Source organism: Macaca nemestrina, chromosome 11 (genome assembly GCF_043159975.1).
Source record: "Macaca nemestrina isolate mMacNem1 chromosome 11, mMacNem.hap1, whole genome shotgun sequence".
Taxonomy (NCBI): Eukaryota; Metazoa; Chordata; class Mammalia; order Primates; family Cercopithecidae; genus Macaca; species Macaca nemestrina.
This window is the reverse complement of record NC_092135.1, coordinates 120,940,379-121,084,557: the sequence shown is the minus strand read 5'-3', so window position 1 is coordinate 121,084,557 and position 144,179 is coordinate 120,940,379. Positions and strand designations below refer to the sequence as shown.

The following is a 144,179-nucleotide window of genomic DNA, read 5'->3' as shown; positions in this document are numbered from 1 at the left end:
TGTCTCCACAGCATGCACACGAGTGCTATCCACGGTAAATGCCCAGTGTGATGCACAGCTGAACCCCCCGCAGACTTCAAGATTCCCAGAACAGGAAGTGCCGTATCACCCACAGCAGCTTGCCCAGGTCTCCTTCCACGCCTTCCTGTATGACCTCCATCTCTTTTCCAGGCTAAGCCCTGCACAAGGAGCTTTTGTACACATTTGTCATTTCATTTTGTTTCCTGGAACCCAATCGATTTTTAATTGAATTTACAATCAGAATCCCGAAAATGTCAACGGTATCTTCACCGCGGTGAAAGCTTCATGCTGCTCTCCAAACCTCAATTTACCAGCAGCCTGGCAGAGGCTGCAAATCACTCTTCAGAGGTGGTGCCCTTGGAGGACAGACTGTGAGCAGGGTTTCTCCGCCATCTTGTGGACAGCTTGGGAATGACACCTACTGAAACACGTCTTCCATGTCCCAGCGTGTGTGTGTGTGGGGTGTGTGTGTGTGTGTGTGTGTGTGTGTGTGTGTGTGTAAGAGAGAGAGAAACGTGTACTGATGTCTCCTCCTCACACCAAAATGAATGCCTCCTCTCCTCACCAGTCCTCAGTGGTTGTGTTGTGTGTGTGTGTGTGTGTGTGTGTGTGTGTGTGTGTGTGTGTAAGAGAGAGAGAAACGTGTACTGATGTCTCCTCCTCACACCAAAATGAATGCCTCCTCTCCTCACCAGTCCTCAGTGGTTGTGTTTTAAGCTGGTGATTCTATTTTTCAGTGAAAAAAAAATCCTCCTCCTGGCCCAGTAAGAAGAGAACGGAAGGCTCCTTGCAGTTTGGCTTCTCCCAGAGTGTCTCTCCCTTAGCAGCAGCATCTAGTTCACTCTCTGAATCAGGACACTGTGCAGGTAAGAGGAGTCTTCAGTATCTAAAGGGGCTGTCCTAGGAGGCATGATTTCAGCAGCACCATGCAAGGCCGGCACGCCAACCCCTAGTCCGGTGCACCCTCTGGAATATGTCTTTTATTCCACTGTCAGAACTCAGGTTTTAGATGTAAACACTCCTGGGAGAGAAGCACTAATGTCCAGTCATACCGACCCAAATGACCAATAGCCAACCTACAGGTAGGAGGTGGAAAATGAGAGCAGAGAAAGGCGGCTAATCACCTGGGGGGATGGCAGGCCTGGGACAAGAAAGGCCACCTGACCCTCCAAATTCCACTGCACACACCTTACAATTACCCTCCTACTCGGCCTACCCATGCATAGTGTGAACTCACTGATTCCATCCTGTGTGTTTGGGATTGAAGAGGGAAAAAGGGCCAGATCCATCTTCATTGTGAAAATTCTACACTCCAAGGGTTTGTACAGCAATTCCACTACCTCAAGACCCTCGAACTATATTAACTACAGCCACTCAAGCTTGCCTGGGGAAAGACCGTGGACAAAGAGCCATGATCTGTAACCAGCGCGTGATTTGTTTGAAAGAAGCATGCACTTCTGAAGTGTGAGAAAGTTCTAGAATCATTTTAGCCGGGCTCAGGGAGATTGTTTGCTTTTGTAATATGATAAGAAAATGGAAGAAAGAGTGTGGACTCAAAAGTAAATTTAAACTTTAGACCAGTATATACGAATTAGCATCAGAAAGGGAAGGGAAGAGAATAAAGATTTATTGAAAGCCCATTTATGGAATGCACTATCTAGCCACATTACAAACCTAAATTTAATAACCCTCATTAGAAGCCAGCTGTGTGATCCTGAGCTAGTAGTTTAACCTCTCTGAGCCTCATTTTCCTGATCTGTAAAATGATGTGCTGATGCTGTGAAAAGCAGTTGGGTGTTTCCTCAAAAAGTTAAACATAAAACTGCCATACGATCCAGTAATTTCACTTCTGAATATATACTTAAGAGTGAAAGCACAAACTCCAACAGATATTAGTACACTAATATTCATAACAGCATATTCACAATAACCCAGAGGTAGAAATAACCCAAATACCAATGGACAGATGAATGAATACACAAAATGTGGTATAAACATACAATTGTTGTTTTGTTTTTGAGACAGGCTCTTGCTCTGTCACCCAGGTGGGACTACAATGGTACAATCATGGCTCACTGCAGCCTCAACTTTCTGGGCTCAAGTGATCCTCCCACCTCAGCCTCCCAAATAGCTGGGACCACAGGAACACACCACTATGCCATGCTAATTTTAAAAATATTTTTGTAGAAATGGGATCTCTCTATGTTGCCAGGCTGATCTCAAACTCTTGGGCTCAAGTGATCCTCCTGCCTCGGCCTCCCAAAGTACTGGGAATAGGTATGAGCCACAGCAACTAGAAAATATATTATTTTTAGGCCTTTTTCTAAAGGCCTAAAATGAATGAAATTAAGGAATTTAGGAATGAAATTTAGGAATTAAGGAATGAAATTCTGATGTAAGCTACAACATGGATAAACCTTGAAAATATGTATGCTAAATGAAGTAAGCCAAACACAAATGGACAGATATTGCCTTATTCCACTGAGATACCTAGAATGAGCAAATTAATAGAGATGAGAAGTAGAATAGAGGCTACTAGGAGCTGTGGGGAGGGAGGAATGGTGAGTTAGTGTTTAATGGGTGTGGAGTTTCAGTTTGGGATGATGCAAAAGTTCTTGAAATGGTTAGTGGCAATGATTGCAAAACATTGAGAATGTATTTACTGCCACTAAATTGTATACTCAAAAAAGGTTAAAATGGTAAACTTTATGTTATGTGTATTTACCACAGTGATAGAATAGAAGATAGATGTTAGATAGATGATAGATAGATAGATAGATAGATAGATAGATAGATAGATAGATAGATAGAAAATGATACTGGGTTACTATTCAAAGTCATGTCTTTCTTAGCCCTAAAAATATATATATATATAAAAACATATATATATAAAACATATATAACATAGATATGCAAATATATAAATATATATAACAATTTAAATATATATTACAATTTATATTTGTGGAAGGGATATATATATATATCCCTTCTACTATATTGTCTAATTCTATGCTTATTGCGTTGCATATTTTGCTAAATTTTACTCTGTGCAAAACATGTATTGAATAGGTGTGAATTAATTAATTATACAGTTTTATTGACTATTGCAGTACAAAAGGAATAGACGTTATGATAAATTTTCTCAATACACAATACAAACTAAAAGGACTCTTCCAGTCCTGAGCTGGTTCCATCCTGAACCAGGTATCTCTCCCAAGAGGCCCCAGCAGGGCAGGCTCTTCCTCTACAGTTCGATGAGAAAAGTCTCCATGATGTACTTGTCTCATATTTACAATATTGAAGGATGGCTTTTTTTCCCTCTAGTTTTAATCGAGATGGAACATTCCAAGGCCAAGAAAATGTCATGCGTTCACTGGTGAGTAAGCCGGACACGACGGGAATGACAGTTACAGGACACAGCTATTTGCCAAAAACATGACCTATGGGACTTAAGAACCATGTCACACTGCTCTGCTTGACGGTTTCTATTGGATGACCTGAAATCAGAAACTTGGTTTTCTGTTGAAGAGAAAATTGTCCAGGGTACACTGGGCTATGCATGGGGGTGAGGGACACGTGCAAGTGTGCACATCCACGTGTTTACAGCCATGGGGAAGGGAGGAAAAATCACCCCTTAACTCAAAGAACTCTGGAAATTACAAGAGGGAACAACCTACTTTCCCTATTGAACAGCAACAAAAAAAAGAAGCAAGCAATAAGGGATAATCAACTGCCCAAGTTATGTTTTTACATGCAAGGAAAGTGAGTCAAGAGGACTATAATTTTGAAAACAAGTTATGGAATATGAATCTGTCCACATAGGGTACTTACTGTATTTTCTCATCTCTTTCAAATCCTGTAGAAGTGCATAGTCAAGACTGAAAATATAAAAGGCCATAAAAATGGACATACAAATGGCTCTCCAGATATTTGAGTCAGTTCTAAGAGAAATCACATTTGTGAGAGCAGACAAAAATGTGAAACAAACAAAAAAAGGTAGAGCTTAAATGTTAAAGCAAACTCAGTTGATAGACATTAATTGAGGACCTACAAAATAAAAGATATTGGACTAGCCTCCACAAAACAAAAAATAAAGCACAATTTCCTCCCCATTCTAGATTATAATCTAGTTGTGCCTTTTTGAAAAGGCAGTCCCATCAACAGGAAACTATCTTGATTTGAATGACTCGTTAAATAAGATAGAACGGGGGAATTCCGGCTCTAAATGGAAGCTGTTTAACTCCACCTTTAGCTGGGTTCCCTTTAAGATGATAGCAAGACAATTTAAAGGGAAAGAACGAGAATTCAAGCATGCTTCAGCAGTGTGTGGGGAATGCACATGAAGTCTTTGGCCTTGACCTTTAACTGGAATGCACATCCTAGCAGGGTAAGGGGACGTTGTCCATGCTCCTCCCCTTGGGCCCCTTTTTACCGTTTTTGTGTTTCCCACCTTGTTTCCTGTGCTTTTGCCAGCACCTGCTAGGGCATCTCTTCCCCTTCACGGCCCCCTGCAGGATTCAGTGGGAGCTTCCTTCTGTGGACATGGGAGAACCACTTGGCCTCCCGGTGCTCTGCTGCTCCTACCATTCCCTCATGGGGACCTGGAAGTGCATCCTCCACCTGTCACCCACATGCCCTCATCTTAAGGTCTGCTTCTGATGACCCCAGACTGAGACAGATAGGGGAAAGGTAAGAGCAAGCTTAGAACAGGGGAAGGAGAAGGAATGGGAGATTAGCCCTCAGAGGCTGCTATAGTTTGGCTGTGTCCCCACCCAAATCTCATCCTGAATTTTAGCTCCCTCATGTTGTGGGAAGGACCCGGTGGGAGATAATCGAATCATGAGGGTGGTTTCCCCCATACTGTTCTCATGATAGTGAATAAATATCACAAGATCTGATGGTTTTGTAAGGAGTTCCCCCTTTCACTTGGTTCTCATTCTCTCTTGCCTGCCACCATGTAAGACATGCCTTTTGCCTTCCATCATGACTGTGAGGCCTCCCCAGTCATGTGGAACTGTGAGTCCATTAAACCTCTTTTTTATAAATTACCCAGTCTCGGGGGTATGTCTTTTTTTTTTCAGACAGAGTTTTACTCTCATTACCCAGGCTGAAGTGCAATGGCACAATCTCAGCTCACCACAACATCTGCCTCCCAGGATCAAGTGATTCTCCTGCCTCAGCCTCCCAAGTAGCTGGAATTACAGGCGTGTGCCACCATGCCTGGCTAATTTTGTATTTTTAGTAGAGATGGGGTTTCACCATGTTACAGGCTGGTGTCAAACTCCCGGCCTCAGGTGATTTGCCCTCCTCAGCCTCCCAAAGTGCTGGGATTACAGCCATGAGCCACCGCGCCCAGCACGGGTATGTCTTTATCAGCAGCATGAAAACGGACCGACTCAGAGGCCCAGGTAGGATGCAATGAGGAGCCTTACTCCTTAGCGACTATGGTGCTCGGGCACAGCAGCCCCACAGAACGTGCATGTGGCCTTGTGAAGCAGCCCCGAGACAAGACTCAAGCTGCTCCCAGAGTCTGGAAAGGTTCCTCCAGTCTGCAAGAGATCTTGAGGATGACCCCAGAGCTCCTTTAGAGTTTGGCATTATTGTTCCACAGCCTATCTGGCAGCAATTTCCTGTCCTGGAGTTTAGAGAACTGCAAGAAGGAAGCCTCAACGTTCAGAAGGCAGCCAGACCTTCGCTCTCAGTGCAGCTACCTTTATCTCCTTATTCCCTAAAACCCACTAGGGGAGGGAGGATGCTTCTTTTAAAAATGTTCTTGTTTCATAGTTTAGGGGAAGGGAGGAGACACTCACTTTATATTCTATTTATTTATTTATTTTGAGATGGAGTCTGGCTCTGTCGCCCAGGCTGGAGTGCAGTGGCGCGATTTCAGCTCACTACAAGCTCCGCCTCCCGGGTTCACACCATTCTCCTGCCTCAGCCTCCCAAGTAGCTGGGACTACAGGCGCCCGCCACCACGCTCAGCTAATTTTTTGTATTTTTAGTAGAGACGGAGTTTCACTGAGTTAGCCAGGATGGTCTCGATCTCCTGACCTCGTGATCCGCCCGCCTCGGCCTCCCAAAGTGCTGGGATTACAGGCGTGAGCCACCACGCCCGGCCCACTTTATATTCTAATTAAATACACTCACTTTATATTCTAATCCCTCTGAGGCAGATGCAGGGATTAGACAGGAAGTCAGTGGAGGTGTCCTGTCATAAAAGCAAGCTATGAGCTCTTGACCCTAAGAAATACACGTCATTTTACCCTAGAGTAATTGAGTTTGGTGGCAGACCCTGGGGTTCCTTGCGCCGTGAGAAACAACAGTCTCATCCCCGGTGAGTTCACTTCCCAATAAGCCTCCTGAACTCATCCACTGTTGAGAAGTTACCTGCCACCAGTGAAATTTTATTCAGTTGCTGATATGGTCTTTGGATAGGCTGTGCCATTTCTTTGTTGATATCTATGTCATATTTTAGCTGGAAAAAATTTAATGCCCAGAGAGAACTTTCCAGACCTACAGTTTAGTGAAGACAGGGGATGAAAAAAGCCCACTGTGGCCGAAGTCCTGGAGAAAAAGAGGAAGTAGAAGTCAGTCTGTATGAGTCCGTTTTCATGCTGCTGATATAGACATACCCGAGACCGGGGAGAAACAGAGGTTTAACTGGACTTATAGTTCCACATGACTGGGGAGGCCTCAAAAATCATGGCAGGAGGTGAAAGGCACTGCTTACATGGTAAGAGAAAATGAAGAAGAAGCAAAAGTAGAAACCCCTGGTAAACCCACCAGGTCTCGTGAGACGTATTCACTATCACGAGAATAGCATGGGAAAGACCGGCCCCACGATTCAATGACCTCCCCCTGGGTCCTTCCTGCAACAGGTGGGAATTCTAGGAGATACAACTCAAGTTGAGATTTGGGTGAGGACACAGCAAAACCATGCCATTCCACCCGTGGCCCCTCCAGATCTCATGTCCTCACATTTCAAAACCAATCATGCCTTTCCAACAGTCCCCCAAATTCTTGATTCATTTCAGCATTAACCCAAAGTCCACAGTCCAAAGTCTCATCGGAGACAAGGCAAGTCCCTTCCACCTATGAACCTGTAAAATCAAAAGTAAGCTAGTTACTTCGCAGATACAATGGGGGCACAGGTATTGGGTAAATACAGCCATTCCAAATGGGAGAAATTGGCCAAAACAAGGGGGTTACAGGGCACATGCCAGCCCGAAATCCAGTGGGGCAGTCAAATTTTAAAGCTCCAAAATGATCTCCTTTGACTTCAGGTCGCACATCCAGGTCACGCTGATACAAGAAGTGGGTTCCTATGGTCTTGGGCAGCTCCACCCCTGTGGCTTTGCAGGGTACAGCCTTCCTCCCAGCTGCTTTCACAAGCTGGCGTTGAGTGTCTGCGGCTTTTCCAGGTGGACAGTGCACGCTGTCTGTGGATCTACCATTCTGGGGTCTGGAGGATGGTGGCCCTTTTCTCACAGCTCCACTAAGCAGTGCCCCAGTAGGGACTCTGTATGGGGGCTCTGACCCCACATTTCCCTTCCACACTGTCCTAGCAGAGGTTCTCCATGAGGGCCTTGCCCCTGCAGCCAACTTTTGCCTGTGCATTCAGGCATTTTCATACATCTTCTGAAATCTAGGCGGAGGTTCCCAGACCTCAATTCTTGACTCCTGTGCACCCTCAGGCTCAACACCACATGGAAGCTGCCAATGCCTGGGGCTTCCAACCACTAAAAACAGAGCCTGAGCTGCACGTAGGCCCCTTACAGCCAACTGGAGCAGGTGGGACACAGGGCACCAAGTCCCTAGGCTGCACACAGCACGAGGACCCCGGGCCTGGCCCATGAAACCACTGTTTCCTCTTGGGCCTCTGGGCCTGTGAATGGAGGGCCTGTCTCAAAGGTCTCTGACATGGCCTGGAAATATTGTCCCCATGGTCTTGGGGATTAACGTTAGGCTCCTTGCTACTTATGCAAATTTCTGCAGCTGGCTTGATTTTCTCCCTAGAAAATGGAATTTTCTTTTCTATTCCGTAGTCAGGCTGCAAATTTTCCTCTGCTTCCCTAATAAAATTGTGCCTTTAATAGTACCCAAGTCACCTCTTGAATGCTTTGCTGCTTAGAAATTTCTTCCACCAGATGCCCTAAATCATCTTTCTCAAGTTCAAAGTTCCACAAATCTCTAGGACAGGAGCAAAATGTCACCAGTCTCTTTGCTAAAACATAACAAAAGTCACCTTTACTCCAGTTTCCAACAAGTTCCTCATCTCCATCTGAGACCACCTCAGCCTGGACCTTGTTGCCCATATTGCTATCAGCATTTTGGGCAAAGTCATTCAACAAGTGTCTAGGAAGTTCCAAACTTTCTCACATTTTCCTATCTTCTTCTGAGCCCTCAAAACTGTTCCAACCTCTGCCTATTACCCAATTCCAAAGTCGCTTCCACATTTTCGGGTATCTTTTCAGCAACACCCCACTCTACTAGTACCAATTTACTGTATTAGTCTGTTTTCACGCTGCTGATAAAATCATACCCGAGACTGAGAAGAAAAAGAGGTTTACTTGGACCTACAGTTCCACATAGCTGGGGAGGCCTCAAAATCATGGCAGAAGGTGACTTCTTACATGGCGGCAGCAAGAGAAAAATGAAGAAGCAGCAAAAGCGGAAACCCCTGATAATCAAAAAAAAAAAAAAAGAAATGGCACAGCCTATCCAAGGACCACACCAGCAGCAAGGCAGGTGAGGGTCAGACCATATGGAAACTTGGGCACCAAGAAAAAGGAGACTGAATTCAGCATAAGAGCCATGAAATGCCATTGAAAAGCTTGTAAAAGAATATGATTAGCATATGGTCAAGTAATTCCATTGCTAGATATATATCTGAGAGAAATGGAAACACATCTGCACTCAAAAACTCATATGTGAGGCCAGGCACAGTGGCTCATGCCTGCAATCCCAGCACTTTGGGAGGCTGAGGTGGGCAGATCCTTGATGTCAGGAGTTCGAGACCAGTCTGGCCAACATGGTAAAACCCCGTCTCTACTAAAAATACAAAAATTAGCCAGGCATGGTGGCACATACCTATAATCTCAGCTACTCAAGAGGCTGAGGCATGAGAATTGCTTGAACCCCAGAGGCAGAGGTTGCAGTGAGCTGAGATCGTGCCACTGCACTCTAGCCTGGGCAACAAAAGCTAGATTCCATCTCAAAAAAAAAACAAAAAAACTCTTCTATGTGAACCTCTCAGAAGCATTATTCAGAACAGCTGAAAAGGAGAAACAGTGAAACATACTAAGTGAAAGAATGTAGTCACAAAAGACTACATATTATATGACTATATTTATGTGAAATGTCCAGAAGAGGCAAATCCATACAGACAGAAAGTAGATTCGTGGTTGCCCAGGGCTGGGGTGTGGGGGAACAGGAGGTGACTGCTAATGAGTACAGGGTTTCTTTTTGGGATGACGGAAATAGTCTTAAAATTAGATTGTGGTGATGTTTGCACAACTCGGTGAATATATTTAAAAGCATGAATTTTATGCTTTAAATGGATTAATTGTGTGGTATGTGAATTATATCTCAGCAAGTTATTTTTTAAGACATAATTAAATTTACATTTTGGAAAGATCAGCCTGGCAGTCATGTGGGAAAAAATTAGAGGAGTGTAGAAATGTTTGCAGAAAGGCCAGTGAAGAGGCTGTTTTCACTGTCAACGTGGTTATAATGACAGAAGGGACTACGGTGGTAGTGGATGTGGTGGTAGAGAAAAGTGAATCACTCAAGAGAGACTCAGAAGGCACAAGACACAGGAACTGGTACTTGGTCAGCTACGTGCATGACGGTGAGGGGGAAGTCCAGCATGACTCCCAGGTTCTAGCCAGTTGGAGAAGAGCTACACTCACCACATTAGAGCAGAGTGCAAGCGGACCAAGCTTGCTTCTGTGGACGGGGCTATTATGAATTTAGCTTGGAGGTGCTTTTGAGACATTCAAGCAGAGATGTTTAGCAAATAGAGAAAGTGCTGCAACAGACATGTGTGGGTAACCTTCATGTTGTAGCAATGAAGCTCTGGGCTTGGGTGAGACCACCTGGTAAAGAGGACTGAGTCTAAAGAACTCCCTCTGTTACATGACTGGATAGAAGAGGACAAGCTGAAGAAAGGCCACAAAATGTAGGGGAAAGCCAGGGAGGTCACCAGGGAAGATCTGTGCTTCAAGAACCATGGGTCTGTGGCATTGAATGGTGCTGTGAAGTCAAGGAAGACAGAGCTAAACTGTGTGCACTGGATTTAGTGACATCATGTTTTGGGGGTTCTCTGAAAGAGCTGCTTCCCTGTCCCAGAAGCCAGACTGTGTTGGGTTGGAGAGTGAATAAGAGGGGAGGAGATGGAGATTAGGTGTCTTGGGTTAGGTCTTTCAGATGCAGACTGGGACAAACATTCAAGTGTAAGTGATTGATTAAAATGCCCCAAGAAAATGCCAGTCCGGGAGGGAAAGGAGAACAAACAAGAGAAGAGAAAGAGGCCAACCAAGGTGCAATCTCAGCAAAGGCCAGCAGAGTGTGGCTTCAGTCGGATCCCGGATCCCACTGGAAGCCCTGGGTGTCAGTTGTTCCAGCCTGAGGCGAAGGAGCATGGCTTTCAAGCATTGCCCCTGAGTCACCCTGAGTAAATTCTAGGAACTTCTGGAATGTACTAGAATTACCTAGAATATATTCCAAGGCCTTCTGGATCTGTGGAGGGTGGAGGTGGGAGCTGAGTGGTTCTTGTAGCCCAAAGGCAGTCCTCATGAAGCCATAGTGCTGGGTATTAGAAGCAAAAGCACACTGAAGGGGGTCAGGCACATACACAAAGCAGGGATTCAAAGGCCTGGGTGGACAGCCAACACTGTCTGATACATCAGATAAGAAAACATTATTTTGAAAAGTTTGACTTTGAAGAATAGGAGAAAGAAAAAATCATAGCTGGAGGGGACAAGGGACGGTTTTGATTTAATGGGAACAACTCACAAATGTTTAAAATCAACATGAAGAGTCAAGTTGAAAGAGAGAGGTAAGCTATTCAAGAAATGAAAGGATAATTGATCATAGAAGAGTTGAGAAAGAAGAAAGAGAACAGGTGCAAAGCACAGGTGAAGATGTTGGCCTTCTATTGACGACTTGCAAAGGGCACTCAAATACGGAGCTTATTCAAACCTCACAAAATCATGAAAGACTTTTTTAATGTGCCTACTACATGCAGCCTTTTTTTACATGAACTATTTCATTTAATCCTGATAACTCAGTGAGGTAAAATACTATCACTTTACAGATGAAGAAACCAAAACTCCGTTAGAATTTTGATTGGCTGCATGTGACTGGAAACTCCAAGGAATAGTAACATAAACAAGGTAAAAGTTTTGTTTTTTTTTTTTTAATCTCATGTAAAAATGTCCAGTGGCAGGCAGTCTTGGATTGGTATGGAACTCCTTGATAATTAAGAACACAGGCTCTTTCTGTCTTGCTAATGCAGCCATCCTGATGCATGGCTTCCATTCTCAAAGTCACCCTGTGGCCCAAAATGGCCTCTAGAGGTCCAGCCATTACATGCCAATTCCAGGTAGTAGCAAAGTGGTGAAAGAGAAGGATCTAAAGTACCATATAATGATTCCACTTATTTCTCTTTTACCAAAATTTAGTCTCATTATCACACCCAGCTAAAGTTACATCTAGATTGCAGTTCTTTAACTGAACCCACTGCTGACTGAATAAATTTGGGGTTCTGTTGCCAAGAAGGAGTGAGAAAGTGGGGTAGGAAATCAGCCCTCTGAAACACTGAGTAATTTGTTGAAAGCTATCTGTACTATCTCCACTACTCTTCAACATGTACTATAATCTTAGACAGCACAGCTAGATAAGAGAAACAAAGCAGAATCATACAAATTTGAAAAAAAGTGAAACTATAGCTATTTGCGGATGACATGCGAGAGTACCTGGATACTCTTAGAGAATCGATGATAAAACTATCTCAAAAGATTCAAATAAGATAGCAGGACAATAAAGTTAATGTACAGAAATCAATAGTCTTCATATACGTAAGCCATAACCAATTAGAAAGTTTTATGATAAAGAAAACCTCATTCACGATAGCAACAAAGAAGGTATAGCAATAAACTTAAGAAATGTGCAAAATTTACATGAGAAAAACTTTAAAACAATTCTAAAAGATAGAAAAGTTGAACAAATGAGAGACATACTATATTTTTATTTTTTATTATTATAAATTTTTAAAATCTTTGTGGGTAGATAGCCATTGTAAATATTTATGGGGTACATGAGATATTTTGATACAGGCATGCAATGTGAAATAAGCACATCATGGAGAATGGGGTATCCATCTGTCCCCTCAAACATTTATCCTTTGAGTTACAAACAATCCAGTTACATTCTTTAAGTTATTTTCAATATACAATTATTATTGACTATAGTCGCTCTATTGTGCTATCAAATAGTAGGTCTTATTCATTCTTTCTGGTTTTTTTGGTACCCATTAACCACCCTCACCTCCCCCACAACCCCCACTACCCTTCCAAGCCTCTGATAAACATCCTTCTACTCTCTATGTCCATGAGTTCAATTGATTTTATTTTTGGATCCTACAAATAAGTGAGAACACACCTTATTTTTAAATAGGAAGAATCAATATCATAATGATATCAGTTATCCTTATTTTATAAATGTAATGCCATTCCAGCAAGCATTTTTATGTAGCTGGAGATATTAAGACTGAAATTTATATAGAAAAACAAACATGTAACAATGACCATTAAACACTGGAAAAGAAAACACTGAAAATGAAATTCTACAAGGAAGGTCTATCCCTACCAGACACTGGAACATACTATAAAGATTCCATAATTAAAACAGTGTGGTACTGGTGCATGAATGGATAAACTCAATGAAGTGGAATAGAAAGTCCAGAAATAGACCCAAATACACATGGAAATTCAGCGTATAACAAAGCAGCATCTCAAATCACTAGGGCAAAACTGACCTTTTAATAAACAGTACTTGCATATCTAAGTAGCCATTTAAATTAAGAGAAAATTAAATCTATACTTTAGACCACACACTGAAATAAATTCAAAATGGATTAGGAATCTAAATCTATTAATAGGTCCCCACCCCCAGGCTATACCCATTCTCAGGCCTTCTGACTCCGAATACATCATTGGCTTTTCTGGTTCTCCAGGCTGTAGGTGGCACAGTGTAGGATCTCTCAGCCTCCATAAGTGTGAGCCAGTTCCCATAATCAATCATGTATAATCTCCTATTGGTTCTGTTTCTCTGGAGAACCCTGGCTTGTACCATGACTTCCAGGAGGTGAGTAGTAATGAGGGTTAAAGGGTGGGAGTGGGAGCAGGGTAAGGAGTTAGGGGAAGGATAATTTCCTGAGTGCATACCTTTTGGTATAATTATGTTATAGCATATATGTAGAATCACGTTAACATTTCACATATTCAAATAAAAAGGATGGGTAGATAGACAGATAATTAAATGAGAAGGAGTAGGAAAATACCCAAAATTGAAAGTAAGCAGAAATAAATTAACCTATTTTCAAGTAAAAAATATAAATACACTGAAAGGGATTGAACACTTACTAGAGTAACTTTTGAATTCAGAATTTTGACCATATGCCCTCAAGCTAAAGATAAAATGAACTGTAAACATTGAATTCTAGTTCATATCTTCACTTTCCACAGTGATATGGTTAGCAATTCTGAAATGACTTTGTGGCCAGGCACAATGGCTCACACCTGTAATCCCAGCACTTCAAGAAGCCGAGGTGGGTAGATCACTTGCGGTCAGGAGTTTGAGAACAGCCTGGACAACATGGTAAAACCCTGTCTCTACTAAAAATACAAAAATTAGCCAGGCGTGGTGGTGCATGCCTGTAATCCCGGTTACTTGGGAGACTGAGGCAGGAGAATCGCTTGAACCTGGGAGGTGGAGGTTGCAATGAGCCGAGATGGCACCACTGCACTCCGGCCTGGGCAACAGAGCAAGACTCCGTCTCCAAAAATAATAATAATAAAATTACTTTCTGTGTGTTCTAGGATTGAGCATTTAAGTGACTCTATTCTGAATAAGTGGAGTCAGGTTTATAACTGTTGAAGAGTGTTACAGACATGGAAAGAAGGAAGGCTAGAATGAACCTTGTGTTGCCGGGTTAGTATTGGAGGTACCAGTATGAACTCAAGGTTTTAGAATGGATGGATGGATGGACAGACAGAACAAAGCAAGGAAGAAAGGAAGACAGATACAGATAGTAATATAGGGTGTGTATGTGTCTGTGTGTGTGTGAATACATATGTGTATTTATTAATGCTGTCCTCTGAGACGGCCTAGAAACGGTGATCCCCTCCCTCAATAAGAATGAGTACATCAGGCCGGGTGCGGTGGCTCAAGCCTGTAATCCCAGCACTTTGGGAGGCTGAGAAGGGCAGATCACGAGGTCAGGAGATCAAGACCATCCTGGCTAACACGGTGAAACCCCATCTCTACTAAAAAATACAAAAAACTAGCCGGGCGAGGTGGCGGGCGCCTGTAGTCCCAGCTACTCGGGAGGCTGAGGCAGAAGAATGGCGTGAACCCGGGAGGCGGAGCTTGCAGTGAGCTGAGATCGTGCCACTGCACTCCAGCCTGGGCGACAGAGCGAGACTCCGTCTCAAAAAAAAAAGAATGAGTACATCTAGCACCCAGATCTTAACTGAGTCCTGACCCCCAGGGGGAGGTGAATTTCTTTATTTACTTATTTTTCTCTTGCCCTAAAGGACATTAACAGGACAACTAGAAAAATAATTGAATAAAATCTATAAATTAGAAAAGAGTACTATGTCATTGTTAACTAACCGATTTTGGTGATTGTAGTCATATAAGATAATGCCATTGTTTTTAGGAAATACACTCTAAAATATTTAGAAGTAAAGGAGTATCGTGTCTACAACTTACTCTCAAATGGTTCTGAAAAAGATTTGAGAGAATGATAAAGCAAGTATGGTAAAATGTTAACATTTGAAGAATTTGGATGAAGGGCATATTGGAATTCTTATACCATCTTTGCAACTTTCCTGTAAGCATGAAATTATTTCAAAATATAAAATTATTTTAAAGAAGCCAATAAAAAATGTTAGCTCAGGAATTCTGAAGGTGGCACAGAACTGTGACTGGTTATTAGAGTTCAAACTGTATTAAACACCAGTCCAGGGCAACTGACGTCCCTTACAGAAAAGGAACTTACAATGCAGTAATTACAGTTTCGGGGGGAAGTTGCCAGACTAACACCCCTTTTACCATTACAGTTTGCTACTTTTCTATTCGAAAACCACAGAAGGAAATTCATTCAAGAAAATGTGGGAAATGCTGAAAGCTGTAAACCGGAAGATGATAGGCTAGTTTTCATTACGTTTGTGTACACACTTATATGTGCCTTTTCATAAAATTAGGATAGGATCAGCTCATGCTTTATACACTTTAATATGCTCCCAGTTTTGGAATATTATCATAAGCATTGCTCTTGCTATTAAAATTTTTTAAAGGTAGAGAGGGTTGAGTCAGTCATATTCCCCAGTGAATGACACGTTTGTGTGTGTTATATTTGTACTTACCTTCATTCCCTTCATCCCATTCTCCTCTTGTTTGTATGTGCTCCTGTAATGCACATAGCTCTGTGCAATGCATGCATCTTACACAGCTCATGCTGTTCTTAATGTTTTACTCAGCATGTTTGTAAGTTCCCTTTAGTCCATGACTTCTAACTGCTACAGATACTCAAATATTTTTAAATAGGTGAATTTTCATGACTACATAAAACTTCATCATAGGACTGTACCATCATTTTCATCTCTTTCCCTGGTGTTGGCAAATAGATTCTTGCTGCTTTCTTCTTTGTTTCTTGCTTCTCCCAAGTCAGGAGTAAGATGAGTTTGTGTGTATCTCTGCTGTGTGGCCATGCCAAGTCTCCTTAACATCTCTGAGCCTCAATTTTCGGCAACCCTAGGGTTGAACATAGACTTGTAACACTGATATGTGAAGGACCCAAACAGAAGGAGGAGGGATTACTGTGGACAAAGCACTTGGCGACAGCAGTCTATATTCTACAAGGCTCAGTTCCAGGAGCCCAGTTCCTAGAGTAAGGATCTCAGTTCACACTACAATCCGTAAGAGGCAGATTTGACATCTTTTTGCATCTGCTTTGACATCTTTTGCAAATTAAAAAAAAAAAAAAAAAAAAAGTGGGCAGGAAGGAGGGATCTAGGGAGCTTAGCATGTTGACCTTGGACTCATCTCCTGGGGTAGGGTGGAGGGTGCCCTTACACCTCACTAGCAATTTGATAACAGCTGGACCAACCAGGGAGCCACCACTGGAAAGATGACAGTGCAGCCTCTTAAGCCAGGAAAATCCCTGGGAACAGCACCACCACAACCACCATTTCCCCAGTGCACAGGTAGGCACTGGCATGGGCATGGAGGTGGGAAGGTGTCTGGGCAAACATGGGCCCAGAGAAGGCTGCCAGAGATAGCTAAGAACATGCCAGAGGTAGCTAAGGGCATGCTGGTATGCTTTTGTTTCCCCAGAACCTCCCCATCAAGGTGAAAGGGACCCAAAGAAAGGCCGGGTAGAAATCCTGCAGGGACTGCGGTGGGTTTCGTGTTCCCATAGATGCCCCACAGCAGAAGGCTCTGGGGGAAGCTGCCAGGTGACAGGCTGCAGGTGTCTGAGTTCACCTGAAGGAGCCAGCCTCGAACATCATGAGGGGTTGAGAGAACCAACATCCATTAAAGAAAATGTGGTACATAAACACCATGGAATACTATGCAGCCATAAAAAGGAATGAGATCACGTCCTTTGCAGGGTCATGTATGAAGCTGAAAGTCATCATCCTTAGCTAACTAACACAGGAACAGAAAACCAAACACCACATATTCTCAATCATAAGTGGGAGGTGAACAATGAGAACACAGGGACACAGGGAGGGGAACATCACACACCAGAGCCTGTCAGTGGTGCGAGGAGAGGGAGAGGATCAGAAAAAATAGCTAATGCATTCGGGGCTTCATACCTAGGTGACGGATAGGTGCAGCAAACCACCATAGCACACTTTTACCTCTGTAACAAACCTGCACATCCTGCACATGTATCCCAGAACTTAAAGTAAATTTTTTTTTTAAAGAAACAACATCCAGGCTATTAGCAACGATGTCCCACACCAGCCGGAAATGACACCACAGGGAGAGGGAACAAGGAAAAGCCAGAGGGTCTACAGTGCGAATCCTGCCCCCTCCCTGTGAAAGTTACTTAAAAGTCCAGGGCCAGGGGCCAGGAGGGAGCAAATAAAGCCTCCAGAATAACCGTAAGTGGGCATGAGGCATTGCTGTGAGGCGAGGAACTTGTTCTAAACTGGGCTACGGTGATGATTGTCCAACTCTATAATTTACTAAAAATCATTGAATTATACACTTCTAAAATGGGTGAATTTTATGGTATGTAAATTATACCTAAATAAAGCTATTTTTAAAAAGAAAAAATCCTTAGATGGAAAATTCAATCATGAAATGTGGCCTTCATTTTAATATGCAAACCAAACCAGAAATAGCCAGAATGACTGAAGTCTCAAGAACAGGATAATTATGTTGCCTACTCTAAGCCAAAGTTAACAAAACTCCATTCTGAGGATACAGCAGTCTTTATGTTTGCACATATCTAATGTGTCCGTTTATACTTGGTGCTATACAAAGCACCTGGCACAAAGCCAACAGCCAAGTGTTGTTTTATTAACTGCTCAGGGCAGATGGTCAGTGCCATGCTTGGAACTGGAGAACAGGTGGACAGAATACAGTAAAGTGGGGTGGGGTTGAGGGGTTTGGAGTCAACAAGCCAAGACCAACAGGATGGCTCAGGAAGGTCTGGCAGCATTAGTCAAAAGGCTGGAGTCTGGGGCACCAGACCACATCAAACTAGTGTGCAGTGAGCTTCAGACAGACAAGGTTCCAACCTAGCTGTCACTTACTCTTTTAACTGCTGTAAGCCTCATCCTCATCTGTAAAACAGCATGAATAAGGACACCCGTTTTTGTGTCACTGTCATGCAGATTTATGGAGGTAACATGTATCAAGTTCTGAGTTAACTGTTGTGTCCTGTTGTTCTGTTTTTTGTTGTTGTTGTTGTTTTTGTTTTGTTTTGTTTTGTTTTTTGTAGAGATGAGGTCTCCCTATGTTGCCCAGGCTGGTCTTGAACTCCTGGACTGAAGAGATCCTCCTGCCATAGCATCCCGAAGTACTGAGATAACAGGTGTGAACCATCATGCCCAGCCTGTATAATGTTCCAGAACTTACAAGCATGAGGATTGCTAATGTCTTGCGAGCATAGCTTCTCAACAGGTTTTTCCAATAGAAGTGATCATCTTTCTGTAGCCTTAAAAGCAAAGAAAAAGCAGGAAGGACTTGGAACGGGGGGAAAAAAGGACATCCCAATTATAAAATTCAAAAAGCCAATTATTGTTAGCAGTACTACAATAGAAAAACTGTCCTTTTTTCATGTATCTGTAATCATATCTAATTGCCAGCCTCGACATCACAGACACACAGGTGACTAGTGATCACGGGCGTCTTGCTATGGTGAGTCTGCGTTCTTCATCCTCTCTACCTGTGAGAACAGTATTGCCAGGGTTTGGGGTCAGGGGGGCAATAAGAAAATGGCGTTTTCTACTGCATGATTCCCATCACTGTGTATGAGCAAGGCTCTGTGTCCGTGCCACTTTGGGAAGATGGGAAGCTGCAGAGCTGGTGAACATCAGCTGCATGGTGGACAGCCCTGTAGGCTGGTGATTCAAAGAAGAGGAACGGGCGGCAGACGGTCACGGACAGCAACATCCATCACCCACGCAGCCCTGCTGCTTCCTGTAAATGCCGCAGAAGAGAGAAGATGAGATATACAAACACAAAGCTGCCTTTGGATTTTACATCAAATTCCTGCCCTTTTTTATTTTACTCATTATTAGCATATTCCCGGGAGGCAGAACAAAACCATTTCTCAAATGACTCAAAAGGCATATGAAATTATTGCTTATTAAGGCCGGGCGCGGTGACTCACGCCTGTAATCCCAGCACTTTGGGAGGCCGAGGCGGGCGGATCACAAGGTCAGGAGATCGAGACCATCCTGGCTAACACTGTGAAACCCCGTCTCTACTAAAAATGCAAAAAATTAGCCGGGCGAGGCGGCGGGCGCCTGTAGTCCCAGCTACTCGGGAGGCTGAGGCAGGAGAATGGCGTGAACCCGGGAGGCGGAGCTTGCAGTGAGCCGAGATCGCGCCACTGCACTCCAGCCTGGGCTACTAAGCGAGACTCTGTCTCAAAAAAAAAAAAAAGAAAAGAAATTATTGCTTATTAGCAGGGAGGGAAGGGAGGAAGGAAGGAGGTGGAATAAAAAGGAGACACATGACAAAAAAAAAAACCTAACACAGGGCTGGGCGCGGTGGCTCACGCCTGTAATCCAAGCACTCTAGGAGGTGGAGGCGGGAAGATCACTTGAGGCCAGGAGTTTGCAACCAGCCTGGTCAAGATAGTGAGACCATTTCTCTACAAATAATTTAATTAATTAATTAATTAGTTATTTAATATATAAGCCAGACGTGGCGGTGCACTCCGGTAGTCCCAGCTACTTGGGAGGCTGAGGCAGGAGGATTGCTTGAGCCATGATCACGCCACTACACTCCAGCCTGGGTGACAAAGCAAGACCCCATTTCAAAAAGAAAAAAAGGGAAAAAAGAAAACTAACGCAGGGTCTACAAAGGTTCAGAAGGACGGGACCTGCCTGGGTCACACTACGCACCATGTTTCCCCTTCTTTCCTGCATTTTAGCTACATTGATGATTAAAGGCTAACTGATGAAAAGGCTAAAGTGGCCTAAAACTGGATTACTGGATTAGAATGATGATTTTGTAGTTCTATGTTTTACTAAAAATCATTGAATTATACACTTAAAATGAGTGAATTTTATGGTATGTAAATTGTACCTCAATAAAGCTATTTTTAAACGGAAAAAAAAAATCCTTAGATGGAAAACTTAAGCATGAAATGTGGCCTTCATTTTATGCAAACCAAACTAGAAATAGTCAGAATGTCTGAAGTCCCAAGAACAGGATAATGATGTTGCCATCCCAGGGACAGGACCTGCCTGTGTCATGATACACCATCTTTAGCTAAAATGCAAGTACATTGATTAAAGGCTAATTAATGAAAATGATAGTATATGCAACATTGACTCAGAATCTCTTAGCAGCAAGTCACATGACACTAGACTTGGAGGACACAAAGAATCACTAAAACACCCATTCTTCAGGAATTTAAATTTATCTGAGAAGTCAGGAGATATATATGTACACACACACACACACACACACACACACACACACACACTCAAAACCAAATAACAATTGGATAGTTTACAAAACTGCTAAGGTTTGATCTACCTTGCCATTCCTCTGTTACAAAGTTGTCCTGGAGATGAGCTTCCCATTAAGCACAAAAATGTGAGTAAAGGCTTTGTGTTGTCACACTGATTCTAATGGTAAAAGCTGGAATAACCTAAGTGCCTAACAATGAGAGAATGGTTTACATTATGATATGTCCATTCTGTGGAATATTGCCTCACCATTAACAAGGTTATTTATGAATCAGGTCCACTACATGCGTACCGACATAGGAAGATGCCCAATGTATGCTCACAATAAAAAAGGCAAGTTATAGAATCTAGACCAGGATCTAACTGCAGTCTGTATTAGTGTGTTAGGGCTGCCATAACAAAATCACAGACTGGGTGGCTTAAGCAACAAAAATTTATTTTCTCACAATTCTGTTGGCTAGAAGGGCAAGATCAAGGTGTCAGCAGGGCTGGTATCTTTTGAGACCTCTCTTTTTGGCTTGGCATCCCACACTCTTCACTCTGTGGAGACCTGTGTCCTAATCTCCTTGTGCAAGGACTCTAGTCGTATTGGATTAGAGGCCACACTAATGACCTCATGCTAACTTAATCACCTTATTCAAGGCCATGTCTCCAAATTTACTCACATTCTGAGGTACCAGAGATCAGGACTTCAACATATACATTTGGGGGGAGAGACAAAATTTAATTCATTATATATTTTCTAAAAACCCTGTGTGTATAGGGAGGATTTCCATTTTTAGTCTGTTATCTCCAAATTACTAGAAATTTTATAATGAGCATAAATTCATGTTACGCTAAATAAGCAAATCTTTCTAAAACTAATATGGTATCTTTACACCTGTTTGCCTAACATTCCAAATAAGATTAAAAAAAAAAAATCACAATAGCAGGGAGCCTCAAGCCTGGTCTGTAAAGGACGTCTGGTACAATCATCCACAGGTCTCAGCACCGCCCTGACGAGGGATCACAGGTCAACACTGACACCAGACCCAGAGCCAGAATCCACCAATAAAACAACCGAAAGGCAAAGAAGCACTAGGCAACTTTCAGGGAAAAGATAGAAGAAAAGCATCTTTCTGAATTTCCCTTTTCTTATAGGAGCTGTTTTTAAAAATTAGCAAATCATCTCCTCTTTTTCAAATGGATGTTCTACAGAAAAATATACCATATGATATTGTATTAGTCCATTTTCACACTGCTGATAAAGACATATCCGAGACTGGGTAATTTATAAAGAAAAAGAAGTTTCATGGACTCTTAGTTCCACGTGGCTGGGGAGGCCTCACAATCATGGTGGAAGGCAAAAGGCGTGTCTTATATGGCGGCAGGCAAGAGAGAATGAGAGCCAAGTGAGAGGGGAAACCCCTTATAAAACCATCAGCTCTCGTGAGACTTATTCACTATCACGATAACAGTATGGGGGAAACCACTCCCATGATTCAATGATCTCCCACCAGGTCCCTCCCGCAACATGTGGGAATTGTAGGAGACACAATTCAAGATGAGATTTGGGTGGGGACACAACCAAACCATATCAGATACTGATACTAATAAAGTTTTACATTTAACAGGAGGAGGAGAAAGGGCATAGCAAATCTATTGGACACACAAGAAGAAAATCTTCTTGAAAAGAGCTGTTTAGGGGCCAAGGTCCTATGTAATTCAGTTATAGAAAAATTAAAATTGAGTCATGAAGCAGTAAATAAGAGAAAAAAGTCAGATTAAGAACATGAAAATAAAGATATGAAGAACATGGGCAGAATTACAAGAAAAAAAATGGACATACAGAAGACAGGCACAGATACCCATGTATCATGTTATAAAGATGGAACAAACAGAACAAGATTGACAAACAAGGGTATAGTTGAAGAGAGCTTTCAAAAAATATATAAATATGAATGGGATTAGAAAATAAAAGGGTTTCTAGTTTCTTCTTTACTAGAACACTTAAGATAGTTTCAAATATTTTTTCTTAACAATTGATAATTTTGCTAAGATAAAAAAATTTTAAAGCTTATGGTCCATATTTTAGGTGAGGCTTCTTTACACAAGTGTGACTTTTTATTGTAGAAGTAAAGCCAATGTAAAGAATTGTGAAAGTATGAAGAGGAAAATGTCAATTACAATTTTTGGCCAATGTTGGCACATTTCCTTCTAGACTTTTCTCTATGAAATATACACACAACACACACACACACACACACATTATGACATAAAGTGCCTACTAAATTTTGATTCCTACTTTCTTCCCCCTATATAATTCATAGTATGAAATTCTGACAATATAAAAAGCTATATAAACATTTTTTGTGCCTCTATGATCAAGTGGATGGTGTATAATATTTAACTGGTATCTTACTTTAGTGCACTTAAATTGTTTCCAATTGATGGATTGCTATAAACAACTTCACAGTGAAGGTCTTCCTGGAAGAAATCTCAACCCACATCTCTTGAGTATTTTCTAAGGATAGATTCCTAGATGTGGAATTAGTGGGCAAACCACAGGAAATTTTTTCAACTTCTGGTGCATCTCACTTTCCTACATGAGGTGAGCTGCTGATCTGCTGAACAGGGTTAAAAACAGATTTGGGTGGCTATTTTTGACCATGTCTACCAAATGGCCAACTTTTCTTACATTTGTGGAAGCGTTTAAAGGAATTCTAAGGCCGGGCGCGGTGGCTCATGCCTGTAATCCCACCACTTTGGGAGGCCAAGGCAGGTGGATCACCTGCGGTCAGGAGTTCGAGACCAGCTTAGCTAACATGATGAAACCCCGTCTCTCCTAAAAATATAACATTAGCTGGGCGTGGTGGTGGGCACCTGTAATCCCAGCTGAAGCAGGAGAATCACTTGAACCCGGGAGGTGGACGTTGTAGTGAGCTGAGATCACACCACTGCACTCCAGCCTGGGCCAGAGTGAGACACCGTCTCAGAGGAAAAAAAAAAAAAAAAAAATCTCAGAGTTCTTGCCCCAATGCTCTCAAGACATCCAAAACATTCAAACCAAGAGACGACTGGAGTGAGGATGGCGTTAGCGCTAAGGCTGAGCAGTGAGGTATTATACAAGGCAGGCAGAGCATCTAGCAGAATAAGGGACTGTGCCCTGGCCACTCATGGAGGTCGTCGAACAGGGCACGTGACCGACAGCGGGGTTGGGAGCTTCGAGGGCAGCACATTGCTGAATTGTTACAGCTGGATATTTTATATGTGAGCACCTTCCCACACAACACCGTTCCTTTCCTACCAGGCCTGAAGCCCCATCCTTCCAGGCCCCCATTAAAGGCATTTGGACTTTCAAGTCTTCAACATCTTCCTCTTCCCAGATTCCAGACGAGGACCTTCTGAGTGGCAACAGGGCCCAGAATATGGTCATGGGGTTGACAAAGTGGCAGGGCTAGGCAGGGTGTTGGAGCTATAGGCTTTTATACATAGACATTTGAAAGTTGGGGCATCAAATTATTCGGACAATGTAGTTATATGTTTTTCATTTCTATTTTGAGGAAAAACGTGGAATTTTGCCTTTATCACAGAACAAATCTTGCAAAGCTATGTTCTTCTGACAGCTATGATCTTTTTTCTTGGGAGTCAGGGGTGGGGAAGGCATACACACAGCCCTCCTAATGAACCGCTATTCTTTGCCACTCTCTTATACCTTTTGTATTCTTAATATGATTAGGGTCATGAAGAAAAATCAGAGAGAATGATTTACTTCTACATGTTTCATGATAAAGTACAAACCCTTTACAAAGAAATATTGATATAAGCCACATAAACAAACATTCTGGAGTCCTCAATAATTTATTTCAGAACATAAAGAGGTCCTGAAACCAGAAAGTTTAAGAACTACTGCCTTAATCAACATGTGAAAAACCATACAGGCGAGAAATCCTATGAACATATAGTATCTAAAATCTCTAAAGACTGCTCCTCCCTTATTCAACATGTGAGAGTTCATACAAGTTAAAAACCAATAACCTACGAATATAAAGAGGGGAAATCTTTAGCAAAAAGCGTCGTTTAGTAACCAGTAAAGAATTAATACTAGAGAAACTCCACAAATGTGGCCAATGTGGAGAATTTTCCCCTTGTAGCTTGGAGCTTGATGAAACACGAAAGAACTCGCACTGAGAAGAACCCTACAAGGGCAGACAGTGTGGGAAAACCCACAGCTATAGCTCTTCACTCTCTCAACATGAGAAGGTACATTCCAGAGAGAAAAACCGTAAGTGCACTAACATGGGAAAACTTTCAGCACCAAAACATTCATATGGGAGACAAACCTTGTTTCTACAAAAGTAATCCATGCAGAAAAGTCACTTTCTTATAGAATAACAAAAAACCCACACAGAACAACCTTTCTTCACAAACAAATGAGAATGAATCTAAGAAAAAAATCACCAAATGCAGGAAGTTGCTTTTGAATGAATCCCACCAAAGGCAACATAATTCAAAAGCACTAAATAAAGACACTAATGGGGGTTTGCTGAAAAGCATTTTGAAAAATCCAAACCAGAAATAGGCATGTAACATTAGAGGATACGTATGCACTGTTATAATTTTGTTAACATTTCAATTCACTCAAAACCAGTTACTCAACACCTCCTCTGGGGCCATGCATGCACCATGTTAAGGCATCTGGTAACAGAGGCAATTCTGAGACGGACAGGCCCTTGCGGACTATATGCTTGCGTGTGGACCAACTAATTAGGAAGAAAACAGAGGCAGATTTTATCAGATTGAAGATAATGTTATTAAATAAATCAGGCTATATATCAGCATATAACCTGTTTAATGTTATGCCATAAAAACCATTCCATGACACTATAGACCAGCCTCATTCTAAAATCATCTGCATTATTTGGTGTGGTAGAAATATTAAGTTACCAATATTTAAAAGAATAACCTGAGCAAAGTTAATGAAGAGAAATTAGGCACAACTGTCTAATGCAACACACACAGCGAGAAGATGCCAAATGTTTATGTAAAGATACCTTTAACTCGTTTTGTTACAGGATGACACAGAGACGAAAGTATGCTATGATAAAGTTACATACACCCACAAATACTGACTGGCAGTCAAAGATGGGATGGATGAGGGAGATTCGTTTCCAAAATACAGCATGATACAACTCTTCCTCCCACAATCATTGGATTAAATGTTGGCACAAAGTTTAGATATTTCTGCCACATTGTAGATTCTACACCATTAATTTTGATGCCAAATTTTAATTTACCATCTCCATTCGAGATTTTATGCTGTATGAATATTTTGGAATTTAAAATTCTGACAGTGTATCTTCTGGGCAGTCAAAACCAAAAAGGAGGAATGGAAAGGAGGAATTCAGAAAGGGTTAGGGAAAACTTAGAACATACAAAGGCTAGGAAACAAAGTAGATTATTAACAGAACTTCTAGAATAAAAAGTTTTCCTTTGGTTAGGGTGTTAGGTTGTTAGGCCAGGATGGAAAATTCCCCAAACTCCTTCTTCAACAAGTATTTCAGGAATGTCAATTAAAGTTTCACTTTTATGGAAAGAGTTTTTCCTAAAAAACAAAACCCAAAAAAAAAAAAAAAAAAAAAAACCCCAATATATTAACAGCTTTAATATCAGAAACTTCAATTTTTATATATCTTTATTCTTCAAACTTCATGTCAAATTACAAATAAATAGTCCATACCATGTAGCTCTTTATGATTTACATGTCTTCAGGCAGAAAACAGCAACAACCAAGAATACATCAGAAATGAACTCACAGTAAATAACCAATTTTAAGTAGAGAAAGGATATATGACATTTCAGTGTGGTCCAATATGTACACTGTTTAAAAGTGGATCCCCCTGTAAAACATCACAGATGTACATAATTCTTATGGAAAAAAAGGAGCCCACACATCAGAGATTTCTTAAAAATTTTTCAAAGTTGTATCACAGGGACTAGTTAAAAACGGTAAAATCTTGAGTATTTTAGCAGCAAACAAATAAGTTATTACAGGTTAATCTGTTTTTAAACGTTGCTGAAAAAGTTGCAAGCTTTAGAGAACATTACAAACATCAAATCCACTAGTGAAAAGCAAAGTAGTATTTAGAAAGTAGATACTACTTCAAGGTTTGTTCTGTGTCAGCAAAAACTTTTTAATGCAGTTTCTGCTAAGAAAGATGTCAGTGGAGGAGGGGTGGGAGAAAAATGGAGGTGGCCACCAGTCTTTGCTATAAGCTGCTAAGTTTTCCTCCCCAAGTATCTCCTGGTTAAACCAGTGTTTCTTATATGAGTCATAATTAGGTGGTTTTTTTCATTGAACAATTTTTTCCTCTTGAAAGGGTAATTTTAGAGGATATTATAAGTCACTAAAGATAGTTTTGCTTACAGAGAAATTTGTTGAAAAGGGGACTCTACTTACTTAATTTCATGTTCTACTGTGGCATCTGACACCTGCCAACTGACATTTTAGGACTGAAAGGAATTATAAACTTCATATGGGAAAACAAACCAAACTAGATAAAGTTTAAGCCTGCCTCATTAGATGGTTCAATCAGTGATCAGCTACTCAAGTCACAATTATCAGTATCTCTCCTTTGAAGCATTAACACTTTTTTCCTAGATACAATCTCCTTTTTCAATCACCTGAAAGCAAACAATTATTCTAAAGACAAGGCATCGGAAACAAATTCTCTCCACCCACCAAGATTTAATTTGTAGATCACAACATCCTCATATAGAAGTTCCATTTAATATTTTTACTTCTTCTTGGCAGTTATCCCAAACATTAATATTTAATTATGAAAAGAGAAAAGCATTCAAAACATAATACAAATATACAAGAATACAAGAGAAGTTTAAAACAAAACAAACACTGTATTGTAATGTCTCCACATAGGATGCCTGTGATGTGACCACACACACACTACATGGTCCTGGCTGCTCCAAACACTCCCCTTACTTTGCACAGACCTAGGTTCGTCTTTGTTTTTTTTTTCTTTTCACTGCCTTTTGATGCCTACAGTAACTGAGAATCAAGAAAATAACTAGTCTGACATGAAAAATGTGGTGCCTACGATTTAACGCCTGATTTGAGCATATCTTAATTGGTGTACTATTGCTTTTGATAATCCAGAAATAACAACAGACAAGCAGTGACATATGAAGAGACTTACTATGTTTCACACAAGCAATGTTTCTGAATCACAAACAATCTCAACACTGACATCAAAACCTATAAATTAAATCTTAACTCACATGGTTATAAAGTTAAATTTTCATGTATCTTAGTGAGAATGCTATTATCAAATGCATTCTAAATTATTTCATTTTCTAGTGTAGAAAGGTTATGGTAGAAAGGATAAGGTGCTTTTTAAATAAGCTACCACTGACTCTCTCACACACATCCATACACGCATCAGTGCAAACTATGAAAAATACTAATTTTCAAATGAGATATATGATTATCTAGACTAAAAGGAGACTTTGGGATAGAATAATTTTCCATGACTAATTTGTTTATAAATATAGATAACTCGATGTACATATAGGCAATGAAATATTCAAAGAATAACTTTATATACTCTTTTAAATTCTATCCTCTCTTTCAGAATTGCTTCCACTTAAGTTTGGACATTTTCTAGTTTCGACAGCTGAATAGAAGACTTCATTGAACATTCTGATAGTAAGCTACTAAAGACTAATTATCAACTGGTGCTACATGTGCTGTGTTATCTCCCTTACTATTAAACTATAACCCTCTCTTGCTATTTTGTTTCATGCATCACCAAACTTCATTTTTTCTAATAAAAAATAAATATATAAAGAAGACACTGACAGGCATATATTCACAAGATCTCAATTTCTTAAAACATAAGTACGGGTATATTTATTTCTCTCAAATGCATACAAGACAATAATTACACAGCAACAAATCTTTTGTTCAACAATGATTTGATTCACAAGCATTTGAAATTTACATAATTTCATATCAATACCCTTGTATTTTTAAATACAGTAAGTAAAAAAGCCCCCAAATAACCAATTCTTATATTTCCTATTTACCCCCTATACATCCAAACTTTAAAAAGTTACAAACTGAACATTATACAGAACATATAAATCATGTTTAAAAACTTGAGGTTTTAAAATCACTGCTTCCCCGATATGATTCAGAAAAATTCTCATACTGACAAGCACAGTCATAGGTGGTAAAGTAAGTTGGTGGCGGGGAAAATGAAAGAAGAGACAGACACAAGTTTTCTGTCTTAATGTTTTACTAATCCTGTCAGTTAAAAATGGTGACGTCATGAGAAGTAATAGTTTAATATGAGGAATGGAGTTTGCCTCGCAGCTTGAGACATGCATTTCAAGTATTTTCCTATTTGATCTGAGCTCACTGTAGCAAACTGATGCCAGAAGAGAGTAATTATTTTCTTCCATACATTCTCTCGATGTCTGCCTGGTAATGTGTTTTAAGCTCTTTGCGTTTCAGCTTGAAGGCATCTGTCACCAGACCAGTTTCAGGGGTCCACGGTTCAGGGCTCAAACGAATTTTTACTGGAATTTCAAACTTTTCCAGACTTGCTAAGATGATTTTAAAAAAAAGAAAATGTATTTAAGTTCTTAGCAAATGGTGTCACTTCCCCACTTTTTGAGTACCCATCAAAATGTACAACCAACAAGTGAACCATGCATGTCACTTCTAAAGAATCCACTCCTCAAAATACTAACGTAAGTAAAACAAGAAACTACTTAACAAGTCCCCACCAAGAGGAAAATGAGCTAAATAAAATATGATAGAGGGACAAAACAGAACATAATTCTATCATTGAAAACGATGGCTCATGCCTGTAATCCCAGGAACTTTGAAGGCTCAGGCAGGAAGATCGCTTGAGCCAGGAATTTGAGGCCAGCCTGGGTAACATAGCGAGACCCTGTCTTGTCTCTAAAATAAATAATTTTAAAAAAATTTTTAATAGAAATAAAAAATAGGACCTGGGTATAGTGGCATACACTTATAATACCAGTTACTCAGGAGGCTGAGGTGGGAGGATGACTTGAGCCCAGGAGATCTGAAGATGCAGTGAGCTATGATTGTGCTACTGCACTCCAGCCTGGGCAACAGGATATCTAATAGGATATCCAATAGGGTATCCAACAGGTATCCAATAGGGTATCCAATACAGTCATGCATCTCTTAATGACAGGGATATGTTCTGAGAAATGCATCACTTGGCAGTTTTGCCATCATGGGAACAACATAGTGTAACTTACACAAATGTCGATGGTATAGCCTACTATATACATACATGTAGGCTGCATTATATAGCCTATGGCCCCTTGGCTACAAACCTGCACAGCATGTTATTGTACTGAATACCATAGGTAATTGTAACACAATGCTTAAGTGTTTGTGTATTTAAGCATATCTAAACATAGAAAAGGCAGTAAAAATATATTATAATCTTCTGTGACCACTGTCATATATGCAGCATAAATGCATAATGTTAGGTTTAAAAAAAAAAAAAAGACAAGTTCCAGCACCGGCCACATAAACTTATATGCACCTAGATGTGAGAAGGATACATACACCAAGCTATAAACTTCACGCCTCTAGAGCCCGGTATCCAGGAGAAAAGAAATGGGGAAATTCACTTTTTCCTTTACATCTATTTGTTTTCTTTGAATTTATTATACAGAGCACATTTACTTCAGAAATTAAAAATAATAATGTTTAAGACAAATTATGTCACTGAACCAGGATATTCCCTACAAGCTATGTGGAGACAGAATGCCTGCTCACTATTGTGTTCCTAACATATTGCCTAATACTCAGGAGATTCATGAGAGTGCAAATGTAGGGAGAAAGGAAGGGAAGAAAGTAAAGCGTTTAAAGGAGATTAAGGAGCAGATGTAGTTTTGAAAAACCGTATGTCATCACTAGGACTGACTTATTTTTCTAAGCATTCGTTCAACAAATATTAAACACCTATTACTACATGTAAAGTGCTTTACTAAACATTCTTTTAAAAATATAAAAAATGACGAGTTTCTGCTCTCAAGTGGCATGCAATCTAACAAAGGGAAATGGGTAAACAGCTAGCCATATGACACACAAAAGAAATGTGGTAAGGAGCGATGTCAGCAAGATGACAATATAGGAAAAGACAGTCTCTCCTTCCTCTACAGAAACATGGATTTAACAATGCTATATGGGCCTATTTGTTGCCTGTGTAAGAAACTCAGAAACCAGTTAAGAGGTTCCTGCACTCCAGTACAGCAGGAAACCAACCACATCAAAGGCTGATAGAAAAATGCAAGGCATTCGCTTGCCAAAGACTCTCCCCTCAGCACAGTACAAAGTAATAAGGAAGAAATCCCTAACTTCTGACTTCTCCCTAGGGAAGAGGAGGAGTGGAACATACACCCAATATTCTGACTTCTGTGGTGCAAGGAACTTGCTTCTGTCTTTCCTGAATCTAAATAACAGGAATAGGGCACCAGGTTGGGAACTGTCAAGAACAAAGATTAACATGCACCAGAGGCTGCAGTATCACAGACACTAGGTAGAGCTCCAGTACCAGTACCATGGCTAACTATAGCACCAGTGAGGCCACAATATCACAGACAGACACCAGAGGGAGCTCCTGAGTAGAAACCAGCAGATCTCTTGAATTAGATTGTACCCGACAAACCCAAAAAGGACACAGCCTCAGAAAAGGCTTAAGATGGCTGGCTCTAGAACTCGTAGTAGGGCTGACTGGACAAAGTCCTCTCAATACAAAAGCAGACTGTAAGACAGAGAAAGGTAGCTGATTTTTCAAATTGCTGACATCCCAACAAAAATAAAGACATACAAAGAAATAGAAAAACATAGGCTATCAAAAGATCAAATTAAACCTCCAGAAATAAACCACAGAAAGACATGGAGATAGATGAATTACCAAATTCAAAATAACTGTCATAAGAAAGCTCAATGAATTACAAGAGAGTACAGATAGACACCTGAAAAAAAAACAAGAAAACAATGCATGAACAAAATGAAAATATAAATGAAAGAAATTTTTTTTAAATGAAGAACCAAATAGAAATTCTGGAACTAAATACAATAAATGGATTGAAAAATTCACTAGAGGATCAACAGTGACTTGATCAGGTAGAAAAAAGAATCTATGAACTCAAAGACAGAACTTCTGAAATGAGTAAGAGGAGCAAAAATGTAAAAATGAGGAGAACCAAAGGAACGAATGGGACACCATCAAGTGGAAAATGCTCGCTATAGGGGTTCAGAAAAAGAAGAGAGAAAGGAGCACAAAGCCTATTTGAAGATATCATGGCCAAAACCTTCCTATATCTGAGAAGAGAAATGGGAGTATAAATTCAAGAAGCTCAAAACACTCTACTAGGAAGAGAACTACACCAAAACACACTTGTAATCAAGCTGTCAAAAGTCACAAAAAATCTTGAAAGCAGCAAGAGAAAAATGACTAATCACATACAAGAAAGCTCTCACTGAACTATCATTTATCAGCAGAAAGCTGGCAGGTTAGAAAGTAGTAGTATTCATAATACTGAAAGAAAAAAAAAATTGCCAAACAAGAACACTGTAACCTAAACCTGTCCTTCAAAAATAAAGGAAAAATTAAGACTCCTTGATAAACAACAGTAGAGGGAGTTTATCACCACTAGACCTGCCCTACAAAAATTAATACTTCAAATTAAAGCAAAATGAAAACAAACAGTAACACAAAACCATAAGAAACTACAAGACTCCTTGGTAAAGGTAAATACACAGGCAAATACAGAATTCTGACAGTAATCTGATATAGGTGCATAAGTCACATTTAAATCTGTGTAGAATTTAAAAAACAAAGACATAAAAAGTAATTATGAATCTATATTAATGACTATACAATAAAAAGGTCTTTTTTGAGGGAGTAGCAGAGATAAAGGAGTCAAGTTTTTATATGAGATGGAAGATTAAGCTGTTATCAAACTAAAATAGACTGTTATTTTAAGATGTTTTATGTAACTGCATTGACAACCACAAAGAAAATGTCTATAGAACATACACAAAGAAAAAAGACAAGGGAATCAAAGAATGTAATTATACACACAAATAATGAACAAAACAAAAGAAGGCAGCAAGAGAGGAAAAGCTACAAGATATACAGAAAATAGTTAACAAAATGGATATAGAAATGAAAAGTCTTTCATATCAATAATTACCTGAAATGTAAATGTTGATTAAATGCCCAATTAAAAGATACAGATTGACCAACTGAATATAAAACAAGACTCAAGTATATGTCATCTACAAGAAACACACTCTAGATCTAAGGGCATGCATAGCCTAAAGTGAAGGATGAAAATAGATATTCCATGAAAATAAGAACCTAAAGGGGATGGCCATACTTAAATAAAACAGACTTTAAAACAAAAATTGTCACAAGAGACAAAGAAGGACATTAATTATAATATAATGATAAAAGAGTCAATTCTCCAGGATGATATAACAATTATAAATATACACATAACTTGAGTTTCTAAATATATGAAGCAAACACTGACATAACTGGAGGGGGGAATAGAAAGCAATACAATAATAGTAGGAGATTTCAATACTCCACTTTCATTTATGAGTAGAACAATCAGAAGATCAATAAGAAAATAGATTATATGTAGACAACTCTAAAGACACACACACACAACCTTTATAACCAATAAAGATTCCAGCAAAGTTGCAGGATAAAAAAAAATCAACATGAAAAATCAACTGCATGTCTATACACTAACAGTAACTGTTCTCAAAAAGAAATTAAGAAAACAATACCATTTAATGTAGCATTAAAAAGGATGAAATACTTAGGAATAAACCTAACCAAGGAGGTGAAAGATTTGCACCCTGAAAACTACAAAATGTTGCTAAAAGAAATTTTAAAAGACACAAATAAATGCAATGTCCTGATAAGGTTTGGTTCTGGGTCCCCACCCAAATCTCATCTCAAATTATAATCCCCATAATCCCCACATGTCAAGGGAGGAACCTGTTGGGAGGTGATTGGATCATGGGTGCGGTTTCCCCATGTTGTTCTCGTGATGGTGAGATCTCACAAGATCTGACGGTTTTAGGGGCTCTTCCCCCTTCGCTCTCTCTCTTCATTTGCTCTCTCGCCTGCCGCCATGTAAGATGTGTCTTTGCTTCTCTCTCCCTCTCCCCTTCTGCCATAATTGTATAATAAGTTTCCTGAGGCCTCCCCCAGTCATGCAGAAGTGAGTGAATTAAACCTCTTTCCTTTATAAATTACCCAGTCTCCGGTATGTCTTTATAGCAGTGTGAGAACAGACTACTACATGTTCAGAATTTATAAGAAACTTGCACAACTTAACTACAGGGGTGAGGTTGGGGGGGATCCTGATTTTAAAATGGGCAAAGGACTTGAATTGACAATTTTCTGCAAAAGATACGTAAATGGCCAACAAGTATATATAAGAAGCCCAACGTAACTAATAAAAAGAGAAATGCAAATCAAAAACCACAATGAGGTATCACTTCACGTCTGTTAGAATGGATATTAGAAAAAAATATATATATAACAAATGTTGGTGAGGATGTGGAGAAATGGAAACCCTTAATACTGTTGGTGGGAATGTAAATCAATAGTCATTATGGAACAGAGTACAGAGTTTCCTGAGAAAATTAAATACAGTATTAATAACTGCCATAGGATCTAACAATCTCATTTCTAGGTATACATTCAAAATAATTCAAAGCAGCATCTCAAAGCCATATTTGCACATCTACGTTCATCACAGCATTATTCACAATACCCAAGAGGTAGAAGCAACACAAATGTCCAAACATAGATGAATGGATAAAGAAAATGTGCAATATACATACAATGGAACATTATGCACCCTAAAAAAGAAAAATCCTATCACATGGTACAATATGAATAAACCTGAAGATATGCTACACTAAATAAGTCAGTTACAAAAGAATAAATACTGTATGATTCCACACGTATGAAGTACCTCAAGTAGTCAAAATTTTAGAAACAGAAAGTAAAAAGGTGGAGGGAAGGGAGAGAGGGGGAAGGGGAATTAGTGTAATGGGTATAGTGTTTCAGTTTTGCAAGATGAAATAGTTCTAAAGATCAGTTGTGCAATAATGTAAATACACTAAACACTACTGAATTGTACACTTAAAATGTTAAGACAGTAAATTGAATGTTATGAGATTTTTACTACAATAAAAGAAAGAAATACGCAAAATTAAAGACATAAAGTGCCTTGGGAGTAAAAAAAGATGTATTAACTCTAACTTGTAAAAGTAAACATAGAAATAATACACAAGGTTTGAGTCTTCAAAGATTAAAAGTATTTCAGGAGTGGTTTCCAAAGGAATATACACTATGAGCAAAACCAGTAAGGCATGTACCACAGGGCTGACTTAAAAGACTGAGTGGAATCTGACATTACTGAAATGTGAAGAGACTAAAAAGTAAATGCTGGAGCCTGGCATGGTGACACATGCTTGTAGTCCCAGGTACTCAGGAAGCTAAGTTGGGAGGATCGCTGGAGCCAGGCTGGTTCAAGACCAGCCTGGCCAACATAGTGAGACCTCGTCTCAACAACGAAATTAAAAAAAAAAATTTTTTTTTTTTTAATTAGCTTGGCATAGTGGCATGCACTGGTAGTCCTGGCTACTTGGGAGGCTGGGGTGAAGAATCGCTTGAGCCTGGGAGTTCCAGGTTGCAGTAAGCTATGATTGTGTCACTGTATTCCAGTTTGGGCAACAGAAGAGACCCTGTCTCTTAAAAAAAAAAATAAAAAATAAAAAATAATTCATGTTTGTTTTATGCTTGACCCAACAACTCAAAAGACACAGATGTTTTGATTAAACCAAAAATATTAAACTAGTCTTCGGCACCCCTCACCCCACCAAAAATGGTTATGAAGCTATTAGTACAACCAACCACCAGTACTCTTCTAACATTGTATAAAGTTTCAAAAGGAGTTCTGGCCTGATCACTATGGGCTAGTGTGGCCAGGAAACTGGGCAAGGCCTTGAAGAACAGCTGAGAAAAGAGAAAGGGTCAACCCAGAAAGCAAAGGTTGCAGAGACAAGAACATTCAAGATACATGTACATCAGTTTGGTGGGAGAGGAAAATTTGTGTAGCAGGGCTTGAATGGCGGACTGATAAGTTTACTCTTCCATATGCTAATGGTAGAAATGGTTTCTGAGCAGAAAGTGATGAACCCTAAACCTTAAAACAGGTTGAATGCATGTAAGTACTCTCTTCCCATCTCAGTTCTTACTATCAGTTTAACCGAATACTCACCTGAAATAGCAGCTTCGGAAAGCACTTTAAGTACCTCATTTTCCATTTCACAACTGTTACACAGCTCCTCCCAAGTCCCTTTAAGTCCTTTCTTTCGAGCTAGTTCAGTTAGTTCCTTTTGATTTGGCACAACAAATCCAATGACATAAGAATGATAACTGAAATAGAGAAAGAATAACTTAGATAAGGAACAAAATGGTATACTGTGTTAACTGTAGTTATTATTGCAGTGACAAGCAGTAAATAACTCCTCACTATTTTTTTTAAATGCATGTGCCATACTTGGCACTGGCATACCCATTTCATGCAACTGCCAGTTTTACTGTTTGACTCATAATATGTTCCAATGCTTTGGCAGAGTTCATTGCTAAATAAATCTCAATCTGACATTTCATGATAAACTTCCACTATGAAAAACTGTTACGAAGAGTGCCATGTACACATTTAAAAAGTTACAAATATTAGAAAATTCATCTTTAAACCTTATCAGTATTTCATAGCACGTGTTTTAAAAAACTTAAAATCTAACATAAATTTAAAACTATCTAAAAAATTCAGCAATGAATCAAAACGACGTGAATATATTCATCTTTTTCTTTTGTTATGAGAATTTGTATTGATAGAGGAACTCTATGCCCAATGAAGGCAGATACTTTTTTGAAGGCCATAAAACAGTAACATCAGGAAGAGGATACTTCTGGTTACTATCACATAAATAAATTCAGAACTGTACCATCACTAAAGAAAATACTAAATGGCTAAAGACTGGAATCATTTATAAATAAATACAATTCATTTCTAACTTAGGCTGTACCCCCAACATCTGTTTCTAAATTAGTTTTTCTGGTAACAGATTTTATTTTCTCATAACAATTCATGTCAACTGTCGTAGTCAGGTTCCCAGCACCCTCATCATCATCACGAGGTGGGGATGCTGTGCGTTAGGTTGCAGCTTAACACAGCTTACAGTAGGAGCCCCAAGACCTGCCTGGAGTGCCAAGCAGGCTCAAGTGTAGAGTGGGGGTAAGCACTAAGCAGCACACTGCTCACTGCCACTTCTTTACTCCCCATTCCTCTGGAGTAGTTCTGTGAAGCTTCCCCTCCTGAGGGACAGGTAGGTAGGGATACCAAGGCGGCAGGAAGGAAGATTTTATTTTCTTCACCTCCCTACATGGGACACTGCAGTGAGACGTAAAGCAGAAAACAGACACAGAGAGAAAGATTGGGGAAGCCTTACGAGGAAAGAGTCAGCTAATGGCTGGAATGAGGAGGAGGCTGTTCCCACAAGTAACAGATAGGAAGAGTTCTCGGAACATTTTTACAAAGAAGGTCCATACAGGTAGGAAATGTCTATGGACATCAAATGTTCTAAGCAAAAGCAGTATGAATTCCATGTTCTTACCTGTTTGCATATGCACAAATGTTATCTACTAGTGGAAGATTCTTCAAAGCTGCCTCTACTTTCCCAAGAGAAACATATTCTCCTGCCTGTAGTTTTACGAGGTCTTTTTTACGATCTGCAAAACAGAGAAGAAAGGTGGAGAGGAGAAAACAATGAGTAATAATATTAATAACATTTAATACATCTATAAATACTGGCCATTCTCTAAGTAATTTGCTATCAAATTGTTTAAAACTTTGCAAACTTAAGCATTAATGGTTATGCTGAAATTAAAAGCACATATTACAATTAGGCCCTAATTTTTGTACTGCTAAATACATGGTTTTAAAGAAAAACAGGCCAGGTGCAGTGGCTCACACCTGTAATCCCAGAACTTTGGGAGGCCGACGCGGGCAGATCACTAGAGGTCAGGAGTTCGAGACTACCTTGGCCAACATGGTGAAACCCCGTCACTACTAAAAATAAAAAAAATAAGCTGGGCGTGGTGGCGCACACCTGTAATCCCAGCTACTCAGGAGGCTGAGGTAGGAGAATTGCATGAACCCAGGAGGCGGAGGTTGTAGTGAGCTGAGATCATGCCACCGCACTCCAGCCTGGGTGACAGAGCAAGACTACATCTCAAAAAACATAAAGAAAGAAAACCAATTAACTTCTACTTAATGGACTCCATTAGCAGGGCTTCAAGTATGTTCTTCTGAATGAGTTTATTCCTGGTATCCATTAGTACCAGGCAGGTGAGGAAGATATTCAATGCCATCTGCAAGCTCACAATCTATCTGGAGACATGCATAATGCAAAAACATACTACTTCAATACACTGGTACTACAATGGTAGCACTAAGGGTTAAGACTCTCCAACCTGGGGATTCGGAAAAAATTCTTGCAAGTGAGGGCTGAGCTGAGGGTTGGTTGGTTGGTTGGTTGGTTGGTTGGTTTTGAGATTTTGAGACAGGGTCTCACTCTGTTGCCCATACTGGAGTGCAGTGGCACAATCACGGCCTCCTGGGCTCCTGTGATCCTCCCACCTCAGCCCCCTGAGTAGCTGGGATTACAGGCCTGAGTCACTACGCTCAGCCACTTGAGCTGAGTCCTAAGGGAAGAGTGAGAGGTAGTCAGGTGGAACAACACTGGCAAAAGCCAGAAAAACATCACCTCTAATTTCAGTTGCATCAAGGAGGAGGAGGAAACAACTGACGATGAAGGAGAAGATGCGAAGAATGTTAACAGGGGCACCCTGCACTGAGCTTCTAGGAGACATTAAATGGTTGTGGCTGGTAAGATCCATGTTTAGTGATTACATGGTGGCAGTGAGAGGGTGTGTTTAAGGAGGTAAGCATGGTGACAGAGAAGAAATTCTTGGGAAAGGGTGGCAGAAGGTATATGCCTGACCAATGATCAGGTAAGAGAGACAAAGAGAGAAGAGTAGGATTTTGAGACATAGCTCATAAAATAAACTAGTGAGATATAAAATAGGAACGGGAAGCTGACTGAAGAGAACAGTCTTGAGTCTCCTCCCAGGTTTCCAGTTAGCAAGACAGGGACAGAAATGCCATTAACTTTTTTTTTTTTTTTTGGATAGAGCCTTGCTCTATCGCCCAGGTTGGAGTGCAGTGGTGTGATCTCTGCTCCCTGCAAGCTCCGCCTCCCAGGTTCATGCCATTCTCCTGCCTCAGCCTCCCCAGTAGCCGGGATTATGGGCGCCCGACAAAGACACCATGCACGGCTAACTGAAATGCAATTAACTTTAAAAAAAAAAAAAAAAAAAAAAAAAAAAAAAAAAAAGAACCTAAAAGGAGAAGCAGAATAAGGTATTTTTCAACCCATATGAGTCACAGCACTTGAGCTGCCTGGCTTTCCTTTGTTCTCCTGGGCAAGGCACAGGTGCAGTTCAGACTGTGAGAGCTCCATCCACTAACCTCTAGATGTCAGAAACGCAGGCAGGAAAGAATGACTAAGGGTTATCTAATAGTAATTTAGAATACCACTGCTGCTGAACCATCTTTGAGAACTCATAACATGTCAGGCCTCATAAATTCCACAGTCCATAATATTTTATATTAAAGGAGTGATGCAACAACCCAAACTAAGATTACATAAAGATTTATATTATTAAACACCTTCTCTAAATACAGTGTACCTCTTATGTAAACTATTTCAGAAACATTCATTTTCAAAACTATATTAGACGACTTACCAATAATCTTTAAGCACCCATCAGGATCAAACTCTCCAATATCCCCAGTACAGAGCCACCTCTGTCCATTTTCATCTTCAAAGAAATCAGCTTTTGTTTTTGCTTCATTTTTGTAGTATCCCATTGTCACATTTTGGCCCCCAATAAGAATTTCACCCCTGGGGTGTGGTTTATCAGTATTAAAGTATCCACCTAATAAAATAGTAATTGAGTTAATTATTTTAAGTTGAGCTAAACACAACACATGAAAATTTGAAACTAATAGTTTCTAAATAGAGTCATCTATTTTAATCCAATTAGAACTTCCCAAAGGAAAAAAGGCAGACACTGTGAACGAGCAAAGTTTATCGATTTAACAGTAGGCACAAAATCTCAGCTGCTAAACCATAAGCATTTATGTTTTCAAACTTCTATTCCAAGAAAAATCCAACATCTTCCATTTGTTGTATAAAAGTACAAATACAACAGAAGACAAATTTGAAAGATTCTGCATTGTCTTAAATATCATATTGATAAACTGATAAAAGTATTAAGTCATGCAATTAATAGAACAAATCCCTATATAAAAATGAGTTACTGCTGGGCGCAGTGGCTCATGTGTGTAATCACAGCACTTTGGGAGGCCAAGGAGGGTGGATCGCCTGAGGTCAGGAGTTTGAGGGCAGCCTGGTCAACATGGTGAAACCCCACCTCTACTAAAAATACAATAATTAGCCTGCAGTGGTGGTGCACGCCTGTAATCCCAGCTATTAGGGAGGCTGAGGGAGGAGAATGGCTCAAACTCACGAAGTGGAGATTGCAGTGAGCCAATACCATTGACACTGCACTCCAGCCTGGGCAACAAGAGCGAAACTCCAGATCAAAAAAAAAAAAAAAAAAGTGAGTTACTACATATTAAGATTTATTCTTACAGATAATTTCAAAATGACTCCAGGCCTAAATTTATTAAATATTTTCACTAATTCTGCTAAAGATAGCTAAAAGATATCCAAGCCTTAGAATCTTTATTTATTTATTTATTTATTTATTTATTTATTTATTTTGGAGACAAGAGTCTCACTCTATCGCCCAGGCTAGAGTGCAGTGGTGCAATCTCAGCTCACTGCAACCTCCACCTCCCGGGTTCAAGTGATTCTCCTGCCTCATGAGGCCTCCCGAGTAGCTGGAATTACAGGCACACACCACCACGCCTGGCTAATTTCTGTATTTTTAGTAGAGACAGGGTTTCACCATGTTGGTCAGGCTGGTATCAAACTCCTGACCTCGTGATCCACCCGTCTTGGCCTCCCAAAGTGCTGGGATTACAGGAGTGAGTCACCGTGCCCGGCCAGAATCTTTATCTTTACTTGACCTCTATCTTTACTTGATGTAGAGGAAAGGTGCGTCACAATAAAATTTGTGTATTTTGATAATTTGTATATTTTAACAGGATCAAATAAATTTTTAAGTGACCATTACTTTAAATGGCATGAGGATAAACAGACTTTTATGGAATTACAGTGAAAATTTCCTTCTGATAATACAAGGTTGACGCCCTCAGAAAAAAAGAAAGAAAAAAAATTATGTAAAAATCCACAATTTCATAAAATAAATTTTACAATTTTATTTCTGCAAAATAAAGTTATGATCACTCCTAATTTACTGACATTATTCACTTACTAGTACATTTCTCAAGTTTTTGCCACAATTCTCACTTGCATCTATGTAATAAGTAAAATAAAAACAATTACAGTTCCTCAGAAACATCTTTGAAACAAGAAAAATAAATGCATTCATATAGTTCGAGATAAAACACGTCTATTACAAAGGACAAAAATGAGCACTTATGGGTGTTTACATTCTAAAGGAAGAACGTGAAGCACTAATTTTAAAGTGATTCTAATTTTAAAGTTTAACACTTTAAAAATTAAGGCTCTGTGGTTAAGTTTATTACCTTCCTCCCAGTTTTTTAATTTGATTTCACAGCAAACTAATGGTGCTCCCACTCGGCCAGTATTGTAGTCCCACACTAGGAATTAAATGAAAAAAAAGGTATTTGAGAACAGTAAGATAATACATTGCTTCATTTTTCTAAATTACCAAAAATGATTATTTATCCCAAGGCTGAGATATCCCCAGAGAATCCTTAAAAGCAGAAGTCACGTACTGGTGAAGCACAGGCCGTGAGGCCGGTAGAGTCGTACTTTCTGGCCTACATTGAGGGTTTTGTTTTTTTTTTTAATTAGTTATTGCCATTCTTAAAAATCAGGAAATTTTAGATGTAAGTGTGGAAGCGCCAGCAACAATGGGCCCACATTTTGGGAACAGCAGAACGGACAGCCTCCGTTAGATAGGGCATGCCTGCTCCTGTTCCCCCAGAATCAATCCTTACCCATCACATTGTCTTACATTAGGGCCCACTTGACTCATTTAAATAGGTAGCTGTCTGGTTCATGAGTTTGAAGTCCCTGTCCTAAAGGATGATGAAAGCAATGGTTTACATCTATTTTACTTTCTTATTAGGCCTCACAGATGTGCAGTACAAAACACCTCTCTAATCTTTTCCCATGTAATGTATCACCATTTCAAAGTGAGACCTCTGCAGGTTCCATCAGCTTATGCTATCATACCCTGTTTAAAATTAATACAGCAATAGCTCAAGAGGCAGGCTGAAGAAAAAGACTGGTAGCTTTCAAGGATGTGAGGAAAGAACCCTCTACTATTATGAATTACTACTGTATTATGTTTCCTCTTCAAAGACCAAATATCAGAAATGAAAGGCTGATATTTAATGCTTTAAAGACTTTCATTTACAACATAAATTGTTACTGATTAATCATTCAATTTGAATCTTAAAAATAGAAGAAATTAAGGATCCTCGGAAGAAATCCTATAAGCATGTATTTGAAGGTTGCTTATTTCCTACAAAACATGACTTAGAAGTAGCTTCCAAAAATACATAAAACACAGAAAACATAACCAAAAAACAGAAAAATGAAGTAATACGTGAAAATGGTATACAGAGGCACTCAAATAGGGAAAAATCAGTTATGAGGTTTTGTATCTATCCATATATAGCAAATACAAAGTAGGAGAAGCATAGCTGTATCTTGTACCGGAAAGCAAAATAACTTTCTCCCATAAAAGGGACACATGAGGCCCTATGCGATTCATCTCAGAACTGCTAATTAGTTGGTAGATCTCCTCCTCAACCACAACCACATGATAAACTCTGGTAATAATATTCCCTAGACCTGAACCTAGCTCCTCTCTAACACTTACAGAAATCCTCATAAACATTTCTGAACCTGAGCCTTAATATACTTACTACACAAATAAACAAAAGCACCTTAATTTTCCTACATAAAAATTTAATCACTGATGTGAGAAAACAAATATAAACAAAACAGTCAATGTTTGTTACTAAAGTTTCTTTTCCAGAATGCTAAGTGGTTTTTAATATTACATATCAGTTTGATATAAAAACTTCTCTAGATGAATTATTTACTCTAGATGCAGCTAATACATTCTAAAAATTGGTATCAATGATCATAGTACTTGGGATTTACCATTATTCTGCCTCACAAACACCTTACTACTCTTCTCCTATATATTTGCAGAACGTATCCCATATCCCCAACAAAACGTCTGGCATCACACTCCAGTCTCTGATCATGGAGAACACTACCTTCTGTAATTGTTCCGGCCCCAGCAGATTCAGTGAGTCCGTATCCCTGACCAACAGGACAGCAGAAACAGATGTTCATGAACCGCTGCGTGGTTGCAGAAAGTGGAGCGCCACCACACAACAGGAGACGAATATTTCCGCCTAGCAAGCTTCGAACTTTCCAGAAAACAAACCTAAAGAAAAAAATTAGAGAACCACAGGATTTTTTTTTTTTTTTTTTTTTTTTGAGACGGAGTCTTGCTCTGTAGCCCGGGCTGGAGTGCAGTGGCCGGATCTCAGCTCACTGCAAGCTCCGCCTCCCGGGTTTACGCCATTCTCCTGCCTCAGCCTCCGGAGTAGCTGGGACTACAGGCGCCCGCCACCTCGCCCGGCTAGTTTTTTGTATTTTTAGTAGAGACGGGGTTTCACGGTGTTAGCCAGGATGGTCTCGATCTCCTGACCTCGTGATCCGCCCGTCTCGGCCTCCCAAAGTGCTGGGATTACAGGCTTGAGCCACCGTGCCCGGCCAACCACAGGATTTTAAAACTGAATGGGATCTTCCAAATCACTGAAACTAATCCCCCCGTTTTGATATGAGAGATTTTGAGATGAAGTGACTTATCCAAGGTTACACAGCCAATGTGGAAATTCTCTTGAGCCTCAAATCTTAATTTTTTGAAGTTCAAAAAGGTAAAGAATTTATGATTTCCTCTTAAGAGCTTTTCAATTAATATTAAAATTTGAATTGTTAGGTTTAGTTTTATATAGAGACAGGAAAACCCTTGCTTACAGCCACTTATATATTATTATTTACGTAAAATATTTATCATATATCAATACTGAACAATCCTATCATCTTTATGAAATACATTTAAATCAAATTAATTTTTGCTTTAATGTACTTTATTAGAAATGTGTATAATTTGTATACAACAATCTGTTTTTAAAGTTTCACTAATTCAAGCTTTGAAGTGTTTACTGTTAAAAATAATCTAGTAAATTATCTGTGAAGCATCAAAAAAAGGAAACCAGTTAAACATCTAATTGATGTTTCTGAAAACACACTAATAAAAAGATTGCATGCTGCCTTGATCAAAAAGGAGAGGTAGTATCCTCTGGTTACCAAAATCCTCAGATGTATAAGTCCCTTATATAAAACGGCATAGTATTTGCATAAAGCCTACACATATCCTCCAAAATACTTTAAATTATCTCTAGATTACTTACAATACCTAATACAACATAAATGCTATGTAAATAGTTGTTATACTGCATTATTTGTCTTTTTCATTGTTGTATTGTTATGTTCTATTGTTTTTCTCCCCAGAATATTTTTGATCCATGGTTGGTTGAATCTAAAGATGTGGAACCTGTCGATACAGAGGGCCGACTTTATAACTCACTGAAGAAATAAGTAACGTAAGGCAGGATAAAAACTTACAAAGTTCTAAATTATGTGAAGCATCTGAAAACTATATTAATATTCCCATAAATAATACTTTGAATGTAATACTTCCATTTTCTAACTTCTAAGCTATTTCATGATAAAATCATAAATCTATGTACTCTATTAACACTATACAAATACAGGTTGGAACAAAACTGATCATTTAAAACTTTGAATACAAAACATTTAATTATATTCATACTGAAATAAATATAAAAGCAAAAGAGAAACTATTTCTCAAAATAATTAAAACTAAGTGTTCACAGGAAATATAAACACACAAATAGCAAAATCTTAAGTGAAAACACACTTATAATGACAATGCAGGTTTTTTTAAACTGCTCATACTGTTATACAGGTTTTTGGTTTGCTTGTTTTTTAAAGAGACAGAGTCTCACTTTCACCCAGGGTGGTGTGTAGCGGTGTAGTCATTGCTCCCAGGCCCAAATGATCCTCCCACTTCAGTCCCTGAAGTAACTGGGATTACAGATATGTGACACCATGCCCAGCTAAGCAGAGGAGTCTTGCTATGTTGCCCAGGCTCGTCCTGAACTCCTGGCCTCAAGCAATCCTCCCACGTCAAAATGGATTTCTTTCTTTTCTTTTTTTTTTTGAGATGAGTCTCGCGTGCTGTCACCCAGGCTGGAGTGCAGTAGCACGATCTCGCTCACTGCAACCTCTGCCTCCTGAGTTCAAGCGATTCTCCTGTCTCAGCCTCCCTAATAGCTTGAGACTATAGGCACATGCCACCACCCCGGCTAATTTTTGTAATTTTAGTAGAGATGGGGTTTTGCCATGTTGGCCAGGCTGGTCTTGAATTCCTGACCTCAGGTGATCTGCCTGCCTTGGCCTCCCAAAGTGCTGAGTTTACAAGAGTGAGCCATCGTGTTCAGCCAAGATGGATTTTTTTTTTTTTTTTTTTTTGAGACCAAGTCTCGCTCTGTCGCCCAGGCTGGAGTGCAGTGGCGCGATCTCAGCTCACTGCAAGCTCCACCTCCCCGGTTTGCGCCATTCTCCTGCCTCACCCTCCCGAGTAGCTGGGACTACAGGCGCCCGCCACCACGTCCGACTAATTTCCTTTTGTATTTTTAGTAGAGACAGGGTTTCACCATGTTAGTCAGGATGGTCTCGATCTCCTGACCTGGTGATCCGCTCGCCTCAGCCTCTCACAAAGTGCTGGGATTACAGGCGTGAGCCACCGCGCCTGGCCTGGGATGGATTTTTTTAAAGAGTTCTCTTGACTTTATGAAATAAAGTTATTTTTTATAACTATCTCAATTAATTGGGCTATTAATGTGAACTAAATGATTAAATCATCAAGGGGAGAAAGAAGGAGGTAGAGAGTCTTTACTTACCTGTTGCACAGTGGAGTATTACGTCCTTTTGAAATCTGTTCCATTTTGTAATTATAGGCCAGAATAAACAGATTACGTTGAAAACTACTCATTTCATTCACTTTATTCATGACATTTTTGTAGATCCGGTCCATGATCTCCTAAATGTATAAAAATGAGTTTTACACAGTTAATAATGATAACAGCTGCCTTACATATTCAAATCTTAGCATCAGATTAATATTTTTAGCAATATTAAGGCATTTTAAAAGACGTATTCTTCAACTGTGGATGTGCTTCAGCAAGAAGAAAAAAAAACTTTTTTGAATTTTTCAAAAAGATGTATCCTATCAAGATCAAACTTTTAAAATAGAACCACCATTACTTTAAAAATAAAGTTTCTACAAAAATAATTTTTAAAAGCAGAAATATATCTAGATACTCATATAAATTGTAAGATATTACTTCTTTATACTGCTTTGCTTATCTTACTGATTCTGAACTAAAACCTACTCACAAAATAAATGAACAACCACCTGAAATGGTTTTTCAAAATTTCCTAACTTTATCTTATGAAAGTATACAGAACCACATTCTTTGCTCACAAAAAGACCAAGCAACGTTTTGGGGTTTTTGTTTGGCTCTTTGTCTTTCGATACCGCACCAGGAAGTTTTCCTTGTCTGTGCTGCATTTTGCTGGCTAGTTCCATGACTGTGAAGTATACTTTAATAACTTAAAATAATGTTTCCTCCATAACTTTAAATTATATGTCATTTTTAAGTGAACTAAGAATTTAAGTAGGATACTAAAGAAACTATAATTATAGAAAGAAACTATAAAACTACTGATTATTTATATTTGACTTTGAAGTAACTATGTAATTATTTTTGACATAAGCATTTAGGTATCTGACAATAATTCCCATCATTTCCAAACAAACTCAGCCTATGTTATAAGGAGCCAGAAAATCACTGCTGTCCCATTTCCCTTGACTTATTCCCAGGCCCCTGTATTATGTAAGGACGCACAGCCCCTCTTAAGTCATTCGAAGTTGCACCAGCTTCTCTGTCACTTTGTTTGGTGTTTAGACCACACTTTCCCTGAGGACTCAGGAGGTAACTATACAGCTTGCTTAAAAGGAGGTGATCTCTCACTTTCCCTCCTAGCTCTCAACAGGCTTCAAGTGTCGATGAATCCACAAACAGATGTCATGGAAATAATTTTTTATTTTAACAAGAAGGCATTTAGGGAAAGGAGCTGATAATTACATATAGAAGCTGAAATTAAGTTGAGTGCTTAGTAAATAAGAAAGCTAAAGCAGAACTGAAGAAATCCTGTAGCACCTAAGGCAATATTCATAATCAATAAGGAATAAATCCTACATAAACTACCTTGTCAACAATATATTTTTCACTAGCACTAATGCCTTGTAGCGGGTGACACTTCTTTAATACTCAATATTAAATAAGGGTCACTTCTTACCGGAACTGCTGCCATCAGTGTTGGTTTCAACATGGATGTATCTCCTTTGCTTCCTTTTTTAATTTTTGAAGACTATAAAATAAGAAAAAGTGATCTACAGAAAGTGATCCTTATTTTTAAAATTCAATGGTATTCTTAGATCAAAAAGTCAATTATAAATTATTTTAATGTACTTATAGTCTAAGAAGCACTTAAAAGGCTAAAGTTCATTTTAAAATGAACCATCGCTCAGTCATAATACACTGTCATACTGACTGAAAAAAACGCATTAAAATTCATTATGATTTTTTAATATTTCAAGTCACAGACACTGAACTTACCTGATCTGCTAAAGTCTGCGGTGAAGAGTAACCAATGCGGCATCCGTGAGACAGACAGACAAGCTCAGCACTTAATTCTAGAACATGGGCCAGAGGCAAATATCCAATGTAGACATCTTCCTCTCTAAAAGAAAAGGGAGGCATCAGAAACAAAAGTCAGGAGCCATCTATGCCAAAAGTGCCCTATACTGGGAGCAAGCCTGAAAGCACATGGAAGGGCCCCAGGCATCAATTTGTTGGTCAAGTGTGCGTGTGTTTGTGAGAGCAAGAGATGAAGAGAGGACAGACAGACACTGGGGATGTTAGGGAAAAAGAATTACAGTTCAACCTAAAAGCAAGGAGACAGACACGCTCAGGAAGGAGTGCTGTTTCCAGTCCTACTTAAAAGCACTCAGGAATTCTAAGCGCTGCTGAAGCAAAAGTACTGAGGCAGAAGCAGGAGTGGCTTAAACAAATAATAATACAGGGTTCTTTTGAAGAACAGAATAAATCATCCAAGGAGGAAATGGTCTTTACATCTAGTGGGTTGCCAACCCACTGCTATTTGCCAGAAATTTTATAGATAAGACTCTTGTTCTGGGAATTGGATTATGTAATAAATGAGAACTTAATATATAGAAAATATGTATTTGTATATGCTTCAAGAGTTGCCCCCACAACCAAAATATAGACGGCAACTGAGAAAAACCTGTAAGAAAATTGTTGCACTTAATTTTTTTCTGAAATGTATGCATACATAAGAGACATTTCTCCATCCCCAAGTTCAATCCCATAGCAATTATGTGTGTATGTGCGTGTATGTTTGTAATTTCTGTGCATAAAAGCATCAAAAATATCCAACCACTGTACCCTATCAGTCATCAGAATACCGACTGCATCTCTGGCAATGTTTCTTTGACAGTCCCTCAAACTTCCATCTGGTTTCTTCCATCAGTCTCTTTCCCACTCCACTCTACCTTCCGCTGCTACCACTGGAGTTTGTATTAACAAGAAAAATCGGAGACTGAATAGTGAAGCTCAACAAATACTGAGTGGATAATTTAAATTACCTGTTCACCTGAATTGTATTTAGATATAAAAACAACGACAGTGGCAAATACAAGCTGATTAAAATAACTTAAAGGATTTACAACTATAAAAAGTTAAGTTCTGTACTTTTTAAAACGTATCTATACGATATATTTTCAATCTCACAACTGTAACTATTTTGCCATTAATTTTAATCTTCTTTTTTATTTTTTAAGGAAATGACTACTACAGACAGACTGTGAAGGACTAATTCAGCCTTATGTTAATAAAATGACACAAATGCTAACATTATAACAGACATAAATACTTAACTACTCAATGTTACTTTACTCTGACATACCCCAGTTCTGGAATCCTTTCTGCCATCCCAGTTATACCAGCAATAATGTTACTATGTGAGATCATGACTCCCTTTGGAAGTCCTGTGGATCCACTTGTGTACATGATTACTGCAATATCTGAGGGCAATGGTTTGCTATGAGGTTGGTTTTCTGCATTGAAGAGAAAAAACAAACACATACACTTTTATGAGATTCAGCTGTATCAACAATTTCTTTTCATTATCAATTCAATCAAATAACTCAATCAAATTGAGTTAACTCAATTCAACAAATATTAATTATACTGAGATCAACAAAATAGATCAAGTCCCTGCACTTATGGGAGATATATTCTATCGGGATATACAAACAGATTAACCTATGAAGAAAACTTCATAGCAAGTTTTCCTGCAAGACAAGGTGAGAAGACGACAATAGATGCTATTTGGATGGAAAAGTCTAGACAGCGTCTCTGTAGAGTTTACTTTAGCAAAGGCCTGAATAAAGTGAGGAAGGGAGCCATGAAAACCCTGGAACTGGGAGAAGAATGTTCTAATTAGAAGAAAATAAGGAAATGCAAAGACCCAAAGGTAGGAATGTGCTCAGCATATCTAAAGACCAGCAAGGAGTGTGGATGGAACAGAGTGAGCAAGAGGAAGAGTGGCAAGAAACAACGGTCAAGTGGCTAGCAGGGACCACACATAGGACCTCAAAGGCCATGGGAAGAACTTTGGAGTACGTTCTGGATGTAAAGCAATGTTGTTTTGAACAAGAGTATGTTATTATCTGTGAAAAAAAGATCACTTTGGCTGCTGTGTGGCTAACTTTAGAAAGGCAAAAAAAGTATCAGGGAGACAAGATTATCCCAGTAATTCAACTAAGAAATAAAGGTAGCTTAGACTAGAGTATCTAGGTGTTTGCTAAAAATCATTCACTGCTTCAGAGTGCTGACTAACTTGGTTACACCCAGAGTCCTGCATTAAAAGACAATGTGAACCATTTGAAATCAGAAGACTACGAGCCTAAGGACAATAGCTGACAAGTTATAGAGGTGGCACAGCAGGAGAACAAAGAGAAATAGGTCATGGTTGGCATTGTTGATACATCTGAACCACTCCCAGAAATACTCTACATGTGGACTTCTAAATGAGTGTGAAAAAATTATTTAAACGTACTCCTAATAGAATACCCTTCCTCTCCTGTCAGTCAAGATATATTTCTTAAATAATATTTACACTTGAAAGTCTTTACTTCCAAATCAGCCCTTCACTCCTTCAATCCACAGCACCCTTCTCCAACACCACCACTTCTTGGAAACTACCATCCTTGTGTCATCTGACCTCTGCATGCAGCCCCTGATCCTGCTGATGACTCACCAAGATCTCCTTTCCCTTGGCTTCCAGGAACCACATACTACTAAATAGTTTCTTCTTTCCTCTCTGACTAGTCCTTGGTACCCTTTGAAGCCACCATTCCCTGTTGGTGACCTCACTCCCTGCTCCCACAGCTGTAATTAAAGCCAAACCGCTTCCAGCTTCCAAATCTCTAACTCCAAACATAACTCAAGTACTAGACTTGTACACACCACTGTCCACAATATATCTGCATCTAAATATCCCACTACCACTCAAATTCCAGGTGCCTAAAATTTGAGCTAAGTGAATGCTTATATCTAATTAATTACTGTTTCCAACTACAGAGGAAATACAGTTCCAGCATCCCAGCAGCTTTTGCAGTATCTGTAAACACTAGTATACTAGCTAACATCTTCTGACACTTTTTTGAGAGTAGGAACTTCTAGAGTCACCATGCCTAATTGTGCTAGTTGGAGGGTAAGGTTGTCATCCCAGGAAAGGGAAGAACTGGAGCAGGGAGTAAAAGGAGGCCTCCAGGTTTAGCCATTCTGTTAAAACTACTTACAGGTAATTCACATAGGACAAGATTAATGGTATTATTTATAAACTAAATTTAAAACCACCCAAAACTATCATAAAAAGGGAATGAAAAAAATTGAATAATGTAAAATATTTTAAATTTCAAATAAATACTACTTGTAAAACATGAATAATTAATGTTTATATTTTTTCTTAAAACTTTCTTTAAAGACTCAAGTGTACCTAGAGGGACCTGTTTTCCTAACTGATGTTAGAAAACTGATGTGTCATTTGAGCTAACCTCAGGATCAAAACTTTGGCATAATTCTGGAGAATGTGGTCACCAGAAAGCACACGTAAGGAATCAGAAAAGTGTAACATACCCATGCTGGCCTTGGCTCCCAGGGCCTCCACTGCAGCCATGGTATGCACAATGACCCCCTTGGGGAACTCGGACCAGGTTGGTGGCTTTCCATCAACAGTGATGATGTGCCGCAGGCGTGGGACCAGAGAAACTATATCCTAGAAATACACCAACATTCATCGTGTTCATTATTTTTCAAGCAGTTTAGCAAATAAGCAAAGTAGTTTACCATATTCAGTGAATTGTTAAGTAACTTCTTGCCTCAAAAAAGTAAGAAGAAAGGGTACCCTGGCATAATATCACTTTTTACAGATGGGTAAGTATTGGTCTGAATTTAAATTATTTCACAGCATTAGATTCACTGTGTGGACCCCTGGCCTTTGGTAAAACCCTGATCAAGAACGGTACTGCCTTACAAAATGGGCATGTAAACACATGTTGCCTGAACTGTAGAGAAACCAGAAGCCCCTCATATTTTCAAGAGACTACATAAAAATATATGGGGAAAGGAGGAGAAAATTCACATGTAAACTTGTTCAAAAAGAAAATAGCAGCCCAGATATTTCTGGGAGTTGTCTAGAGACCAAAGAAACCTCTTTTTACTGTAATTTCATTAAAAGGCTCCCTTTTTAATTTTCAAACAATTCTGAAAACTTGTAGTTACTTAATGCTTCAGAAGTAAAATAAAAATTACTAGTTTAAAATATAACCCATCAAAACTACAAATTTACTACAAGTAAACTAGAAAATAGATGAGCACAATAAAAGAAAAAGTAGTCATAATTTCTTCAATTTAAACATAAGTATCTTAACAATTTATAACACTGGATTACTTATACATGAATATATACAAAATCTACTTTTTATTTTCTAAAGGAAAAAATAAAGTATGATATTCATAAAATTCCACAAAGATTAAGGACTCAAAAGTCATAAAAGAACTAAGTATCAATAATAGGGCTCATGACACTGAAAATTCTAAAATATCAGACAGTTAGTAACTAGAGTCCTCACCTTCAACTTTGTTTGTAAGAGCTCTTTACTAGTAATGATGTTGGTCACCTCTGTTTCATTTAATCCATGAACAATGGCTGGACCTCCTAAAGTAGCATATAATGTAACAACTAAAAGGAAAAGCAGCAGCCAGTCAAATATTAAAACATTTAACTCTATATAAAGTCTCTGAATGTAGAGATGAATCATAATAAAATATTGGGAGCCCTAAACTGTTAAATCCATAGTTTATAAGTGTTATGCTTTTTAAAGTTATCTTATCATACTAATCAACATTACACCTACTCATCCTTCCCTAAATGCCCCAAGATTTCCAATTTTTAAAGATGAAGATATTTAAATTTTTATTTTGTTTCACTTACAAATGTTACTATGGGACTACCATATTGTGAAGAAATTATAACTGATTTCTAAAACTTCAAACTCTTAATTATTGACCACTTGGTTCTATAATGTGAAAAAGAACATATACAAATAGGATGACACACTGAATGTCAGATTTACAGTGTATGTCAACAGCACAAACAAGTGGCAGTAGCGTTTATTCTCAAGCAAAAATATCTAAAGACAAACATCGTCGGAAATGCTGAAATTACATAACATGAATAATGTAGATTTTTATTTACTTTCTGCCTAACTCAAAAAAAAGATACAAAAAATGACTTTGAAAATAATTCTTTTAAAGCTCCTCAAAAGAAACAATGTAAATCCAAACCTGTGAAAACAAAAATGGAATGTTTGTTTAAAAGAAAAAGTGGAGGAGGCCAGGCACGGTGGCTCACGCTTATAATTCCAGCACTTTGGGAGGCCGAGGCGGGCAGATCACGAGGTCAGATCAAGACCATCCTGGCCAACATGGTGAAACTCCATCTCTACTAAAAATACAAAAAATTAGCCGGGTGTGGCAGTATGCGCCTGTAGTCCCAGCTACTCGGGAAGGTGAGGGAGGAGAATTGCTTGAACCCGGGAGGCAGAGGCTGCAGTAAACTGAGATTGCACCACTGCACTCCAGCCTGGTGACAGAGCGAGACTCCACCTCAAAAAAGGAAAAAAAAAAGTGGAGGAATTTACAGCAAGAAATCTGGTGAAAGTGTATTTTGTTTCATCTGAAAGATGAGACTAAACATCCACAAATTACCGTCACATTTTGGCACCCAGACCTCTGAACTTACACTTCCAGAACTATCTCACAGACTGAGCCACCACAATTACCACTCAAATAACTACAATATGAAAACTCTATTGTTTAACCCAGCACCTTGAAGTTCACCAGGTTTCAGTATGGAATTGTTTTGGAGGTCAACTGTTGTTACTGATAGAGATGACAGAACAAAACGACAGTAACTTCTAAAGAGGATTCCTGAGAAACGGTATTGGAACAATGGCCCCTAAGTGTAGGTCTAGTTCTCAAGACCCTGAAAGTCTCCTATTAAGAGGTGGAAGCCTCACTACAACATTCATTGGTACAATTTGTCATATAATTGATTTATTTTCCAAAATACACCAAGAATTCCAAGTCACAACAGAGTTCTCCACTAACCGGACACTGGGTGAAAATTAACATCAGAATTTTAACCTCTTCAGAGTAAAGTATTTCAATAAATATCTGTTAGTTCATTTTTCCAGAGGTAAGAAAGTCTACATACGCTGAAAATTATACATAAAACACGCCTGTGCAGCTATCATCCACTCGGCCCTGGTCTCACAGAAGATGGCGATGTTGGTCTTTGGTTTCTGGCCCAACATCTGTAAGCCATTCCCAAAATTCAAGGCTCGAACGAAGACATCTTCATAGGAGAGCCAATTATACTGTCCAAGAATAACCTGACAAAACAAAAGACAAATACCCTTTAATGTAATCAAAATAATAATTTACAAAAAGAAACCAGAATATCGTCCAAATGTTATGATGAACCAGAAAGTTGTTTGCATAGAATTATTTTTTGAATAAAAAGCTAGAGATTGAGTTTGAGTGAAAAATACATTTTAAAAATGAGCTATTTTGTGACATCTTCTATACAACTTAAATCTTATACTGTAACTGGGGGGTTTTTGGCTTTATTTTTGGTTTTCAAAAATATTGAGAGTTTGATAGGATCCTAAAAGTCAACTGCCTGGCCAAATGGTCATATACTAATCGTCTACTTACAAATTTCATCTATTTAAATGATTTAGGTGTTAACTTAATATTTAGCCTAGTACCAAGTACCACAGATGCCAAAATTTTAATTTCTCTCTATTCAGGAATTCCTAAATATCAGTATCAGATGGTACAATATGATTCACAGAAACTTTATCTACCCAAGCTAACAGAAATCTTTATGATTGTTGAACTTGAACTGCAGTATCAAACTCTGGATAAGCAAAAGCAAAGTAAACAAGTTTCTGTTTACACAACCAGGTGGACTAGTTATATTATTCAAAGTCCCTCTGTTCAAGCCTTAAATGCTTACTGGCACCACCAGGCTTTCAATATTTTATCTGTTTATCAAAAGTGCTGGTAATATCAAATATGCACTAGTAAAAACTCCCTTTTAAAGTTTTTTAACATATTGTCTTTAGAAAGTTTCCTCAACTTAGACAAAACCCTACATATAGATTGTATAAAATCCTTAATTACATACAGATTGTATAAAAAATTCCTCTCTCTGCAAAAACATATAGGTGATTAATTCCCAAACATGGCTGTGTCAATAACATACATCTCAAACACCTTAAAATCATCTGACCATGTTCATTTTATCAATATAAACATTTAAGAAATTTCTAGAAGAGGCTGGATAAAGATAAAAATGGAAAAGGATAAATGCTGCCATCTAGTGTCCCATGCAATTATGTATTTAAGAAATAAATGTTTATTTTGATGGATAAAGCAACTGCATTTAAGATGATACTTATTTACTTTACTGGCCCCAAACTCTCACCTTGCTCTTCACCCCCATGAAATGCTCAGCACAGGGAGCTCCAATGACTTCAAAAGGAGCTCTGTGGGGGTGAGAAGACAGATGAGAACTTGGCCAAAACGTGCAGGAACTGGATTACAATTATTAAGAATGTTACACTCTAAAGGTTAAGAATGCACTACCTTCCAGATTCTAGCATGTAAATGACAGGATTTCTAAATTTCAAAGACTAGGTGTGTTCTGAAAAGGCGTTTGATGTATAATCCAAATATGTAAACTCATGCAATGATGCCACCATGTGGCAAAGGAATCAAATGAGCGTGAAGATTTCCACATATGTAAAAAATAAAATAGAAAAATCTGAAGCTCATGATTTTAATTCTTTCAACCACGGAATCATCTAGTAATTATGTTTTTCATAAATATTTCATTTAGAGGACACTACCCACTCTATATTTTATCTGATTTGTGCTGGAAAAGTTTCTAATCCTAACTTTGTCCCTATGGCTAGCCCAAGACAAGATTAAACTATTTATTCCTTGCCAATATCATTGAACACTGCTGCAGAACAGCCAACCTTTAATCCAGGACCTCCACACCCTGAAGCAATCCTATCATACATCCCTGGTCTCTTCGTTTTCTCACCCTCTGAAATACCTCTGAAACTTTCTCTCTATTCAAATAGCCTCCTCTGGGCAGGTGCAGTGGCTCATGCCTGTAACCCCAACACTTTGGAAGGCTGAGACAGGTGACTCATTTGAGGCCAGGAATTTGAGACCAGCCTGGGCAACACAGCAAGATCCCATGTCTAAAAAAATGTAAAATTAGCCAGGCGTGCAGTACATGCCTGTTGTCCCAACTACCTAGAAGGCTGAGGCAAAAGGATCACCTGACCCCAGGAACTCAAGGCTGCAGAGAGCTGTGATCATACCACTGTACTCCAGCCTGGGCAAGAGTGAGACTCTGTCTTAAAATACACACACACACACACACACACACACACACACACACCTTCCACCCTTCCTTCTCTGCTTACAGGTGGTAATCTTGTCTCATATCGAACACCTCTTTAAGCACTAGGACTTGTTTTACTTTCACTATTTAGAAATATTTCAAAATTACACACGTTCCTGTCTTCTTCAGTACACTACACCTGGCTTCATTTAACCATTCTCTCTGCAACTGAAGATCATGGTGAAAAAATTACTCTGAGGGGAGCCATAGAGTAAAAATATTCAAGAGATCTGGATGGTTGTAATAATCATGATAATGATAATGAGGGTAACTAACCTTTATTAGTGCTTACTACATGCTAAGGACATTGCAAGTGTTAACTTACTAAACTCTTAATCATACCTGTAAAAAACTGTTACTATTATTATCCCTATTTTACACATGAGAATACGGAGATGTAAAGTAAATATAACCTGTTCAAAATCATGTAACTAATAAGTGATGGGACTAGAATATGAACCCAGGCAAACTCATTCCAGAGACTAACCATAAAATCACAACGTTTCCACTGCACTATAGAAAGAAGTCGGGGTCTTATTAAGCAGGTGAGTAAGATGGCCTGATTAACAAAAAAAATCCTTTTTATGCTGTGTGTGAGAGAACTATAGTTGGGGGCAAGTGTGGAAGCAAGGAGGCCTGCTAAAAAAAAAGGCGGGAGGAGGCTGTAAGAGATGTAAATCAGACACCCCTGATGTTTTGGCTTCAACAATTTGGTATGCAGTAATGCCTTTAATAAACAGGATGAAAGGAGAGGGACAGTTTGGATGGGGAAACTAAGAGAAGAGTAACATAATAGCCAGCCTACAAATCCCAGCCAAGAGAGTGACCATAATTTGTTACATACAGCATGATGCAAATGTCCTAATAAATCAGAAAATAAATATTATACACATACACAAACAGGGTAAAAAATGTGACTAGAGTAAGAAATAACACAAAAGATGGCATTAAGAAAGAGGAAAAGAAAAGTAAGTCAACTTACAAGGACATAAATGAGTGTTTCTATTATCTTTTTGGATCAATTTAGAAGGAATGTCAGTGAAGTCTTCTCTAAGTACCATTATTACATAATCCCTCATTCTCTTCTTATTTTTGTAAAATACCTAAGAAAAAATTAAGTGTTTCTGATAGCTCACAAAGTATATGAGCCAGCTGTACTCTTTTCTGTTTCTATTTTTAGTCTTTGCAGCTTTGTTCTATTTCAGGTATACATGTATTTTAAAGTTGTTCTGAAATCATTTCACTGTTCATTTCAAGATTGTTGTTAGTGCAATGCATTTACTGCTGGGAACACTGGAATCAGGTGATGCTGACACAGGTTCCAGCTCTTAACTCTGCTACAGTTTTATAAAACCATATGAAACTTAAAAAGAGCCTGAAAAGGCCTGCCAAGCAACCAAGTGCCTTTTGTTTTTCTGTCCCCCCAGAAGAATCTGGTCGCAGTGAAGCTGGTGGCTACTCTATCCTGGACACAATGAGAGCAGGGTCATTGCCACTGTCTTTTTTCATCCGCTCATCCTCCCCTCAGGACCTCAAAATAGACTGTTGGGATAAGATGGAAACAAAGCTTCAAAGTTCATTAATTTGAAATAAGGCTTGTGCATCTTTCCTTCAACCATATCAGATACAACATTCTGGGGTTAATCCCCAAAAATCTTCCTCAAAAACTATTTTAAATATTGCTACTCCATTCGTTTTCTTTTCCAGTTGAAGATGATCTTCAAATATGGAAACTATTTAATGAAGATACACTCCACTGAGCTTGATCAGCCAGCAGGCATTAATGGCAGAAAGTACACAGCTTAACCCATTGGTTGTGAAAGTTCCCCTTCTCAACATGCTAGGCAGATGCTGCTACTGACGCAATGCAATGGATGTAACAAGAAACCAAGAGAGGGGAAAACAAAAAAAGAGCCTAACATGTTTAACATGCAGCTGAGATACCCACTCTGCAGTCTGCAGATCACTGCCACACCTGCAACACAGAATAAACTGAAACTAAGCCTCAGCTAACCAGCGATACTGCACACTTTCTTCTTGAGTATGGCCAAGAGAAAGTACTTGTTTCATTTATTATATGCAAAACCTAAAAATTAATTCTACTTTCCCAATGACCCTAAAGAAAACTATAACATGTTCCCAAGTCAGAGTCTAGACATAGCCTTCTGAACAAAGTCTGATGAACCACAAATGCCAATTTCATAGCAAATGCTAGCAGGCAGATCTGACATATAGAAATTCAGAACCTCCTATACTAACTAAATAAAACTTCACAGTAATGAACTATAGACAAAAAAAAAATTGCTAAAAACCAATCTGTCTCACTTCCTACCTTTTATGAGTTCAAATACTTCATGCTTTGTTGAATAATGAACAAATACAAAGGCACTATGGTCAAGACAAGCAGGAAAGAGCCACATACACTTACACACGCACATTTAGGGAAGAACTATCATAGCTGAAGGATTTTATTTTGTCCAGTTTAATGACACATGAATTAGGAAGAAATACGAATTCACCACATAAGCGTCTCTTCTTTTTACACAATTGAGAACTAGTTTGCTGCTGCACATACTGAATGACGACTGAAAGACAATACTAGCCACATAAAATGAATAAAGTATGTGTAGGATACTGGAGAAAAACTAAGCTTCCTGAAAAATAATATGCTTAGACTAAAAGAGAATCTAACCTTTGCATTCAAATAGCGTATCAAAGACCAAAAAATGAATCTATAAGCAGATAGAAAAGTAGGAAACTTTTGCACATAAAAATGTACTGTTTTCAGTACCTTCTCATAACTACCCGATTTCTCAAACACAGACTCAAGAACAGTGTGCCATAAAAAGAAGTGCTGTTCGGGCGCGGTGGCTCATGCCTGTAATCCCAGCACTTTGGGAGGCCGAGGTGGGCGGATCGCCTGAGGTTGGGAGTTTGAGACCAGCCTGACCAACATGGAGAAACCGTCTCTACTAAAAATACAAAATTAGCCGGACGTGGTGGCACATGCCTGTAATCCCAACGACTCAGGAGGCTGAGGCAGGAGATTCACTTGAACCCAGGAGGCGGAGGTTGCAGTGAGCTGAGATGGTGCCACTGCACTCCAGCCTGGACAACAAGAGTAAAATTCCGTCTCAAAAAAAAAAAGAGCCGTGCTAAATATGACAAAAGCAAACTTCACTATGATAAAACGTTTTGCAAATTACAATACATAGGCTAGAGAAGAAAAATTGAACATGCTTAACTCATGATTTCAATTTCTAGAAATGTGCTATTAACTTCAGCGAGATCTTAAACAGAAAACAAACTCAGTTTTTTCTAAGTCTGCAAAAGAAATAGGGAATATGCCTTAAAAGTAAGGTGACCATATAACTATCCAAACTAGGGCACTTTTGAGACCGTAAGGGGGCATTGTTAATGTCACAGCAACAAGTATAAATCAGGACTGCTTCCGATAAAGTAAGATATACAACTACTCTATTTAAAGGTGAGGAAATTTACAGATTCTGTTGTCGAGTTAAAATGTTTTTAGTTTCTAGGAATTACTGACATCAACTTGCTTGGCATCTCCTTCATGTTTTGAGGAAAATGATGTATGAAACTTGTAGAAGTGGCAAAATTAATGGGCCATACGGAGGAGGCTAAGCAACATCCCTCTGGTCCTCCAGTAAAAGAGGAGTTCTGAGTTTTTCATTCCATAGTTGCAGTTATTTGAGTTATTTGGACTCTCCTTCAAGATCTGATGGTTTCCTTGTAACTGACAGAAAAACGGGCAGTTGGAGATCAAGGTAGCTGGAAATGGTTAAAAGATATTAAACCTATTAACTAACCCAGTTATCAACCAACTACACATCACTATACCCCCTCTAAAAAATACTTTATCTTCAATTTTTAACACACTAGAGTTTCAAGAACTGCTTAAGGAAAGTCACATATCCAAGTTCATAAACAGCATTCTCAGGCCATTTCTATACTACCAGTGAAGCACTACACTATTCCATGATCTAATTTTCCTCATTGAATTTTCTACTGTAATTTTCCTCATTGAATTCTCAAGATAATAGTAATGCAATAATAAAGGCTAGAGCATTTACATTAAGTGCCACAAACTGTTGTTCTAAGCACATTGCAGATACATACACACACTCAATCCTCACAAGAAGCCTGAAAGCTGTGATCAGTGAAGAATGGAGGGTATGAGTTCTGGAGCCAGAAGGCCTGAATTCTAGTCCCAGCTTCACTAGCTGTAGTGTCCTTGGGGTAGGTTACCTCAACTATCTGTGCCTCAATGCTGTCATCTGTAAGGTGAAGATAACAATAACTAACTCATAGGGTAACTGTGAGTCTTAAGATGATATACGTAAAGCTGTTAGAACAGCTTGGCTCTTGAGTGTCAGTAATGATCACTATCTTCATATTACAGAAAAAGAAACTGAGGCAAATTAGCTAAACTACTTTTCCAGGGTCAGAAAGCTAGTAAGCAGCAAAGCCAAGATTCAGACCTATAGTCTGGGTCTGGAGTCCAGGCTCTTAATTGCTGTTACACTGCCTGTAAGAACATCTTGCCCGTTGTTTCAAACCAACAATGGCAGGTTTCTCCATATTTCTGAAAAGAAATGTTTTAAGAACCATGCAATTGCCACAACCAAAGTACAAAGACATGAAGCACTCACTGCAACCCACATCTAAGCCACATTTAACCACATTTAACACAGCAGATCCCACCCTAAAACCTGGAGCCACTTCCAGCACCCAGCTGCTCTAGAGACAGGGAGTATGGTTTCATATCCAAAACTGCCCTAGACATTCCAAACCCTGGTAGACATTGGAGAAGAGCTCCACACCAGTGGGTCGCGATGCCCTTCTGAAAACTCAGAACGTATCAGTGCTGGTAAGTACAGGAAGAAATCAGAAGGCAGTCTAGCCCCCTTCCTACACTGTTTCTCCTTCAACAGCAAATTCTAATGGAAGCAGGCTGTGCCTGCCCTTTACTTCATTTGTAATAGGATATTTTTGTTCAGAAAGAATTCAAAGGCAATGAAAGATCACCTTACCTTTTTAAAAATTTTTCCATTTGGTTGTACTTCGTCTTCCTCATTTAAAACTTCACGTGTTCCCAAGAGTCTTTTGTTCTTAAACTTGTTTTTTGCATATGTAAAAACTTTATCTAGAGTATCACATCCAGGGTATAATACTGAAGCCAAACCATCCAAACTATTCACAGATCTGTATGCAGAATCAGGTTTTGAATTTACAGGCTTTGCTTTAATTTGGTTTGATTTTTCTTGTCTTGACTCAGAGAAAAAATAAAATGGAATGTATGTTAAAATAGTATAAAGTGATATTAGAAAATGTATAAAATATAAAAGAATAGGGTTGATGGTATGTTTTAGCTTCATGGTAGATGGTTTTGAAGACACGTGGTTATTCATAAGTACTCAAAAAGAATTAACAGACTTCAGCGAGAATCTAGAAGGAAGAAAAAGAAAGGCGTTAGTTCAAAATCATTTTTAAGTAATTTAAAGAAAAGTTACATCAGCAAATGAAGATTTTTTTTTTTTTTTCTATCAGACAGCAGCTACTATACTGGTCCCCTACAATGTCTTGATATTTCTAAGAGACTCACTTGTACAGTATCTATTAACAACGGAATTACAAGAAAAGTTTCCACATCATACTGTAGACAGATGGCCATTCTAACCAAAAAAGTATCCACAAACATTTCCCAGTACTTTTAGTCAGAAAGAGGGTTGGGGGAAGACCAAAAATTTACCCATTTCCTGTGCTTTAGCATCTCACTGCATTAGGGATGACAAGTACTTTACAAATACGACACATCCATCCTCTCTCACAGCCCCAGCAGCCACTGCCAAACAATCGCCGCATTCCATCCCTGTGAACCCCCTTCTCACTCAAGTCAGCAACAAGCAACTGGAGTTTGCAAACACAAAAAATTCATTTTCCACAATGGCTCTACAAATAATTTTCAAGTTAGGTTAAACTATGACGCAGGAAAGCAGTATACTTTGGTCATTCTGTACCTTGCATTCATCAGATTTATTGAAAATCCACTATGTTAGATATCGTTCTAAGCACTGCGAACGTAACAGTAAACAAAACGGCCTAAGTTCCTGCTCTCATGCAACCTACACGTTCACTGGGAGAGGTAGACAAGCAAATACATATGTACGCATGCATGTGTACATGCCAGGTGGTGATAAATGTTATGAGGAAAATAAACCCAGCTAAGGAAAATAGAAAGTGACTGGGGCAACGTTGGAGAGGTGCTAGAGGTAAGTGACATCTGAACAGACTCATAAGGAAGAGAGAGTGTACCCTGTGCCTATTTGGGAAAGAAAGAGCACTCTGGGCAGAGGGGACAGCCATTGTGTGGCAGGTGGGTAATAATACCTTTTTTTTTTTTTTTAAAGACAAGATCTCACCCAGGATAGAGTACAGTACCAGATTATAGTTCACTGCAGCCTCAAACTCCTGGACTCAAGCAATTCTCTCTCCTCCGGGACTACAGGCATGTGTGACCACACTCAGCTAATTTTTCAAAATTTTTTTATAGAGACAGGGTCTCATGATGCTGCCCCAGCTAGTCTCAAACTCCTCGTTTCAAGAATTCTCCCCACCTCGGCCTCCCAAAGTGCTGGGATTACAGGTGTGAGCCACCGCATCCGGCCATCATTCTTGAAGAAACAAAATTGAAGCAAACTAGTAACTAGTTACCCTACCCAGCTCCAAATCCAGGACTACAATTTCTTAACAAGTGATGGAAGCAGCCAGTGTTTTTCACCTCCTACCCCTAGCTCTGTGTTGCAGAAACTCTATTCCAGGCAAGTGTAGATAGATGAGAGAACTAAAGAATCCTTTCTCTTTCATCCAGTCCCCACTCTTAGGGCAGAAGCTCTACCCCAGGTGCAGCAGGCCAAGGACACCGAGCACAGATCATCTATGCCTCACCTCTTGTAAGGCAGAGGTTCCATGCAGGCAAAGAAGTTCCAAACAGAGAAGACTGATGGGTACACTGATGGCCTAGTAGACCACTCACAGAACAGATGTAACTATAAGAAAATCAAGCTGCTGTCCCCAGCCCCAGCTCCAGAACAGTGGCACAAAGGTTCTGCACAGACTAGAGAAGCAAGCTGTAAGACCACAGAGCCCCTTAGCAACTTCTAAGACTGACTATATTTGAACAAAGAATGGAGAAGTTCATGCCTAATGGCACTGTCAAAAACAACACAGACTTTGGGGGTCAGCAATTAAGATGAGGCTGCCCAGTAATTTAGGAGGCCAAGGCGGGCGGAACACAAAGTCAGGAGATCGAGACCAGCCTGGCCAACATGGTGAAACCCCATCTCTATTAAAAATACAAAAATTAGCTGGGCGTGATGGTACATGCCTGTAGTCCCAGCTACTCGGGAGGCTGAGGCAGGAGAATCACTTGAACCCGGGAGGTGGAGACCGCAGTGAGGAGAGATCGCGCCACTGCACTCCAGCCTGGCAACAGAGCAAGACTCCATTTAAAAAAGAAAAAAAAAAAAAAAAAAAAAAAAAACGAGGCTGGTAGTTCTGTGACAGCACCAAGTGAAAGACTAACCAACCACTGTAGAAGTTTCACAAAGAGCCAGGGAAAGAGATACCTAAGAACCCTCCTTCTTGACATGACAAGCCTCAAAGACTGCCCTCAAACACAACCGTACACAAAGGGCATCTGAATTTAATTGGATCACAAGTGGGGAAATTTATGGGCAGAGCTTTGTCCAAAACAATAAAGCAATCAGTTAGCAATTAGTGAAGAATAATTGCTGGGTGGTGATACCCATGAAAGCAGAAGCTTAACAAGGAGATCTGAGAGTTAAAGAAAGCCCTGCTGAAAATCGGCTACCATCTCTCAAGAAGGGCAGTCCAGGTGACTATGTGTGTGCCCAAATGTGCCCTCTTGAGGAGAAACATCAGAGGGTACACTGGGCAGAATAAACAAACCTCAGTGTAATAGTTCAGCCACGTCAGTAAACAAATAAGGAAACAACACAACAAGCAGCAGCCCTGGAAGAGGGGAGGGAAAATCGGTATTCTGAGTTGCTACAAAATACCATCTAAAATGCCCAGTTTACACCACAAAATCATGAGGCATGCAAATAGACAGGAAAGTATGACACACGGAAAGAAGGAAAAAGCAGGCAGCAGAAATTGTCCTTGAAGGCCCAGATGTCAGACTTAGTAGACAAGACATCAAAGTAGCTATTATAAATACGTTCAAAGAACTAAAAGACTGAATTCTAGCACTCTGGGAAAAAAAAAAAAAAGAACTAAAGGAAATCATGCATACTAAAACTCCAAATCGATTTTACAAGTTAAGGAACGCCTCCAAACTTGCTCATGCACAGCTGGTGAGAACTCAGGACTCCAACTGAGCCCCAGGCTCTGTTCATCATTCCAGGCTGTTTTCTTTGACAATATATTGTGTAGTAATCCAAAGACCGGACCGGTCAAGGGAATTTGGTTTTTGCCATAAAGGTCATGGGGAGACATTAAAGCTTTCTGTACAGGAAAATGGCAAAATGAAAACAAATGGTCTTGCTACACCCAGAACAGAGTTGCAAAGAATAAACATACCCTAATAACCCAGGAGAAAGATGTTATCCAACTAAGTTCTCTAAAATTTAATTTTGCATATTTGTTTTTGAATTAAAAATAATATCGTGGCCAGACATGGTGGCTCATGCCTGTAATCTCAGCACTTTGGGAGGCCAAGGCAGGCGGATTGCTTGAGCCCAGGAGTTCAAGACCAGCCTGGGCAACATAGTAAAACCTCATCTCTACAAAAAAGAGAAAAATTAGCAGGGTGTGGTGGTGCACACTTGTAGTCCCAGCTACTCCGGAGACTGAGGTGGGAGGATCACCTCAGCCTAGGGAGATCGAGGCTGCAATGAGCTGTGATCAGGCCACTGCACTCCAGCTTGGGCAACAAAGCAAGACTCTGTCTGAAAAAAAATTTAAAAATAAAAAAATTAGCCAGATTCTGTGGCTCGTCGTGAGGCTGAGGCAGGACTGTTTGAGCCCTTACCACCCCCGAACAATCCTTTCCAAAATCTCAGCTGGGACCTAACAAGATGGCAGAAGCTAAAGACCATGTCACAGCTACCTGCCTTAACTGCTGCTGGCAGCAAAGGACTTACAGAGGTCTCCTCCCAAAAACAGCCACTTCGGAGCCCCCTTATTCCACTGTAGTTTCCCTGGGGACATAGGATCCTGGTGGCAACATCAAGAAAAATCTGACATCCTACTAAAGGCTGTGGGAGATGTTCCTATTATGAAAACAAAGAAACAGGCAGTAGAGTGAACTCGAACCATCCAAAGACTCCTGGACTTCAACAAAAAAGTTCCTTAAACTTGCAACCTTAGTTGTTTATTTATGTGAGTCAGGCTTTTGCTCTTTCCTTGGACCAGGAATTTGGAACTTTTTATGAGTGTTTCAGCAGTGATGGTAAACTAGTTCTACATTACTGCAAATCTCAAGCATGGGAATGAACCACAGAAAAAAATAAGTTGCTACTTAAAATGAATTTTCACAGAGGAAATAGCTCTGAAAAGTTTTGATGCTTTGTAGCAAGAGACTTAACAGATATGACCTATTCAGTATATGTCCACTATGACCTATGTTTATGCCTAAGAAAACATCCACGGCATGAATGGACTCACAAAAATGTGATTTGTATTAATATACAAATCATCATAAAAGACTGACATCAGAGTATACCCACCATTCCTATACATTACTATTCTTATTGCCGCAGATCTGCCTCCAAGGTTGAAATGGATACTAAGACTATACAAACTTCATTACCAGTTCTCAAAATGACCAGAATTGTTTTAATGGTAAAAGTTTATTAAAGGGCTTCTTTTTTTAACCTATTCAGGGAACTTCAGTTTGTCTGGGATATGGGATGTTTACACTTATACCCACTGTGTTACGTTCTTGTAAAAGAGTCATATTGACCTGCTCACTGAATACCTTAAATAGTCCAGTAGAGGGCAGCCCTGCTGGCAAAAAGGGTTTTACATCTTTACCACACAGTAATAGGGGGAAAGGCTGTTTTTGTTAATTTTTAGCTAATATCTACCTAGGGAGAGCAAGCATGCTGGGCAAATTGGAAGACTATTTTAGAGAATATACATAGTTTAAATTTATTTCATTGGAATACAGAAAAAAATTATAAATTCTGGACAAATGACTCATATAATAACTCTTCTCAATTCTATCATTTAATAATTCTTGAGTTCCAATCACATAACTATGGTGTTACTCTGTCATTTATTTACACAGTATCGAAAGTACTCGATAATCCCAGCAACATCTTTGAGTGTTTCACAAGGCATTTTCCAACTTGAAAGTAATCAGCAATTGAAAAACAGGCCAGCATGGTGGCTCACAACTGTAATCCCAGATCTCTGGGAGGCCAGGATAAATGGATCACTTGAGCTCAGAAGTTTGAGACCAGCCTGGGAAACATGACGAAGCCCTGTCTCTACAAAAACTACAAAAATTAGCCAGGTATAGTGGCACACACCTGCAGTACCAGCTACTCAAGAGGTTGAATGAAGTGGGAGGATGGCTTGACACCAGGAGGCGAAAAGTGCAACAAGTCAAGATCGTGCCACTGCCCTCTGGCCTGGGCAACAACAAAGCCAGACCTTCCCTCAAACAGAAAAAGAAAATCAACCTTCGATTTTACATGTATTTCATGCCATGACTAAAACAGTACCATTTTTACTGATGCTACTAGGCTGGTAATTTCCCAAGGTGTGATTTAACTTTTTTTTCTTCCTTCTGTGTTATATTTGTAATACCACATTGATAGAGGCTGGAAAAATACCTAGGCAGATAGTACCCTATCTGGTCCCTGGTGAAACCTCACCTTCAAGCCTAAAGCAACCTGAAGGTTGAAAGACGGGACTGCTGGTCCAGGGTGAAACCCATCACCCAAAGGGAGAAAGTCTGCCCCAGTCTGCCCACCGTTTCCTGACTGAGTCTTTCCGAATAATGCCCTGGGGTGGAGTCACCAGGAATTCGAGCCTTATGCAGAGGAGGAGAATCAACTCTTCAGCTCCTGTGTGGTGGCCCTGGTATTCAATTTGTGAGGCGGAAACCTGCTGCAGGACCCCTCTCTTTGCTGAGCTTTCCTTCTGCTTAATAAATTCCACCCTCCTCAGCCTTCAATGTGTCCACATGCCTTATTTTTTTTTCTGGTCATGTGACAAGAACCTGAATTTAGCTAAACTAAGGAGCAAGAAACCTGCATCAATGTTTTTAAAAGCATTGCAATACATTGAATGGCATGTACAAACAAGATCTAAGGTAATGGTGTGAATGGTATCATTTTATTGAAGGATTTGAATTATATTTTAATCCCTTAAAGCCCAGAATGCAATTTATGGCTACAGGGATCTGCCATACATTAGCATTCGGGGACACTAAGTAACAACTAACTTTATAGTGATGAAACCACTGTCTAGTTCTCGTTTTCTACCCAAACCTGTGAATTTTTGAGTCCCCTTACACCAATGTCCTTATGTAATTAATAGAGCTAATAGCACTAGAACAATACTGACAAGTTGAATTACGTAGCATCATCTTACAAGATTATAAATATTTACAATATGTTGGAAGCTGGAAAGTGTATCAAGTTAAATAAGTTGGATATGAAAAAATTATCTAATTTTGTCCACTTAGTTTACTTAAGTGAATATATTTACACGTACGTATTTAACAAGTAGCAAAAATATGTTAAATTGGGGTATTGTGTTTACCACTGAGGTTTCAGATGATAGAATATTTGCTACCTCAACAATACTTGAGTTTGATTTTTTTTTTTTTTTTTTTTTTTGGAGACAGAGTCTCGCTCTGTCACCCAGGCTGTAGTGCAGTGGCGCGACCTCGGCTCACCACAACCTTCGCCTCTGGGTTCAAGTGATTCTCCTGCCTCAGCCTCCTGAGTAGCTGAGACTACAGGCGTGTTCCACCACACTCAGCTAATTTTTGTATTTTTAGTAGAGATGGGGTTTCACCATGTTGGCCAGGATGGTCTCAATCTCTTGACCTTGTGATCCACCTGCCTCGGCCTCCCAAAGTGCTGAGATTACAGGCGTGAGCCACCATGCCCGGCCTTTTCTTTTTGACCTAAATAACTAGTTCATTAAATCTAAGGTTAGCTTAAAAAATATCTCAGCTGTATAAAAGCTGGCTTTTAGACAGAAATAAGTAAGCTGATTTTAAAATTCACATGGATATTAAAAGCACCCAGGACAGCCAAACAATCTTGAAAAAGAACAACAAACTTGGATGACTTATATGTCTTAATTTTAAAATTTACTACAAAAGAACAGTAATTAAGACAGTGTGGTACTGGCAAAAGGACAGACAAATAGATCAACGGAGTCAATTTCAGAATCCAGAAATAAATCCTTACATTATGGACGACTGAATTTCAACAGGGTGCTGAGAAAATTTAATGGAGAAAGAACAGTCTTTTCAACAAATGGTACTGAAATAACCAAAAAGTAAAAGAATGAAGTTGTAACCCTTCCTTATATTACACAAAAAGTTAACTCAAATGGATTATACAACCTAAAGGTAAGTATTAATCATCAAGTATAAATGGTGCTTCAGGAAGAGCACAGTAAAAGGTAGAGACTAGTTCTAGCATTTTCTGAGAAATCTCTTTGGATCAAATGGCAATTTTTTTGTGATCTTAAAAGGCTAAGGACACATGAGGATGGTGTAGGGGAGTGGGAGTAGGGATGGAGCTTTAGAAGTGATGGCACCGCACAGATTGACCAAGTCCCAAAAAGTCTTTTGTTCAAGAAAAAAAAAACAAACCAGAAGAGCAGGGTGGGGAGGAGACGAAGTTGAACTGTTGTGCCCTTTGAAAAGAACTTAGTTCGCATTCTAATGTACCCAAATGCCGGCTTAGAAAATAACTATATGTAAAAGACAATGCGAAGGCAGCAGAAACTAGAGGCAAACAAATTAGATAAAAAACAGTGAAAATACTTCTTTACCCTCCTCGATCAAAAGGTGAAGGTGGTGTGACACAGGACCAGCAGCTTCCAAGGGTGGCAAATGTTGCAGCTGTTCCCCCAGTCCTTCCCAACAATTAATTCTGTATCTGAACACAATACAGAATTAATTCATGAATTACAGCTGTAATAATACAAAGAGAGAAAATGATCTTGGTGCCTTCCACCAAGACAGAAATACAAGAAGTAAAATAGGTGGTCAGTGGTTGGATGGTTGGCAGAAAGGAAATAAATACAGTCTTGAAAATACGGGTTTAAGATTCCTGTGAGTCATCCAAATACACATAAATTGTGAAACTTAAGAGAGGCCAGAGCTACAGGCACACACTTTGGAGCCATAAAGGGAAGAAGGATGAGAATGCCCCAAACGGAACAAATAGGAAATCTACAAGATCAAGTTCAAGGACAGAAAACTTTGAAAAGAAACCAATCTACGGCGCCGAGAAGGGGAAAGTACCACTGAGGAAACCAATAAAGGAGAAACTGGAGAGGACAGTGTTGCAAAAGCCAAGGGCGGGGAGAGCCACAGAGCAAGTGTTTAAGGGCATCAAACGCAGCCTAGTGATACCAGCCACATTCAATTAAGCCATTTGATTTTTCTAAAATGTTCTAGATAAATTAAGTAAAGTAACAAATTTGGACAACTGCATCTTATTTGCTAGGTGGCTCTAAAAAATCTTGAGAACTAGTCATAGATACTTTATTTGCTACACCTTAGAATGAGCATAATTGTCAGAAGCGTTTGAACCAGAGCAACTCCATCTTTGGTGAGGGATAGGAAAATGAGGCTGGGACTTGCTGGGCTGCATTCCCAGAAAACTAGGCATTCCGAGCCTCTGGGTGTTTACAGTTAAGGGAACAAATTAATAATGTTTAAAAAACAGACTCAGACTTGGGAGTCTCCAGATATCCCGATATCTGGAGAACAAAAGCATTCCTAATTTTGCTTTAAAGATAACATTGATTTTTGCAAAATACAGTAATTAAGGAAATTATTCATCACAAACCCTGTAGCAGAGCACATCTTCCCATGTATACCAGCATTGTACCTAGGGTGGGCGCGTTCCTCCTCTTACTTTCAGGAGTATCCTACTCTGTCTATGGAGTAGCTGTTCTTTCGCCACTTTATGTTCTTAATAAATTTGCTTCTACTTTGCACTATGGACTCACCCTGAATTCTGTCTTGCGCAAGATCCGAGAACCTTCCCTTCGGGTCCAGATCAGGACCTCTGTCCTGTAACATTATCTTTCTCTTTTTATTTATTTATTTATTTTTATTCTTTTTTGAGACGAACTCTCGCTCTGTTGCCTGGCTGGAAAGCAGTGGTGTGATCTCGGCTCACTGCAAGCTCCGCCTTCCAGGTTCAAGCGATTCTCCTGCCTCAGCATCTTGAGTAGCTGGGACGACAGGCACCGGCCACCAAGTCCAGCTAATTTTTTGTATTTTTTAGTAGAGATGGGATTTCACCATGCTAGACAGAACATTATCTTTCAAAAGTAAAAGTAAACTTAAACAGCTAAATCTGTCAATCTTTTCTTTCACAGCTTCTAGGTTTCCAACCTAGTTTTAAAAGGTCTCACCTATCCAAAGGTTAAACTATTGGGTCTCCTGTATTTTTTCTAGTGTTTGCCTGATTTTTACATCTAGATCTTTAATTCAACAGAGTTTATTTTTCTATATTGTATGACGGTGAAAGCTAAATTCTTTCCTCTCAGATAAACTGCCTAAAGCATTTTTAAATAAACCACTCTTTTCTCAAATAAACAAAATGTCCTCTTCATTAATAATTTCTCATTCACACTTGGATGTGTTTCTAAACACCATTCTGTTCCTGCCATGTATTTGCCTACTGCTTTGCTAATATCCTTTTATACCAAATATAAATTTACAGCAATGTTTCTTTTTTTGTTTTGTTTTGTTTTTGTTTTTTTGAGACAGTCTCGCTCTTTCGCCCAGGCTGGAGAGCAGTGGCGTGATCTCGGCTCACTGCAAGCTCCGCCTCCCGGGTTCACGTCATTCTCCTGCCTCAGCCTCCCGCACGCCCGGCTAATTTTGTCTTTGTATTTTTAGTAGAGACGGGGTTTCACTGTGTTAGCCAGGATGGTCTCGATCTCCTGACCTTGTGATCCGCCCACCCCAGCCTCCCAAAGTGCAATGTTTCTTAAATGTGGCCCATGGACCAATCATATCAGAATTACCTTAGAGGTTATTCAAAACGAAGACTCCTCAGACATGCCTCCCTATCTTCCTTACTGTCCCAAGACCTAAAAATTGAAAACACTTGTGGCAGATTCATTTTTAAATTGCAACCACGTGGGTTTTTTCTACACTAATGCTTGAGAACAAATGCTTTAAATATCTGGTAAGACCTTCACTACCCAAATTTTTCAAAATTCTCTTGTTGATTCTCATAGATTTATTCTCCTACAAAATCCAGAGGATTTAACATTTCTGTATGATGAAACACAACTTTAAAAGAATCAAAAGGAAAACAAGTATCCAGGAAAAAATGGTGACAAAATATACAAAGAGCTCCTATAAATTAAAATAAAAGGCAAGCAACACAAGGAAAATGGGCAGAGAGTATGAATAGGGAAGCCAAAAAAGAGGAAATAAAAGAGGAAGCCTGGAGGTTACATACTGGATTTGACAATGTGAAGGTCTCCATTGACCTTAAACTTGAAAAGAGCTTAAGTGTTAAGGACCAAAGCTCAACTGAAGAGGGTTCAAAAGAAAGGGCAGAAAGAGAGTAAGTAGAAAGATCTCTAAAGAACAAAGCAATGGTAACAAGCCAGGACAAAAGAGATTCTTTTGTTTTAAACATAAATACTAGAGCTTGTCTGCAGACTGATGGCTACCATCCAGCAGAAGAAAGTATTATGCAGAAGAGAGTCACACCCTGGAGGAGGAGCGAGGGTGGGAGAAACAGGGACACAGATGTGCGGGGACAGGAGCTTGTAGAAGATTTTCTTCTGGGTGCTTCTATTTTCTCAGAGTAATAAGCAAAATCACTGGAGGGGAGGGAGGCAGAAAGGAAGATATTAAAAAATTAAGGAGGAAGTATAAAATAGTCATCTAGGAGAGTGGGAGAATGAATGGTCATGGAAAAGGAGTAGCAAAGGCAGGTTGGAGTATGAAATAAGAAGACCACAGTATTAGAAGGATATTGAAATCACTAAGAATCACGACAGAGTAGTGTCAGGGTCAAAGGAAGACATTTACAGATTTGGGGATGGGTAGTTAACTGTAACTAGTAGTAATATAGTCTGAAGATAAAACTTGGACACACACACACACACACACACACACACACACACACTCTCCTGGGAGACAGGGCAGTATTGTTTCAGTGGCAAAAAAACAAAAATAGAAAATAATCTAAAGATTCATGAACCAAAGAATGCCTGAAAAACATATATACCCATTGAACAGACTATTATGCGGCCATTAAAAATAAGCTACATGTACATGCATTGACTTAGAAGAACTTCTATGATACCTTGCCAACTGAGAAGAATGTACACACGGGCATGCCTGACTTCATGCCTGATTATAGAAAAAGATACAGGCAAGTCAAGGTTTTTAAGAAATTATCCCTAAATGTTTAAATGCAGGTCAAAGTCCATTAATCTTTCACCATGAAGAATTTAACAACTCCCAACTTCACTAAACTCTCAGAACTGCTAATTAAAATAACAAGATGAATAAGTTTAACAGCATTAAAAGAAAATGACCTATTACTACTTACACAACAAAGATGAGCAAACAAAATCTTGAAATACAAAATTGTGTGATAAACAGCTAGGTTCAAACATTTGAAATGTGTTTTTAAAATGTTCTATGCAAATGGTCAGCTGCATTATATCAAAGAGTTATTTACATCTTATATTTTAAATAGCAATTGTTTTAAATCATAATGATCAAGTATAAGGAAGATCTCTTCTCTGTATGACCTCTATTATTTGAGAGGAAGAACACAGGTGACTTGGAAAGAGTGGAGGAAGAGGAGACCAGACAGGATTTTGTGTCATTCACATCTCGTGTTATGAAACAACTGTACATAAAGTAATAGAGCTTAACCACCACCCAGGAAATCACTTACAAATGATAAACTTCCCAAAGGTATGAAGTGGATGTTAAAATAAACTTTTATGTTAAAAACAGCTATTAAAGAATATTATTAATATCATAGTCAAATGCCCTGTAACAACTCCCAATTTAAAAAAAAAAAAAAAAATTGCTACAAATGCTCATATGAAAGCCTCCTGACAGGAGTGGTGGCTCATGACTGCAGTCTCGGCTACAAAGTAGGCTGAGGTGGGAGGATCTCTTGAGCCCAGAGGTTGAGGCTGTGGTGTGCCGTGATCGCACCAGAGCACTCCAGTCTAAGCAACAGAACAAGACTTTGTGAAAAGACAAAGTCAGAAAGAAAGAAACCCTGTGAGAAAAAACAACCCTGTGAGGTGAGAAGGGGCAGGGGAGGGATGGGGAGGCGAGGGAAGGGAAGAAGAGAGAAAGGAGGCAGAAAGCGAGGGAAGGGGGAGGAGAGAAAAAAATAGAAGAGAGAAGGAAGAAAAAGAGAAAAAGAGAGAAGGAAGAAAAGCTTCCATCAGAGATGACGTGTTTTCCTAAGAGAAAAACAGGAAAAAAGTAGGTTGCCATAGGGATCACTTTCAGACTAAGTATCAAATGGTTCTATCTGCTTAGATCTGGGGTTTTAAGAATCTCTTAGGCGCAGGAGAGATACAACATGGTACCTCAACCCAAAATTGGCAGACTTGTGAAATTAACCTCCACAAAACTCGTAGACTGAACAAAGAAAACGGGAGTCACCCTCAGAATCTAAGACATGTACAATGTCTACAGGAGGGAAGAACTCAATGATGGTATTACATTCGCACTCTACTAATAGAGCAAGCAGACATTTTATGCCCCTCACGTCCACCACCATCATGAAAAGGAACCTGAAAACTCAACTTGCAGAGCAGGGGAAGAGCCCCAACACTTAGAAATGCTCCCACAAAGTCAAAGGCAGCAGAGGATGAGGACGGGGGAAGAGAGGACAGAAAAGCAGAAAATACTGCAGACGGGGCATCTTGATATGCCACAATTTAATTCTCAGTTAATCCTGCCCACCACTCAATCTGATTTCCTCCTCTGTATTTTTCTTTCAGCCTACCACACTCGGGCATCAATACTATACAACTGTTCATATCTGCAAATAACACTAATAATAACATGGCTTAGCATTTTATCTCTAATGAAGTATAAATGAGCGGCTTGCACAATGCTGGGTATTAAGGAATTCGTATTTGCTAGTATGAAATGTGGCTGCAATTTTTCACCAAGCTAGCAATAAATGGGAAACAATTCTGAGTGCAGGCAAACAAGGACAGTGAAGGGAACTTTTTATATTATCTCATTTAATTCTCACAAACGCCAATTTCAAACAGATTGTGCCCAAAGGCACTTACAACTAGCAGGTAAGGTAGGATTTTAACCTACATGTCTCCCAAGGCATGTCCAAACTTTTTAATGCCCCCACACCCTCTTAATAAACTCTATGATTAATATCTTACTGTTGGGGAGAAAAAAGTGTCCTTTAGTACACTACTTCTGAGATTCTCCTTTCCACAAAAGTTAGGTGACAGTCATACACATTCTACAGAGACTGAAAGAGTCCCAGAAGAATGACGCAAATCATGTATTATGATTTGGAATCATATGATTTGGAAATAGGAAACTAGGGTCAAGAAGGGCAGAAAGAACTATTTCCCACTCAGAATTAGTCTCTCAGAGTTGTAATGGAAAGTGCAACCAGCGACTATTATTTACTATCAGGAAAGAGTTTCTTTTTAGAGGGGCACCCTGGTTCTCACAAACATGTTTGCTTCTCAGGCATCCAAAGCTAAAAGTATAATAAAAATACATACCTAGTTCAACAGAATGGTTTTAAAACATTTACTTACTATATATCCTGCTGCCTCCCTCCCCAAAAAAGCAGACCTAAAAGTAGGAAAGTTGTTTTAAATTCTTATAAATATCAACAACACACACACTAACTTACTATGTGTAATACAGTGGTTCTTACTGTATTTAGTAAAGACAAAGAATTTTTCCTCTCCAAATCCTCAAATACTAACACAATCTTTCAACAACTTCAAAGATTTCAACTATGACCACACAGTTGCAATGTATGACATCGAAATGACTACAAGACTGAAATCGAGATCATTAATCCATGCAAGAACTTCCTTAATACAAAAATAAAATTGTTAAAAAGACTCTGGACAGGAAATCAATTAAAAACATTATTAGAAGATTCAGTCATATTACTATCTGATTAGATAAAGTTCCACTTTACAACTAGGAAGTTTTATGGGGAAATAATAATTTGGTATCTTATTTTTAAGAAAACTATTAAGCCTGTATTTATTTTAACCTCAGAAAATGAAACGTTGGCATTAAAGATATATATTGGAAAGAAGGGAGGGAGGAACATTTATTATAGCAAGTCTTTCCCATGAATGTATCTAAATTAAAAAGCAGTTTAACAAAGCCAACTTTTTAAGTTTCAGCTATCCAGTGTAATTTTAAAATTGTTTCAGTCCTATTAGTATGATAGCGGAAATAACAGTAGGACACTTGAGTACTCTCCTTGAACTACAAATACAGTCCCCTCGATTTCCCCAAAACTGATCAAGACCCATTATTTCTTTAAAAAACAGTTTTTATCCCCTCTTCTAGATAAAAATAAATAGGAAACAGAAATCAGGCAAGGGAATATACATCTTTTTCAGTTAGATACACAACACGGATTTTAAATACATATACACACGTGCATAAACACATACACTAGACTAGACTGAGCTCTGCTGCCAATTACTAAGAGCTCATGAGCAGGTCACTAAATCTTAATTTGCTCACATTAATATTGATGCAGTTCAACTAGATCAATTTTAAGACTATATTCTACGGATGCCTAGGGTTCCCAAAATTGATTAAGACAATACTGAACAGGATTCTTTATTCTTTTAGTCCAATCATTTCCTACAAAATGATTAATGAGAAAGCCAGCTATACAAATATTTCAGGAGAACATGAACTATTAGGTTACTTAATGACATCAACCTGGCTCATCAATATTTGAGGATCTTCATAATTCCAACTCAATCCAGCTACGTACCACATTTGGCATTACATGAACCTGTACCAAGTAGATTGAACAGACAGACTAATTTTTAAGTGACAGTTATGTGTGTTGAAGTAACAAATTCACTTTTAAATATACCTCTTTTCGGCCAGGCACAATGGCTCACGCCTGTAATCCCAACATTTTGGGAGGCTGAAGTGGGCAGATCACTTGAGGCCAGGAGTTCAAGGTCAGCCTCGCCAACATGGAGAAACCCCTCTCTACTAAAAAATATAAAAATTAGCCAGGTGTGGTGGTGCGCACCTGTAATCCCAGCTACTTGGGAGGCTGAAGCACGAGAATCACCAGAGCCTGGGAGATAGAGGTTGCAGTGAGCCAAGATCACGCCACTGCACCCCAGTCTGGGCAAAAGACCAAGATTCTGTCTCAAAAATAAACAAACAAACAAACAAACAAAATTCTTTTTCCCCCAGTATGAAATAAAAAATAAAATTAAAGAAAATCCAAAGGCCAGAGGAAAAATGCAACATTTCCAAACATACAAAAAAAAAAGTTAGAGAAAGTAAATATAATGAACAAAGTATGCGTATTTGAGAGAAGATAGCTCCTCTGGTTATGTTTAACCTTTGAGAATGTAAAAGAACTAAAGTTTCTGAAGATTTTCAAGATGATTTTAAAATGCTTATTCCATTTATAAGAGCTTCAATAGCTTAAGATAATTTTGCAAGCTAAGTCTACCCAGAATATATTTTATTTAATTTTAATGATTTGTATATCATTCAGTAAGATTACTTAGATGTTTCCTTTTCTCTTCCTCCATTCCCCTTCCCACTACCAAAAGCCCAGTTTCTTATCCGTAGTTTGCATGGAGCAGCTAAAAAACAAAGTTGGCCGGGCGCGGTGGCTCAAGCCTGTAATCCCAGCACTTTGGGAGGCCGAGGCGGGCGGATCACGAGGTCAGGAGATCGAGACCATCCTGGCTAACACGGTGAAACCCCGTCTCTACTAAAAATACAAAAAACTAGCCAGGCGCGGTGGCAGGCGCCTGTAGTCCCAGCTACTCGGGAGGCTGAGGCAGGAGAATGGCGTAAACCCGGGAGGCGGAGCTTGCAGTGAGCTGAGATCCGGCCACTGCACTCCAGCCTGGGTGACAGAGCAAGACTTCGTCTCAAAAAAAAAAAACAAAGTTAAGAAAAGGCAAATAACATAATTAGAACTTACAAGTATGTTGTGGAAATATACAGAATTACCTGCATCACAATTAACATACTGCCTTCATTTGTACCATGTAAAGATTAAATAGCTAAAAACGAGGTTTAAACATCCAATTACTTCCTTTAGTCAATAGCCTTGTGTTATATTCAAATATTACTCACTTTTTTATCTTTAAATTCTTTACAACATATTTTCTTCTTCCTACAAATTCCCAATTAGTTTACCACTAAAAAAAGCTTTTCCTGTTTCAAAACCAAAGCTACTAAGATCACTAGTTGTCTTCCCTCTCGTCACCTCCATTCTCTGCTGTGTCATTCCCTGGCCTCTGCAGCTTTTCTGCAAGTGCTCAAAAACCAGATTACATTTAAAAAAACAGAAGAGACAGAAAAAAGGATCACCTTAAGTAGCTATGAGAAATACCTGGCCCAACTCTTAAGAAACATTTTCCACTGAAACCAAGGGAGGAGCAAACTTGCTGCTGTCTCCGTCTCCTTCCATACTTCTCACTAGGTCACTTTCACATACAAATTCACATTTGCTTCCCTACATTTTTTAAGAAGTTTAAAATGTTTCAATCCGACAATCGCACAAAGGACATGTACAAATGTGAATTAACTTCCATTTTTACATTATCTCTTAAATCATGGGACTTCTGAACATAAGCAATTTCCAAATGTGAAAAGGCTGAGTTCTAAGTTTTGGGATTCAAGACACTGGGTTTCCCAAGTAGTTCATGACATTCCCTTTACTTCATCGTACAGTTAACCTAAATAACATGACAATGAGTCTTACTTCTCTTTTTAGGCAAAATTATGACAAAGTTATCTTTGTCACTGTACCATAGTACTTCTTCCCTATGCACCGCCCTCCCACATCAGTTTCTGACGTCCTTTTCCCTCCTCAAATATCCTAAGTACCCTACTGAGCACACGTAAATGCACTGAAGCTCCAAAACCACTTCTTCACCTACCCAAACCTAGCTGATCCTCAATAGTAATTAGTCATTTCTATAAATGTCTTCCTATTTAAAATCTATCACTTAATATGCCATAATTATCTTTGCAATTTCAATTTTACTGTAAATCTACTAAACTCTCTTGATGCATTCTTAGTTAAGAATTCAAAGTTTGGAGTTCCCATAACCCATTAACTACTAAAAGAAATTTGTAGAGGAGTACTGTGTTACAATGGGTTTACTTAGTCACTTCAAAAGCACTCTTAATTTGATCACGTATATCCCTCAGAGACGCAGGCACAGACATGTCTAAAACAAAGTGAGGAATACTATTAAAGTGGACAGAGTATATTGCTTTTTCCATCACATCTATTTCATTAAAAGATGACAATCTTGGATATGCAAACAAAGTGTCTGGAAAGATACACTCCATGAAAATAAGGGATAATCCCTAGCAAAAGAACCGGGGGGAACAGAGGAGTTTCCTGTTTACTTAGATGCTCCTACATTGCTTACAGTTTTTAATAATAAACATATTACTTGTGTGATTTCCTTTTAAAATCAGTTAAAAATGTCAAGATTAATACATTCAACTGATGTGAAAAAAGACTTTGAAATGAGATCCTGAAAACGAAGATGTCAACTATCATGATTCTAATGGATAAAATGCTTACTGCCTTTACGTCATCAAAGCACTTTACCAACAGAGACTATTTCCTATAGCAGTCCTACTCAATTTTATTTTCATTTCACAGAATGCTAAAAACCTTCAGGTCACTTGATCCTTAAATTTTTGCCCTAAAATTTCATAAACTCTAATTCACTTCAGATGACACAGAAAGAAATAAAATTGTGCTATATTTCTTATGCCCCATGACAACTGCAATAACCATGCAGAACCTTCTATAGGTTGACAAAAAGCCCTTGAAACTACAATCTCTACTAAAATGTAGTTATAAGTTTACAGTAACATTAATACAAATTTTAAATGACCATCACATATTAAAATGGTAATAAGTCTAATTCATGCTAAACTATCCAAAATAAAGAGGCTACTGAGTTCAAATCCCTTGCAGACACTTAGTGAAATTCAAGTTAAGGAAAGGAAGCTAGATGGTATTGCGCAATGACATGGTTTAATGTCCCAATTGATTTATATGGAATTAAAGTAAGTATAAAACTATTTTCTATAACTGTCATAGTTCTACAATCATAAAATGAGAATTACAATTTTTTGGTCAGTTTAACCATAATTGGTTTTAACCTAATATATTTTATAACAAAAGAAATCTATTGTAATAAAAAATGAAATATTTTACCAGTTGACAAAGGTAGGAGGTACTAGGTGCTTTAAAGATACGCGCCCTTGTGTCAAAACCTGTCAAAACAAACATAAAGAAGACAATCATTACTACTCATAATCCAGTTAATCAGAGCCGAATGCCAACTTTTTCCTGGAGGTATTTTACTTCTAAACCTCACATGAAAAGTTTCTGGTGAGTTTTTCTGGAAACACCAATCTATCACACTATCTAACAATATTTTTATCATGTAACCTTTCTTCAAAAACATATAGTACACATACTACACACCAGTAAGAATGCCCAAAACCCAAAACACTAACACCACCAAATGCTTGCAAGGATGTGGAGAAACTCTCATTCATTGTGGTGGGAATGCAAAATGGTACAGCCACTATGGAAGTTTGACAGTGTCATATAAAACTAAACATACCCCATATATATGATCCAGCAACCACAGTGCTTGGTATTTACCCAAGAGTTGAAAACATGTCTACAAAAACACCTGCACATGAATGTCCATAGCAGCTTGATTCATAATTGCCAAAAGTTGGAAGCAATCAACATATCCTTCAATAAAGTCATGGTTAAATTGTGGTACATCCAGACAATGGAAAATGAGTCAGTGTTAAAAAGAAATGAGCCATCAAGACATGACAAGATATGAAGGAAATTTAAATGCATATTACAAAGTGAAAGAAGACAATCTGAAAATGCTATGTACTGTACGATTCCAACTATATGACATTCTGGAAAAGAAAAAGCTATGGAGATGGTAAAAGGATCCATGGTTGTCAGAGGTTAGGGCACAGAGGCGGATGAATAGGCAGAGCACAAAAGGACTTTTAGGGCAGTAAAACTATTCTGTATGTACTATAACGGTAGATACATGTCATCATGTTTTGTTAAAACCTACGGAGGGCACAATACTAAGAGGGACCCTAATGTAAACTATGGACTTTGGGTGGTAATGATGTGTCAATGTAGGTTCATCAGTTATAACCAATGTAGCACTCTCGGGAGGTAGGGGGATGCTGATAAAGAGGGAGGCTATGCCTGTGTAGGGGAAGGGGCATATGAAAAATCTCTGCACCTTCCTCTCAATTTTGCTGTACACCTAAAACTGCTCTAAAAAATAAAATCTATTATAAAAAATAAGGTATTTCCAAAACTCAAAAAGTATACTATAAAGACTGTGTTCATTTACCCATGATGATGATAAACGGTAAGTATTAAGATGTACACGTGGTGATATTAATACACTGCTTACAAAAAACACTTTTAAATCTTATTTCAATGATTTTCTCTACCACCTGTGAAGCAAATAGGTTAGCAGTCATTACACAGTTATTTTTAAGAATATATTAACAAGTAGAGCTAAAAGCAGGTTAGCAGTCATTATACAGTTATTTTTAAGAATATATTAACAAGTAGAGCTAAAAGCTAAGGTTTTTTGAATCACTTAATTCAACATACATACCACTGCTTCATTAACTTTTAATTCATTATTAATTTTTGTAAAAACGGACAGACCTTGCAGCCATAAAAAAGAATGAGTTCATGTCCTTCGCAGGGACACGGATGAAGCTGGAAGCCACCATTCTCAGCAAACTAACACAGGAACAGAAAAGAAACACTACACGTTCTCTCACTCATAAGTGGGAGCTGAAGAATGAGAACACATGGATATAGGGAGGGGAACCTCATACACCGGGGCCTGGAGGTGAGTGGGGTAAGGGGAGGGAGAGCATTAGGACAAATACCTAATGCATGTGGGACTTAAAACTTAGATGATGGGTTGAAAGGTGCAGCAAACCAACATGCCACATGTATACCTATGTATACATGTAAACTTGCACGTTCTGCACATGTATCCCAGAACTTAAAGTAAAATAATAAATACATAAATAAATTTTTTAAAAAAAAAGTCAGGCGTGGTGGCTCACGCCTGTAATCCCAGCACTTTGGGAGGCTGAGGCGGGTGGATCACCTGAGGTCAGGAGTTCGAGACCGGCCTGACCAATATGGTGAAACCCTGTCTCCACTAAAATTACAAAAATTAGCCAGGCGTGGTGGCGTGCACCTGTAGTCCCAGCTACTCAGGAGGCTGAGGCAGGAGAATCGCTTGAACCCAGGAGGCAGAGGCTGCAGTGAGCCGAGATCATGCGACTGCACTCCAGCCTGGGTGACAAAGTGAGATTCTTGTCTCAAAAAAAAAAAAAAAAAGACAGACCTTAAACTCAGCTACTACTGGGTTCAAAATCCCTGCTGTTTCGTATTAGCTATGACTCCAGACAAGGTCACGCATCTATTCATCCAGGGGGGAAATAACTTAAAAATCTTCTTGTTATTAATAATTTCTTGTGCCAGTTTTCTCTTATGTAAATGAGAATGGTGCTATCTACAAATAATTCATATCCATATTTGTAGAATTTCTATAAATATAAAAGAGCAACAGGAGAAAGCAGGCTACGTATATTAACAGAAAATTCCACATTGTTTATTACCTATTAAAAATGGTCAACCTCATTAATTATCAAGGAAATACAAATTAAAACAGCATCATTTCCTCTATTAAATTTTTTTAATGAAAAAAATTCACAAGTGTTGGCAAGAATATGGCAAACAAGATACATCCTGACACTCTTAGGGAAGTACAGCCAGTTAAGAGAGCAATTTGGCAGCATCTAGCAAAAGCTGAAAATGTGGACTCCTATGACCCAGCAATCCCTTTTGAGAAATATGCCCTGGAGAAACTTACGTGCCATGCTTACTTTACACTGCTTTGTTTATTAAATGGCCCAAGGTGACAGGTCCTACTAGGTATGTAATTGGCCCTCAATAAATGTTAAAAACTCTTCAACAAATATTTATTAAATGCCTTACTCAGCTCCAGACTTGACACTTTGCATTCTAAGAATGACACCATAGTACTGAAAAAAAAGAATTCCTAGTCAGTGGTAGAGCCTGACAAATCACTTTAACACGGCAAAAACCATGAGAAGTGCATCAGCTGCATTAGGAAAACTGGCGATTGCAGCCTTTTGTCTAGGGTGGAGAAGGTCAAGGAAATCACTATAAACTGAGTTGATGCATGTATTTTTGTTCAAGCAGACAATAACTGCAGGCAGTAATAACAATTATTTATATAAGAAAATAGAAATTTCAGAAGACTCTTTAAGTAGTTGTGGTAAGCTGAATAAAGGACCTCAAGGGTATCAGGCCCTAATCCCTAGAATCTGCAAATGTTACCTTATTTGGAAAAAGACCCTAGATTACCCAGTGGTCCCTAAATGCCCTCACAAATGTCCTCATAAATAGTGGCAGAAGGAGATTCGACACACATGACGGAGATGGTGACATGAAGATGGAGCAGAGAGATTGGAAGATGCTGGCCTGAAAGATTGGACTGATAATAGGGAATGCCAGCAGCCACTAGAAGCTGAAAGAGGCAAGGAACACGTTCTTCCCTGGGGCCTTCAAAGCTCCGCTGATACTTCTATTTCAACCCAGTAACACTGATTTGAACTTCTGGTCTCTATTAACGTTAACAGAATAAATTTCTGTTGTTTTAAGCCACCCAGTCTGTGGTGATTTGTTGCAGTGGCCCTAGAAAACAAATGCCTCACTGCCGCTGTGCATGTTTGCTGCCCTAACTGGTTGAAACATTATCCAGATCTCTTAAAAGTCTTCTAACTTTTATTAGCAGGGGGATGACATACTCGGATTAGCAGAGGGATGACATACTCGGATCTCTGTTTCATAATATTAAACCTGGTGCCAATGTTGAGAATTTATTTGTGGAAAAAGAAACTAGAAACAGGAAAAGCATTTAAAAATTCAAAATCCAGACAGAAGATAAAGTTCTTAATCATCAGGTATTTGTGAAAAACCATCACTATCAAAGAGACAAACAGCAAAGAAAAGGTGCCTCAGTGGAAACAGACAATGTAGGAAATGTGGGAAATTTTTAAATATGTCTATGTAATATTCTCAAAGGCATAAGAGAGGCTATTGCCATCTATGAAACAAGAATGGGATGCTACATATAAACACAAGGAATAAAAATAAGAAAAAGCTCTTTGAAATTAGTAGCAGCTGAAATTAAGGAGTCAACACAAGCGTCAGAAAATGAGGTGGAGACTCTTCCAGATAAAGAAGAGCAGAAGCAAATGGGGTAGAATATAGAAAATCTGATTCTCATTTTAAAAAACAAAGTGTTAAATTAATCCAAGAGATTCAGGTCCCATTACAAGGAGTTCCAGAAATAAAAAGAAAAAGCAAATGAAGAGGCTGAAATTCCTAAAACATTTTGCAATCAGAAATTCCTGAAGCATTCTGCAATATAATATCCCAGAGCTGATAAATACTAGTCTTCGGTTTGAGAGGACTGGGCAGATCAATGAGGGAAAAGATAACTGACTTCTAGACACAGCCATGTAAATTATCAAAGCACAGAGTATAAGAATATCCTCAAATCTTCCAAAAAAAAAAAAAAACAGAAAGTCTGGCCGGGCGTGGTGGCTCACGCCTGTAATCCCAGCACTTCGGGAGGCCAAGGCAGTGGATTACCTGAGACAAGCCTGATCAATAAGGAGAAACCCATCTCTACTAAAAATACAAAATTAGCCGGGCATAGTGGTGCATGCCTGTAATCCCAGCTACTAGGGAGGCTGACTGACACAGGAGAATCGCTTGAACCCGGGAGCAGGAGGCTGTGGTGAGCCAAGATCGCGCCATTGTACTCCAGCCTGAGCAACAAGAGCAAAACTCTGTCTCAAGAAAAACAACAGCAGCAGCAACAAAATTAAAAAAAAAAAAAAAGAAAAAAAAAGCAAGCCACCTACAAATAAGGTGATTCTATAACTAATCAACAAACAAGAATACATAACAGACTAAACGGAGGTACTATTAAAAAGTGTGATTTGGGCCAGGTGCGGTGGCTCACATCTGTAATCCCACCACTTTGGAAGGCCAAGGCGGGCGGATCACAAGATCAGGAGATCGAGCCCATCCTGGCTAACACGGTGAAACCCCATCGCTACTAAAAATACCAAAAATTAGCTGGGTGTGGTGGCACCTGCCTGTAATCCCAGCTACTCAGGAGGCTGAGGCAGGGGAATTGCTTGAAGTCAGGAGGCGGAGGTTGCAGTGAGCCAAGATCATGACACTGCACTCCAGTCTGGGCAACAGAGCGAGACTCTGTCTCAAAAAAAAAAAAAAAAAAAGGTGTGATCTAGGGGTATTCCAGACAAATCAGGATATATGGTCACCCTTCCTGTAAGGCAGGAATTCTCAACCCCCGGGCCACAGACCTGACAGGAGGTAAGCAACAGCAGGTGGACACGTATTACCACCAGAGCTCTGCCTCCTGTCAGAACAGCAGCCACATCAGATTCTCACAGGAGCAGGAACTGCGCATGCAAGGGTGCTAGGTTGTCCGCTCCTTATGAGAATCTAATGCCTGATGATCTGAGGTGGAGCAGTTTCATCCCAAAACTATCCCCCACCCCTATGCCTCCTCAACCCCCATCCGTGGAAAAACTGTCTTTCACGAAACTGGATCCCTGGTGCCAAAACGCTTGGAGACCGCTGTTATAAAGGAGTAAGAATCATACTGGCACCAGATGTCTCAGAAACACAGGAAGGTAGGCAACTATGAACAAGGCCTTAAAAGTTTTAAGGGAAAGTTTTAACTTAGAATTCTACTCTTAGCTAATTTCCCAATCAATTGCAAGTACAATAAAGAAATTTTCAGACTTGCAAGGACTTATAAAATTTATATTCCACAAATACACTTTACTAAGAAATTACTTGAAAAAGTCCTCAACCATGTGCATATATTCCTTTAAGTTTTAAAACAATTTTTTTAGGCCAGAATGATCTGAAGTTTTGTTACCTAGTTTACAAGAGCTAATATAATGCCGATTCCAAAACCTGACATATCACATAGGACAATCTCTCTAATGAATATGAGGAAAAAATCCTAAAATGTCAGCACATCTAATCCAGCTGAGTTAAAAGAATGATATACCATAACCAAGCATGGTTTGTTTACTGTGAGTGCAAAGATGCTTCACCATGAGAATTCTTCATTACTACCATTCTCTATATTTAACAGGCTAAGTAGGAGGGGAAAGGTGTGAGCAACACCTTATACTTTCTTAAGTATTTAAGAAAAGTGAGGCCAGGCACAATGGCTCACACCTATAATCTCAGCACTTTGGACAGGTAGACCACCTAAGGTCAGGAGTTCGCGACCAGCCTGGCCAACATGATGAAACCCCATCTCTACTAAAAATACAAAATTAGCTGGGTATGGTGGCGTATGCCTGTAATCCCAGCTACTTGGGAGGATGAAGCAGGAGAATTGCTTGAACCCGGGAAGTGGAGGTTGCAGTAAACCGAGATCACACCATTGCACTCCAGCCTGGGCGACAAGAGTAAAACTCCATCTCAGGGGTGGGGCGGGGAGTGAATACCAATTATTAATTTTTAAAGGAACATCTTACTCAGAAACAAAATTGCTTAAACTTCAACAGTATATTTATTAGAAATCAACATTAAACATCATACTGAAAAGCAACTTCCATCCAAGTAAGGGACAACAAGGCCAACTATGATCGTAATTATTGTACATCAAGAAGGCTCTAACTCTATGCTGTCCAACGTCGTAACCACAAGCGCCACCGCACACTCGGTGGCTAGTCCAAACTGAGATGTGATCTAAGTGTAAAATACACATGAGATTCCAAAGACCTAGTAGTAAAAAAAGAACGTAAAACAGTTAACTAATAAATTTTATACTGAACATATACACTGAAATAAGATTTTGGATATATTACATTAAATAAAATGTATTAAAATCAATTGCCTACTAGAAATGTAAAACTACATATATGGCGGCTGGGCGCGGTGGCTCAAGCCTGTAATCCCAGCACTTTGGGAGGCCGAGACGGGTGGATCACGAGGTCAGGAGATCGAGACCATCCTGGCTAACCCGGTGAAACCCCGTCTCTAGTAAAAAATACAAAAAAATAGCCGGGCGAGGTGGCGGGTGCCTGTAGTCCCAGCTACTCGGGAGGCTGAGGCAGGAGAATGGCGTAAACCCGGGAGGCGGAGCTTGCAGTGAGCCGAGATCCGGCCACTGCACTCCAGTCTCGGCGACAGAGCAAGACTCCGTCTCAAAAAAAAAAAAAAAAAAAAAAAAAACTACATATATGGCTTATATTTATGGCTCTCAATGCATGCCTTCTGAACAGCACTGCACTTTAGCCAATGCAATGAAACAACAAATCAACAGTTACGAATACTGAAAAAGATAGAGTCATTATTGTGTGCAGATAAGTGCCTGTCTGACAAGAAAATCTGCAGGAATCATTTGAAAAATATCCAACCAGATGCAGAATTGACTAAGATAATTGGATACCAAATAAAATTGATAGTTTTTTTTAATATACTATTAATCACCAGTTAGAAACTGAAATGGAAATATAGTCACAATAGCAAAAGCAAGTTTGAAATACTTCATGTAATACAGCATTCATATTTACATATGGGTGTCTGTGTGTCTAAAATGCTACTGACAGACACACACAAAAAAAACCCTGAATATATGAAAAGACAGACTTGTTCCTGGGTAGAAAGGATAAACGTAATTCTGCCAAAATTAACCCACAAACCAAATGCAATCCCATTTAAAATCCTACTAGGATTTTTCTTACATGTTTGTTTTGTATGCTTATGTTACAATTAATTCTAATATTTATCTGGAAGAAAAAACTTTGAGAAACAGCATATTTAATGCACATTTGCCCTATTCTGTATCAAAACACTAATTGTTTTAATACAGAATTTTAATACCAGAAATAGTCATGGGACTTACATATATGGCAATAGTGACACTGCAGTTGCACAGCATCAAAGGAAAATTTTAACCGAGGTAGTAGCTGAATTAAGTCCTGGAAAGATGAGAAGCAGATCCCTGAAGCAAACAACCAGCCTAGTAATACCTCTCTTCCATAGCTCCCATATTCCATAAATAGGAAAAAAAAGAAAAAAAAGGTTTATTATTGGTCTTTATTCTGATTCTGAAACAGTCTCCAGTGATGTCAACCCACAGTCCACATTGCCTGGCCTACAACTGTTGGGGAGGGAAGCACTGGCTCTGTTTCACATATGTGATGCTGTTCTGTCCCCATCTCCAACCCCGCAGACTATGGCAAATGTGGCCATCCACAGGTATCCAGCAGACCTGTGACCAGTGAAGCCTGCATCAAAAACACGGATGTGTTGGTCCAATCATACTCTTCTGTTCAAAATTTGGAATGGGGTATGGAATTGGAGAGAGACAGAAGCAGCTAAGAAGACTGTCAAAATAAACTCATCTTTCAAGATTCAGGATGAGTATAATTACCCACAGACAAAGCCGAATCAATCTCTCCAGACTCTGATTCCTCCTTCACTGCTGCCTAACAGGGAGGCATGAATGAGCAGAGCGAGTAATCACAAGTAGCCTGAGATCGCTGGAACACGTGAAATATATGGGGGGAGTTAGCAATGAAAATGTTGTAGATAGGATGAGATCGGTTTTCAAGTAAAGCATTTAACCAATTTTTTTTTAATTTTTTTTATTTTTTTGAGACAGAGTCTCACTCTGTCCCCCAGGCTGGAGTACAGTGGCACCATCTCGGTTCACTGCAATCTCCACCTCCTGGGTTCCAGCGATTCTCCTGCCTCAGCCTCCTGAGTAGCTGGGATTACAAGCGCCCGCCACCACGCCCGGCTAATTTTGGTATTTTTTGTGGAGACGGGGTTTCACCGTGTTGAACAGGATGGTCTCAAACTCCTGACCTCAGGTGATCCACCCGCCTTGGCCTCCCAAAGTGCTGAGATTACAGGTGTGAGTCACCGTGCCCAGCGCTAAATGTGTTTTTTTTTTAAGAATGATTACTTGGCCGGGCGCGGTGGCTCAAGCCTGTAATCCCAGCACTTTGGGAGGCCGAGACGGGCGGATCACGAGGTCAGGAGATCGAGACCATCCTGGCTAACACGGTGAAACCCCGTCTCTACTAAAAAATACAAAAAACTAGCCGGGCGAGGTGGCGGGTGCCTGTAGTCCCAGCTACTCGGGAGGCTGAGGCAGGAGAATGGCGTAAACCCGGGAGGCGGAGCTTGCAGTGGGCTGAGATCCGGCCACTGCACTCCAGCCTGGACCACAAAGCGAGACTCCGTCTCAAAAAAAAAAAGAATGATTACTTGGGGTCAACACAGAAAATAAACCAAAAGGGATTCCAAGTATGTGGTTATTACCACAGCCCGAGTGATGAAGTGCAGAATTTAAGGCAGTAGACGCAGAAGAAACAGGACCAACTGCAGAGGCTTCTCTGAGGTAAAATTAGTAGGACCTGTCAGGTACGACGTATAGAGTAAGGGCTCTGAAAATTAAAGTCTACATTTTCAGAATGAAAGAATGGTGGCATGTAACGAGGAGTACAAGAAGAACAGACACAAATATGAGCACATGAATATAGGACTGGATGTTAAGTTTGTGGGAAAGACCAGAAGAGAGATTCAGTATATTGTTAGAAATACAGGGCTGGGGCTCCAAACAGCTGAAGATGCAGACGTCACAGTCATCACTGATTCTATTCATAGAACACAGAATTCCTCAGAAACAGTATGTTCAGTTGTAGGATACAGGATTAAGGGCAGATGCCAGAAGAACCAACAAGAAAGGTAAAGGAACAGGAAACAGTGACCTGGAAGCCAAAGACAAACACAAAGGTTGATGAGGGTGTTGTCAGGAGTGTCAACAAGGCAGGGAAGGCGAAAAGCAGCAATGACATTAAAGTACAGCAAGCAGATGGCCTGGCCTGAAACAATCCATCACTTTCCTGCCTTCACAATCACACAAATTTTTTTAAATTACATTAGCATATATTACTCAACCAGTTAGTTATTCAAGTACATATTCGTCAACAGAAAGTCTATTCTTCAGGAATTCCTGAGCTTCCATTAATAAGTATATACTGGTCATTTTGATGTGAGATTGTTGGCCTTCCAAAAATTTTCTGGTAATATATTCAAAACTTTCAACTCAATTTAATAAATGCTTACTCAGTATCTCATGTCCATTACTGTGCTAGGTGGCAGAGATGCAGAGACTGATTCATTCATGCAACAAATGTCAGTGTCTCCTATATGCTGACCACTGGGTGTGTAGCAGTGAATAAAGCACAGTATCTTTCTTTCTAGTGGAAGAATAAATTAAACCTACTCTCCCTGAAGGAGCTCAAAAGAAACACATTATGTTCTTGACTTATCTAAGAAAGACAGAAAATATAATTATTTAATAAAACTATTTGAAATTAATAACAAGAAACAAAAACTGTAATCATCTATAGTTAACATGCCCGTACTCTGGCATCATATAATATAAATAAACTTTATTAACTTAAATACACATACATAGAGTCAGCTCCCAATTATCCACAGGTAAATTATCCATGCATCAAGGACAATTCCCAAATAGTGACTCACGATTCTGGGTAGTGTACTATCCACATTTCTAGCATGTAATCTTCTAACACATGATGGAGTATAATATATAGGCATTACATATGCCAGTTTTACACTATGTCCACCATTCTCCCCAGAATCATCAATGCAAAGAACAAAAACTGTTACATGCCTACAAAATCATTTCTGAACTAGGTATTTATAAAGGTATAAGTGTATATGTAGCAGTCACTGCAGTTAGTATCTAATAAAAACAACAAATGCCAATATAGATGTTTCTCACCAAAAAAGTGTATCTACGAAAGTGCGATGCTTTTCATTCTCGATACCAAAGTTCAGATTTACATAAACAGGCCCTGAGTATTCAACTGATCCTGCCTTCATAGAAATTTCCATCTGGGTTATCATCTGCTCCACTTCTTCATTACAAGGAAAATCACAAAACTAACTTTTAAAAGACACCCTCTAAACAATCTAACTACAAAACCATCTCTTAAGTTCAAAACTCCAAAACTACTCTTACCATAACCAGTCCTGTTCCACACCAACTCTTTCACTACAATCCTTTGACTTCATCCAGAACTCCAAACCCCTTGATCTCTCCACCGTCTTTCTCAATCTATCAGGCCTCCCGCTGCCTGCTCTCTATTGTTAACTGACTTACCCTGTAACACACTCTTTCAGTTCCCCAAGCATCCCCATGTGTGTTCTTGTCCCACGCCTTTATGCTTGGTATGTCCCAGGGTTCCATCTCCAATCCCCTCCTAACTCAGAAAAACTATGCTCTACCCAGAAGTAAAGGAATATAGATTTTGACTGAACTCTCTCCATCTATTTTTACCTCCATCCTTTTTCTCCCCTCTTCCATCAAGGCTGGGTTAGATGTCCTTCCTCTGAGCTTCCAAGACATGTCAGGCATACCATTAACATAACTTATTACAACTGTATTTTATTTAACTTTGCTTTTCTGTCTTCCCACAATAGACTGTGAGCTTCTTGAAGCAAGGACTTTTTATTTCTCTGCTTTCCTAGAATCTAGCAGAGTATGTGATACACAGTGGGTATGAATAAATGCATACTTTTATAAATACTCTTATATTCTATAATTTAAATAGACAGAAAGAAAGTATTTTAAAGCCATAAAGTAGGGTCAGGTATGGTGGCTCATGCCTGTAATCCCAACAGTTTGGGTGGCCGGGGCAGGCGGAATGCCTGAGTCCAGGCGTTCAAGACTAGCCTGGACAAAAGAGATCTAGTGTCTACAAAAAAGAAATGTTTTTAATTGGCATGGTGGCACACGCCTGTAGTCCCAGCTACTCGGGAGGCTGAGATGGGAGGATCACTTGAGCTGGGGAAGTTGAGGCTGCAGTGAGCCACAATTGTGCCATGGCACTTCAGCCTAGGATTGAGATTCTGTCCCAAAAAAACCAAACCAAAACAAAACAAAACAAAAAAAACCATAAAGCAACAATTAGCTCTTGCTCAAACATCTGTTGAGAAAAGCTATCCCACATGAGGGTAGGAAATGGGTACCAGAATCAGAACTGCTCCTATGATTTACAAATCACACACTATTTGCTCCTTCCCCTGCTTATTAATCCCAACACTTTTATACTGGTGAAACAGTCCAAACTCTAGCTCAAATGTCACTTCTTTTACGAAGTCTTCTAATATCTGCTTGCAGTCCTCTAAGAACCCAAAACACTTTGAATATACCTCTACATTAGCACTTTTAACTATGGATTGTATGTTTACTGTTTTACTTTCTACTTCAACAAGGTAAACACTCTAATGATGCATCTTTGAAATATGAATCCCAAGAAACTTACAAGGTATTACCTAGCATATGTTCAATAAATTTTGGCTGATTTTATGAATAAAATTTTAAAACAGGGAAAAACAAAAAGAAACATCACCCAAAAAAACCCAGCAATAAGCTAAGGAATTATGTCTGTGCTTGTGACACTGAACTGGACAACCCAAAAGAGGAGGGGAGCAGGGGCAGAAACTCTGGTCAATATCAGCTCATTCAACAACCAATCAAGCAGTAATCACTAAGGCCATCTATGTTCACAGATGCGATCATTTCTACGCTATAACGTAATGTAATTAAAGAGGAAAGAAGCCTCACCAATAAGTCATCTGCCATAGGCACTTCTTTCTAAAACTGCCATATGAAAGTTAATACCAACAAGGTCAAATTTACAGAAATTACTCTTATCATTTTCTAGGAACCAAAAGGAATACAGAACGGGATATGAATCAATCAGTGAAAAGCCAAACCAATGAATTTTTTTAATTTCATTGAATAAAAATCAAGATTTCAACTGGCACTATACAGATCAACTCATTATTATCCTGATCTGAATCATGACGAATAGACATGAGGTTCCTCCCTCCAACCCACCATTCCAAAGGTTTTTACTCAAAAACAAAAATCCCATTCCTTCCGTCCCCAACCTTCTTGATTTTATCAGTGATAAAATTAGTGATAAAGTTTTATCAGTGATAAAAACTTTGAGACATTGTATTATATAAGCTAATCCTCAGAGAGTTCGAAGGAGAAATTTTTAAAGTAACAACAACAGGTACATTTACTGAGCATTTAATAAGTGCCAGACACTGTTCTGATCACTTAGCATATATTATCTTTAACATTAGCAGGTTATACATAACACAAAAAAAGTAAATCAAAAGCTAAATTTTTACAATTATTCCTAACTTTACCTCTCCAAATTTTCACATAAGTGAAAATTTTTAATTCTTCAACTCATTTTTTACTTTCATTTTTTTTTTTTTTTTTTTTGGTAGAGACGGGTTATTGCTATGTTGCCCAGGCTGTCTCAAACTCCTGGCCTCAAGCAATCCTCCTATCTCTGCCTCCTGAGTATTGGGATTCCAGTAGTGAGCCAATGTAATTTAAAAACTGTAAATCTATAAATTTTCTATTCTTTCTCCAAATCCTTCAGTAGGATATATCCAATAAGCAAAATTATTGCTTTTTATTTAAATCAGGTCTATATTAAGACCAGTTTAACTAAAATAAATATTCGGTTGCTAATTTTTTTTTTTTCCAGACAGGGTCTCTAGCTCTGTCGCAGACTGGAGTGCAGTGGCTTGATCACAGTTCACTGCAGCCTTGAACTCCCAGGCTCAAATAATCCTCCCAAGCAGTTGGAACCACAGGCACACACCACCCCACTCAGTTAATATTTTTTACTATTTTTATAGAGACCAGGTCTCCCTATATTGCCCAGGCTGGTCTCAAACTCCTGGGTGCAAGTGATCCTTCCTCCTCAGCCTCCCGAAGTGCTGGGATTATAGACATTAGCCACTGCGCCTAGCTAAGATATTTTTTTTTAATTATACAAAATATTATTCGTATGAAACAACATCTTTCTTTTGGTTTTCAATATATAAATGCAAGTACAAGGCCGGGCGCGGTGGCTCACGCCTGTAATCCCAGCACCTTGGGAGGCCGAGGCAGACGGATCACCTGAGGTCAGGAGTTCAAGACCAGTCTGGCCAACATAGTGAAACCTGGTTTCTACTAAAAATACTAAAAAACTGAGCCGGGTGTGGGGGTGCGCGCCTGTAATCCCAGCTACTCGGGAGGCCGAGGCATGATAATCACTTGAACCTGGGAGGTGGAGATTGCAGTGAGCCAAGATCACATCACTGCAGCCCAGCCTGGGTGATAGTGACTCTGTCTCAAAAAAAAATAAAAAATAAATCCAAGTACAGGTGCGATGCAAAGACACACTCAAACTAAAGGGCACAGATATAAGTACAACCTCTCTGTAATTTTTATTAAGAGCCTTTAAATTTTTCATATCTTTTGACCAAACAATTCCACTTCTGTGAATATTTAATGAAGAAAAATTTACTTGAGAATTTCCATTTGCTATTTATAATAGGGGGTAATGAAAATATGCAAATCTAATAATTGGGAAAGGGTAAAGTACTTTGCATACATATAGTAGATTATTACACAACCACTAAAAATATTTTCAAAAACATTCAATACCATGGGAATTGCTCATGATATGATAAATGAGAAGAAGAAGGTTAAATATTAAATACACACAATACATTTCCACTTTTGTTAACATACACACAAACAGGTATCAGGACTGAAAGCACCTCAGCACTGGCTACATCTAGAATGTAGAATTTAAGCTTTTATATATTTTCCAAATCTTCTCATCAAATATACATTAGAAGAAAAACTTAAAGCAAATATATAAGTCCATTATAATTTCTACAAATTTATATAGCAACAGAATTGACATGCCTGAAACACTAGGTCAATTTATGATCTTTTAAACAAGAAATTGAATGGTAAACTTAGAGAAGACACTAAAAATATTTCTGTTCAAAACATACAACTCTACGGAATTATGAAATAATATCCAATCTAGCTGAAAAGTTTCCCATTGGCCTTAATAGATGAACGATACCAAAATCGACATAAAATATGATCAGGTATATTGTTATATTTATAGATGTTTTAATACTGCTGAAGATAATTTTGGTAAATTGTAACATTCCTAATCATAAAATTCAAATCATACAAAGTTAACTTTCCAAATTCTGAATTCTGTAATAATAAAATTTATACTTTTTGTAGTAGCTGAGGACCAAAGAAGCAAACTGACTAGATACAGATATTGCTTACTAGTTGTCACAGTCAAGCCTCCAAGTTCCCTAATCTTCCCAGTCTACTCTCAATGGACGGCTTGGTAAGCGACGGCTTTATTTTTATTCCTGTCTCATGCGTGCTGTGGCCCATTTATTTTTGCATCTAGTTTCATCCCAGAGGGCCTCTGCACAAACTCCTGCCCCTCTGGCCTTCCTGTGGATTTTTCCCAAAGCCAAGTCACCATCCCACCCCACCCCACCCCACTGCTTCAAGCCTCTGCCTAGAAAGCGGCCCAGTCGCCCCACCACCACACCATCCCATCGTCCCACCACCATCCCCCTTCTCCTAGATCAGCTGGATGCCACTTCCTCAGAGAAGCCTTTCAAGACAGCCTACTCCCGCTCCCCACCCTTGGCACCCTACAACTTTGCCTTCACAGGACCTATTGCAGCTGTAATTTAATAACTACTTTGTGGAACTGCTTAATGTTCATCTTCCCACTCTATGCACCAGGGAAGGCCCATATTTGTCTTATTCATCACTCTATCCTTGGTGTCCACTAGCAAAGTACCTGGTGGGAGCATCCATCACACAGATGGACGAACAGATGGACGGATGACAGATGTTGAGAATAATAATTTATTTAAATTTTCCTAAGACACTTTTATTTTCTTTCTATAAAAAATATGTAATTGTCGGCCGAGCGCACCTGTAATCCCAGCAGTTTGGAAGGCCAAGGCAGGTGGATCACCTGAAGTCAAGAGTTCAAGACCAGCCTGGTCAACATGGTGAAAGCCCGTCTCTACTAAAAATACAAAAAATTAGCCGGACGTGGTGGTGGGTGCCGTAATCCTAGCTACTTGGGAGGCTGGGGCAGGTGAATCACTTGAACCCAGGAGGTGGAGGTTGCAGCGAGCCAAGATCGTGCCACTGCACTCCAGCCCGAGCAACAACAGCGAAATTCCATCTCAAAAAAAAAGTAATTGTCTTAGTACTATTATCTATTTTATAACCTTGGGCATACCTGTATTCTAAATTGCGAACTTTTCCCTGTTGAGCATTTGTCCTACTTAAGTTTTTCCTTAGAATTATACACCTTTTCTATGGTGACTATTATGTTCCCAAAAACAAGGGAGTCGGGGGTGGGGGGAATGCCACAAGAGCAGCAATGCCACAGATAAAGCAGAAAAGCAAAAAACAAATAAATAAGTAACATTCACATCTGTGGTCCTAAAGGAACAAGATTCCTATCATTAGAAAACTAATTCAAGCCTTAAAAATGAACAGAATGAGAATAGGCTGTTAGTAACCCCACAACCCCTCACCCACTAGACCTGCTCTCCCACCCCATCTTGGCCACCAACTCCCTTGTGGCTTCTCTTGCCCCCTGAAAGCCTAGTCCCAGGAACCAATGTTTCTGTGACAACCATGTCCTTCCTAGAGGACTCCCGAGCACTCACTATCCCAGAGCTCTAAAACACAACAGCTCCCTGCAGATTCACTGCATTTTCTTCACTTCTACCCACAAGGCTGCCAGCTGGAGAGTTACACAGCCAGGACCAATGCCACATGTTTGTGAGACCTAGCCTTAGCTGAGGCCTCCATAGACAATGCCCACTGAGAAGCACTCTCTTCCCTAGTGAGAAGCACTTTACGTATCTTTCATTGACTTCTCACTTTGTTCTATAAACATCTAAGTCCAGAACTTTGTTCACTCTCTGCCACTCCCTGATCTCACCATCGCCTACCCAGATGACCCCTCATCTGGCTTCTTTTGAGTAGATCCCAGCTATCCCACTTGGCATTTTTAAAAATAAAATTTTTTTAACTGAATTCTCCTTTCCACATCTTCCACCGTCACTCTGCTTTTCACCTTTCCCACCTCAAACGGAAAGCTGAACCTTCCCATTTCTAGAACCTACTAAAAACTTAAAAGCATTTGGTAAAATTCCCTTCACTTTGTCCTGCAAAGATCCAGTCAGTTGCCAAGTCCTGATGGTTCTGCTTCCTCTGTCATCCCCGACCTCCTGCCCTTTCTCATGCTTTTCTTTGTCAGTTCAGGTCCTTACTCCTATCACCTGGCAGAATTCAACTGTATCCCTAGTTACTCCTCTGTCTCTAGTCTCCTCTCCCCCTCCTCCATCAATGCATCCTTCATCCACGTTGCCAGCATGACACTGCCACTCCCTTATAACCCGTATTTCACATCAATCCTCTCTTCAAGAATCTCAATTCCCTCCTCACTGTCTAAAAGGCGGGGAAAAAAAGAAGGAATAAAAAAAAATTCCAAACTCGTCTGCCAAGTACTTAAGGCTCTCCACAACTTGAAGTCAGCTTACTTTTCAACTCTCACCTTCCAACTCTTCCAAGAGATTTGGAAACTTCCAACTCTCTACTTCACACACTACATACAAATCAATTTCAACCACCTCTCTGCCTCCTTTACCTGTCTTTTCTGCCTTTGCTCACTTTGCCGTTAGCTCTACCTGGAATGTCCTTTATTCTGCATACATCCAAAGTCTAGTTGTCTCTTAGCATCTATATTGATTAGGCATTCTCTGATACCCAAACCTCCACTGGCCCTAACCCCAGCCTGAACTTCTCTATTCATCCGCTGACCCCTTAGGGCACTCTCTTACGGCACTCATTTTCTTTTGTAATTATTTGCTAACCAATTGTACATCTCAATATAGAATGCTTGTAAGCTCCTCACATCAGAAAAACAGTTCTGCCTCATCTTTCACTCCATCTATTTACTGCCCACTGCCTCTGAGATGGTTTCCATGAGAATCCTGTTTGTTGAGATGTCAAAAGAGGAAGAGACTCATGCAAATACCCCAGTGAATTCCAGGTAGTAAACACATCAATGAATACATGGGAAATGCACAAAGCTAACCAATAAAGCAAAAGACACCTAAAAAATAAATACGGCATGGGTAACAAAAATCCTGAGTCAAGTAAAAGAGGGGGAAAAGGAGGTAAAAAAGAACAGTGATGAAGAAGCAGGTCCCTCTCCATCCCCCAAAAGCAAGAAAGGATTACAGAACAAAAAAAAAAAACATACACCAGAAGTCCAGTCAGACTAAATGGCACAGACAATGCCACACCACCAGTCTCAACGGCAGGGTTACAAACAACTCGGGCCAGACCTTCAAAGCTCTTCCTGCAACAACTCACTCTCTTCATTTGCTAGCTGCTAGTTCTCCCTTCCTATTCCTAGAAGCTTTAATTCATTCAACAACTACTTTCTGAGTTTAATCAATAAATAAAGAGGTTATGCTAGGTCTTAATTGTTTTTGTCCTCCAAGTCAGTGTTCCTTTCTTCCCCACGGGATGTGATTTATCCTCACAGCTTCCTGAGTCCTCCTAAGCAGTTCATGGCTCAGTTTTATTTGCCAGTCTTCCAAACTCCACCGCCCCCTGGACATCCTACGTGAATACCTTCCTCACAAATCTTTCTTCAGCTCTAACATTAGTCTCATTTTGCTCAGCTGACCATTCCCTCGCTACTTTGGCAAAACGTGAGCTCTCTGTCCTCTATACTGCTCATCTAACATTTACAATATCTCCTCCGTAACTTCATATAGCCTAAAAACCCTTGTCCTTACAGAATTAATATTTCCTAGTCCCCTTTAAATAACGTGTGTCTTTATTAATATAATGAGTTCACTCACACACTGGATTCAGAATGTCTTGTTGCCATTTATCAAAAAACTACTTGTGAAGGGCAGAAGGGACAAAGAGGAAGAAAGAATATACATAGGGAAAACAGGAAAAAAGGAAATTACAAGACAAGACAGGGGAGTCAGAGAGATGAAGAAAGCAACTAACATAAGTCATGATAACCTTGTGAGGTAAGAATTGAAATATTTATGTTACAGAAATTGAAATGGAAGGCTGAGAAAGGTTAAGTCACTCGCTCAAATTTACCTATCAAGCTTTACATACACGAACGGCAATGGTTCCTTGATTCCTTCTCCATCAACACAAGGTTAATGATATAGGATAATATACTTAGAAACACCATCTGAATCATTATCAGGATCATATTACAAAAGGTATTTAAAACTAACAAGAGTAGACCCTTGGTAATTATCTGAGAATTTCACCACGTCAACCCACTTTCAATGTGCTTTATACATATTTCCAAAAAAATGAAACAGGATAAATCTTAATTTTTTTTTTTTTTTTTTTTTGAGACAGAGTCTCCCTCTGTTGTCCAGGCTGGAGTGCAATGGTGTGATCTCCGCTCACTGCAACATCCACTCCCATATTCAAGCAGTTCTGCCTCAGCCTCTTGAGTAGCTGGGATTACAGGCACCCGCCACCACACCCAACTAATCTGCATTTTTAGTAGAGATGGGATTTCGCCACATTGGCCAGGCTGGACTCAAATTCCTGTCCTCAGGTGATCCGCCCGCCTCAGCCTCCCAAAATGCGGGGTTAAAGGTCACCATGCCCAGCCAAATCCTAAATTACTGATGTTAAGATATAACAAAATCTAGTTAACGTCCCTCAACTTACAATTCGCTACAGTTTACAATATCTCTTCCCAATCTCCACTAGCAAACAGTTATAATACATCAGACATTTCCTTGAATCACAGATATTTGAGTTAAAATGCTGCCTCAAAAAAGAAGGCAACACCACAAACTGAGTAGACTTAGAAAGAAAATACTGCATACCCTAACAAGAAATAAAACTAATAAAAATAGTTAATATGTATTGAGTAATGACTTTGCCACTCAGTCACCTCATTTGAATCTCACAACAATCTAAGGGTAGATTTCTATTATTATCTCCATTTTACAGAAGAAGAAATTGACACAGAATTAAATACGCTGACCAAAGACACACAGCTAAAAAGTAGAGCCAGGATTCAAATCCAAGCAGTCTTAACGCTGAGCCTATGTTCCTACCCACCAAACTGCAACAAAAAAAGTACACTACATTTAGAGGAAAATATGTAAAGGAAACAAACACTAAAATACAGAATTAGCTAAATCAAATGTACATTAACACAGAAACATTTCCCAAGAGAAAGGGTACAAGTGAATTATCCCTACAGTCGTGCAGGGAATTAGAAGTAAAATAACATGTATCTGTAAAATGTGTACTAAGATATTTCTCTATTTTAAGATATTTTTATTTTAAAAAAAAAAGCAAAGAAAGTTAACTAAAATAAAGGTTACTAAAAAGAGCCTTAGAGGAAAAGTGCCCATTATAGTTTTATACTGTAAGTATAATGGACAAAGAACGGTACCTTAGGTCAAATAATGAAAAGATTAGAGGAAGGCTGAGATAAAAATGTAAAGAATAAAGAAAGGCCGGGCGCGGTGGCTCACGCCTGTAATCCCAGCACTTTGGGAGGCCGAGGCGGGCGGATCACAAGGTCAGGAAATCGAGACCACGGTGAAACCCCGTCTCTACTAAAAATACAAAAAATTAGCCGGGCGCGGTTGTGGGCGCCTGTAGTCCCAGCTACTCGGGAGGCTGAGGCAGGAGAATGGCGTGAACCCGGGAGGCGGAGCTTGCAGTGAGCCGAGATGGTGCCACTGCACTCCAGCCTGGGCGACAGAGCGAGACTCCATCTCAAAAAAAAAAAAAAAAAAGAATAAAGAAAAAGGAGCACAGGTTAACTACAGTGCCAAAAATTAAAATAGACAAAGATTTGTGTTCAATAATACTTACGGTAACAATGTTTGTAATAACAACAACCAAAAAATAGAAACAGCCTAAAGGTCTATCAACAGAGCAAAGGTGAAATAAATATGGTATAGACCTAAAATGTACTAACTTGTCACAGTAAAAATAAATGACATAAATCGACATGAACCCACACTGATGAAATGAGTTGAAACTCAATTCATGAAACCACACTGGTAAGCGATTTTGAGTGGGGGTAAAATAAACAGTATGCTGAACAAGAATAGATGCAGTACCATCTATATAAAGTTAAGAATACACAAAACAATACTATACACTGTCTAAGGAAACACACGTGTAATAAAGCTGTAGAGAAATACACAGGAATAATAAACAGCAAATTCAGAGCAGTGGTTAACTGTAAGATCTGGGGGAAAGGCATGGGTTTCTTTAAGTTGATTACATTTTATGAAATATTTTTCAAACATATAGAAAATGTGTCTATATTTTAGTTAAAAGACAGGAAAAGAAAATGGAACTAGCAGACTATGGGATCCCAAATTCCTTTATATACCAATCTAAAAAATCAATGATAACAATTCCTCTGGCCGGGCGCGGTGGCTCAAGCCTGTAATCCCAGCACTTTGGGAGGCCGAGACGGGCGGATCACGAGGTCAGGAGATCGAGACCATCCTGGCTGACACAGTGAAACCCCGTCTCTACTAAAAATACAAAAACTTAGCCGGGCGAGGTGGCGGGCGTCTGTAGTCCCAGCTACTCGGGAGGCTGAGGCAGGAGAATGGCGTGAACCCGGGAGGCGGAGCTTGCAGTGAGCCGAGATCGTGCCACTGCACTCCAGCCTGGGCGACAGAGCGAGACTCCATCTCAAAAAAAAAAAAAAAAAAAAAAAAAAAAAAAAAAAAAAAAAAAAAAACAATTCCTGTGAAGGAAGGTTAAAGGGGAAAGCATCCTGAGGAATTATGTCCAAAAAAAAAATTCTAGGCATGGTGGTTCACATCTGTAATCCCAGCACTTTGGGAGGCTGAGATGGGCAGATCACGAGGTCAGGAGTTCGAGACCAGCCTGGCCAACATGGTGAAACCCCATCTCTACTAAAAATACAAAAATTAGCCAAACGCGGTGGCGGGCACCTGTAATTCCAGCTACTAGGGAGGCTGAGGCAGGAGAATTGCTTGAACTCAGGAGGCGGAGGTTGCAGTGAGCAGAGATCACACCACTGCACTCCAGCACAGGCGACAGAGCAAGACTCTGTCTCAAAAAAAGAAAAAGAAAAAGAAAATTCTAGTTAAATTCTATCAATTTCCTTATGATTTCCCGGGGGGGTGGGGGTTGCAGGGACAGTTTTATTTGGGGCAGCAACTTTGTGTAATTAAACCAGACATAAAACTGCCCCTAAATGTCATCACAGCTCCTTTCCCTACACAATGATGACTTCAGAGGTTAATATGAACTTCAAGTGAACTGTCACTGCGGGGAGGAGATGCAGCGTCCAGGTTAAGAACATGGACTCTGGAACCAAACTGCCTGGGATGAAATTCAGCACACACTTAGCACACAATCGCCCAAGTCACTTAAATTGTTCTGTGCTTCAGTTTCCTCATCCGTAAAAATCAGAATGATAAAAAGAACCTATTTTCCGGAGGGGGCGGTGGCTCAAAAACCAATCCCAGCACTTTGCGACGCCGAGGCAGGAGGATCACGAGGTCAGGAGATCCGCGACCATCCTGGCTAACACAGTGAAACTCCCGTCTCTACTAAAAATACAAAAAATTAGCCGGGCGTGGTGGCAGGCGCCTGTAGTCCCAGCTACTCAGGAGGCTGAGGCAGGAGAATGGCGTGAACCTGGGAGGCGGGGCCTGCAGTGAGCAGAGATCGCACCACTGCACTCCAGCCTGGGTGACAGAGCGAGACTCCGTTTCAAAAAAAAAAAGAACCTATTTTGCAAGGCTGAGATAAAAATTAGAACAGCATTTGGCCACAGTATCCCATAAAGGTGTCAGCTATTATCCTTATTCCAAAGACTGTTCATTCAGAAAAACAAAAACTAGGCTTTGTATCCAAATAATGTAAGTTCAATTACTTTCTGCATCAAATAGGAGACAGAAAAGTTGACCATGACAGGACAGTGGAAAATGTGCAGCTTTTCATGGCTTGAGCAATCAACGTTAGGATAGTAAGATAAGCAATTTTTAATTTTTCTAACAATATTCTTTGGTAGTGTTCTAACATCTCCAATGCGTACACATCTGTGTACATACACATACACACACACACACACACAGAGGATCCAAAATCAAGGTAAAACATTCTATTTCTTGGCTCCCTGTTAACCTGGCAAAACTCCAGTTCATCTTGGAAAACCTAGTTCCGCTATCATCTCCACCGAGAAGTCTCCCCTTTTCCTTCCCTACTCTGTGCCCGCTCTGCACTTTTTCTCTATTTCCTAACAGTTTCCACTGCTGCACTGATTATACCATCCTGTAATATATTTGCTCATATGTCTTCTTCTGTTGCACCATGCTGTAATTTGTTCATACACCTCCTTCCTGTAGTGAACTGTGAGCTCCTTAAGAGCAGGAACTCACTCAATCATTTCCAAATTCCGAGTACCTTGCAAAACAGACACTAAATAAATACATGAATGAACGAATCCTTAATAACAAATACCTTCACAAACAAGCAGAAACCTGTATTTGGAGGCGACTTATCCAAAAAGTTGGTTATTTAAGTATCTTCAATTCTAAACAAAAATTAGCAGATCAATTGAAACTACCAAATCATCCAATTCTTTATCCTTCAAAATGGGAAACATCAAAAATATGTAAGTAAACATATTCCAATAATAACAGAAGCTAAACTTTAAATAAAAAGAATTAAGGCACCTATGATGTCAGGAAAACAAAAAGAGTCCGAAAGCTTTTTTCTAATGAAACCAAAAATAAACACGTAAGGAAAGCATCACAGGACTTACCATTTAGAGTGTCTCCTTTTTCAAAAAATAAATAAATTACGATCAAAAGTCAGATGAAAATATCTACTCTATTGGGGTGGATGAAATTAAGACTGAGCCACATTTTAAATCAATCACACAATGCTCTTGTGGCAAAGTTTTCTAAAAGACTATCTCATGAGTCAACTAAAATTGGGCTAATTTTTAGAAATTTAACAGTTCTTGACAATTTTTTGGCATTTGCTTAGGACTCCATAAGTTGCAGGCCGGTTTTCTGTCGCTGTGGGAGGTGTCCCTCCTCCCAGCGAAGACACGGGCCTTAGCTGTGCTTTGGGTTCCATCCCAGCCCCATCCTTTCAGGAATTCTGCACAAACCCTTTTCTAGTCTATATTCAACCACTCCCTCCCCACGGAGCCTTCCCACCAGCATTCAAACATGCTGAAATCAAACCTATTGGAAACAGTTTCCTATACTTACTGTCTCCATTTTCCTCACCTCCCACTGCTTCCCATTCCACCCCTACCTGCAGATCAGCATCTCTTTCAAAGGTCACCAGTGACCTCCATGACCTTCACCTTGCTAAGTCCAATGGACAGCTCTCAATTCTTCTCTCATAGACGCATTCCACAGTACTGACTCATCGCCCTGCAGGGACATCTGTTTCTGGCTGTCCTCTGACCTTCCTGGCCACTCGTCTCCTTGGCAAGCGCAACCTCCTCTGCCCAGCTCCATCCCAGGCCTCCTTCTCTTCTTATTGTATAGCCTCCCCATAGGCAATCTCACCCATGCCCATGGTTTGAGCTCTTGCCTCTACATGGAGGGCTTCAAAACAGTAAATGGCCACCCCAATTCTGAGCACTAAACCAGCACCTCAATAAAGGCCTCAAAGGCAGCTTCAACTGAACACTTTCGAAACTAAAGTCATGCTCTTCCCATATCCAGAACCTAGTTCTCTACCACTAAGCCCCAGCTCAGTGAATAGCACACATACCCCTTCAGTTGCACAGGTCTGAAACCTAGTAATCACTTAACATCTCTTTCTTCCACTCCATCTACTATTTATCACCATAACCTGACAATTTTATATCTCCATTTTCTCAGTATTTCTGTTTACCATATATGGCTCTTAAGAGGATCAAATGAGCCAACATATGCTAGTACTTTGAAAAATAAAAAAAAAAACATTTAGTATTAGTATTCATTAACTGAAATCTCTTTGAAAGCAGGAACTTTGGCAAGTTCATCTTTTTTATTTATTCCACATGGTACCCCTAGGACGGTGTTTTGCATGCAGATGGCCCTTAAGTAAATATATTGCAATGTATTATTTGTATTGGCTTCATACATGTTCAACTGAGGCATTTATGTATTTTTAACAATCTATATTTCCCAATCCAGCCATCAAAAAATGATCTCATAAGAGGTGAGACTTGTAAGTTAAATGACCCTGTGAAGCGTATGCTACAACGGATACTTTTGATTGATTATGATGCTCCTTAATTTAAAAGTCTATCACCCTTGGCCTATCTTTCCTAAAAAAATCTAAATCCCATATTCAAGCCCAAATCTCACATAAAAGAGTCTTACTCCCTCTTACAGTTCATCTTGAGTGGGAGAAAGTATTAGAGAACTATTTAAGCTTTAAGTACCCTGAAGGCAGACAGAATGACAACTTGTAAAGTTGCCTATCTCATTTTCGTATCTTGCAACGTAGGCTGGGATGACATTCAGAGTACGAAAGACACTGTGAAATGAAAAGAATTATTGTTGCTCACAACTTCCCAAACTCTTGCATTATGTACATAATTGCAGGCTCAGATTTCAAGACTGTCCTCTAGCAAAATCTCACCACTTCAAAAAACAGCTCCCTAGACTAGATTTCCATCTACATCACAATCTTGTTCACAATCCTCATTCACACAATACTTTTCCTTCATCGTACCTATCAAACTTGCAACCACTTATTCCTTTGTATGACCATTTGCTTCTCGTCTATTTTTCCCTCTAGTCACTGCTGTCTTCCCAGCACCTAATAACGTGCCTGACATATCACAAAAATTTAATGGCTCTAGGTGAGGCAATGAATCGAATGAAGAATGAAACAGTCACTTAACTGGAACCAACCAGCAGGGAAGCAAATAAGCAAAAGAAACAGATCTTGAGGTTTTAAGATCTGACCCTCACCCCAAACCAGACAGAGGATGATTTTCCCCTCATAAGTTGTGCGTCCTTCATTTCTCCCATTCTTTCTTCCTTCCTTCAAGGAGAACATTTTAGACTCTCAGAATATTTAAGCTTTAAGTCACTGAGTCTAAAGCCTTACAAATTCAATAACTGAGATCCAAAGATACGACGTGACTTGTCACCTTGACCCTTAGGTCCAATGGTCCACTCTGCCCCTACACTCAATGTCATCCTACAAAACCAGTAATTTTTATACAAACGAGAAATCAGGAAAAGTCTAGAGAGAAAACGCATGCGAGAATTACAAGAGAAGGCTTACTCATCCCCAAGTGTGAGGAACTGCACAGAAAAATGCCAGAAAACAAAATAAAGTGTGCAAAAGACTCCCATGTCACACCACCTCTCCCCTATAGTGCTCTTCTAATACACTTTCAGGAGCAACTCAGCAGCACCCTCAACTCTCAGAACTAATTTGGGGAAAACCAAAATAGGCTGATGATCATGAAAGAAGGTATCATCAAACCACAACTCTCCTGGCCACCCAGACTAAAATCCACTGTGGAAACTATTCAGCCATCCACCAAGGAGAGGCAGCAAAATATAGTGGTTAGATTTAAGAGCTCTGGATTTACACAGGCCTGTCTGAATCCCAGCTTCTTACTAGCTGAGATCTGAGGCAAGTTAATACGTCCAATCTGCAGTTTCTCCCGCTGTAAAATGGGAATAACCTCCACCCCAGAGGACTGTTAACAGTGTAAAGACACTGTACATAAAGCTCTCCGAACAGTGCGTAGCATGTAATAAAAGCTCAATAAATGTCAGCTATTTGTCATTCTTTTCAGCTATAATTTCGTTCACAAAGCCTATTGCCTTTCTAGCTTCCATATAATCTTAAAGACATTCCTCCAGCCTTTTCATTTTCGAGGGGCCTTTTATACAACAGCTTACAGCACACTTTCTAATATCAGACTTCCTGGGCAAACCATTTGAAAACCTGTGCCTCGGGCTCCTCCTCTGTGAAACGAGCCTGATAACGCCTACCCCGCAGGATTGCTGGTAGTAAGCAGTCCCCGAGTTACACAACCTATCACCAGTGTGTGATTAAAACGCACTTGGGGAAAAGTAAACCTGCAACTCTCAATCCCAAACATCAGTCTTAATCCCAGTCCCACCACCACGATAGTGTCCAGAACCAATCACCAAGGTCGACCCACCTCACGCACCCGATTTCTTCTCACCCCACGCAGCAACAGCCCCTCCCGCCCCCGCCAAGCAAGGGTTTTCCGAAATCGCAGGGCTGAGTCTCCTCCCACGGACACCCCACTGCTGGGGCCGCGGCAAAGCCCCCCTAATTCAAGGGACTGGCCTCCCCACCCCGCCCCACAGCGCCGGGAGGTACGCAGTGCATCCTCCTTGCCTGGTCAGCGCCGCCCCACGCCGTTCGCTCTGCAGCTCCCGGCTCGCGTGGGCTCAGGGCCGAGGTCCCACGTCAGCCGCTTCCCGGACCCCAGCGGGCCGCCTCCCAACCTGCGCGCCACTGCTCCCGGCGCCGCGGGCTGCCCGCGCGCACACCCAGCGGCCAGGTGCGGCGCCGACGTCGGGGTCCCGGGCCCCGAGGCTGGGGCGCCCCTGGGGCCCAGCCAAACCGCACGCGGAGGCCGCACCGCCAACCGGCTCCCGCCGCTCCCACAACCCGCGCCGCACTCACCGCGACGCCGGAGTCCGGGTTCCTCCGGCCTCGGGCCCACGCAGGCCTGGCTGAGCCCCAGAGCGTTCACGCGCCGCGCCGCCGCCCAGGGACCCTGGCGCAGCCGTCGGGGCCGCACTGCGAGGGGACAAACGTCTGCGACCCCGTCCGCCACCTCCTCGTCCCGGCCCCGGCCGCGTTGACAACGGCAGTGTCGCAGCCCGGCGCCGGCAAAGCAGCGTCTGTTGAGCGGAACCGCCTGGGACGCTCACCCCCGGCCGGCACTCGTTGCATATGCAGAGAGGCTGCCGCCCATTGGCCCGCGGGCGGTGGCGCGTGCGGGGCTGGGCCTATCGAATTCGGGCCGGGGAGCGCGGTGCTGGCGGCCCGGGGCGGGGTGAGGTTACTACGGGTCATTCCGCGGAGCCGCCGCCGACCGGACCTGGCTGCAGTCTGCGCGGGGCGGGGGCGGGAACGGGGTCGACCGGGAAGGACGAACCGAGGGTGGGGGAGGGGAGCGGGGATCTGCGGCAGGGACGTGGGAGGAGAGGCCAGCCCAGCAGGGTCTGCAGGAGCTGCGTCCCTCCAGGAAAAAAACAACCCCCCCCCCCAAAAAAAAACAAAAATATTACAGACGCACAATTACTGCTGTACTGTATAAATTTCAATATAAATTATGAAACAATATGCATATTCTTTTTCGTTTTTAACTGGATTAGTTATCCTGTTCTTGCACAAATTGCTGTCAAATCCTGCCAAATAAAATGGCCTTTGGAACTGCCTGGGGCAAGAAGAGCCTCAAAAACTCAAAGCTTATCCATTATCATTTCTGTTGTTTTGGCCTCACTTAACCTTGCATATAACCCGTTTTCCCCTGAATGCACTCACTCACCATGCAAATTTGCTATTTCTTTTCAAAAAATAAAGTTTACTCCAAATTACTGTTTTTGAACGTTCTTAGGAATCCAGTGTTTCTGTATTTTAAGGAGTTTGCCATTGTTTCTCGTTTTAGACACTAAACAAGGAAAAGAAAGCATCCAGTGCAGGTAGACTGCCTCCCCACAGACAAACAAAAAACACACACGCACACTCACACATGCACACACACCCCAAAACACAAATGATTACATGTAGTACAACTGCATGTACTATAAGAGAGAAGACTTTCATTAATCCAGTAATGGTAGGATTGGTCTCTTTTTTTTAACCCAACATATTGTTTAGTTTGTCTGTGAACTTTTCCTTAAGTAGGTGAAAGGTTGCCTTCCTGAGCCAGCCTCAGGCTAAAGCAGGGGCTCATTTCCCAAGAGAATCTCAAAATCAGGAAGCCGCCAGAACTTGAACTAGGTGGAGCGATGATGCACCAAGCAGAGAGCTCACTCACCGTGGGCCCAGGGCCAGCTGGGAACCTGAAGGGATGGATACCTGACTCAGGCAAACTGTTCTCCCATTTCAAAATATGGCAGTTCAGTTGCTCATTAATCTGTTGAAACCTTATCAAAGAATACATCCTGAAGATAAGCAGAATGCAGAATTTCTTATCTGAAAAGACATTCGCAGTTCTGCAGAGAGAAGCTGGCTTTAGAAGTGGTACTTCCAGAACCACGAAATCCTCTAGAAAATACTGGTTTTCTTCCAAGAGAAGAAAACTAACATTGAACCTCTTTAGCTATCCGTAAGCCTAAAACAGACTAGAAGAATTCCAACAATATCTTTGTTCGTTATCTCTATATTATGGAATATATATATTATGGATATAGACCTATATTTAAAAGAAAATAGTCCTGGGAATTAAAATTCTAAATTCTCATCTTGTTTGCTGTTTAACGCTTAAGCTAAGTAGAAATATATAGAGATACTTCAGAGATATTGTGGGTGTGGTTGCAGACCACTGACACTTAAAGGGAATATCAAAATTAAGTGAGTCACATGAATAGTTTGGTTTCCCAGTAAATATAAAAGTTATGTTCGCCGGGCATGGTGGCTCACGCCTGTAATCCCAGCACTTTGGGAAGCCAAGGCAGGCGGATCACCAGAGGTCAGGAGTTCAAGACCAGCCTGATCAATATGGTGAAACCCTGTCTCTACTACAAATACAAAAATTAGCCGGGCGTGGTGGCATGCGCCTATAATCCCAACTACTCGGGAGGCTGAGACAGAAGAATCGCTTGAACCCAGGAGGTGAAGGTTTCAATGAGCCAAGATCATGCCATTGCACTCCAGCCTGGACAACAAGAGTGAAACTCCATCTCAAAAAAAAAAAAAAGTTATGTTCATACTATAAAGCGTGCAATAGCATTATATTTAACAAAACAATGTACATATCTTAATTTAAAAATACTTTATTGCAAAAAAAATGCTAGCGATCATTTGAGTCTTCAGCAAGTTGTAATCTTTTTTTGCTGGAGGAGGGTCTCATCTCAGGGTTGATGGCTGCTAACTGATCAGGGTGATGGTTGCTGAAGGTGGGGATGGCTGTAACAATTCCTTAAAATAGACTACAATGAAGTTTGCATCATAGGTTGACTCTTCCTTTCACAATTTCTCTGTAGCATGCAATGCTGCTTAATAGCATTTTACCCACGTTAAAATTCTTTCAGAATTGGAGTCAATTCTTTCAAATCGCCACGCACAGTGGCTCACGCCTGTAATCCCAGCACTTTGGGAAGCCGAGGTGGGCTGATCACGAGGTCGGGAGTTCGAGACCAGCCTGGCCAACATAGTGAAACCCCATCTCCACTAAAACTACAAAAATTAGCTGGGCATGGTGGTGCACACCTGGAGTCCCAGCTACTCGGGAGGCTGAGGCAGGAGAATTGCTTGAACCTGGGAGGCGGAGGTTGTGGTGAGCTGAGATCGCGCCACTGCACTCCAGCCTGGGCAACAAAGCAAGACTCCATCTCAAAAAAATAAAAAATAAAAAAAATCCTCTCAAACTTTGCCACTGCTTTATTCACTACGTTTATGTAATATTCTAAATCCTTTCTTGTCATTTTAACAATGTTCACAGCATCTTCAACAGGAGGAGATTACATCTTGAAAGACCACTTTGTTTATTCATATGAAGTAACTCTTCATCCGTTCAAGTTTTATCATGAGACATGGCAATTCAGACACATCTTCAGTCTCCACTTATAATTCTAGTTCTCTTGGTATTTCTAACATATCTGCAGGTATTTCCTCCACTGAAGTCTCAAACCCCTCAAAGTAAACCATGAGAGTTAGAATCAGCTTCTTCTAAAGTCCTATTATGTCAGTATTTTGACCTCCTCCCATTAATTGTGAATGTCCTTAGTGGGATCTAGAATGGTGCATCCCTTCCAGAAAGTTTTCAATTTACTTTACTCAGGTCTGCTGGGCATGGTGGCTTACTCCTGTAATCCCAGCACTTTGGGAGGCCAAGGCAGGCAGATCACAAGGTCAGGAGATCGAGACCATCCTGGCTAACACGGTGAAACCCCATCTCTACTAAAAATACAAAAAAATTAGCTGGGTGTGGTGGCGGGCACCTGTAGTCCCAGCTATTCGGGAGGCTGAGGCAGGAGAATGGTGTGAACCCAGGAGATGGAGCTTGCAGTGAGCGGAGATCGCGCCACTGCACTCCAGCCTGGGTGACAGAGCAGGACTCTGTCTCAAAAAAAAAAAAAAAATTTACCCAGGTCTATCAGAGGAATCACTATGGCAGCCATAGCCCCATAAAATTTCTTAAATGACTTGAAAATCGAAACTAGTCTTTAATCCATGGGCTGCAGAATGAATGTTGTGTTAGCAGGCATGAAAACAACATTAATCTCCTTGTACAGCTTCATCAGACTTCCTGGGTGACCAGGTGCATTGTCAATAGTAGTAATATTTTGACAGTAATCATATCTTCTGAACAATACTTCTAAAAATGTGCTTAAACTGTCTGATAAACCATGCTGAAAACAGATGAGCTGTCATCTAGGCTTTGTTATTTCATTTATAAAGCACAAGCAAAGTAAGTTTAGCATAATTCTTAAGGACCCTAGGATTTTCAGAATGGTAACTAAGCATTGGCTTCAACTTAAAATCATCAGCTGCAATAGCCCCTAACAAGAGAGTCAGCCTGTCCTTCATAGCTTTGAAGCCATGCATTGACTTCTCCTCTCTACCTATGAAAGTCTTAGATGGCATCTTCTTGTAATATAAGATTGCTTTGTCTACCTTGGAAATCCGTTGTTCAGTGTAGCCACTTTCATCAACAATCCTAGCTGGATCTTCTAGAAAACTTGCTGCAGCTTCTGCATCAGCACTTGCTGCTTCATCTTGCACTTTTATGTTATAGACATGACTTCTTTTCTTAAACCTCATGAACCAAACTCTGCTAGCACCAAACTTTTCTTCTGCAGCTTCTTCATCTCTCTCAGCCTTCACAGAATCCAAGAGAGCTACGCCTTGCTCTGGAATAAACTTCAGTTTAAGAGAATGTTATGGCTGGTTTGATCTTATATCCAGATCACTAAAAGTGTCTCCATATCATCATTAAGGGTATTTAGCTTTCTTAAGCATTCACTAGAGTAGCACTTTTAATTTTCCTCAAGAACTTTTCCTTTGCATTCACACCTTGGCTAATGGCTTGGCACAAGAAGCCTAGCTTTCAGGCTGTCTGGGCTTTTGAACATGCTTTCCTCACTAGGCATAATCATTTCTAGCTTTTGATTTAAAGTGAGAGACGTGTGACTCTTCCTTTCACTCGAATACCTAGAGGCCATTGTAGGGTTATTAACTGGCCTAATTTCAATATCCCTGTGTGTCAGGGGATAGAGAGGCCCAAGGAGAGGGAGAGTGTGGGGACTGGGGTTGGGGAAGGGAGGTCATTAGAGGAATCAGAACACACACATTTAACAATGATGTTCACTGTCTTATATAGGCATACTTCAGATCAGGGTGCCACAAAACAATTACAATAGTAACAGCAAAGATCACTGATCACAGGTCACCATAACAGATATTAAAAAAATGAAGAAGTTTGAAATATTGCAAGGATTACCAAAATTTGACACAGAAACACAAAGTGAGCTGATGCTATCAGAACAGTGGTGCCCATAGAGTTACTCAATGCAAGGTTGCCACAAACCTGATATGGTTTGGCTGTGTCCCCACTCAAATCTCATCTTGAATTGTAGCTCCCATAGTCCCCACATGACGTGGGAGGGACCTAGTGGGAGGTAAATGAATCATGGGGGCAGGTTTTTCCTGTGCTGTTCTTGTAATAGTGATTAAGTCTCATGAGATCTGATGGTTTTATTAAGGGGAGTTCCCCTGCACACGCTCTCATGCCTGCCACCATGTATGACGTGACTTTGCTCCTCCTTCACCTTTCACCATGATTGTGAGGCCTCCCCAGCGACTGTAAGTCCATTAAACCTCTTTTTCTTTTCTTTTTTTCCTCTTTTTTTTCTTTTGAGATGGAATCTTGCTCTGTCCCCCAGGCTGGAGTGCAGTAGTGTGATCTCGGCTCACTGCAATCTCCATCTCCCGGGTTCAAGCAATTTTCCTGCATCAGCCTCTGAGTAGCTGGGAATACAGGTGCGTGTCACCACGGCCAGCTAATTTTCGTATTTTTAGTAGAGACAGGGTTTCATCATGTTGGTCAGGCTGGTATCGAACTCCTGACCTTGTGATATACCTGCCTCAGTCTCCAAAAGTGCTGGGATTGCAGGCTTGAGCCACCGAGCCAGGCCACCTCTTTTTCTTCACAAATTACCCAGTTTTGGGTATATCTTTATTAGCAGTGTGAGAACAGACTAATATACCTCCAATTTGTAAAAAACACAATAAAGCAAAGTGCAATAAAACCAGGTATGCCTGTAGTATTTCTACTTTCTACATTTTTAATTTTTTAATTTTTTAATTTAAAAAAAGTCATGTGTACAATTGATTTTGTCTTGAAAAGTTTTCAATATATTTTTATTGACAGCTTTTGAGAATTACAGAATTTGGCTATATTTTCCTTCTTTTTATAAAAATTAAATTCAGAAACCATTATGTCCAACTGAATGAAAACATCTACAGGAGTACAGCAGTTCCTTTATAGTTTTGCTATTTGTCCAAATAACAGGGACATTGAGAAGAGATGTCTTCATAATTCTCATGAATACCTAATGATCTGTTTCACATGAAGGGCGGCAGAAATAGTCTGTGACTATATAATAAAATACTATGAGCACTTTCCATAATCATTATAGTACAATACCAAGACCAACTGATGTTTAAAATTTTTACAGAAATCTTTTAGTTCTTTCACTTCTGGTGAATTTTGGGGGCAGAAGATAGGAGTTAAGGTGGCATATAATACTATATGTTTGAGTTCAGATGACTCTGGCTTCGAGAACAGAACATTCAACAAAAAACAGTTTTTAAAATGACATTTATTGTCCAGGTGTAGTGGTTCATGCTTGTAATCCCAACACTCTGGGAGGCTGAGGTGGGAGGTTTGCTTGAGGCCAGGAGTTCAAGACCAGCCTGGGCAATGCAGAGAAGTCCCATCTTTAAAAAAAAAAAAATTGGCCAGGCATGGTGGCTCACACCTGTAATCCTAGCACTTTAGGAGGCCGAGGTGGGCGGATCACAAGGTCACAAGGTCACAAGGTCAAGAGGTCGAGACCATCCTGGCCAACATAGTGAAACTCTATCTCTACAAAAATACAAAAATTAGCTCGTGGCGCACACCTGTAGTCCCAGCTACTCAGGAGACTGAGGCAGGAGAATTGCTTGAACCTAGGAGGCGGAGGTTGCAGTGAGCTGAGATCGTGCCATTGCACTCCAGCCTGGCGACAGAGTGAGACTCCGTCTCAAAGTAAATAAATAAATATTTTAAAATACAAAAATTAGTCAGGCATGGGGGCTCATGCCTGTAGTACCAACCACTTAGGAGGCTGAGGCAGGAGGGTTGCTCGAGTCCAGGAGTTCGAGGCTGCAGTGAGCTATGATTGTGACAGTGCACTCCAGCCTGGGCGATAGAGCGAGACTCTGTCTCAAAAAAAAAAAAAAAAAGAAAAAAAAAAAAGACATTTACTATGTCACATAAAAAGAACTAAGGAGGCAGGGCAAGTCCAAGGTGAGTTCAGGGACTCTGCATATCATTGAGGACCTGGGCCTTCCCTGTGTCATTCTCAGCATATTGGTTTCATCCTTAGACTGTCCACTCAGAGTCACAGATGGCAGCCACAGTTTCATATATCTCATGAACACACAGCAGCATCTGGCCAAAGAATAAGGGCATGTTCCCTAAATGCCACTTTTTATTAAGGAGGAAATCCTTTCTCAGAAGACTCACGACAGACCCCTCCACAAATCTCATTGCCAGGAACTGAGTCACACATCCATATCTTACCTGTAAAGGAGGCTGGGAAAGTGTTAAGAGGCATTTTGGGCTTCTGGAATGGAAAGGAGGTACTATCAGCACAAAGGAAGCCATGGGAAGGGATACATGCGGGAAAGCCTAACTAGCAACATCTGACATGAATATCACTATCACCTGAAATTACCCATTTTGGACTAAAAGTGGCTTAAACGATAAAACCATCTGTTGTTTAACTTTACAAAATGTCCAGAGGAAAGCAGTTCCAAGGCTGCTTTTGGGGTTTTTTGTTTGTTTATTTGTTTTGTTTTTGTTTGAGACAGGGTTTATTCCCATCTCCCAGGCTGCAGTGCAGTGGCACGGTCTTGGCTCAATGCAACCTTCGCCTCCCAGGCTCAAGCAATTCTCCTGCCTCAGCCTCCCAAGTAGCTGGGACCGCAGGCGTGCACCACCATGCCCAGAGAATTTTTGTGTTTATGTAGAGATGGGGATTCGCCATATGGGCCAGGCTGGTCTTGAACTCCTGACCTCAGGTGATCCACTCACTTCAGCCTCCCAAAGTGCTGTGATTACAGGTGTGAGCCACCACTCCCAGCCCTAGGGCAGCTTTAAAGGCTCAATAATGTCATCAAGGACCCAGCTCCTCCTGTCTCTCTGCTCATTCTACCATTCTCGGTCTCTATGTTGTCTCTCTCCTCATGGTGATAAGACGGCTGCCACTGCTCCAGATGTTATCTTACACAACACTTCTAAAGCCAGAAGAGAAAAGCAGTTTCTCCTTACATACCAGGATGGGTTTATTGAACAGCTACATCTTTCCAAGATGCACTCATTTCCCCTAAACCAATCACTGGCAAATGAAATTACCCTGATAAATCTATCTCAATCCTAGATCATCTACTAGGGTCTGGGGAGGGTATTCTAGCTACTAGGGACACAGTAACATTTGACCTTTGGTTCAAAGTACTATATATGCCACATTTTGAAGGACAAGACTCCACTCCAATAGAATATCATCCTCAGGCTGGCTCCTTTGCTTGGTTTTTAACAGGATTCTAAGGGTTCCATCGGGTGGTACTTCTCAGTGATGAGGCACTTGGTAGAGCCCATAGGTCCCACTGTCACATGCTCATTGCTGCTCCTCTGCCATAAAGTGGGCCTTCACTCCCAGAACGAGGCTATGTAGGAATCTATGATGGCAAATCAGACATTTTGTGAGCCCTCGGATTGTGGTACTAGCAAGGTTCAGTGGGCAGAAAAAGCAAACTCACGCCTAGGTTATAGATCTATCCCAGAAAGAACAAATCAATGGCTTAGGCACTGGTAGAGGCACTAAGGTGGAGATTCACAGGTGTCATCAGCACATCCTAGACATGGGAACGCTAAGGGGATGTGTGCAGGGCACCCAAAACCTCTGCTACAAGTGGGCAATCAACAGCGGCTGCTAGGCTGGGCGCGGTGGCTCATGCCTATAATGCCAGCACTTTGGGACGCTGAGGCAGGTGTAACATTTGAAATCAGGAGTTTGAGAGCAGCCTAGCCAACATGGTGAAATCCTGTCTCTACTAAAAATACAAAATTAGCTGAGCTTGGTGGCGCATGCCTATAATCCCAGCTACCCAGGAGGCTGAGGCAGGAGAATTGCTTGAACCCAGGAGGCAGAGGTTGTGATGAGCCAAGATCGAGCCAGTTCACTCCAGCCTGCGCAACAGAGCAAGACTCTGTCTCAAAAATAATAAAAAATAAAAATGAAAAACCGTCGCTGCCGTTTTTCCTTATGTTAAAAAACTGGAACGTATGCGTATTTTGTGTGTGTGTGTGTGTGTGTGTGTGTGTGTGTGTGTATTTTTTTGAGATGGAATTTTGCTCCTATTGTCCAGGCTGAAGTGCAATGGCGTGATCTTGGCTCATTGCAACCTCCACCTCCCAGGTTCAAGCAATTCTCCTGCCTCAGTCTCCCGAGTAGCTAGGATTACAGGCATGTGCCACCATGCCCGGCTAATTTTGTATTTTTAGTAGAGACAGGGTTTCTCCATATTGGTCAGGCTGGTCTCAAACTCCAGACCTCAGGTGATCCGCCTGCCTCGGCCTCCCAAAGTGCTGGGATTACAGGCGTGAGCCACTGTGCCCAGCCTCGAATATATTTCAAGGAATTTTCCAGTGACTGAATTTCAAAGAAAGAATCAGGAGAAGAATTCTAAGAGTTTCTGTGGCCAAACATCACTCCGTCTTTCTAGGAAGTCCTTCTTTTCAACACAGGCTCTCAGCTTCAGGAGTGAGGCTCATGGTTGATCACGGGGCGAGACATCACAATGGGATGTCTCCTACATCCCCTCCAGGATTTATAAAGATCTCTAGGGATCGAGAGTCTTCCGCTACCTTCAATGACACTAGATATTTGTCAACGCTCTCAATAAGCAATTTCTTCAACCCAAGGTAATTTGATTCTGTTCTACTTTAATGATTAAAAACTGACTAGCCTTCTTTAAATAACTCTTCACATGCATGAAATAGTTTGTCTTCTTTTTCTTTTCCAAGCTAGACAAAACTTTTTTTTAACTTTTATTTTAGATTCATGTTCAGGTTTGTTACAAGGGTATATTGTGTAATGCTGAGGTTTAGGGTATAATTGCACCTGTCACTCAGGCAATGAGCACGGTATCCAACAGCTAGTTTTTCAACCCTTGTCCTCTCCCTCACGCCTCCTATAATCCTCAGTGTCTATTGTTCTCTTCTTCATGTCCATTTGTAGTTCTTTGAGAAATCTCCAAACTGCTTTCCATAGCAGTTGAACTAATTTACATTCCCTCCTATATCGTGAAAGCTTTCCTTTTTCTCTGCAGCCCTGCCAGCATCTGTTATTTTTTGACTTTTTAATAGTCATTCTGACTGATATGAGATGGTATTTCATTGTGGTTTTGATTTGCATCTCTCTAATGACTGGTGATGATGAACATTTTTTCATATGCTTGTTGGCCACTTGTGTGCCTTTTTTTGAGAAGTGTCTGTTCACATACTTAGCCCGCTTTTTAATGGGATTATTTGTCTTCTGCTTTTAAATTTTTTTTAAGTTCCTTACAGACTCTGAATATTGGACCTTTGTTGGATGCATAGTTTGCAAGTACTCCCATTCTGTAGGTTGTCTGCTTACTCTGTTGATAGTTTCTTTCACTGTGCAGATGCTTTTTGGTTTAATTAGATCTCACTTGCTAATTTTTGTTTTTGTTGCAATTGATTGGAGGGCTTAGCCATAAATTATTTGTCAAGACTGATGTCCAAAATGATATTTCCTAGATTTTATTCTAGGATTTCTACAGTTTGAGGTCTTACATTTAAGTTGTTAATTTATCTTGACTTGATTTTTGCCTATGGTGATAAGTAGGGGTCCAGTTTCATTTTTCTGTGTATAGATAGCCAGTTATCTCAGCACCATTTAGTGACTAGGGAGTCCTTTCCCCATTGCTTATTTTTGCCAGCTTTGTCAAAGATCAGATAATTATAGATGTGTGGCTTTATTGTTGGGTTCTCTATTCTGTTCCATTGGTCTATGTGTCTTTTTTTGTACCAGTATCATGATGGTTTCATTACTGTAGCCTTGTAGTGTAGTTTGAAGTTGGGTAAAGTGAGGTTTCAGGCTTGTTGGTTTTGCTTAGGATTCTTTTAGCTATTTGGGCTCTTTTCTGGCTCCACATGAATTTTAGACTAGTTTTTTATAGTTCTGTGAAACATGACATTGGTAGTTTGATAGCAATAGCATTGAATCTGTAGATTGCTTTGGGCGGTATGGCTATTTTAACAATATTGATTCTTCCAGCCCATGAGTACAGAATGTTTTCCCATTTGTTTGTAGACAAATCTTTTTTAAAAAAAAGTCTCTCTGAAATGACCTGTTTTCTATCCCTTTGATTATTTTTAGTGCACTTTTCCCCTTTTCATCATTTGGAGAATAAAATAGAATACCCAGATTTTAACCAAGGACCTGACAATTGTAAAATATATTGAAAGGGTCTATTCCCAGCCCTTATACATCAGAATGTCATTAAAATATCCTAAAAATGCATTTGCTTTTTAAAGTAGCAATGCATACTTTTTTATTCCTGTTTCATTTTGATTGATAATAATTCTCAGTTAAGGAAGTGGACATTTAAGAGCTGCACACTCTTGTGTGTGTAGAAGTCTCTTTGAATCTATTGTTGGGCTTGTTTGTTTGCTGTTCTATGTATGAACCTCTGCATATAAAGTCTTTTATATTATACTTACTAAAGCTTCCCTGAAATTTATCCATTTGTTTGGGCCGTTCTATTTTATCAGTATATATGTAAAGAACCCTGAATTCAGGCAGTTTCTGAAATAACATTTTCTCTCCAAAATAGCTGTAGCTCTATTATTTCTTAAGTCTTTTATAATATAGACTTTATATGTTTGATTAAAAAGAGAAAACCAAGATCATTAGAATTAAGTTTGGTTGTATGTAACTAAGAATGCAAAATAATAGTAGTTAAAATACATAAAGATTTTTATTTTACATAAAAGGAATCTGGAACTTGGTAATCTAGGGCCAGTATGGAAACTCCATGAAATCATCAGGGACCCAACCCAAGATGCTTCTCTCTTTTTGTTCTTCCAGCCTCCGTGTGTGACTTACTAGTGTCTGATGTCTATATCCAAAGTCATCAAATGGCTGCTGGGGTTTTAGCCATCACATCTGCGTTCCAGGCATCAGAAAGAAAGAAGAGGCAATGCAAAAGGGATGCAATTCCTAGTAATTCCTTTCAAGAGTGTTTTTTTTTTTTTTCAACACAACACCTCATCTTACATCACATTGGTCAGAATATCACCACATACTAAGGAAGCCAGAACATAGGCATAAGAAGCACACAAAGGCATCTGAAATAAAATCTGGGTGCTGTTACTAACCGTGAAGGGCAGAAGAGTTATCGGGTAAGCAACCAACAGTCGCTGCCCTCTTGATAAAGGTAGGGTAGCTGAAGAAAGGCACAATATATTGGGTGCTGAAAATACTACTTCCGGGAACCTGAAGATAGTTCAAGTTCTTCTTTAGGGCCAGTGGAAGTCCTCTTCTTTGTTTCTCCCTTTGATTTAGAAGTTTGTGACAATACAGAGCAGTTTTTTTTTTTTTTTACATTTTTCTAATAAAGAGCCTTTATATAATTGTGAAATACATAAACAGTCCCTGAGTGTTCTCCAACATCATTCATATTAATTTCTTTTGAAGTTCCTTAATGAACTTACTTCTCTTTTCTCTGGAATTGCTGTGGTTTCTCTATATCAATGAAAATATTTGGAAGCCAAGCCTGAGGTTTCGGGGGTAGTCCTTTAAATCTCATGTTTATTTTATATTTACAACACATCTCAATTTGGACTAGCCACCTTTCAAGTGCTCAATCACCACATATGGCTAGAGGCTACTGTATGGATCAGCTCAGTTCCAGACTATAAGATGCATGAAAACAAGAAAGCATGTCTGTTTCACTCACCACTGTATCCCAGCACCTAGCACCATGCCTGATGTGTAATGGGCACTCAATGTGTGTTTGTTGAATTAGTACATTTGAGGGGAAGGATGTTTAAAATATTTGTCAGCAAAGGTGCTGACAAAACAGATAAGTCACTTTAGTTTTTCTCTTTTGCTTTTTCAGATCTTGCCTGTCGAAAAGCTTTATTGGCCGGGTGCGGTGGCTCACACCTGTAATCCTAGCACTTTGGGAGGCCAAGGCGGGCAGATCATTTGAGGTCAGGAGTTCAAGACCAGCCTAGCCAACATGGTGAAACACCGTCTCTACTAAAAATATGAAAATTAGCCAGGTTTGGTAGTGTGTGCCTGTAATCCCAGCTACATGGGAGGCTGAGGCAGGAGAACCACTTGAACCCGGGAGGCAGAGGTTGCAGTGAGCCGAGATGGTGCCACTGCACTCCAACCTGGGCAGCAGAACGAGACTCTGTCTCAAAAAAACAGAAACCCTTGTAACGTTTATATTTTTCTTACCATTATAAGGAGAGTTTCCAGTCTAGAAATTTTTAATGAAGCAAGACCATGCCATCACAACCAATGTTTTAAAAATAAACTCCTTGTAAAGGTTATTAGTATGCATCTTGCTAGTAATTTATTCTTGTTTTTACTGAATCTCTACTGATCTTGGGGAACATTTCTAGGACCCATACACAAATATGAAAACATTTTATATGTTGTATATTTTATCTGTTTTATATATTTTCTGTGTAATCTTTAAATCACAACACTCTTGTATTCATTATGTCATCATACTTTGCTTAAGAGCATATTTCTCAAACTTGCGTAAATTGTGGAAGTATCAAAGGATTAACTAATAGTCTACGGAGAGTGCCTATTTACCTCACCTAGGTACAAAACAGCTTTACTTAAAATTTGGGAAATCCTGTCACTTTACTGCTGTGTTACTTAAAATGTGTTTCATGGGCCAGGAGTAGCAGCAGCCATACTTAGGAGTTGCTAGAAGTGCGGAGTCTCAAGCCCACATCTACAGAGCTATGCCCAGATCTACTGAATCAGAATCTGCATTTTCACAAGAGTTTAGCCAAATGACTCATGCGCACATTAAGGTTTGAGAAGCACTGACTCAACATTATTGTCAGTTCCTTTTACCACCAAACGTGGATATATTCGCGGCTTACTTTAGAGCCAGGCACAGAGAGAAGAAAACGATTGGCCCAGAGAACAGATACAGGAGCTCTGATTTCTAGTGCCTTGGCATGCGGAACAGGGACCTCATGGAGCTTTCTGCACGTAGATGGAGGAAAGGCTTGGGGAAGAGCGATGGGAGGACAGACCTGATGTTTATACCAGTTGTTTGCTACTCATCCAAAAAGCAGGAGCTCCTGCCAGTCCCTGAGCATCTGTGCTAAGCAAAAAAAAAAAAAAAATATATACATATATATATAAAAATATATATATATATATGTATATATTTAGCTGTTTTGAAGAACCAAGTTTAGAGGCCACGGAGGGCAGATCACTTGAGGTCAGGAGTTCGAGACCAGCCTGGCCAACATGGTGAAACCCCGTCTCTACTAAAAATACAAAAATTACCCGGGCATGGTGGTGCATGCCTGTAATCCCAGCTACTAGGGAGGCTGAGGCAGGAGAATGGTTTGAGCCCGGGAGGCAGAGGTTACAGTGAGTCGAGATCGTGCCACTGCACTCCAGCCTGGGTAACAGAATGACACTCTGTCTCAAAAAAAAAAAAAAAAAAGAGCCAGGTTTATTCCAAAGTGTCAACTAACCTTAAAGACAACCTTCCCTACGCCCACCTTCTCATGGAACTAAACTGAGTGATGACAATGAGTATGCAACAAAGTCACATGCTTCCCAGCCTCACTTTACATCGATGGGATTAAGTCAAAAAAATCAAAGTAATTCATCACACATTCATTTTAACTACAAAATTGCAAATTCTCATCTATCCACTTCTGAATCAGCTACTTTTAGCAAGTACAGAAAGAAAACCACCAAATGACCAATTAGGGAGAATTTTTTGGTTTTGCTGAGATACCTCATCATAGCCCTCCCTATTACCACTATTAAAGCAACTCTAAAAAATAATAATTTCCCTCAAAACGTTAGGACACATTTACCAGGAGTAATCATGTGAAAAACACACTCTCCTAGGGAATAAAGAACGTGATACATAAAATTTCAAAACTCTAATCTATACAATCACAACAAAATTCTAGCTATTCGATCATTTATAAAAGATTATCTCCAGCATGGGCCTCTGGTTGCATTGTCTGCCCAGCAACCCCTCCTACTTTTTATATTAAAAGCTACCTCTTACCTTTGGAAAACAACCCTCCCAATTCTGTGTGTTTCTAGTGGAACTGCAGGTCATCAAACCTCATCCACATTAGCCACAGAAGTGGGTACAGAAACCAACCTGCCAATCAAAACATCCCCTCTCCCCTTACCACAGGTATTGGTTCAAAGGGTGGTCAGATGGTCCAGGGAAGACCAATTAGAGTTCATCCCTGGCATTTTACATCTGTATCCTGGGAGACTGATTTGGAATATCCAAGCTGCAAGTTGACTGAATTCATATCTACTCTCTCTTAGAAGCCATCTGGCCAACAAGCAGAGAGTGGAGCCCAGCAAAGAGATGGGGATGTGGATCCCCAAATCTAGTAGTGCTTGAGGTCAACACCACCCCTATTATTTCCTGTAACATGATTCAGTATACTCTGTGGAAGGGTATGTATGTGCCTACGTTTACTTAAGCTAGTTTGAGGTCATTCATAACTCAAACTTCCTGATATATACAAACAGGAAAATGAAAGAATGTTAAAAGGAAATTCATTGACACTTAGAAAAGTAGCTTGTTACTATTGTGAAATTGCGGTTATGTCTTTACTGAACAAACATTTAGTAAGACATTATGCTGGTTCCTGTATGTGTTTTGCAGATATTCGATCATCCTGTTTCTGTAAAGCAGGAATCATATTTCTAGAGCTTCCTTTTCTTCCTGCACTAGGTCATGCAAGCTCAGGTTTCTGAGTGAATACAGCAAAAGAGAATCATAAAGCAGTGTTTTCTTTTAGACAGATCATCTGACTGAATTTCTCTCCCCTTTTCTGCCTTGGCTGACTTGGTGAGTAGTATAAAATTTCCATAGACTATTCTCCAAATCAAAATGCTAGGATGGGAAAATAGTACTCATTTATTGCCTTTGTGTTTTATCTCCTAGAATTAGTAGAAGTACTCATTTATTGAATCAGTGTTATATATACAATTTTCTTTTTAATCTGACAACTACCCCAGCAGGCATCTCCCTGTTTTACAGAATAAAACACTGAGACCTGTGAGGTACCTTCTTGAGATCTTGAAACTAGTGAGTGGTATAACCTGGATATACACCCAGGCCTGTCTAACTTTCTATAGCTCATCATTTTCTCCCTGGCACTACATTACTTTCCAGAAAAAAGGGCAGTATAGTCAGTCATCCTGGTGATATATATATTTTTTCTTTTTTTCTTTTTTTTTTTTTCCTGAGGCAAAGTCTTGCGCCCAGCCATCTGGTGGTATATTTTATATCACACCAAAGCCCATATACTCCAGTCTCTTGGAAGTGTATTCAACATTCTATGAACTTCAGCGTGAAACAGTTGGCATGTTAGATAAGTAATCATAAGATCGAGCCTAAATTAGGGCCAGGCGCAGTGGCTTATACCTGTAATCCCAGCACTTTGGGAGGCCAAGGCAGGCGGATCACTTGAGGTCAGGACCTCGAGACCAGCCTGGCCAACATGGTGAAACCTCGTCTCTACTAAAAATACAAAAAGTAGCTAGGCGTGGTGGCACATGCCTGTAATCCTAGCTACTCGGAAGGCTGAGGCAGGTGGATTGCTTGACCCCGGGAGGCAGAGGTTGTGGTGAGCCGAGATGGTGCCATTGCACTCCAGCCTGGGTAACAGAGCGAAATTCTGTCTCCAAAAAAAAAAGAAAAAAGAAAGAAAGAAGAGGAAGATGAAGAAGTTAAGAAGGAAGTGGAGCACAGGGAAGAGGAAATTTCTTCCAGATTAAAAAAAAGAGAACTCGACAGAAGAACAATTCTTCAAAGATTCAATTTATGAAATTACCACATAGGGAGGAAAAAGGTATTTACCTTGATTTATCTGAAAAAAAGGAACAGTAAGCATTGTGGTAAAAGAAGGAAAGAAAGAAAAAAAACCCTGAATTTTAATAGAAATTAAGAATACAATTAGAGCTCCATTACTGCCACTAATATAGCCATCCTCCCAGGTGCAAGATTTGACAAGCAGGTCTGGAAAAATTGGAAAGTCAGTGAGCTTTGCTATTGACACGGCCCCACTGAGTTCCTCCACCCATACGAATGTTCAACACACCACCCGGCCCAGCCCAGCCTTCCCTATTTAGGCTTGGGTACAACCATTCCTAACCCCTCCCTGCCCTTCAAAACTTGCCCATCCTGTACATCATTACCAAACAGCATGTTCGCTGTTTCTCATAGCTTAATCTTTTCATCTTGTGACACGGACTTGAAAAAGTTTCTGAAATATATTGCTGCATTACGTTATTGCTGCATTACATATATAAAATAAAAATACCTATTAGGTTGGTGTAAACCGCAATTACTTTTGCACCAACACAATAGAAAAAGGACTAGAAAAGTATGCCATATAACATATACCTAATGCGTGTGAGGCTTAAAACCTAGTTGAGGAGTTGATAGGTGCAGCAAACCACCTTGGTACATGTATACCTATGTAACAAACCCAGACATTGTGCATATGTATCCTGGAACTTACAGTAAAATATTTAAAAAAAAAAAAGAAAGAAAGAAAGGAAAAGAAAAGAAAAGAAAAGAAAAGAAGAGGAGGAAATGGTGAACTGAGATTGTGAAACGAGAGCAGGTTTTTACCTTTCGTCCCATGTATTTCTGTCTTTTTTAATCTTTTAAATTAAGCACATATTCATATATTACCTATATAATTATTTTTCATGAGTGAAAGAAAATATGAGAAAAATTATATTTAGCTTATCCTCCCCTTCCCAAGGAAGTTTTAAATAGCAGCCTTTTAGAGAGGATTTCTAAATACATAGAAGGGATTTAAAAGAGAGGTCGGTTTCAGATATCTCTGGGGTTGGATGATGGAGTAAGACAGGAAGTGTTTTCTGCGGCTGGGACGTTTTAATTCAACTTTACTCTTGCTGTGTATGTGGGCAGCACCTACATAATCACTGTCACCGTCACCTGCACAGCCACCCTGTGACACAAACCTCTATATTTCTATATGCTCTTACACTGAGTTACAAGGTTTTAAAGGATACTAGCTGGATGCAGGGTGACCTCTGGAAGGGAATGGTCAAGTAAAAGTCAGGGGACTGTCTCCTTTATCTATAATGTTTCAAACAAGAATGTATTCATGTTTTGCTTAGTAATTAAAAATGTAAAACAAAATACATTTGGAAAACCCTTTTTTTTTTTGGAATATGTGAATGGAATGGGGAGTAGGTGTGCTCCATGTAAGCGGGCCACAGTTAAAGTAGTTTGAGATTACCACTCCCTTCCTGTACTGCATGCCCAGAGAGTCACTGGCTGAGATGATTTGGATGGAAGGAAGCACATCCATGTCACATGATCACAGAACATCTGTATTCACATTTTTTCTATATGTGTCGACTATTCTGATTTCTATATTAATAAATACTCTTTAGGTTGCAAGCGACAGAGATCCAAATTGAATTTCCTTATTCAAAAAGGAGAATTTGTCCGGGAGTGGTGGCTCATCCCTGTAATCCCAACACTTTAGGAGGCCAAGGTGGGTGGATCACCTGAGGTCAGGAGTTTGAGACAAGCCTGACCAACATGGCAAAACCCTGTCTCTACTAAAAACACAAAAAGTTAGCTATGCGTGATGGTGGGCACCTGTAATCCCAGCTACTTGGGAGGCCGAGCGAGGAGAATTGTTTGAACCTGGGAAGCAGAGGTTGCAGTGAGCTGAGAGCGCACCATTGCACTCCAGCCTGAGCGACAGAGCAAGACTCTGCTTCGAAAAAACAAACAAAAAAAAAAAAGGGGGGGGGGAATTTATTTTATCATGTAACTAGAAAATCAAAACCAACAGGCTTGGAGTCATGCAAAGTTGGATTAGGTACTCAAAACGTTACCAGCAGCAATGTGATTTTATGCCTCTCAGGACCTCTTCCTTTTACATAGGCCTCATTCTCAAATCGTCTTACAGATGGAGGCAAAAATGGCAACTAGTCACCACAGGCTTATAATTCCACTTTATATTTCCACCAAAAATCCCACTGGAAAAAGAAATGCTCTTTCTAGATAGCTCAGAGAATGTCCTGGTGTTTAGTATCGTTGGTCTGGCTTGTGTTATGTGCCTATCACTGAACCGACTGCTGAGGCAAAGGGAATGGAATGTTATGATCAGACAAACCTAGGCCCTGTACTTATCAATGGAGTGAAAGCTTGCAATCAGCCCCACCTGGACCACGGGGATTGGGTTGGTATCCCTAAGGCATATTAAGGTACCATTACTCAAAGAAAGGCGAAGTATCACTGGGAGGCAAAAGCAAGGATGTCCACCAGCTTCTGGGATGAGTGGTCACACTGAATAATCCAGGCTCATTGTCATTACTGCCCTTTTGATATCTCCAGTGTCTGTCTAACAAGCTCTGACTTTCAGGTCTCAATCTATTCATCTTTTCTCTTCAATCCTGACATCTTAAGGAGCCCTTAGGACATTACTGTTGTTGCTGGGAGGGGTTGTCTATCAACTCCTTGTGATTTGGACTGAGATGGAATTATTTTATTTTATTTTGTTTTGTTTTATTTCAAGATGGAGTTTCGCTCTTGTTGCCCAGGTTGGAGTGCAATGGCACGATCTTGGCTCACCACAACCTCCGCCTCCTGGGTTCAAGCAATTCTTCTGCTTCAGCCTCTCAAGTAGTTGGGATTATAGGCATGCGCCACCAAACCCGGCTAATTTTTTGTATTTTTAGTAGAGAGGGGGTTTCTCCATGTTGGCCAGGCTGGTCTCAAACTCCCGACCTCAGGCGATCCGCCCACCTCGGCCTCCCAAAATGCTGGGATTACAGGCAGAGCCACCATGCCCAGCTGAGATGGAATAATTTTCTAAGCAGGAAGCATTGATTCAACATGTCTTTCATTCCCTCCTATGTATCAGACATATGCTTGATGCAGTTTCCATCTGTAATAATTAGCCTAGTGAAGGCACCACACAAGAAAATCCATGTGATAAGGATTAAGTAAAGTTCTGCACAGGCTGATAATTGGGAGGGTTACAAAGAACAAGCTTCCAAATCAACTCAGTTGTCAGAACATATCTCTAAGAAATGATGCTTGAGCTAAGACCATGAGGACACATAAAAGTTGGGCAGAGAAGTAGAGGACAAGGGAGTGGGTGAACATTCCAAGCAGAGAGAACAATTTGTGTAGAAGCACATAGGCAAGATGGGCAATGGCATATTTTTAGAATTACAAGTTGGCCAGGATGACTACAGCTCAAGCTGTGTGTAGGAAAGTGGCCCGAGAACATGTGATGAAGAACATGAATAAACTTGTCAGCCATGTCAAGCCTGGATGTTTGAAATTTATCTTGTGAAATTTACCTTGAGCATTAGTCACTTTTAGGTAGAAGAAAAGTATGACCAAATGTTATCTCGTTTGTTTGTTTAAGCATTCTTTAGAGAAGAAAAATTGCAGAAGACTAAGACTGGAGATAGGGAGACAAACACAGTCTACTGTAGTGTTCTGGGTAAGTTTTAATAAGGAGGAATTAATCAAAGCACAATGAGGGTGGAGAAGAGGGACTGAATTATCAAGGTACAGGAGATACTATTGACAGGACAGGAAAAGAAAGTAGGGTGCAGGAAAAGAGAAGAGGAAAGGGGGGATTCCCAGCTTTCTGGCTTGGGTGATTGGTTGGTTGATGTTTTTATTCAAACAGAAACTCAGGTTTCAGAAAAAGATGATGACTATGGTTGGGTGCATCCAGTTGGAAATTTGTGGTGGATAGATGAATCTAAATTCAGTGGAGCTGCCAGGCTAGAGATGTAGATGTCCTCAGGCCAATGTAGCTGAAGCCATGTTTGCAGATGGGATCAGTCAAGGGAGAACGTACAATATGAAGAGAAGTTGGAAGGACAGAACCCTGGGCATTGCCAACATTTAAAAATCCAGTGAATAAAAAGAAGTCAGAAAGGAGACAAAAATGAAGGAACCAGACATGGAAGAGTGCAAAGAGGATGTCCACCTCATCAGGCAGGACAGATTCTCTTCTTCTTTATTTATTTTATTTTATATTTATTAGTTTATTTATTTTGAGACGGACTCTCACTCTGTTGCCCAGGTTGGAATACAATGGCATAATCTCGGCTTACTGCAGCCTCCATCTCCTGAGTTCAAGGATTCTCCTGCCTCAACCTCCTGAGTAGCGGGGATTACAGGTGCATGCCACCACACCCAGCTAATTTTTGTATTTTTAGTAGAGACAGTTTCACAGTGTTGTCCAGGCTAGTCTTGAACTCGTGACCTCAAATCATCCACTGACCTAGACCTCTCAAAGTGCTGGGATTACAGGCATGAGCCACTGCACCCAGCCTTTTTGAAAAAAAAAAAAATTATTTTTCTAGAAGGCAGAGTCTTACTCGGTTGCCCAGGCTAAGTACAAAGGCACAATTATAGCTCACTGCAGCCTCAATCTCCAGGGTTCAAGAACTCCTCCTGCCTCAGCCTCATGAGCCACTGTGCCTGGCTAATTTTTTTTTTTTTTTTTTAAACAGTGTCTTGCTCTGTTGCCCAAGTTGGAGTGCAGTGCCGCTATCATGGCTCACTGAAGCCCCGACCTCTTGGGCTCATGATCCTCCTACCTTAGACTTAGTAGCTGGAACCACAGGCGTGCACCACCATGCCCAGGTTTTTTTTTTTTTTTTAATGTTACATTGCCCAGCTGGTCTTGAACTACCGAGCTCAAGCAGTCCTCCCACCTTGACCTCCCAAAGTGCTAGGATTACAGGCATGAGCCACTGTACCTGCCTAATTTTTTTTTTTTTTTTTTTTTTTTGAGACGGAGTCTCGCTCTGTCGCCCAGGCTGGAGTGCAGTGGCCGGATCTCAGCTCACTGCAAGCTCCGCCTCCCGGGTTCACGCCATTCTCCTGCCTCAGCCTCCCGAGTAGCTGGGACTACAGGCGCCCGCCACCTCGCCCAGCTAATTTTTTGTATTTTTTAGTAGAGACGGGGTTTCACCGTGTTAACCAGGATGGTCTCGATCTCCTGACGTCGTGATCCGCCCGTCTCGGCCTCCCAAAGTGCTGGGATTACAGGCTTGAGCCACCGCGCCCGGCCGTAATTTTTTATCTTTTATTTTTTTGTAGAGGAAGGGTCTCATTGTGTTTCCCAGGCTGGTTTTGAACTCCTGAGCTCAAGCGATCCTTCTGCCTTGGTCTTCGAAAATGCGGGGATTATAGACATGAGTTACTGTCTCAGACTCACTTCTTTACAGTCACTTGCAATTTTCTTGAAAAACTGCCTCCAGCCAGGCATGGTAACTCACACCTGTAACTCCAGCACTTTGGGAGGCCGAGGTGGGCAGATCGCTTAAAACCAGGAGTTCAAGTCCACCCTGGTCAACATGGTGAAATGCCGGCTCTACTAAAGTTACAAAAATTAACTGGGTGTGGTGATGTGTGTATGTAATCCAAGCTACTCAGGAGGCTGAGGCAGGAGAATCTCTTGAACCTGGAAGGCAGAGGTTGCAGTGAGGCAAGATCGTGCCACCGCACTCCCAGCCTGGGCAACAAAGTGAGAGCCCTTTTTTTCCCTATCTCAGAAAAGGGGAGGGGCGGAGAGGGGCGGAGAGGGGAGGAGGGGAGGGGAGGGGAGGGGAGGGGAGGGGAGGGGAGGGGAGGGGAGGGGAGGGAAGGGGAGGGGAGGGGAGGGAAGGGGAGGGGAGGGGAGGGGAGGGGAGGGAAGGGGAGGGGAGGGGAGAGGAGGGAAGGGGAGGGGAGGGAAAGGGAGGGGAGGGGAGGGGAGGGAAGGGGAGGGGAGAGGAGGGAAGGGGAGGGGAGGGGAGGGGAGAGGAGGGGAGGGGAGAGGAGGGGAGGGGAGAGGAGGGGAGGGGAGGGGAGGGGAGGGGAGGGGAGAGGAGGGGAAAGGAGAGGAGAGGAGAGGGACTACCTCCTTTCCCTGCTCCAGCCTCTCTCTACTAAAACTGCAGACCAGGAATGGCAATAAGAAAAGGTGTTGTAAAAGTATGCAGAGACTGCAGCCCCAACGGAATAGCTACCCTTGATACCTTTGCATAACTTTACTTTTTTCAGCTCTCATATGTTGTTAGCAGGTGATTTTTGCTCATGCTGGATCCTTGGCTGTCTTCCAGATAACTGAGATCATAAAATACATGAAGCATTACAGTGGCACTTTCAAGGCAAACCTTATATTTATAAAAGAATCATCTGGACTCCTTGAGAAAACTGTTCAATTTCCCCTCAGAATCAGGAAATTCTCCTTATGGAACCCAGAGCATTCTTCCTCCCCACTAACCTGGATCTGCTGCTGTAAAGAAGGAATGGATACACACATATATGTTTGGGCTATCTCAGAAGATCATAGAGAAATGCATGTATTGACCACTTAGTGTTAGGGAAAGGTAGACTCAAGCACAATCCTGGCTCAGTGAGTAGCTACATGGCCCCAGGCCCTTCTCTGAATCTTTGTTTTCTTAGATGTCAGTTGGAGACGATAATCCTTACCTTGTGACACATGTGAAGATGAAATGAGATAATCGTTGTCAGCAGTTTGGAGAGCCTCTGGTTTCACGTGAAAAGAATAAAATGAGTATGTAATCAGCTTTTTTTTTTATTTTATTGCGGTAAAAATGTATATTTGTTATTTTTTAAAAGTATGCAGTCATTGGCATTAATTACTTGCAATGTTGTACAACTATTAATATTACAACTATCTATTTTCAAAAATTTTCCGTCACTACAAAGAAACTCTATACCCATTAAACAATTAACTTCCATTCATTCCCAACTCCAGGCCCTGGTAACTTCTAATATGCTTTCGGATTCTTATTAATTTGCCCATTCTAGATATTTTATATAAGTGAAAGCATGCATATTTGTCCTTTTGTATCTGGTTTATTTCATTTAGCATAACGCTTTCAAGGTTTATCCATGTTGTAGTGTGTATCAAAACGTCATTCCTTTTCCTGTGGCTGAATAATATGCCTTTACATGCGTAGACCACATTTTGGTTACCCATTGATTTGTTGATGGGCACTTGGATTATTTCCATCTTTTGGCTGTTGTGAATGTTGCTGCAATGAACATTGGCACACAAGTATCCGCATTAGTCTCTGGTTTCACTTCATTTCTTTCCTTTTGAGACAGGGTCTCACTCTATCACCCAGGCTAGAGTGCCGTGGTGTGATCACAGCTGACTGAGGTTACTGTGGTCTCAACCTCCCAGGCTCAAGCAATCCTCTCACCTCATCCTTTCGAGGTGCTGGGACTACAGGCATGCACCTCTACGCCCGGCTAACTTTTGTATTTTTGTAGAGATGGGGTTTTGTCATGTTGCCCAGGCTGGTCTTGAACTCCTGAGCTCAAGCGATCCTCCTGCCTCAGCCTCCCAAAGTGCTGGGATTACAGGTGTGAGCCACTGCACCCCACCTGGTTTCATTTCTTTGGGGTGTATACATAGGAGTAGAAATGGTAGGTAGCTCATATGGTAATTCTATGTTAAACATTTTGAGGAACACCAACCTATCTTCCATTGCACTGTACCACTTACATTTCCACCAACAATGTATGAGGGTTCCAATTTCTCCACATTCTCACCAATACTTGCTATTTTTCAATATTTTTATTATAGACATCCTAGTGAAGTGATATCTCATGGTTTAATCAGCTTCTAGTTATCACTGACAAAGCAAGAAAAACGTTCGGATAATCAAATCTAATCAACAGTCCAAAGACCATCTGTATTGAGTTTTGTAATGTTTAGGTATGCTTTTAAAGTGACTGCACCACATAAACCAAGGATGATTATCTGGTTTAAAAACTACATTTAAAATATTAAAGCCCTTTTTGCCTATCTGGGTCAAAAGGGGCTGGAAGCTGGTCTCTGGCTGGGTGACTCGTTGAGCCTGACCAATGCTGCTAATTAATATACAATGTCCCCAGATTGATCCACAATGACTTGTGAAGAAAGACTCGGTGCTGGGTTGTCATCTTTCTGGTTTATCGCTTCCTCAGTACATAAAGATAATTCATAGTTTTGCTTCGGGAGACTTAGCGGCCTTGGTCATTGGGAGTCGATAAGAGAAAATGACAGCAATATTTATAATGGACACTAGTGGACAGAAGAAGTGGTGCTGAGCTTGAATCTCTAAGAGGTATACAAATTACAAGGATCAGACTACCCACCATTAGACCATGAGCATTTGCGGGCAAATAGCCAATGGGTCTTATGTGACACTCTTCAATTTACAGGCACCTAGAAAGGATCTTATCTATATTAGCGTAGTGAATACTCAAAAGGTCTCCATAGTAGGTATTATGCCCGTTCTTATTTTACATATGAGAAAACCGGCTTGGAGAAACAAAGTAACTTAACCAAGTGATCAAACCAGGATCGAGTCTTGTTCATCAACTCCTGAGCTACCTTTGTGGATGATGATGGTACAGATATGAAATGGAAGGCTGAACAGGGAAGGTGCTGTCAGAGTTGCCTTATGTGTTTCCTGGGACTGCTGTAGTCAAGTATCACCAGCTGGGTGGCTTAAACAGTAGAAATGTATTGTCTCAGTTCTGGAGGCTACAACTTTGAAATCAAGGTGACAGCAGTGTTGGTTCCTTTTGAGGAATATAAGGGAGAATCTGTTTTGCATCCTCTCTCCCAGCTTCTGGTACCCTCAGGGGCTTCTTGGCTTGTAGATGGTGACTCTGTGTCCAAATTCCTCTATTTTATAAGGACACTAGTGATACTGGATTAGGTTTCACACTAGTGACTTCATTTTAACCTGATTACCTCTATAAAAATCGTATCTCCCAATAAGGTCACATCCTGAGGCACAAGAGATTATGACTCCAACGTATCTTTTGTGGAGGGGAGGCAGAACACAGCCCACCCCTAACAGTGACTTTTTTTTTTTCTTTTTTGAGACAGAGTCTTGCCCTGTTGCCCAGACAGGAGCGCAGTCGCGTGATCTTGGCTCACTGCAATCTCTGCCTCCCGAGTTCAAGCAATTCTCCTGCCTCAGCCTCCCAAGTACCTGAGACTACAGGTAAGCACCACCATGCCCGACTAATTTTTTGTATTTTTTTCGTAGAGACGGGGGTTTCACCATGTTGGCCAGGGTGGTCTCGAACTCCTGACCTCAGGTGATCTGCCTGCCTTGGCCTCCCAAAGTGCTGGGATTACAAGTGTGAACCACCACGTCCAGCCCCAAACTCTGACTTAACATTGAATCGTTCATATCCTCAGGTGGGCTTGCATCCCTGACTTCACATCAATTCATAAAGTCTGAACGGTCCTAGAATGTACTCTAAATTCAGAAAAAAAAAAAAAGAACGTATAAGCTTTCAGCTGGAAGCCTGCTGAGTATTCCCTAAGCTACTTTAAAATCCTGCCACACACTCTAGTGTATCTATTATTACAATCTTTTCGAATTCTGAAGAACTCTGAAGAAGTTTTGTTCACAGTGCCTGTGGGCCTGCTTAACTCTTAGCATTGATTCAAAAGGAACGTCCTCTTTATTTTCCAATTGCTTCAAGGTTTATTTTTGAAATCAAGTTTCCATTTCCTACAGAATTCACAAAGTTTGATGCATCTGGAAAAGAATGCTTAGGGCATCGGAAATGTATTTTGGAACATGGACGTTAATTTCCAAAAAAAAAGGGTTGATGTCTGAACATCAGACATAATTTTAAAAAGGGGTTTTTTCTTAAGAAAATAGGACTGTTGCCAGGGCGCGGTGGCTCACGCCTGTAATCCCAGCACTTTGGGAGGCCAATGCAGGTGGATCACCTGAGATCTGGAGTTCGAGACCAGCCTGGCCAACATGGAGAAACCCCGTCTCTACTAAAAACACAAAATTAGCCGGGTGTGGTGGCACATGCCTGTAATCCCAGCTACTTGGGAGGCTGAGGCAGAAGAATAGCTTGAACCCAGGAGGTGGAGGTTGCAGTGAGCCGAGATCATACCATTGCACTCCAGGCTGGGCGACAAGAGCAAAACTCTGTCTAAAAAAAAAAGAAAGAAAAGAAAGGAAAATAGGACTTGCTGGTACCAGAATTTTTACAAGTTTTTCTGTTTGTTTTTTGAGACGATGCTAGATCTCTGATTTTTAACCTGAAGATCTCTAGGCAGAGATTAGGGTGAGGATTTAGAGAATGATTGGAAGAGACTTAGGAGTGGAGGCGTGTAGACTTCCGGTGCCACGCTTCCCAGATTCCTACTCTCTCCTTCAGGGATTAAGGATTTATTTCCTCAGCTGCTGGGAATGTTGGCAGCCAACAGCTCTCAGCTGTCAGCCCTCTTTAGGAATTGCCTAGGCTGACTCAACCCGCTACACCCAAGGTCACCCTCTCTTTCCAGAGCAGCCTGCATCCAATGACTGGTCTGTCAGGAGTTCATCAAGGCCAAGCGTTGGGACAACTCTGAAGAGCCATCCAGCTTCAGGGCTGTCTGTGGAATGGGACCTTTTGCACCTGTGTGGCAGCCCATCTGATATGGTTTGGATCTGTGTTTTTAACATGCTATACAGGTTTGTAGCCTAGCAGCAATAGGTTACACCATATATCCTGTGCACAGGTGCACAGTAGGCTAGAACACTAAGGTCTGTGTAAGTACACACTATGATGTTTGCACAGCTATAAAATCGCCTAATGATGCATTTCTCAGAACTTATCCCTATCATTAAATGATGCATGATTCTGAGTGTGAGTGTGTGTGTGTGTGTGTGTGTGTGTGTGTATCTCTCCGAAAACCCTAAAATGTACCCAATGGCAATAACCCAAACTAAAGAATGAAGAGGAAGAGTGGTCTAGGAAAAACTTAAGGATTAGGATCTAAAAGAAAAAGCCATGGCAGGACGTGGTGGCTCACGCCTGTGTTCCCAGCACTTTGGAAGATTGAGGCAGGCGGATTACCTGAGGTCAGGAGTTCGAGACCAGCCTGGCCAGCATGGCGAAACCCCATCTCTACTAAAAATACAAAAACTAGTTGGACATGGTGGTGAGTGCCTGTAATCCCAGCTACTCGGGAGGCTGAGGTGGGAGGATCACTTGAACCTGCGAGGTGGAGGTTGCAGTGAGCAGAGATCTCCAGCCTGGGCGACAAGGCGAGACTCCATCTCAAAAAAAAAAAAAAAAGGAAAGAGAAAAAGTCTGTTGTCTAAAATGGAGAAAGGATAGCAATAAGTGCCAGAAAATACTGTTTAACAGTTCGAAGTCAGGATAAGCCAACAGAGGAACTTGACACTGTATCCATAATTCAGCTCAAGTAAGATCTTGCTGTTTGCTCACAGTTATAACAGACTGTTTTATACTTGAACTAGTTGCTTGATTCTAATGAACAGGACAAATTAAGAATGAAGCTGGATAATAAGTCCAGGGGGTGAGAAAAGGCGAGGATTCACAGGCATGGTTTTGAGGAAGAAGGGGCTTTATTTTTACCCTAGGTGATGACAGCTAGACCTAAACAAGGGCAGTGCCAAGGAGGAAGACTGCTATGTGTGCTGAGATAGGTTAGGATGGGAGCGTCTATCTCAAGGGAGCAGTCTGCTCCTCCTGGATAGATTCTTTTTTTCTTTTCTTTTTTATGGATTTCCAAATAGCTACAGATCCCATCTTCTTTTGTCATTGACTTAGTTTGGGTCTCTGCAAAAGCAGAGCCAGGATTTCAGTGCCGATAGTTTCTTTGTTTATTTTTTAAGATAGGGTCTCATTCTGTTGCCCAGGCTGGAGTGCAAAGGTGCAATCTTGGCTCACTGCAGCTTCGACCTGCCCAAGCTCAGATGATCCTCCCACCTCAGCCTCCCGAGCAGCTGGGATATAGGCACATGCACCATACCCAGCTAATTTTTGTACTTTTTTGTAGAGATGGGGTTTTGCCATGTTGCCCATACTGGTCTTGAACTCCGGGGCTCAAGCCATCCAGCAGCCTCCGCCTCTCAATTGCAGGTATAGTTTAATCGGTGGTGATCCCAGGTAGCAGGAGTGAGAGAGAAGTCAGAGATAAGAAAGGAGGAAGGCCGGGCGCGGTGGTTCACGCCTGTAATCCCAGCACTTTGGGAGGCCGAGGCGGGCGGATCACCTGAGGTCAGAATGAGTTCGAGACCAGCCTGGCCAACATGGTGAAACTCCGTTTCTACTAAAAATACAAAATTAGCTGGGCGTGGTGGCAAACCCCTGCAGTCTCAGCTACTCGGGAGGCTGAGACAGGAGAATCACTTGAACCCGGGAGGTGGAGGCTGCAGTGAGCCAAGATCATGCCACTGCACTCCAGCCTGGGCAATAAAGAGCAAAATTCCACCTCAAAAAACAAAACAAACAAACAAAAACAAACCACTTCCTTTTTCCTCTGTGGGATTCTGAAGCAACTGAGACATAAGACACAGGGAGCTGACTGATGGAGGGGAAAGTGGCAGTTGATGGGAGTTGATGGGAGAACATGAATTTATACCTGTGGACAAAGGGCAGGGATGGCTAACATTCCAGCCCACCTCACACAGTGTAAACTGTGAGACAGAGCACCTTGGCAGATGCACCTATCTGGAATAACTGCCTTGCACTGGTCTGGCAGAGAGGAAAGAGAATGAATCTCTGATGGATGCAGCCTTGCAGCTTTTAAGTAGCTTAATTTTACACAATCAAGGAACATGCACCACTAGGTGTGGAATCCTCGCTATCACCAATGAAGTAACTCACTTCTAAGATAACTGCATTATTCTAATGGAAGTTCCTCCATGTGGAACAATGGGAAAAGGCAAAAGAAGCTTTCCCCCCAAACTGTGAAAACAAAATGAAACCGCAGAAGGAATGCACACTCAAGTTCCTCTGGCAGTTTTTACTGTTGTTAATATTCCATTCGACATTAAACTACATTTGTACAGCTCGCCTTGACAATTAAGAGCAGTGTCGTTTCTGTAAGACCTCTTCTCCAACTAGACTCTAAGTTCAGGAAGGGTCTGTGTCTTATTTTCTTTTTGGAGATTCAGAAAAGAACAAGTTGTGAGTTAGAAATACTAAATTCGAATGGGTGTGGTGGCTCACCCCTGTAATCCCAGCACTTCGGGGGGCCAAGGTGGGTGAGTCACTTGAGCCCAGAAGTTTAAGACCATCCTGAGCAACATGGTAAAACCCCGTCTCTACGAAAAATACAAACAAAAACAGCCAGGCTTGGTGGCACGTGCCTGTGGTTCCTGTTACTCGGGAGGCTGAGGTGGGAGCTTGACCTTGAACTTGTGAGGTAGAAGTTGTAGTGAGCTAAGATTGTGCCCCTGCACTTCAGCCTGAGTGACACAGTGAGACCCTGTTTCAAAAAAAAGAAAACCTAAGTTCTGCTACTAGTTTCCAGTAAAAATGTAGTTCTATTTGCATAGTCTTCTAGATCCATTCAAAATTTTTTTTTTTTAATTTTTTTTATTTTTTGAGATGTAGTCTCGCTCTGTCAACTAGGCTGGAGTGCAGCGGCATGATCTTGGCTCACTGCAAGCTCCGCTTCCCAGGTTCAAGGGATTCTCCTGTCTCAGCCTCTCAAGTAGTCCTACAGGGGCACGCCACCATGCCCGGCTAAATTTTTTGTATTTTTAGTAGAGAAGGGATTTCATTATATTTGTCAGGCTGGTCTGGAACTTCTGCCTCGGCCTCCCAAAATGCTGGGATTACAAGCATGAGCCACCGTGCCCAGCAACATTCCAAATCTAAGTCTTAGTTTCAGAATTACTTACTAAATTGAATTTAATAGACACTGATAGGATAGTTGGTTTCATTATGACCTAATAATGAAAATAAGGTTTGATATTTAGTGATACTCCCGTGTACCATGAGAGAGAGAGGCCCATGGAATAAGCACTGGCTTTGGCATTGGACAGACCTAGGTTTACACCCTGGTTCTGTTGCTTTCCACCTTGAGAGATTCACTTGGCCTGTCTATGCCTTCATTTTATAATGGTAAAATCATAATTCTTACCTTGGTGGTTTGTATAAAGAATTAATAACCTAATGTAAGTAAAATGACTAACTTAGTGCCTAGTAGGCGTTCAATAAATGGCAGTGATTACATTTGTTATCTAAGGAGATAATTTAAAAGTGCCATTAAAAGATACTTTGTTTGAAAATTGGAGCTTCCCAAGGATTATCTTTGAATAGCTAATTAACTACCTGGAAAACCCCCAGGCATTTCTAGGTGAGAGTGGGTGGAGTTAGTCATCTGCCTATAAAGAAAAGCTCTTGGCAGGTCTGCATATCAGCAAGGAAAATTACTCAAACATCGTCCCCTCTACTCCCATTACCTCTGAGCACACTGGCTCTGTCTGGGTTCAGCTCCACCACGCCCAGCATCTTCACTCAGTCTTTTTTTTTTTTTTTTTTTTTTTGATAAGGGGTCTCACTGTGTCACCCAGGCTGGAGTGCAGTGGCGCAATCTTGACACACTGCAACCTCCGCCTTTCAGGTTCAAGCGACCCTCCCACTTCAGCCTCTTAAGTAGCTGGGACTACAGGTGTGCACCACCAAGCCTGGCTAGGTTTTGTATTTTTATTATTTTTTTTTAATTAATTAATTTATTTTTTTTTTTTGAGACGGAGTCTCGCTCTGTCGCCCAGCCCAGGCTGGAGTGCAGTGGCGCGATCTCGGCTCACTGCAAGCTCCGCCTCCCGGGTTCACGCCATTCTCCTGCCTCAGCCTCCCGAGTAGCTGGGACTACAGGCGCCCACAACCGCGCCCGGCTAATTTTTTGTATTTTTAGTAGAGACGGGGTTTCACCGTGGTCTTGATCTCCTGACCTTGTGATCCGCCCGCCTCGGCCTCCCAAAGTGCTGGGATTACAGGCGTGAGCCACCGCGCCCGGCCCAGTTTTGTATTTTTAGTAGAGATGAGATTTCACTATGTTGGCCAGGCTGGTCTCTAACTCCTGTCCTCAAGTGATCCCCCTGCCTCAGTCTCCCAAAGTGCTGGGATTATAGGCACGAGCCACTGCGCCCGGCCCTTAACTCTGTCTTAAGGGAAGAGATGGGAAAAAAAAGCACAGTACTGGGCACATAAATACATATTAAATGAACAAATGAATGAACAAAATGGTGAAATGATGGCTGAATGAATTACATCAATGAAGGCATAGAAACATAAGTTTTGCCCTGCAGAAATGGCCAGAGACAACAGGCTACTCTGGAGGACATAGATCTGAAAGCAGTCAAGTAGGTTGTCAATATCTGGAAACCTATTTTCTATATCCCTGTGTCTTCCGCTAAAATTCAACAGGAAAGAAAAGAGTATGGAGAGGAAGGGTGTCATGCCCCATCTCCATCCATCCATCTATGACCCCATCTCCTGCCATTAGGGAACAGCGTGCACTCCACCTCTGCCTAAGGAATCAGCCTCACTTCTGGGAAGGGGATTGGGGTGGTTGATCTAAGATTATCAACATGTTCCATCCCCTTGGCCACAGAGACTGGCTCAGGGATAGACAGTGTGACATTCTGATTATATATACATAGGTTGGTTTTTGTCCATGGTTTCTGGCTCATAACTCTCATAGCCCTTGCTGCAGTCTTTTGTAATGATGTTGAGGCACTTTAAGCCTCAGAAGCGGTCTTAAGAAACAGAATCTCTCTCTCTCTCTAACCCTCTCCTACCCTCTTTTCACCTGCCCAAGGCAAAACTCTAAACTGATTGTGGGTTAAAATCCCCTCCTTGAATGGCGTGAACCCGGGAGGCGGAGCTTGCAGTGAGCCGAGATGACGCCACTGCACTGCAGCCTGGGCGACAGAGCGAGACTCTGTCTCAAAAAATAAATTAATTAATTAAATAAATTTAAAAAATAAAAAATTTTAAAAAGCCCCTCCTTCCAGAGAGGGTCATGCCCCACATCCTAGAGAAAGGAACGCTACACACAGAGGCCAACAAAAGTCTGAACAGACAGGCCTTGCTGGGTTTAGATTGCGTGTTTTTTGTCCAGTCACATTTCTGTGTGGTCGTCAATCATGCCTATATAATGAAGCCTCCATTCAAAAAAAAAAAAAAAAAAAAAAGACAGGGTTCAGACAGCTTCAGATAGCTGAACACATGGAGGTTCCTGGAGGGTGGAAGGCACAGGGAGGACATGGAAGCTCCATACCCTTTGCCCCATACTTCGCCCTACACATCCCTTCATCTGTATCTTTTGTAATATCCTTTATAATAAACAAGTAAATGCAAGTGTTTCCCTGAGTTCCATGAGCTGCTGCTCCAGAAAGTTAATCGAACCCAAAGAGGGGTCTTAGGAACCCCAACTGGAAGCCAGTCAGCCAGAAGTTCTGGATGCCCAGACTTCCAACTGGTGGCTGAAGAGGGGGGAAGTCTTAGGGACTGAGCCCACAGCCTCTGGGATTTGACACTATCTCCTGGTAGATAGTGTCAGAATGGAATTGGAGGACACCCAGCTGGTGCCTGCTGCTTGGTACGTGGGCACCAAAACACCGTTTGAGGAGAATTTTCCTGAAACAACAAGTTACACGATTTTGGTCAAAGAGATGGTGATACCCAAGGCCCCCGAAGGAGCTGGTTATCCTGGAAGTTATGATGTGAAGATGAGAGGTCTTTGAATACTGCTGTCATTTTGCCCCCTAGAGCTTCTGGGGGTTGATGGAGAGAGGTGAGAGACCCTGAAGAATGAGAAGATGATACCCTTCTTGATGAGACCATTTGTACCGTGAGCTCAAATCTTGTATGAAGGCTGTATATCTTGGAGCTTTTTATTATGTGAGCCAATAAATCCCCTTCATGGTCTAAAGTAGCTAGAGGTGTTTTTCTGTCACTTGCAAAAAGTCCTAATTAATACATAGGCCCCTTTTTGCTCTATGCCATGTGGAGTGTTGCTGATGTGCTGACTTGGAAATAAAATCCAACTGAAGTAAAAGTCTGAGAATATTTACGATCTTGTAAATGAACTTCTCGAATGTTTTGAAAGATCTTGTTCAGAATAGATTTAGTTGCCAGCCACTGAGTTTCTACCCTGAGGGGTTTTCTGTAAAACCCTACAGAAATGTTGAAGTTTGAGTGGTTCATTACTTAACAAATAACTGCTTAGCAAATCACTGGAGACTATAATATATTCAGAACTGCTCATGGTATTTCACAGTCCTTTATACTACATCAAAATCTAGAGACATCCAGATTTGACCAAGAAATAAAAAACATACATTTAGAATAATGTTTAATTCTTGAAATTCAAAGGAGGCTCCATAAGTGACTAGAAACAGAAAGTCTTGGTTCTCATAAAGAAGATTTTAAATTAAAAGTGTAGAAGAGAATAATTCTTAGCTCTGAAGATTAAAGAGTATAAGCATGAGTATTAAGACAAAATTAAAACCAGACTTTTTTAAAAAAAGAAAATATATCTAAGAATTCCTACCATGAAGACACAGACGCTAAAAACATGGCATTTAAAAATTGGTAGAAAGATACTAGATAGGTTTCCGGATTTGTTTGATTTTACTTGATGCAGGTATTAGGTCTATATTTGATCACAAACTACCAAGGTTTGCTAAGGATGAGGAACATAATCAAATTGTAACCCATCTGCAGCAAATTTATATTATTTCTTACTGTATTTTAGGCAGATAACATAGATTGGATCCATAATTCTCTTCCAAGAAGACAGGCTGTGAAGTTAAATAAGGATTTCAAAAATATACAGAAAGTTGAATTAGGAGAAATATAATATTAAGAACTATTTCTTGGTTGTGTGTACCATGAAACACGTTTATCAAAGCTGTAGGGGTAGTTCTATTCTTTGTCAATGTGTTGTGGAGTGGTGTTAGAGTTTGCTTGTCCAGAAGTAAAGATACTTTACCCACAAGACTGGAAGGAAGTAAAGTTAATGCAAGAAGGGTTTGAGAAATAAACTTATTTTCAAATCTATTGTACTTTGAATATTGTTTTACTGCCTAGTGCTGAATTTAAATTTACCTGGAGAGATTGCCGTTTAAATAATGTTGAACACATCTCAGCCTAGATGGCAGCAGCAAATAAATGTTGTCTTGGTTTAGGAAAGCATTGCTTCTTTTTAATTTTAATTTTGAAGTTGTCTTAGTTGTAGTTGTTTTGTTTTTGGCCTATCAAAGTGTGCTCCATCAATACTCCATGGTATGCAGGAGTGGTATGTTTTGGGGAGAATGTGGTCAAATTTGCAATGGGGAACTAGAAGCTTTGGGGGAAATGTAGAGATTTATAATTCCTACCCTTTTGGGGTTCAGATTCTCTCTATGGGACTGAGATGGTCTGCAAGGAGAATCTGGCCAAGAAGAAAAGGGCAAACTGGCCTAGACTCCTAGGCTCAGTATCAAGGTCTAGATTATTGAGAGCTGGTTCTAGCAGAGTGCATGGCTTACTCTGACAAGGAAGCTGTGCTTTTGGGAACTGTGGCCAGAGTGGAAACCTGGGTCCATGAACAAAAGCCACAGCCTCAGAAAATGCGAAATCTACCATTGCACTAATCAGCTTTCCCAGGATCCCTTGGCAAGATATTTGGAAGCAGGACTGGCCTGGCTGGACTCTGTAACATCTTAGTGTTCTTGGGAAAGGTCCTCAAGAGAGAAAGCAGAATTCCACACATCTGGGCAAGTAGGGCTCCAGTGATTAACTTGATTGTTAAAGGAAGATGTGACCTTACTTGAACTTTGAACATGATCAAGCATGTCATACTAATTAAAACAGTATCACGCTATCATCTTAGCAGGTGCTGGATATTCTACATGCTAGATCCATTAATGACCAAACAGGCACGTTTGCTTCAATACAAGAATCCTCTCTGTATTCATGACCAGACTACAACAGAATACAGTTAACCTTTACTTGCATATGCACTTGGTTCAATTTAGTACTTCTGTGGAGGCAAAAGTAACTCCATCTTGGATCCTAATCTGCCATGTTATCTTCTGATTATCTTCCCAGTTCTGGGAAGGCCTCTAAGATTTCCAGTTTATCTATTGTTCCTTCCGTAAGAGCATGTATTTACTGAATATTCCATCCTTGGGTCAAATAGTCTTGATGTTATCATACTTCAATTGTCTACACATCCCCTCTGAATCCCATACACCCTTTCCCTGTGATACATATGCCCTGGATCTGGGGGGTAATGGTGCAAGGATTCACCATCTGGTCTTGCTGCCACCCAAGACTATATAGTTCTGTTGGCAAGCCCCTATTAAACATTTCTTTCTGAGACACTAGATATTTCAGCCTCTTTCTTCAGCCTCTCCGCTTCCTCAGACTTTGGGTTTAGGTTTGCATAAGCATGCTCACCATTGAATAACATCTTACATTTGTTTATTTTTAGCTCTGAAAAATATGTGATATATACTGTCTTTATATTATTATTCATACCTTAATGTTTCTCCCTCCTTAACGTTTTAATATTTTAACTAAGTTATAAGTTGAAAGTTCTTGATCAGGTAAAACAAACTTTAAAAATAAAACCAGTTCACATCCTACTTCTTTAAGTTGGCTTATTTAACCGCTCTTTACTTATTTAAAAACTCTTCTTCCTG

The 144,179-nt window shown here is 40.4% G+C and overlaps 1 protein-coding gene across 2 annotated transcripts; it reads right to left on the bottom strand.

Moving 5' to 3' along the window:
• Nucleotides 1–28,774: 28,774 nt before the first annotated feature.
• Nucleotides 28,775–107,812, bottom strand: LOC105481309 (acyl-CoA synthetase long chain family member 3). Of its 2 annotated transcripts, XM_071073444.1 has the most exons (16): nucleotides 107,572–107,812; nucleotides 79,917–79,975; nucleotides 61,239–61,653; nucleotides 53,914–54,091; nucleotides 52,268–52,377; nucleotides 51,273–51,411; nucleotides 49,036–49,186; nucleotides 47,667–47,790; nucleotides 47,347–47,418; nucleotides 45,885–46,024; nucleotides 43,104–43,276; nucleotides 41,370–41,444; nucleotides 39,437–39,628; nucleotides 37,243–37,357; nucleotides 35,841–35,998; nucleotides 28,775–29,078 (listed from the first exon to the last, which is right to left on the bottom strand). In XM_071073444.1, the coding sequence occupies exons 3-16, from the start codon at nucleotides 61,614–61,616 to the stop codon at nucleotides 28,921–28,923; spliced, it is 2,163 nt and encodes a 720-aa protein (XP_070929545.1). In that variant the 5' UTR covers nucleotides 61,617–61,653; nucleotides 79,917–79,975; nucleotides 107,572–107,812; the 3' UTR covers nucleotides 28,775–28,920. The 2 variants fall into 2 exon arrangements, with proteins under 2 accessions (XP_070929545.1, XP_070929547.1); XM_071073446.1 differs by lacking the exon at nucleotides 79,917–79,975.
• Between the last annotated feature and the right edge of the window lie 36,367 nt (nucleotides 107,813–144,179).

What these genes read in the sequence shown, in the direction of transcription:
- LOC105481309 (XM_071073444.1), bottom strand. Translation starts at nt 61,616, where the DNA reads ATGAATAACCACGTGTCTTCAAAACCATCTACCATGAAGCTAAAACAT. An exon ending in ATGGAAAAATTTTTAAAAAG is followed by an intron (nt 54,092 to 61,238) that starts GTAAGGTGATCT and finishes TTGTTTTGTCAG; the next exon opens with GTTATTCTTGGACAGTATAA. An exon ending in CGCAGACTTTAGCAGATCAG is followed by an intron (nt 47,419 to 47,666) that starts GTAAGTTCAGTG and finishes CTTATTTTATAG; the next exon opens with TCTTCAAAAATTAAAAAAGG.